The 144,179-nt window shown below is 41.9% G+C and overlaps 3 protein-coding genes and 1 pseudogene across 11 annotated transcripts; all 4 read right to left on the bottom strand.

The window, feature by feature from the left end:
• Positions 1 to 5,840: 5,840 nt before the first annotated feature.
• Positions 5,841 to 55,203, bottom strand: LOC141577132 (ankyrin repeat domain-containing protein 26-like). 6 transcript variants are annotated; one of them, XM_074361180.1, is made up of 19 exons: positions 54,356 to 55,203; positions 52,140 to 52,292; positions 51,478 to 51,529; positions 51,030 to 51,099; positions 48,299 to 48,359; positions 48,024 to 48,211; positions 46,616 to 46,745; positions 46,152 to 46,213; positions 43,573 to 43,666; positions 41,115 to 41,143; positions 40,860 to 40,932; positions 38,822 to 39,076; positions 37,153 to 37,226; positions 35,256 to 35,996; positions 33,017 to 33,171; positions 32,350 to 32,514; positions 29,953 to 29,986; positions 29,536 to 29,677; positions 27,203 to 27,384 (listed from the first exon to the last, which is right to left on the bottom strand). In XM_074361180.1, the coding sequence occupies exons 2-19, from the start codon at positions 52,168 to 52,170 to the stop codon at positions 27,344 to 27,346; spliced, it is 2,397 nt and encodes a 798-aa protein (XP_074217281.1). In that variant the 5' UTR covers positions 52,171 to 52,292; positions 54,356 to 55,203; the 3' UTR covers positions 27,203 to 27,343. The 6 variants fall into 6 exon arrangements, with proteins under 6 accessions (XP_074217283.1, XP_074217284.1, XP_074217281.1 ...); XM_074361179.1 differs by having other exon boundaries at positions 32,350 to 32,517; positions 37,153 to 37,223; positions 54,356 to 55,200; XM_074361178.1 differs by having other exon boundaries at positions 32,350 to 32,517; positions 54,356 to 55,200.
• Positions 55,204 to 55,256: 53 nt separating this feature from the next.
• LOC141577133 (uncharacterized) lies at positions 55,257 to 76,517 on the bottom strand. Of its 4 annotated transcripts, none has more exons than XM_074361186.1 (10): positions 76,371 to 76,517; positions 72,740 to 72,827; positions 69,636 to 69,722; positions 68,600 to 68,650; positions 61,999 to 62,285; positions 61,206 to 61,320; positions 60,870 to 61,043; positions 57,329 to 57,435; positions 55,887 to 56,024; positions 55,257 to 55,371 (listed from the first exon to the last, which is right to left on the bottom strand). In XM_074361186.1, the coding sequence occupies exons 5-10, from the start codon at positions 62,211 to 62,213 to the stop codon at positions 55,290 to 55,292; spliced, it is 831 nt and encodes a 276-aa protein (XP_074217287.1). In that variant the 5' UTR covers positions 62,214 to 62,285; positions 68,600 to 68,650; positions 69,636 to 69,722; positions 72,740 to 72,827; positions 76,371 to 76,517; the 3' UTR covers positions 55,257 to 55,289. The 4 variants fall into 4 exon arrangements, with proteins under 4 accessions (XP_074217287.1, XP_074217285.1, XP_074217286.1 ...); XM_074361184.1 differs by having other exon boundaries at positions 61,999 to 64,196; XM_074361185.1 differs by having other exon boundaries at positions 61,999 to 66,066.
• Positions 76,518 to 89,726: 13,209 nt separating this feature from the next.
• LOC141575630 (uncharacterized) lies at positions 89,727 to 123,413 on the bottom strand. Its single transcript, XM_074355304.1, has 7 exons — positions 123,239 to 123,413; positions 114,309 to 114,593; positions 97,820 to 98,121; positions 93,403 to 93,502; positions 92,638 to 92,734; positions 90,880 to 90,954; positions 89,727 to 90,131 (listed from the first exon to the last, which is right to left on the bottom strand). Exons 1-7 carry the CDS (start codon positions 123,411 to 123,413, stop codon positions 90,089 to 90,091), a joined length of 1,077 nt encoding a protein of 358 aa, XP_074211405.1. The 3' UTR covers positions 89,727 to 90,088.
• A 3,390-nt stretch (positions 123,414 to 126,803) lies between these two features.
• The window catches only part of LOC141575631 (immunoglobulin heavy constant gamma 1-like), a 19,510-nt pseudogene continuing 2,134 nt past the window's right edge, over positions 126,804 to 144,179 (bottom strand).

Below are 144,179 nucleotides of genomic sequence, written 5' to 3' on the forward strand. Positions count from 1 at the left end.
AGAAAACACTTGTGCAACCATCACTCAGGTCAAGAAACAGAACATGGAATGTGACCAGCTCCCCAAATCACACCCTGCCACCAAGCTCCTCTCTGATCATAAGCCCCTCCCTCTCGCAGAGGTAACCACTATCTTGTGGTCACACCCAAATAATACAGTCTATTTTGGCCTATATTTGAATTCTCTATGGATGGAATCATATTACACACGTCCTTTTGCCCCATGTTGTGTTTGTGAGATTCATGCCCTGTTGCATGGTGATAGGGTGTCATTTCACACGATTAAAAATCATTTCAAATTCTCTCTGTACTGGGGGCTGGGGATCTTCTCTCTCCCTTCAGTGTCTCATTGGTGTTGTAAAATCTCCCCACATTTCTAGGGAGAAAGATTAAGAAGGTGGGAAGTGGGCTGGGAATTGGGAAGAAGCTGAGGCTCAGAGAAGCCACACAGACAGCAGGTGCCAGCCCAGATTCACACCCACGACTGTCTGACACCGGAGTCCAGCTCACTGCCCCATCACAAGGAGATGAAACAGCTTCACACAGACCAAGGGCGTCCAGGGTGATCCGGGCTCCATACAGGGCACACCCCAGACAGTGAGGACTGTAGGGATGCAGAAGAGAGTGAGTTCAGGGAAGACTTCCTGGAGGGGGCAGCAGTTGACCTTTGCTCTGACCCTTCTTCCTCCCCAAGGCCCCTGTGCCCCTAGCCCAGTATGGGGGGGCTCCAGATGCTCTCACCTCTGGGCAGTGTCTTCTTGGAAATGACTTGTCTGGCCCCAGATGGGTCCTGAGACAGGTTAGAAGGTGGAGGCCATGGGCCTGTGCTAGGCTTCTGGGAACCCTGTGGTGACTTACCTTCTGCCCTCCCCTTGCAGACACAGCCCTGGACTGTGACCTGAGCTGTGAAGTCAGGCAGGATAGGGGATTTGTGGACAAGGTAGGGGGTTTTCTGGCTGGGCCCAGAATGGGGGATGGAGTTTGGAGCTGCTCTAGGCTGGGTTAAGAGGGATGAGGGCCCTCAGGTGTCCCCCTGCCTCCCGGCTGATGCCGAGGTCAGGGGGGCCAAAGAGGAACCAGACATGGCTGGGGGCCATTCACTGGGAGAAAAATCATCACCAAGAATTTTCAGGCACACAGGTGCCCAAACCTTCCTTTAAAGGGAAAACTCCTTCTGGATTTTCAGTCTAGACAGGGTCAGCAAACATTTTCTGCAAGAACAAACTAGTAAATATTTGAGGCTTTGAGAGCCATGGTGACTCTGCTGAATTACTTGGTTCTACCACTGTGGGATGACAGAGCCGCAGGCAACACTGAAACAAAGGGATGTGACAGTGTTCCAATAAAACTCCACTTAGAAAAAGAGGCAGTGGCTGAGCCAAATGTGGCCCTTGGGCAGTAGTATGTCAAGCCCCTGATGTAGGTGAAAAGGGAAACCTACCAAGGATGAAACTACGAGCTTTGGGCTGGACTGTGCTGGCACTTAATGCCTTGGGAGCTCAGAGAAGGGTCAGGATGGGTTTTGTGAGCAAGGACTCACTTGAAGTCCACTTAAGCTGGGCTCCAGAGCGATGCCAGAAGGACATTCCAGGTGCGGGGACAGCAAGGAACAAGACCTGGAAGGAGGAATGGATCTTACAGTCAGGAAGTTGCCTAGGGAAAGAGGATGTTGGCTGGAGACGTAACACGGACATCCATGAAAGACAGCTGTGTAGTTAGACTTGACTGTGTGGGCACTAGGGAGCCATTTCCATTTCTTGAGCAGGAGTGGACCTATCAGAGGGTGGGGTGAAGATGAACAGATGGGGTTCAGAGGCTGGCCAGGGGGACACTGAGGAGGGGTGCTGGTTGGTCTGGGACCTCACCACCAGCTCTGCTCTGCCGTTGGCAGCAGAAGTGGGTCTGGGGGCTTGGTGGGTTTGGAGCCATCCTGCTGATGATCTGTGACAGGGACAATCTGCACTGTGATGACCAGGATAACAGAAGCACGTGCACTGCCTGCAAGGAGAGGGGGCAACGGGGAAGCTTGTGGTCCTGGACTTTCAGCATCACTGCTCAGCTACCCTGCAGGGATTCTGACCCACATGAGTGGCTCTGAAGGCAGAGCTCAGGGCCAGAGTTTCAGCTCCTGATACACTGTGATGTTCCTTCAAACCTACATCAGACTGGCAGCTGGTCCTCCCCAACATCCCCAGTGCCACCAGGCACACACACCAGGGCAGAGCTCTGGACATGAGCTGACTCCCCTTTCTCCCCCTCTAGGGGAGTGGAGAATGCTGACATGACTTAAGTGCCTACTGTGAGCTGGGCCCTTTCCCAGAACTCTGACTATTCAAGCCGGAGGGCAGCATCTCCTCACTTCAGAGGTGAGGCTGCTGAGGCCACTGGAGGCATTCCGCCAGTCTGCAGCAGATCCAAGCTTTCCAATTCCAGCACCAAATCCGGTCTCCTCCCTGAGTGCTCTAAGTTCCTTGGCCCTAAGGATCTCAGGGGCTGAGGAGGGTGGTCCGGGGGGGTCCTCAGTTCCTCTCCCCCACTTTTGGCCAAGATCCAAGCAATTGCCTGCAGCGAACATCATTGCTGGGGCTTGGCACATGGGGTCTAATAACCACAGGATTTAGGGGCTCCCAGGACTGAGGGGGGTGTGGCCCCTACAAGCTCCTGAACCTTCTGGCTGAGATGAGCACATCAGAGCCAGAGAGCTGAGGGACCCACAGCAGGAGGGAATGTCCGTGTGGAGAGCCGGGGGACACAGGGGCTTTGCTGTCTCTGCCCGGAATTTCTTTCTCATCACCCGCATCTTCAGCCTCACCTCTGGCAGGTACTGGGTGCCTGCTGTGGGCCAGGCACCATGACAGGCATGTCACGTGGTCCTTTCATCCTCATAGCCTGAAATTAACACTTTGGAAACGTTATCATCCCCACTCTATAGCTAAGGAAACTGAAGCCCGGTGAGAACAGCAACTGAATTCCAGGGATGTCCTCACCTGGTGGGTTCTGAATCCCAGCGCAGGCTGACTCCTGAGCTCTGCACTGACTCCCTCCACTAACAGGAACTGGGAGTCCTTGGGCAGTTCCTGTGGGATCAGTCTTCTATGTGGATTATTTCAGAGCTGCACGCCCATCCTCTGAGGTAGGGACCTGTGTGATCCCCATTTTGCAGGTGAGGAAACTGAGGGAGCTCAGAAAGTTGAAGGGCCTTGGCCAAGGTCACAGAATCCACATTTCCTGGGCTCAAGTTGAGACTTATCTGAATCCCAGCTTGAAGAGAGAATCCCTAAAGCCTGCCCCATCCAAACCCCTCATCTTATGGCTGGTGAAATGGAGACCCAAAGGGGAGCAGAGGCTCACCCAGACCCCACAGTGGTCATCGGCAGCAACGGGACGCAGGTCTCCATGGAGTCCCTCACATATAGTTTCCATTTTACAGATGGGGCAATTGAGGCGTGGAAAAATAAATGGCACTGAGAAGGCTAAAGGAAGTCAGGGTGGTAAATCCAACTTTTGCGCAATGAGATTCCTGAGGTCTCTTCCCCTACCTGCCAGATACCCCAAGACCTGTTCGGGGGCAGGGCTCCTGGCTTCAGCCAGCTTGACCCTGGGCCCGCCTCTACAAGTTCAGATTTTCTGCCACTCCAGCCCTGAGCCCCTGCCCCTGGCCTGTGCGGTGCTCTGCCTCACCTGTGTTGGTAAGCTGGGGGTCTCGGCCAAGGGCGGTGTGAATTTGGTGCTGTATGCCTTCAACTTATAATACAGTGCTGCAGGTCAATTAACTCTCAGTAAAACTGAAGAAATAAATTGCGACTTGGGAGACACAGATTTGGGTAAAACTGAGTGTTTCAAGGACAGGAGTCAGGGGCTTATAAAGACAAAAAGCCAAGAGGCTGTCAAAAGTCGCCTGATGAGGATTGTGACTGACACTGACGTGAGCCAGTCAGGAGACACGTGTCCTTAAGGAATCACAGGTTATTTCAGGATAGTGGCTCAGTAAGTAGCTGAAGTTTCTGGCAGTTGTTCCGGATGACTTCATTAGGGCAGTAAGTGCTCACAGGGCCGGATTCTCTGTGGGCTGAGATGTGCATAAGTCACACCTCCTTAGTGAGCCCTCTCGAGCAATGCAGACTCCATTTTTATTTTTCTTTCACAAAGGCAGTCTTCTGCTGCCAGAAGCAGTGACCCCAGCTCAGCCTGGAGGACATTCAGGTGAGCTTCAGCTCACTGGCTAGTGCTGTAGGAATAGCGGAGTTTGCCTTCGATCTCTTCCCTGCAGGCGCGGCAGCGCCCATGCCAGCTGTGAATGAGCACAGCTACCTGTGCTCAGGCTTGTGCTGGGGTGGGTGCGGGGAGCATCCCTCCACCCTTCTAGGCTCACCTGGCTGGTCTAAGAATTAACCTGGCATAAGGTAGACTAAGAGGAGAAAAATAAAAATTGAATAACACGTATACTTCCTGTGTATACCCATGGGAGACAGCCAGAGTAAACTGAGTGAACTCACCAAGAAGGCTGCAGCCCTCACCTTCAACATCATCTTCAGCTAAAGACTAAAGAGGAAGCTGCAGGCAGCGGTCAGTTACAGAAGTCAGCTACATGGAATGCCCGGAGGCATGAGAAGTTCAGTTAGACAAGGGTTGGAAAGATGTCACGTTGATTTAGACGTGGGAGTCATCAGACTCGCTGCGTGGGAATGGAGGAAGGGAAGACACACCAGAGTGGGTGGGGACGGACTGCTGGTGGGGAAGCAAGCAGATCTCTCAGGAAGTTTGTCGTCAGAAGTAAGACTGGTTCACGTGAGAGGCAAGAAACAGAGGGAGATGTTTACAGAGAGGGGAATTTGAAATCATCACTGAGGGGGAAGAAGGTGCAAATTAACTAAATAAAAGTAGCAGGATAGCTGGGCAGTGTGACTTTTTTCAGCAGCACTTAGATGCCTGGGGGGACGTAAGGGGGAAAGAATGAGAATCAGTCTGTTGTGTAGTTGGGAGTTTTGCCAAGTAAGTACACTGAAAGGATGGGAAAGGGAATAAAGGATCTAAGTAGGAGTTATTAAAATTTTAGCTCCGGGAAATTGTTGAGAAGGAGAGTATTTCCTTTACTGTCTTACATTCAGTGATTGGGAACCTGCAAATTAAATTGACTAAAGCAGATTACTGTGAGAAAAAAATTACGTATGAATACATGCAAGAGTTCACAAAGCAATGGGATTTGAAGGGGTGGCTAGAATTGGGGGCTTACATACAATTTAATACGTGACAGGAAAAGGAGAAAGGCATTTTCTGAAAAACAAATGACTTCTTGGTGAGAGGGGAGAGAAAGGGCACTTATGGTAGAACAAGTGACATTTAGGAAAGATAGATAATGCCTTAGGAGAATGTATGGGAGAGATGGCAGGTTTGTGACAATGTCTTTTTGAGTCTGGTGCTCCGAACTTGTCTCTAATTTTAAGACTGTTTCCAAAAAGTAAGTAAATAAATAGAGAAAATGAAAAGCCTGAGTCAGATTTCATTTCTCCATGAGGAAACATCTGTGAATCAGTGTTTCAGGTAACATACAGAAAATCTGACGGCACTGTAACGATTGTGATCCATTAGAACACTGAAACAGCCACAGCAGATCCAAAAGCTGTCCGTCTAAATCTTTAGGTTGACAGACAGTGATTAACACTGGAAAATTCAAAAAAGCTACCAATCAACACGGCTCAATAACAAGGACAAACCTGGTCGGTGGTTGGGTGCTGCTTAAAAAGCTGGCATCCGGGCTCAGTTTGAGTATATAATACTCCAAAGTGCTGAGTTTTATTCCCAAAATCTGCTTAAAAGTCAATGAGATGCAGAGAAACGTGGTTTAAAATACTACATCAGTTTTAATCATGCATATATAATACAAGAATATTTCCCTTTAATAAACATTGTCAGTATCTTACTTAGCGGGAAATAATTAAAATGTTAGGCAAACAGCCCAGAGCAGGTAAATGTTTACTATTTCAGAGCAGGTAAATGTTTACTATTTATCTTGTAGATCAGATACTTTTCTTCAGAATTTCCACATATTCTTCACGTGCTTTCGAAACCAGATCTGGACTTGGACTTGACTCGTCCATCGAGCCTACGAGAGAGTCTGTAGGACTTAGATTCAAGTTCAATAGTAGCTGGAAAGAAAATGAAAGAATTAGATTTACTTAAAATACTTCATAGGTAACTAAATGTCAGTTTATTTTTTAAGAAAAGCTGAGACTCTTCTAAGTTTTAAGAAGAACGAAAAATACCTACATATGATTACAACACAAAATACAAGATTACTACTCTAGACTTTGCCCAGGGCTGCACGTTGAATTAACTGCTCCTGTGGCTAAGGATCAGAGCGCCTGGTTTTCTCACTCTTCATTCATTTACTCAGCAACCATGTGCTAAGGCACTGTGACAAGCACTGGAACCACAAGATGAAGATGACAGAGTCCACCCTGAAAGATCTTGTACCATAAACTGGAGAAACAGATGAACAGGCAGTTTCGGTACAGAGACATAAATTCCATGACAGGTATAAAAGAGGGCAGAGTTGGAACACTCAGAAGGGACGTCCAGCTTTGTGTCAATATTGTCCCCTTTGGTGGCCGTGATGTGTAAGCAGATACCTGGAGGAGGAGAAAGTGTGGGAGGGAGAGGCAAGAAGCAAACACAAAGCAGAGGCAGGAAGGGCGCCCACGGAGCTGGGCGCAGTCTGACCAGCCACTGGAGCACAGGGGCAGAGCAGGGGAGGAAAGTGATACGGCTGAAGACTTTGGCAAGAGCCAAATCGATGTGGGTGTTTTTCTTCCAAGCTAAGGAATTTGGAATTTTTCCTGAGGGCAAAATGTTAACTAGTGACAAAGTGAATGACAGGAAATTAATTGTCATCCACCAGGGGACAGGTACATGAACTGTGATTGCTTGAGTCTGGGTTTTTTGCCTCAGTCACTACCAAACTCGAGAAGCTGATGACCTCCATGCTTTGTGAGAACAGGTCTGTGTGCACAGGTGACAGGCCCACGGGGACAGCAGGAGAGGAAGGGCACAGCCAGAAACAGAGAACACAGACTTCTTGAGATTTTTTTAAAGCTGTGGATCATGATGAATAAATGAGGAATAAGTACATTTATCATTATGAATGAGATTATGCTTTCACGTTTTTCATTAGCTATGGTGTAAGGAAAAACTTAACATAGTATCTGTTATTCAAACAACAGAATGAGGTGCCATTTACTGTTTACAGTGTATTTCAGAAATCAATGTCAAAATTTAATTCAGAAATGTTGGCAACATACCTTCTTTTAATTCTCTATCTATATTACTCTCCAACTTCTTCCGCATCTGAAATAAGTCAAATATTATTTTTAATGCTTAAGTTAAATAAGAAACACTATCATAGGAATGACAGCTAGCTTATGAAATGTGGCCTTTAAATAATACTTTCAGAGACTTGACCTAACTTGGGGATTGCTTAAATAGAAAAAATAATCACAGGAATAAAATAAAATAAATTCCTACTCACTTTGATTTTAGATAATAGAGAACATATACGTAAGGCTATTTAGATTCCCCTGATGGAAAGCACAGTAAACACTGCCCTGTCAGATACACATAATCTCAGAGGGTGATGCCTGATCTTATTAGCACAAAGAGTTTAAACAATTCATGTTCTACACTGAATGCATTACTTTGCATTTCTCAGAAAAACTGCCCTTTATAAAAGTTTAGTTTTTTTTAACGTTAATGGGTTTTTCCTTAAAATGAGCTTTTCCATTCCAGCACTTTTAGAAAATTAAAATTTTAAGGTCTGTTCTTGCTAATGGTTTTAGCACAGAATCGTAGATACATAAAATGAAAAAAAGGGCTCTGTTATGATATCAAGTGAAAATTCTACTGGCAAACAAGTTCAGCAAATGTATTTTGCTCTCTGTATATGACTAAGATATTTCTATCAAAATCTGCTTGAAGAAAAGGAGGCTAGCACCAGTTTTCAAAGTTGGTTCCTGATTCACAACTTCCTTGAGTTAGAAATAAGGAAAACAATACGTAATTCTTTAACTGTAACTTTGTTTCTGTTCTAGAAATTGGAGCCAACTATTTGAAACGACTTAATTAGTTATGTATTTAATTATGAACCATGTGGGGACATTTCAAACTACGTGTCCCCACCTACAGTGTTCTTTTAAAAATCTTTCTTATAAAAGTCACCCGGCTCACTAAACAGGGTCTAAACTAGTACACCAGACATAATAAACACTGTGGTGACAACAGTGACACGAGAGCCGAGGCCTTTGTAAATGTTAGGTGCAAAGACAAAATTTGGGGCTACCATTTGCCAGTAGTTTCAGAGACTGTTTTCCCTAACACTGACAAGAGCATTCTAGAGAGGCCTTCTGCCATCAACAACGTGACATCAGTGCCAGGCGGGTCCTGTGAAGTGAAAAACGCCTAACAGATGAAGGGAGAAGCCTTTACTGAAATAATTTCATATAACCGTTAATAAACACTATGCAAAATGTAGATCACATTTTTACATGAGTTGAATGTAAGATTACTACCTTTTCCTCTGCAAAGCTATTTTCCTAAATAGGTACTTCTGGGACCTTTATGTTTATTTCTAGGTGAGGACCCCCATGTCCCGATGGTGGAAGTGGTCTGAAGTCCAACATTAATAAGGACAAGGCACCTACAGTTTTACTTAAACTGTTCCATTTAACAAAAACACAGAAAGATGAGAAAATTATACACAGGAAGACAATGTATCAGCAAGTTTTAATTCTAATGATTTTTAATTAGGAGGACTCTCTCATAACTGGCAGTTTGCAGACCATGTCCCACAGAAATGGTAGGTCCCACTGGGGACACTGCAGGATTGAGGTCAAAACTGAGGTCACAGGCTGGAAGATAATGCTGCCCTCTCTTTCCGAGATCAACTTGATAAAAAGACACTTGCCTCACACATATACACACAAGTTCATTTCTGAAGTGAATATATTTTCAGATTATTGATACTTTTTAAGTTAAAACTTGGTGTCATTCTTATTTTAAATGTTATAAAAATTAGTACAATTCCAGAAATGTAATAGAATCAAGTCATTTAACCACTCTGATTCATCATCCTGTTGTAAATAGGTTAATGTATGAAGGAAATGACACTTGTCAGTTTATAACTATTAAATACATGTATTTTGCTACAGAGAAAAGAAATGAAAATTTGTTGATCAAGGAGCTGAAAAATTAAGTACAGAGAAAAAAGTGAATGGAAGAAAATAACTGGAAGTTGAGTGATTGTCTTTCAAAAGATAACACACTTCCTCATTTGTCCATTCAGACAAAATGAAATGAGGGCAGGAGGGAGTCCACAGGGCAGAGAGCTGATACCAGAAACAAGGTTACTGAACTCTGCCTCTGCCTCATGAGAAATGAGCTTAACTACAGTGATAGTTTGATTCGAATTAAAATTCAGAGTGGACGTGCCCTGCCTTGGAAGCCTACTTTTAAAAGAAACGTGACCAGATTCTGCTGAGACACAGTGCTGTGTCATGTAAAAAGTTAAAGTCTTAGAATGTTAACCATTTTAGCTCTGGTGCACTGATATAGTCCCATTTAGAAAAAGGGCTGCTAAACTGAATGGACATTTGAGAAATTTAAAAGTTACTTAAATAAATCATTAGAAAATGTTTGAAAGTGTCAGTAATACACCAGAAGTCCAAAATCAATGAGTGTAAAATTTAGTCTTCCTATTTAAAATAGATTTGAAGGACATTTATTGACTATTGTGGCCATGCTTCATGTTAGGCACACCAACACTTAAAAACTCTTGAACATAAAAAAACTCTAAAACAGAGAAATTTTGTGTGTTATAATATTGTCTGGAATCCATTTTTAAGTTTTCAATTCTCAGAAAAAAATTCTATGTGCAAGAAAATCTAACAGTGATGTATCTGCTCAGGCTAATTTTAACCTTTTGTATTTTATAGTAATATAGATAAGACAACTGAGTAAAACTGTAAAATTGCTTCTGACATGTAGGACAAAACATCCCAGAAATAAACTAGAATGTGAAATCTGAGGGTAAAAAATTAGCAAAACAGATACGGGGTCCATCTGTTACCACTAAAACGATGTCACGTGACAAGGCTGTACGTCAAGCAGCAGTAAGAGAGGCAATAAATCCAAGTGTTATGAACTGGAAAAAACTTGCTTCGACAACCAGCACGACTGAAATCAGACTTAGAGCAATACTTCTGTGAAGTTAGAAGAAAATGCTGAGTAAGCTGGAACTTCACAGTAGGAACCGTCCAAAATGTTAAAATCTTGCACATAAAGGAGAATGTTAAATTCAATCCCAATGCCATTTTTAACATTTTGCTTTCTAGAACCATAGCTGAAAAGCTGTGCAAGTCTGTTGTTTTGTTAAGCCCCATGCAAAAACCCATCCCTTCATCATTTTAAACAGTATGTTCACACCTCTCATGGCATTACTTTATGTTTTCCCAGCAGAAATAATTACATCCCTAGCAATTCCACAAGGCATCTTCTTTCTCTAAGTCTGACTAAGAAATCTGTAAGCAGTAACTCTACAGTAACTCCTATGAGGCTCCCAGCAGTGCTGAGGGAGACGTGTCTCTGCACCTGGACAGAAAGGGGCTTGTTAACCTCCCTGCTAAACCTAGCATGATTCAGCCCCACGGCCCTACAGAAGAACTACGTGTACCTTGGAACTACAACACTGAGTTTAAAATAAATCATTTTCCAGTGTATCTAGAAGTACTAAAAAATAGACACCTCTTTCCTCCAAAAACATCAAAGGAAACAACTGTCCTCAGGAGTCTTCTCCTGAATTGCTTTTGCACTCACACTCTTCCACCATCATCCTGTAAAGTGACCCACTGTCGATTTTTTGGTGACAACTAATGAAAACATTTTGAGTTTGCATCATGCTTAGCCACTGACAGAAGTGTTAGCCATGCATTTTTTTTTTAACACCATGCAGTCTGGTTTCATGACTCTGAAGCACTTAGACTCAATTTACCCACAACACTGTCTATGAAACCTGAGCTTTTTTCTTCTTCGATTTATTATGACATGAAGCCAAGTGAGAAGAAACAGGTTGACACCTCACTTAAAAAGGGCCCGTGCTACCTTTCCCTGCATCAAGAAGATCATGAAAACACCATCAAACCATAAACCAACCCGCACCGATTTAAATGGGTATTTTAACAACAATGATACACAATGAAAACTGGTTGTAATTTAAAGACTCCCTATCACTGCCACCTCGTTATTCCTAGTGAGGGCAAGACAGAGACGTAAGTGAACTTCATTTTAAAAATTTAAGTATTTCCTTTACTTGACTACATACTTAGAAATGTTCTACAATTTCTCAGTAAGACATTTTATAGCAATTAAAATAACAATGCTATAAGTAAAATAGCAATTAAGGATGTACTCTTACAGAAGAAAATGATAAAAATTTTAAACTTAAAAACAGACCTTAATGTTTTTAGTGTTACAAGTTTATTGAATTCATAAAAAGAATATATCTTGGATTCCTTTAAATAAAAAACATCTGCATGTGGTTAAGTAGCTCAATGTCAATCATTTACTTATGCTTAGGGGTAGAAAAACTGGGGTGCAGCAAAACTTGAAAATGACTATGAACCAATGCCAAACTGAAATCAATCAGAAGCTAAGCCAAACATTGGAAAGTGGATCTCTAGTTATTTGGCAATAATACTTAATTTCTAAACTAGAGTTTAAAATGGAGCTTTTTAAGAAATTTAAAATTTATCAGTTTAGTTGCATTTATTGAATAAAGTTAATGACAGGTATCTCTTGAAAATTACAAGTCCAGGGACTTTAAAAAAAATTATAAAATTTGTATCCTTTATTAACACAATTAATTATGGCTTTTACTTAGTGTGCAGAAGTCAAATAAACAACTCAGAATTTCATCAAATTAAAAACAAGAATTGTATCAGAAATCTGAAAACCAAGGGAATAAAGATAATATAACTAACCCTGAACAGATCGCTTATGCTAGTCGAAGGGTCTGAAAAATTCCTGAAGTTCCTTCTTCGAGTAAGACTCCTTTCGGTCTCTACGCTAGTACTAGAACTTTCATCAGAAGGCAGTCGGTCAACAGGCCGTGCGGGAACAGAGCCGAGGAGAGAACTCTTGTGCTGCTTCTCCAGCTGAAGCTCAGTGCTCACTGCTGCCAGCCTCTCATTAGCCCTGCGAGGATTGCAAAGCACAGATTTCATTCATTTCATTTTCTTCCTAAGTGATGTGTATTTTTAAAGTTGCTATAATAGTAAACAGATTGTCCCATTAAACTGTGTTTTGACACCAAAAAATACGACAGCGCAGACCTACTGTAAACAATTACAGTTTAAAACTGTCCTAAAGAAGGACGTATATGCCTGGGGGGCCCTTAACTAACGAGTACTTCAAAGTGGGGAGAGTCAGAGATGGAGACGCCCCCCCAGAGGATCCCCGCTGCCTTCTGCACTGGCTGCATCTAGACATGTTCACCCTCAGGAAACCAATTTAGAAATAAAAACTAAACCATCCCTCAAAGCCATTTTCAAGCATTTGCTTTCACCCCCCTTATACACACATTTCACTCACTACCTGGGAGACATTAAGCATGCGGCACTGAGGAACAGTTTAGAGACACCATCTCTCGGGGGCACCAGGCGGCAGAGTCGATGGTGGGAAAGAACTACGACAGCACCAGGGGCAGTTTCAAGTGTCCCCCAATGTCCCAAAGCTCATTTTGTTACTTCGCTTTTACCAGAGGCCTACATCAGCACCTGTTTTCCATAACCAAAAAATACTCAAGTGGATTTTCACTTTTATGGAAAAAAAAGCAAAAAGCCAGAATAGCACTGGGTGTTTGTTTCAGCCCGAGCCATCAGAGGGGCAATGAGCACCCCGAGCAGCGAGAGAGGCCCCACTGAGCTCCTTCCCCAGAACCACACTCAGTATCCCAGCATCACGCCACCACGGCTTTGGACTGTGTCTGTGAGCGCCTGTGCTTTATGCATGTTTATTTTATGCATCCACCAGCAAGATGTGTCCTAAGGTAACTGCCTCTTTGCTTTACACTGACAACTTTCATAGAAACACTCTACTTTTGGATAGCACGGAGACCTGTAGCTTATACTGTTATTCAGGCACCAGAGGATGGACCTACCCTTTCTGTCTTCCACACACCCTCTCGGGCAGGCCACCATATCCTTTTTAGCCACTTTGTGAACCACTATACTGCCCTTCACCCCGATGTTAATTTCCCTGTTTCCCAAGCATGCCTTGACGTAGCGGAGACAAACTTAGAAGGATACAGTACTTCATCTCGATGCCCACGAGTGGTGACACCAAATATCACAATCAAGAAAGTAAATTTACCAAACACCAGAATGGGGCCCCTTGGGTTTAAGTTGTACTCTTCCAAAACACAAGTTAATTTTAAACTCATTAACACTTCTATTTATGGGAATTCCAGCTAGAAATTTTGTGATAATATGGCTGTCTAAATTACAAAGTTTGCAAAACCCCTAGCTTAAAGACTAGATCAGGATAAATATATGCAAATATAAAAAATAAAGTCATGTAAAAGCAACAAAAGGCAGCGAGATGCAAACTGCCCTGGACTGACATTTTAAAGGGGAGTTCATTTACTAACACCATTTCCCAAAATGACACTATCTAGTCAGCTCTCACTTGCTACTCACTTCATGAACTTGGCTCAATAAAAATTATGCCTTAGAGGCAAGTTAATGAGCTAAATTGTTTTCTATAATTCTACGTTTTAACTTACAAGTTTAGTTGGCTTGCCAATGACATTCCATTTTCTAGCTCTTCCAGGTACAGCTGCCTGTATTTTTCCAATTCTTTTTCATTACAATCAAACTGAAAAGTTTTACTTTTCAGTTCAGTTTCCAGACCTTTAACTCTGTGTTCCACTTGACTTACTGAAGCACGTTTATACTCACTTAACAAGTCTTCTTGAGATGCTGCTTGGGCCTACAGCAAATTAAAAGGATACAATTTTAAAAATACTTATAACCTAAGTAATTACAGTACATTTTTTCCCTTTAGTTTTGAGTCAGTGATTCAGAGAGCAACTTTTAAATGTGAAAAAAAGCTGAACTTTAAAATACTTATCATCAATGTCAAGTGAATTAAATCTGAATTACGAAATTAAAGTTGAATCACTCTTACATTAGTACTCATGTAATGTGATAGTTCAAAGAATAATAGGATCAATTTAAAATTTTAACAGTTGAACAATACAACCTAACAGTAATCCCAGAGTGTGGTACAGTATTTGAGTCACAATATATTCTTTTCCTCCTAGTCGTCTTCATTTACACCAATTGGTCTTAAAAGTGATTCTCTAGTGAGAGATATTCTGAAAGATCAATTTAGTGATAGTAATGATGGAAACTGAATTATTTAAAGGGAGTAACAAATGCGGCCTTCCTTCCAGAAATCTACAAAACAAACCGCTATATGGGAAGTAGAGGAAACACATAAAATCTACACATCTGAACTGTAATTGTCAGCGAAGTGAATTACAGCACGTTACAGATCAATGCTTCACCCGTAAGAACTGGCTGATTTCTTCCAATCTTTCTGCAATATCCTGTCTTGCTTGCTTTTCAGTCTCCTGTTTGTACCGCATGACTTGACTGAGTTCTTTCAGTTTTTCTACTACATCCCGTCTTGCTCGCTCCTCAGTCTCCCGTTTGTACTGCTCCACTGGACTGTGTTCCACTGCGTTCATTTCTAGGTGATGCCTGAGGTGCACTACTTCTTCTTCCAACTGCTTTTTCTCCTCCTCCAGTGTGTCAGATTTCTTTTGCAATTCTTTCATAAATAACTCCTTTAGAAAACGTTGAGTTTCTGCACTCAGATGGAGAAGTACTGAAGATGTAGATTCCACTTTTGCTGGAAGATCAGCATTCTGCATGAAGAACATAAAACTGTTTGGTAATGAGGTTAGCAGACTAAGAACAGCCTAACTCTAAACCAGCATCAAAGGTTGAAATAAATTCAGTTACAATAAAATGGTATCTGCCTTGTGGAATGGAGAAACTCAAATTACTCAGAAAGTCAAGAAAAAAGCTCAAACCACCAAGAGTCACAAAACAATACTGTTTCCTGTCATCATCTTTGTTATACATTTGTACTTGAATTTACACTCTTATTTTTCTGTAATCAGTTCATGTCTTTCCTACATAAAATGACTACAAGGCACCTCTTAGTAGAAAGTCTCTTACCCCTTCCTCCGCCAAGTCTTAACTCTCCATGACTTTTAAAGTTTTAGGGAGATCACATTGAGTTACTTAGGGCTGAATTAATAAATGCCTCACAAAACAAGACTTTGAAAAAAAGACTGCAATTAATACATCTTACAAATATGGGTTCTAATGCCATAAGCCTTTCTCTGAACCACAAATATTGTATGCTTATTTGAATTGCATTCCAAGGAGCAATGAGTGATTCGCAGAGTTAAGGAGAAACCCATCTCCTAATGTAGTGGTTTTAAGGTGATCCATACATTTTTCTAAAGAAAAAAGCCTTAATTCTTGTAATCCTTTGTGGCTCTCCACAAAACAAGAGAACATACTCAACAAAGACAAACAGAAATACTTGCTGGATTTTCAGTGACATTGACTTGGAAGAACTACTTTCCTTCAGATAGAAGGATTATTTGGTAAGACAAGGCAGGCAGAGATGGTGGTTGTAAAACAACTACAAATTCCTTGACACTTCCCCTGTGAAATTCCCTCCCCTGAAGTATGTACTGGCCTCAGTCAACTGGTTTCTAGGGGACAGAATGTGGGGGCACTGCTGTGTGATTTCTAAGGCTAAATGGCTTCTGACTTTCACTCTGTAGGGATGCTCACCCTTAGAACCCAGCCACCACGTTGTGAAGCCCAGGCCACCTACTGAGTCTTTGTACATGCAGCTGTCCCAGCTGATGACCCCAGGGAATGTCCTTAACCAAAGCCAGCTCCAACTTCCAGATATGAGCATGAACAAGCCTTTAGATTATTCTAGTGCCCGCTTGATGCCAAGTGGAGAAGAAATGAGCTGGCTCCACTGAACATTGTCTAAATACAGATTTGTGAACCAAGCAGATGCTGTTTTGAGTCACCAGGTTTTGAGGCAGTTTATTATATAATTAGCAATAAATAACTGGCACAGATATTAAAAATGGGGCACAGCCATTAAAAAGGAACCCAAAATGTGGGGATGCCTTTGCACCTGGAGGTAGGTGAAACCTGAACAGATGTAGAGAAGAGTAAGAGTGAAAATCCAAAGTGTCCCCGAGACTGTTAGTGGAAGCCTGAGGGCTCTTGAAGGGCTGAGAGTGACGGCTTCTAGGCCAGGGAAGAAAATGACACTGAAACTGGAGGAAACGGGACTCTTGCTACCGAACAGCTGAAAGTAAAATTGATGAGAGTGATAAACTAAAACAAACAAACAAAAAGATTATTAAATAGAAAGGAACCAGGACTCACAGGGTTCAAATATCTGTATCCCATTTAAAGCATCCCCACATGCCCAATTGTCACATAATGGGTAAGCAGAGAAATGGCTTCCAGGCTAAGATCAAATCTAGGGTGCTGCCAGGAAAACAGTCTAAAGATGAAGCCAAGATTCTGTTAAGACCTTGGAAAGATTTAAGGTGCCGCCTCAAATTCCTTTAAAGATCTTAAAAGCATAAGAATTTCAAAGGCATGGTCCCACAACAGCTTCACAGGAAGCCCAAGGTGAAGAGTTTATCTCAAGAAGATGTGAGAGTAGCTTTTCCAATGGCATGAACCCAATAAAATTCACAGGAAACTCAAAGTTTTAAAGAGAATTGTGGTAGCAAAAACACTGCTTGCTAGCTTGGACTGAAAGAGACAAAGATAGTGCAAAACGGGAAGAGGCCTTTGGGTTTTTCTTAGAAGGTCTACAAGGAGGAAGCTGGCTTGAGAGAACTACTCAGCTGCAAACAGAGGTCACTGCTCATGAAAGGGACAGAACAAAGAGCTCAGAGAGGGCAGCAAAGGAGAACCCCTCCCAGGGTTAGGACTAAGTCCTAATCAAAGAGCCAGCAGCACCAGGCTGCATTTCAGAACTGCTACAGACCAGTGTGCCTCCCATCTTCCATCTGTGAGTGAGGGAGTCCTTAGCAGTTTAGCAGAATGTTGGGTGTGTGGTGGCGAATAACCCGTGTCTCCTTATCCTCAAGCCTCAGCACTGAGAGGAGTGTACCCAAGGGGCTGCACTACAGAAACCACGCCCAGGAACCTCAGCCCCACCTGGACCTGATGAAGATGGGAAAGTAAGACCCTGGACTGGAGCCTGAGCCTACCACCACTGCGACCGAGACCTGCTCAGGGACTGAGTGGGGATAAGTGGATTTCTCATATGGAAGCAGTAAGAAAACATTGTGGCTAGTGAGTAGATTATGCTGGTTTTTGAATGTCTCCATAAACTTTCAAAGTTAATTCCATAAAAAAGGTAGAATATGGGCCAACCTTAAGTGCCCTGCAGGGCAGGTTTGAAAAGGCAGTTCAGCTTCTGCCTCACTCTTAACCCTGGAACCCAGTCTCAGGTGGGCAAGCTCAGGCCACAGAGACAGCTTAGGTATTCCAGGGGAGGTGGTCCACCTGCCCACCCCACCAAAGCCACAGCCCACTGCCAGCATCAACCATCAGACATCAATGGATGAATCTTCAAGTGATTCCAGACACCCGCCTTCGAGCTGCCCCACCTGAAGCTGAGAGGAATAGAGGCCAGCTGTCTTCACCACACTTTTCCTAAGTGTAGGTTGTGAACAAAATAAGTGCTTATTTAAGCCACTGAACTTTGGGGAGTTTGTTAGGCAAAAACAGATAAACAGAAAAGTGGATGAATAAAACAGTAAGTAATGTAACTTGAATATAGTAGAAATTGGTCTCCTATAAAGTGGAAAGTAACAAACGTTGAGATTCACTTATTAATGGCAAAGTGCTGATGAGAAGAAGCAGATAAAGAAAGACCTCAGAACTAGTGAGAAGGAAGGTACTTCGGAGTTCCCTCCAATTACAGTTTCTTACAAATTGGCATCTATTTCACAATTTCCCCTCAACTTTGAGGGTAAGGAAGACTGGTAAGCAAGGAGACATAGGATTTGAAGTCTAGTAACTGAAAAACAACTAGAAAGAGTCAGTTTACTAAAATCAGCCTTTTTACCTCATTTCAATTAACTGAACTTCTAAGAGACAGGCAGCTTTGAGAATTTATTAATCTAGCACTCACTCTTCATTTTCCTTTCCTCAGAGAGAAAATAAAATATTATGGAACCATAAATGTAGTGTCCTTTGGCAGTATTTAAATTAAATACAATTTTTCCTTTACCTGACTTCAAAGCTGGTTGGTAAGGGAAGGTAGGACTGTCTCAGCTTCATGTTGTAGCACAATGCTTCTCCGTATCACACAGAGTGGCTTTGAGCTTTTGAAATTCAAATTACTAATCTGTTATCTGTTTCTGATAAACTGATTGAATATTATCTAATTTTTAACAGCTGTACTCTTGAAAAACTTTCCTTGGATGGGATAAAATACTTATTTCATTAATTATGCATTCAGCTATAGAATACAGCTAGGCACCTCTCTTTTTAAGTAAAAGGAGGTAGACACAGGGAGCTGAGAGTGCAGGATCTACACCAAGAACAAGATCGGCACCAGTGTTACACACAAGAACCAAGCCAAAAGAGGACTTGACCGAGAACCGCAAGATGATGGATTAGAGAGGCTTCCAAAGAGGAAGGTTGAATTAATCTTTTCCAGGCTTAATCTTTTGCCTCTAGATAGTGAAATCTATGGATGACTCTATGAATTATAATAAGTGCAACATAATGAAGTATATTGCAGACTGAGTCAGCAGATGCCGTGACCATGATTTGATGGAAAGTGGAGTGAAGTGGGAGGCACTGGGTGATAAACTAAAGGTCTGAATGGGGGGGAAGGAATGGACTTTATCTTTGCAAGCCTACTTTCTGTCATGTCACAGAGTCAGCAAAGCATAAGCTGGCCACAGGCCCCTTCAGGAAGCAGCAGGTCTCCACAGAAGTGGAGTTACACACATTCCACGACACTGACTTTTTATTACTATGTAAAACAAGTGGTAATATGCAAGAAGACTCGGAAAGAGTTCTCATAACATCTGACTTGGTACTGGCATAGGACAGACAGATCAACGCATCACCACTGAGAATCTAAAAGAAACCCTCACATTTATGATCAACTGATTTTCAATACGAGTGTCAAAATAACTGAATGAGACAATAATAGTCTTTTTAACAAATGGTACTGGGACAACTGGATATCCACAAGCCAAAGAACAAAATTTGACCTCTACCTCATAGAATACATATAAAACTAACTCAAAATGAAAGAACTGAAACTACAAAATTCTCAGAAGAAAACACAGGTGTGTGTCTTCATGACTGGATCTGGCACTTGTTTCTTAGGTAGGACAGTAAAAGACAGAAATAGATTAATTGAACTTCATCAATATTAAAAACTTCTAGTCTTCAAAAGACACCATCAAGAAGGTAAGAAGGCAATCTCCTGAATAGGAGGAAATACTCGAAAATCCTACATCTGATCAAAGACTTGCACCCAGGATACAAAAAGAACTCTTACAATTCGATCATAAAAAGACAATCCAAATTTAAAATGGGCAAAAACCTGAACAGACACGTCTTCAAAGAAGATACACAAATGGATAAACGCATGGAAAGATCCCCAACATTCTCAGTCATCAGAAAAATGCAAATCAAAACACAATGAGATGCCAGTTCACACCCACCAGGAGAGCTAATCACCAGTGTTGACAGGGATGCATAGAAACTGGGAGAATTACACACTTTGGATAAAAATGTTAAATCATGTAGCCACTCTGGAAAACAGTATGGCAGTTCCTCAAAAGGTTAAACACAGTTACCGTATGACCCATATGACAGCATTTCCATTCTTAAGTCTATTCCCCAAAGAAATGAAAACATGTTTACATCAAAACTTGGACAGAAATGTTCGCAGCAGCATTATTAACAATAGGCAAAAAGCAGAGGCAACCCAAAGGTCCATCAACTGATAAATAGATAAACGGTTTAGCCCCACAACCGAGTAATGTTCGACAATAAACAGAAATGGAAATACTGACAAGCGCTGTAACATGGATGAACCTTGAAGACGTTTCGTCAAGTGAAAAAAGCTAATAATGAAGGACCACACAGCATGTGATTCCATCCATGGGAAACACCCAGAACAGGCACATCTGTAGAGACAGAAATCAGACTGGTGGTTGTCGGGGGCTGAGAGGGACGGGGGCTGGGGGTGATGGCCAAGGGATGCAGGCTTTCTTTTTGGGGTGATGGGAATGTTCTAAAATTGACTGTGGTGACAGCTGCACATCTCTGGATATACTAGGAGATAATAACTATGCATCCTAAATGGGTGACTTATATGATACGTGAATTTTTTTTTTTTTTTTTTTTTTTTGGTGGCGGGAAGTAATTAGGTTTTACTTACTTATTTTTAGAGGAGGTACAGGGGATCGAACCCAGGACCTTGTGTATGCTAAGCATGAACTCTACCACTTGATTTATGCATTCCCCCCTATGTGAATTTTACCTCAATAAAGTTAAGAAAAAATCCAAAGGCAGGATCTAGACAATTTTCCTAATTCTCTATTTTGGGTGTACAGACGTCATCTGAACTTCTCCATGCTTTGACAACATACGTAAAATGAAGAGAAAATGAAGGCAATGCCTAACTTCAACTGGTTTGTATAATGACCTTTCTGCACAAGTTACTCTGAAATCCATGAAATCAATACACACAGATTTTATATCCATTCACAAAAGCGAAGAGACATGACAATTTTCTGGACCATGCCATGAAACATTATCCTCTGATTTTATTTGCTTGCCTCATTGTGGTGAGAGATCACTAAAAAATACTGTTTAGTAGGAAAAAAAAGTTAACTTCTGTGAGGAAAGATGTATAATTCTCAACTTATCTAAGGGTAAATATAACAGAAAAATAAAGAAATGGCAGAATGAAAGTCAAAGTTTAAGAAACAAGTGCATTATAAAGATAATAAAAGTGTAATTATAATGAAGATACAAAAGAAAGCTGTTCCTGAGAAGCTAGTGTCCTGCAACGCTCTGCGCTGCACACTCACGGCCGACGTGCTAGGTTTTGCACATACTGGGTTCGCAGCTTGATGTGACTTCCTCTCTGACTCCTGCTTCTCATTTTCTGAGTTAGTGTGATGATGTGCTGTCACCTCCAGGGAAGCTTCCAACATGGACACTTTCTTTCGGGTGTCAGTCAGCTCTTGCTGAAGCTGTCTCATACAGGCCTAAAGAGATAACTCTGTTACTGATTTTTAAGTCACCTTATCATTAAGTTACATTAATAATATATAACTGCAACATATGGACTTTGAGAACTATCCCCACAGACATCAATTCACCTTCTTTTCCTCACAGGCACACATTCCTGTTTACTGAATTTCATTAAAGACACAGAAGGCATGACCCTCCTGCCTTACTGACAGTAAGTTAACTTAGACAATGGATGCAGCCCCACCAGCCATTCCCTGCCCCTCCCAGGAAGTGGCCAAGCTTTACCCCCACTGAAGTCTCAAACAGAAATGGGCGTGTGGGTGGGATGAGTGGAGGTAAGTTCCACACTGTGGAACACTCTCCCTCTTTCTCATTAGAGGCTTAAGTTCAGAGATCTTCACATATTCAATCTGGTGTTTAAATCCTTCCAACAGACTCCTATCTCACAATAAAAAATGAGGTTATTCCAATGGCTTTGGGGACCCGTGACAACCTGGCCTCCCCTGCCTCCTGGACTGCAGCTCCTACAGCTCCCCCAACACCTCCCACTCACTCCCTTCCTGCCACTCAGGACTCTGCCTGCTCCTCCTCAGTCTGAAAATGGGACCCCAGTGCCAAACTCATACATCACAGAGCGCTCCAGTTCCTCTGTACTGGACAAACTTAGTTCCAAGTGACAGTAACTGAGCCTTGAAATGAGAATTGTGAGCACATTATTTGAAAAAATATTCAAAGTAAATTATAAATAGAACAGGGGAGACTAAGTCAAACACAGTTTTGCTAAAATTTACGAATTGTCCCAAATTATGACTGAATGAAAAGTAGATGCCTTTAAGGAGTGGCGAGGTCATAACAATACATGACTTGAGATGGAAATATTTCTAAATTTAATTCCAATTGACATGGATAAAAGTAAGAGTATACCAACTAAAAATAAAAAGCTACTAACGAAAAGTACAAGATACAGCATTTACACATCAGTTCATCTGGGAAATCTGGATTGGACTGTCAAGGTAATCCACACAATTGAATCTTTTTTTTTTTCTTTTACTTTTTTTGTTCACACAACTGAACCTTAATTTCAAAATACTCATTTTAGGTCTGAGCATTTCATTTATCTGCTTCGTCACGATACTAAAATGTGATGACAGAAAGATTAAAATGACTTGGGCACTGTAAGAGTAGATTACTAAGACCTTCCTGTATCTATCAACAACTTATAGCTTAACCTCTTAAAATTTCAGGTGACACGGCATCTTTACTCAAAGTGAAGCACCTCTCAGGTCCAATTTTTGTTTGCTGGATACAAGATATGCTTTTAGGCTGCTTTACAGTGTATATATTTATACCCCGCACATTTTTTATATTCAACTAGTTTCACCGTTTAGCTTCCATCAGATACTACTTTGAATTTTCTTTGAGGAAGTCTGAAAATCAGTTCCCTTTCTGGGTACTTACTTCCATTTCTGCTCTGTCCGTTACATACTGATACAGTCTGTCCTTTAAACATCTGGATTCATCGATTAACTCCTTGTTTCCTTCCTCCAGCATCAGAACTCGTCTGCTCATGGCTTCAAGTTTTCCCAGTTGATCCAGAAACGGCGCTGGGATATTAAGTATTGTCTTTTTACTTTTGGCCTCACTTTGAGCAGCTTCCAGTTGCTGTCGAAGCAACACGTTTTCGCTTTCTAGTTCACATACTCTCTCCTCCAAGAATGCCTGCTTTCCAATGTATCTGTTGACTTCCCCTTGTTTGCTCTGAGACAAGGATTCAGTTTCCTTGTTTGAACGCTGGGCTTGGCCTCGGTCTCTATGCACACATTCAAATACCAACGTCGTTGGTCTAAGAGCATCTCTCCTGGGATGGAGCTCAATTTCTTGGCCACGGAATTGACGTTCAGTTTCAGGAAGTTGCTGAGGAAGCACCTCGCTGTTATCTTCTGGGTCAGACAGCTCAAAATCCTTTGTGTCCTGTAAGTGAAACCCCTTATCTCTTACTCTTTGAACTGTACTCAATAAACTGACATATCATAATTTCCTTTGAAGTGAAAGACTAATCTCTAAGTTTATACAACAAAAAGTTTGCAATATCTGGGTATCCAACTGGAAGAACTTAAGGTGGATACAAATCTCAAACTTTAAACAAGCAGAAATCCCCAAAAGTTTAAAAATTTAATTAAAGACAGTGAATCCATGAAAGTAAAAAAGAAACCACAAAAGGATGTTTAAGAAGCTCAGAACTGAGAAGGCCTTTCTTTCTCTGAAATACAACAAACCCAAAAGGCTTAAAATAAACAATGAATAAATCTGACTACACTTAAAAATTATATCTGACATCTAACCTTTACAGCTACCCCCAAAGTAAGAGCCTTAGCTCTATATATATTTGGACAGGTTAAATTTCCTAAAAAAATTTTTCCTGAGAATACTCCATAAATATTCTCCCTTTCTAACATTTTTAGAGCGAGTTATAAGAATTACATCTACGGATAAGTGATAAATCTAAGCACTGTACTAAGCACGTCTACAAACATCAGTTAACTCAGTTAGCTGTGACAATTCTGGAATAAAGGGTTAAAAACACAAGCAAGCTGCAGGGTTTCCCCCAGGTCTTCTGACTCTCTGACTCTTACACCAAACCAACACTACTTCTCTAGGACAAATATATAAACACAAGAGAAGCCTTCTACTTCCCTAATGGTGAATACACTAAAGGTAAAGAAGGTCAAATTTACAGAGCTCTTCTTAGAAAATCAGGAGACTATTTGCTTCTGCAATAATTTTTATTTCTTCTTCATGGTGTTTATAACAGTAATGGATGTGAAGTAGCAGGGAAATACAGTGAACTGTTTTATTAAAAATAAAATACTGATCAATAAATTATCACTAAGTATAGATTATGATATGTCACTATATTCAAAAGCTCCTTGTACTGAAATCGCATACCACATGGAGCAGAGCATTACTTTTTATCACACGTAGGAGAACGACACCCAGACTATGGTTTCTGAACTGGCTATACTTTTTCCTCCTTACCATCAGTGGAAATGATAAAGTAACCTCTCCATTCATCTATCAAAGGAGTGAGATCACTGCCAGAAACTAGAATGCCTGCTGTTAGTAGCAACAGTTTTGAGATCATGGAAAGTTCATCAATTCCTATAGGAAATATGAACAGCCTCTCCTCGGATGAGGCCATTGTGAATGTCACTATGTCACTGTTGCAGGCAAATGGATTTGAATTCAAAATATTGCTTTATCCAATGAACCAGAAATGAAACCCCCAGAAAATATATTTACATATATAGGCTTTTAAAACCCTCTATACTTTCTATACCTATAGTATTGGTTTTTAAACTATGTAAGTATACAAATTCATACACACACGTGTTTGAAGATGACTAAAGAAAATACCTCAGCATTCATTTTCTTGTTAGTCTTTTCTGCCTCCTTTTGTTGGGAAAGATGATGGGCCAGGATTTCATCTTGTATTACTCTGGCATTCTGCTCTCGAGAAAGTTGTCTCTGAGCATCATTTTGCTCTTCTAAAACCTGGAGACATATTTCATTAGGTTTGGGGTTTTATACCATGAAAAAAAGTCAAAAAAAGCTTAGGAGGGGAATCTTAAAAAATTTTTTAAACTGTTAAAAAGAAGTAGCCTTTTTAAGCACAGGGATCTTTACTGCACATAAATAACTCAAATTCTAATATATATGACAGCTAAATTTATCACAGAGCAAAAACACAAGGGATGCAGTATCATGAAAGAAAAAATTTTTTAACACTTTTTAAATTGAGTTATAGTCATTTTACAATGTGTCAAATTCCAGTGGAGAGCACAATTTTTCAGTTGTACATGAACATATATATATTCATTGTGACTTTTTTTTTTTGTTGTGAGCTACCACAAGATCTCGTATATATTTCCCTGTGCTATACAGTAAAATCTTGTTTATCTATTCTGCATATTCCTGTCGGTATCTACAAATTTTGAAATCCCAGTGAAAGAAAATTTCTTTATAAGGCATTTAACCAATTCCATCACAGTCTCAAGGCAATTCAGCCTGGATTTTAACTTCAAAAAGCCAGAATTAACACATGGATTTGAATTAGACTTGTTACTCTGTTGAATGGACCAAAACCGTCAATCCTTATGTTAATGATTAAGCTCAATTTAACTTCCATTCCTTCATTCAGAAAAGACACAGAGCATCTATTAGATGCCAAGAACATCAAGAAATTAGTAAGTTAAGCTCTAAATGTCATAGTTCATGTTTAGGATGAGATAACTTTTATTTGTTTTAAATGAAAATACAGATAAATTCAAAAGAATATTATAAATAATATTGATGAAACAGTGTTAGAGATACGCAATTTTCACCTAAGACTAATTTACCTGGTTTGGTTTATTCCTTATGCTCTTCCGTTTGCATTCTAGTGCCCGGGCAGTGCTTTCAAGTTCTTGGTTCACGGAAACTTGCTCATTGCATTCTTTCTCTTTTCTTTTTAAGTCATCCTTAGTGTTTTCATATAATATATAAGCATTTTTCTTCTTCTTTGTTTCTTGTTCTAATGTTAATCTGCAGTGAAATATGCTTACCTTAAAATTTATTTTGTTAGAAAATAAAAAGTTCATTTTATGATCTGGTTCTTCACATGCTGATTTATTACCCCAATGGAATTTCTATGTTCTCAATTTTTTTTTTCATTTTTAAGTCTCATATTTTAAATTCCTCACTTCAATCTCTTCATAAAGATAAGACTATATATATGTATATATATATATATATATATATATATATATATTTGAAAAGTAGCAATGAAAAGACATAATGCTACTGAGTTTCAGTCAAGAGTAACTCTGGTCAATAGTGTAGGAAAGAAAATTTGCAATTATTCAGTAAGGTTTGAATTGAAAATTACCCTTTCCCCCCCACATAGTCATAAATTACTCCTTCATTAGGACAGAGAATTTAGTCATTAATTAAAAGAGAAGTTGCTATTTAGAAACAGGTTTATAATTTCATGAGAAATAAAATTTCAACTTCATGAGATATTACAGGGACTCCTACATGATCTCCAGGGGAAGGTAACATCCGCAGATGTCTTTTCCAGAACACTGACCCACTAATTAGCATAATCCAAGGTGAGGCTGGGGAGTCTACTCCCTGATGCCCTACACTTTATGTTTCTTCTTTTGCAGCACTTTGAACTTACCTTGTTGAATATTATTTATTTTAGTAAATCATTTTTAAGTCCCTTTTGGTACAAGGCAGGATCCCTATTAAGTAATTAAGAAATAAAGAGTAACCCGTGCTTTCAGCATAGACCTTTGAACTAATCTTATCTCTGTATGAGAGAGATGCTGAATAAACTAACCAGTAATCACTTTCCACTTTACTTTTTAGTCCATCCATTCATATGTTAAGAGTCAAACTGCATAAATTTTTTTAAAGTTTCTGCCTTGAGAAAAATGGTCATTTCATAATTCTGCAAGTGGGAATGTAAAGTAATATAAACTTTCTGGAGGACAATTGAGAGATAAGGACCAAAGATTTTTTTAAAGAAATATAGAATGAGTGTGTGTGTATATATATATAGCTGTTATTTCCAAGAGTCTCATATTCCACAATATTAATGAAATTTTCTCCCCTGTAAAATCCCAAAAGGTAAGTTAGCAATTTTAAGACTTTTCCTACATACCTACAGTATTAAAGTAAATATAGAGTTCAAATATTTCTTTAAAACCAAGAAATTCAGTACCTCATGCTGCAGAGCTGTCGTTCCCACTCCACATTTTGAAGTTTTAACTGTGATTTTGCTTCTCTTGTTTTCAACAGCTCTGCTTGTAGCCAGTTCACCTTATTTTCCATTTCTTTAATTTTTCCTGTAAGTAGTGCACAGTCAGATTCTTTCAGTTCTATTGATCTGAATCAATGAACTGGATCCTGAATTTTCAATAACCTATCAGAATCTGCATTAGGAAGAAAACAAACATAGAAACAAAATATATGAATAATTTTTGTGTATAAAGGACTGCATTTTCACATTCATTCATCCATATATTGAACAAATGGATATAGAGCATCTATAACATGGAAGACATTCTTCTAAGCTCTGCAGATATTAAAAGAATGACAAAATAATATTATGAACATTATGCAAATAAATTTGACAATTCAGATGAAGTGGGTAAAATTCCTTGAAAGAGAGAAATTACAAAAGCTCAATTAAGAAAGAACAAATAAGCTAAAAAGCCCTATATCTTAAAAACCAAAACAAAAGTCCTATTTAAAGACCTTACAACAAAGAAAATTCCAGTCCCAATGGTTACACTGGTGAATTCTACCATATATTTTAGGAAAATTTAATACCAATTCCACACAAAGTCTCCTCGAAAAACGAAGAGGAAGAACTATGTCCTCATTCTATAAAACTAACATTACCCTGAATCCAAAACCAGACAAAGGTATTACAAGAAAGAAAACTAATGTCATGAAAATGGAGGTAAAAATTCTAAACAAAACGTTAGCAAATTAAATCCAACAATACAGGAAAATTCATCACGACCAAGTGGGGTGTATCCCAAGAACGCAGGGCTGTTTTAACACGTAAAAATCAATGTTATTCATCATATTAACAAACTAAAAAAGAAACCATATGATCATGTCAGTGGATAAAAAGAGGCACTTGCCAAACCTCAGCATCTATTCCTGATAAAAACTTCCAGCAAACTAGGAACCAAGGGAACGTCTTCACTATGACAAAGATCCATGCTAACCCTACAGCTGACACCATACGCAATGGTGAAAAACGGAACGCTTTTCCCAGAAGGTGAGGAACTGGACAGGAATGGCTTTTCTTACTCCTTCTATTCAGCACTGTACTGGAGCCAGTGCAATCAGGCAAAATAAAGAACCAAAAGGCATCTAGATGGGAAATGAAGAGGTAAAAGTGTCTGCTAATCAGCGGGGAATACGATTACATGAAGCGAGTCAGCTAACTCCAACCTGTGGGCTGGGTTGCTTGCTTTGGTAAATAAAGTTTTACTGAAATACAGCCACATCCATTAACTTGTGTATTGTCTATGGCTACTCTTGTTGCAACACTGACAGAGCTGATTAGCTGTGACAGAGAATGTATTTATTGGCTGCAAGTCTTAAATGTGAACTATCTTTAGTAAGACAGTAGTTTAAAGAAGAAAAATCTTGACCACCTTTGGTTACGTAGAAAATCTGAGAGAATCCATAAAAAGGCTACTAGAACTAATAAATGTGTTCAGCCAGGTTGGAGGGCACAGAGTCAGTATACAGAAATCAGCTATATTTCTATCATCAGAAACTAAAATTTAAAATATAGTATTTTGAAACAAATAAGTAAAAATACACTAATTACAGCTGCACTGAAAAATAAGAAATACAGGTAAACATAAAAGATGGAAAGACCCAGACACTAAAAACTCTTAAAATATTACTGAGAAAATCAAGGAAGACCTATATAAATGGAGAAATGAACTTTGTTCAGGGTTAAAAATTCCATTTTGTTAAGAAGTCAATTCTCCCCAAATTAATCTACAGATTCAACATGATCTACATCTCATTTCCAGGACACTAGCAGACTTTTTTTTTTTCACATTGACAAGATGATTCTAAAATTCATGTGGAAAGAAGGGTAATAAAAGGAAACAAGATGAAGCCAGAGGACTGTGGCCTTTAACCATGGAGCTACGAGAAGCAGGAGCTGGATTTTAGGCAAGGAGGTTAACAAAGACCTGAATTTTAAAAACTATCTAGTAATCATGCTGGCGGCATAGACCAAGGTTCCAGGAGGTGGAACGGCGGAGAAGAAAATCCTGAGGTGATTTCAGCGTTCTAGGAGGGAAGCAGTGATACCCTGACCTTGGGTGAAGGCGTAGGAGCAGCAGAGTCAACAGAAAGCACAGGGAGTGGGAACGGTCACAGCCCCCGGCTGGCAGCGCACAACACATCTGCTTCTGCTTTGACACAAAGCAGGTTTCTGAGACGCAGCAGACTGTAACGGAGCTGTGCTCCCTGGGGCAGTACTAGGTGTGCAAAGGTTACCACGAGATACTTAAAAAGGCTGTGTAGTCATATGGGGGTCCTACCTTTACTCTCCGGGCCAAGTTGTTCGATTAGCCTCAGGGTACTCTTACAATTAGGGGAAAGCGACTTGTGATCCTCAGAAGCTGTTTCCGGTGCCAGAGTTAAGTCATCGAGGTAATCCACAGAATTCACCTGCTCTGTGACCTACAAATAAATAATGCTATTTCACAGTGTCTCCAACATAGTTGTAAAATACGCTCAGTGTACAGAGGTGATAAATATCCATCTTTTTATGAGCAAAAATACAGACAATTCTCCAAACAACTGATTTTCGTCAAAAGGCTAACTTTATCAATAATGTTTCTAAATTATTTTTAAGTAAATGTCTCTACAACAAAGGAGGATTTTGTTTTTCCACTCTATCTTTTATAAATTTTTTTTACTACAGGAAAATATTTTTGATTAATATTTTACTATACCTTGTCCTTTTTAGTTGACATTTTCTTTGAAGACCTGAAGAAAGAAAAAAGCAATTCCTTTAAGCCAAATACTAAATATTGAAAATACAAGAAGTGTGTAAATCTATTTTTTTATATAAAACCTTTGCATTGATAATTTTCAATAAAAGGGATTAAACAAAAAATGGAAACAGTAACATTAAAGGACAAAGAAAGCATATCAATTATATTATTAACAAAGTATTAAATTTAAATCAAACAGACAAGGAAAGGAAAAGGAAGAACATAAAATTACTTGTATTATTTGATAGGAAAAAATATACCAGGATTTTCTTGTTGTTGTCTTTTTCAATAAAAACTGGCTTTCATGGCAATAAAACCTATTTGGAAAGTATTACTTAAGTCCTTATATGAAAGAAACCGTTTTCTAATAACCATGACATCAGCTTTTTTGAGGACTTAGTGTGCAACTGCTGTGCATTATTATCACCACTTTACATGTCTTAAAGACATTTTAATCCTCACAACAATCCTGGGAGGTAGGTAATACATCAGGTACTTTACCCAGAAAGAAAATGAGGCACAGAAAGGCTAAGTCATTTGTCGAAGCCCCTATGTCTGCCCAGAATTCCAACCCAGGCAATCTGGCTTCAATACTTGCATTTCACAGTATGCTAAGAAAGTAATATTTACTTTTAAGCACTTTTAACTAATGTAGTAAATGAATCTCTATTATTATTCTATGTCAATGTATAATTATAAGTAATAATTTCTGGGGCATATGTCCAGAAGGAACCCTACTTCAAAATGACACCTGCACCCCAATGTTCATAGCAGCACTATTTACAATAGCCAAGACATGGAAACAGCCTAAATGTCCATCAACAGATGACTCGATAAAGAAGAGGTGGTAGGTGTATTTATACAATGGAATACTATTCAGCCATAAAAACCAACAACATAACGCCATTTGCAGCAACATGGATGCTCCTGGAGAATGTCATTCTAAGTGAAGTAAGCCAGAAAGAGAAAGAAAAAAACCATATGAGATCACTCATATGTGGAATCTAAAAACAAAAGCAAAACAAAACAAATACAAAACAGAAACAGACTTATAGACATAGAATACAAACTTGTGGTTGCCAAGGGGGAGGAGGGTGGGAAGGGACATACTGGGATTTCAAAATGTAGAATAAACAAGATTATACTCTACAGAACAGGGAAATATACAAAAGACATTGTGGTAGCTCGCAGTGAAAAACATATGTGACAATGAATCTATGTATGTTCATGTATAACTGAAAAATTGTGCTCTACACTGGAATTTGACACAACATTGCAAAACGACTATGATTCAATAAAAAAATGTTAAAATAATAATAATAATTTCTGAATCTTAACACCTATTTTTTAAAAATAAAAAGACTTTAGACCTAGGCAATACTGGAAATCTACTTTTAATAAAGATTTGCTTTTGCTAGAGACATTAATCAGCGGGCATTCATTATCCATTCAGCTGTTTGTTCATGCATTTGACAGGTCCTTATGGAGCATGATGGCTTTTTTAATTTAGAACTTAGTAATCCAAAAGTAATCATCTGTGATAGATTGTTAACAGTTTATTATTCTATCGTACATAAACAAAATCTTCCCCTTCTTCCTAGAATCTAAACAAATATTAATATAATCTGGTATTTTGTAATAGCATACAAAACCATAGCCACTCATGATGATACTGTCAAGGACACTATAAAATCTAGAATCATCAAGGAATGATTAAACCCTATTCAGTATGGCCTAAGTGTTTGTATAGTCATTATGAGTATACAATTTTTTAAAAATCTATGGACAATGGTGTAACTTTAAAGTCATTATCTGCATATTCAATTGTGTAAGAATATTACGATTCAGAACTAATGAATAAGCCTTACAACAATACCATACATGAATACTTTACTACAGTATTTTAAAGATAACAGTACAATCAATACACTTTCTAATATCAGAAATTCAAATAAAGTTAAATTGAAAAACACGTCTTCTATGGAATCGCATCCAACAGCACAGAGACATCCCCTACAAACTATCATCTCATCATTAAAAACAGAAAGGGAACCCCCACGAGCCCCACGTTCCCCTTCAGTTATCACCCAGTCCTCTCCTGCCTTCCCAGGGAATGTCCTCTGAGGGGCTGTTCACACTGATTCCCTGCAGCCCGGCTTCCCTGGGGACGTATTACTGAAACTACTTCCGGTCAAAGGCACTTGTCCTCATCTTAGCCTTTCGGCAGAGTTCCTCCGACACAGGTGAGAATCCTCTTGCTTTGGCCTGTGCACTATATGCTGCTGTTCTATTTCCAGAGAAGGTAATCACTGCTAATACGTCTTCAGCTAGAAATAAAGAATTTGTAGGTTTTACCTGCCACAACCTTGATCTCCTTCACTTAAACTGCTGTTGTCATTCCTGTGTAGGAGACCACCAGCCAGCGAGGCAGTCTTCGCAAATACACGTGAAGTCACAGATGCTTTTAATGTCCGTTTTCCACTTTCATTCTTTACTCCCTTCATGTGCAAGCCAGGACAGCTACTTTAAAACAATCCATAAAAAAGCCTATTTTTAAAATATAATTCTACTGATAAATTTAAAAAAAAACAATTTTTGTAAAATTCCAACTCTTACCCATCTTCAATCATTTATTAATTCACAAAATGGTTAACAAGTGCCAACCATATGCAAGGAAACACAAATTCTTGCTTCAAAGACAGATTTACAATTATGATACAATGTGATACGCAAGAGCTGACATATGAAAGTAAAGTGAGCATGAGGAAGGCTTTACAGAAGAGGGGAAATAAACAGGAATCATGAGCAAAAGAGACAGGAGGAAATTATTCTACTTAAGAGATTAAGAGATTAGAATGTGAGCACAAAGATTAGGCACATGGCATTTAGGTGTGTCCTAGGAACCTGGAAGGAAGAGTACAAAATATATGGAAGCAAGTAGAGAGATGAGTCTGGGAAGAAATTCTGAACAACATCTAGGAAAAGAATAATTACCTACTGCTGAATACTGATATAGGCTTACCTATCAGAATCTCCTTTCTGCAGAGCAGGAAACCGCTGGTCATCAGTTTTTCCCCTCTTCCTCTGCTGAGTTAATCCTTCATGATAGCTGCCATCACATATGGTTTCTGATCCTTTCAGTTCACCACTTTTGCTCCTGTTCTCTTCTACTTCAACCTTCAGTGAAAGTTTGATACAAAGGGTAATTATTACTTTATTCGTTATAAAGACTTTGTTATCATTCACTTTATCATTTGACTCAGAGTTTGCCCTGATTTCAATTAAGATATTTTTGTGCTTATTTTAATTTTTATCATTTCAAGTCATTGGAATGTTTGTAAATTCTGCTTCTTTCTGTTTGAGGAAAAGAAACAGAATTTCCAAAATTTCAAAAAGGACTTTCTGAATGTTGTGCTCTTACATCCACTCTTCCCCATGTGAATGGCAGAGACAGAGAAATAGAAAGACAAAGGCATAAAATTTGTCCTCTTCTGTCTTTACCACCAAGATTTTGTATTAAACAGCCAGATTTAGAAGATGTCGAACCTTGGTGCTTCAGTAACAGAAAGGAAACATTCTTCTTTCTGTGCTAAAGCTATCCTTTCCCCACTACTTTTTATAATTCTTGTTTCATTTGGATCCCGGGGTATCAAAATGTGGTGTTTAATAAAACATATAAACCCATGTTTACCGAAAGGAGCAGAGTGAAACTGATGAATTGCCAGTTAGTGTGGAATCCTGCAGAAGGAATAATGCTTCCCAATTTCACATTCAATAACCATGGCCATTTTATAGCTAGACGGCATAGGAGTAATGAGTGATCTACCTTAGCCCCACTGTTTACTGAAAACGGGAACACAACCAAGAAAGGTTAAGTGATTTGTCCAAGTTCCCTAAAGCAGTATTCCCCAGCATTTTACGGTGTCAAAAGAGATGATACAATTCTGTAACACTGAATCTAATAAGCTACCAAATAAATTCATCAAATTGATCAGATAAGTGTGACTTCGGCAAAGTTGGGGGCAGGGCTCATCTCCTTTTTCTATTAAAGGGGAACACCTTCAGATTTCCATCTTTAACACTCTTCGCACCTCACACAAAAGAACACACACATTTTAAAAATCTATTACTAGAACTAAAAAAAATCATTCAGTGCATCTCAAAACTCAAGTTTCTCAAAACTCAAGTTTTCTCCTTTGGAGATAAATAGTGAATTTTTTTTGCTGAGGGTTCATACTACCTATATGATAGAATCATACATGTCAAAACTTCCTACATTTTATTAAATAATATAATGTAAGTGTCTGCCTCAACAGAAACACCCGGAAGTGGTGACTCAAGAGTATGTGGGAGCACATGTATTCTTAAGAATATCTCAAAGTGACCATGATGGAATTCTAAGTGTCCAGTGATCAGTAAAACAGAGAAGCCTGCACTCACTAACGCACAACACACGGATCAGTTTAGTGAGAGCGTGTGCTTATATCCCTTCTCTCAGTCACTGCTTCCTTCCCATTCTATGGATGTGCAACTTACATTTAAGCCAATAGATTAAAACAAAAAAACAAAACCCTTGAGCTTATTATATTTCTTAAGCTATTTCACTTGCATTTATTCCGGCTCAGAAGGTCATGTGGCACAAAGCTAAATTACTTTCCCACTTCATACGAAAGACTGGCACAGAGACTTAGGTTGATTAAGGAACAAAACCCCGGAAAATACTTCCCTGAGTTCCTGTTATTTAGATGGCAGAAATAGTCTGTTTCTACACGATTACATATTTAGATGACCCCATTTTATACATAGGCTATTTTCCTAAGTGGAAAATCAGATCAAGTATGGATCAGAATGGAAGAGATTATTGATATAGAGAAAAAAAACAAGAGCAGTAGCAAAGGAACCTCTACCTCTTTTTGAAGCTGAATTTTCTTTTTCCAAAGCCAGGAATTCTACTTGTAACATGCCTACCTCATTGTTAAACCTTTCCATATCTTGGTGTAACTCTTTTAGATATACTTTGGATGTTCTGTTACCATTTGATGGAGAAGAACTCACATTTCCTAATTCAGGGTCCATGATTTTAGAATTACTAGCACCGCAGTTATCTGCAAGGAATGGCTTCTGGAGCTGGTCTTGTATTGGTTTGGTTTTCTTACAAGTATTTGAAACAGCAGACATATTGTGACTTTCTATTTGAATCATGTGTTTCATCTCACTGGAGAGGTCAGCCACAAACCAAAAAGGCTTTTTGGGTCACTTACCTGAGGTGCATGTCCAATGTCTGATTTCCAGTGAGTATTTTGGCTCCTTTTTGGTTTTCTTTTTGTAGCAAATTCTTGGTCTTCATTCACTGTAAATGGAACTCGGTTCCTTACTTCATTTTCTCTGTCATTACGAAAACTCTCCTCAGTTTTGTTAAAAACGTGTTCAATGTCTGGCTTATCATTTTCATCCAACTTATTTTCATTTAAATAAAGTTTTGAAGATGACTGGCAACCATACTTTCTTGACTCAGACTTGGAATAACATGGAAATACATTTTCAAGACTGGGCTCTTTGTGTTCAGAGACTGCCTGGAATCCTATAGAGACAGAGGCTCCAGGTGCATCCTTTTCCTCAAAATCAAATGTATTATCTGTCACGTTGGAAGGTAGTTCCTTTAAGTCACCATGTAGTTCAGAGTTGTCAGGTAGCGGCACTACCTTATGATGAAAAGTAATTTTGCCTTTTTCATGGATTTTACTCATTTTCTGGTTTGACTTCTTTGTGATAAATTCTGAATTATGTTTCCAGTCGAATTTGCCTTGTTTGACCCACATGTCCTCATGCTTCTCCACACAAGAATGTTTTGAAGATACAGGTTCGTCCTTTCTGTCATTTTCCTTATTCACTTCTGGTTCTCTAGGCGTTTTTTGCAGATGCACAAGTGAAAGATTAATCTGGTTGATTTGATCTTCAGATTTCTTTTCTTTCACAGTACGTGCTTGTGAAGCACATTTATCCTTAAGTAGTCAAGCACAGATAAAGAAAAATTAGAAAATAATTAAAATTTAACAAACTTCGTAATGTATGTTGGGCTACTCACAAACTAAGAAGTGAAACATAACTTGCCTTAGCCTTGAAATAGGAGAAAAACAGGAACTCAGAAACCTAACTTTGTCACTGTTTGTTTGAACTAAACAATTCACACGTGTTAAATCTACCAAGATTTAAGAGATTAGATTTTTAACATTACAAAGATTTCCTCACTAAAAAATATTTCACCTCTCGTACTTTAAATAGTGAGCCCCTCCAGTGCATGTAAAGATTTTTTTTAAAGGACTAATAACTGGAGAATAAGCAAACTGTAAATTATTAGGTGCCAAAATCAATTAACATCAATCAGAAAGAGGAACAAATTCCTGAATTTTAATGCAAACGATACACTATGATAGTGATCTATCTCAATATGTATTCTCTGCATCCACTGAGTTATATTATACTCTAACATTCACTAGTGAGAGTGAATGAAAGCATTTTTAATAATATTTACTGGTTTCCTACCCTGAAATGAAATAAATTAGAAAGTTTTTGTTTCTTCCCTAACAATAAAGGTCCAATCCTGGAAGGTTTGATTCTCTTACTAGGCAGTTGGGTTGACTCTATGACCCCTATTCTCTCCCTGATTGTAGATTCTGAAATCGATTACATAGAGATCACAAGACAGAAGAAATCTTTCATCTTGGCATCAATGACTTGCAATTTGAAACTGCAAATTTTGGACCACTGGGAATGACTGTTCCTTACATGAAACTAACTCAGTGGCCATCACTGCTATATTAGTTACAATTTCAACTGCTTATATCACATGATTTAATATTTGATATCACCTTCTTTATCATGTGTGGAAGTTATAAAAATGGAAGAAGTAAACAATATTCAGGAAGGTTTTTTGCCTCAATTCCAAGGATAAAGTTTAACTATAAATTGCTATAGATCCTAAAAATACTTTAAGTTTTGTAATTAGATAAAATGCTATTCAAAACTAAATATTAAATAATTATTTATTGACTCTAAAAGTCTAGTTTGGAAGGCAATTTCTTTTGAATTTGAATAACTGTGTTATTAAAGCACAGAAAACAATATAAACCAGAAGTTTAAATTTACATTTTCACATACCTGTGAGAGGTTATTTTCACTCCCATCAAGTCTTTCTTGCTCTTCCTCAGATGCCCTTTGTAAGTCTGGGTCTGCTGAAAAATGAATATGCTTAGTTAAACTTCACTACTTAGAACAGCTAGATAAAAGGCATCATCTTTATAAAAACATAAACATTTCATCAATTGACAGTTTAAATTAAGCTTAATCTTTAGCTGGATATTTACTTCTTTAAGAACTACTTCTAACTATCTAAAACTTCAACAAACTATTTGGGAAATACTAGATGTTACCAGATAAAGGCATACAAACATCTCAAAGTTTCACTCACAAATTGATTCACCAGACATGAACAAAATAAAGAGAAATAAAACAAAATTTAAAAATACAGTAGAAATATACAAAGTCACGATAGACTCTATTCTCCCCTCCTAACAGTACCTTTTTAACAACATACCAAGCTTCAAGAGCAATGTTATTCATGGTTTCCAAAATTACTGTTACTTTTTATGCTTTTATCTTTCCTTAACCTGAAATGTTTCCCTCTATTGTTCTGACAAGTTCCTTTTCCTCTTTGAAGACTCAGCTGCTCTGTGAAGTCCTCCTTGATTGCAGCTGTCTTTCCACAGAGACACAGGGATCTCTTTCCTTGGAGCTACCTTGGTACCTCACAGATTTTTCTAGTGTGTCTTCACCAGCTGAACTGTAAACTATTTCTTTACATGTCTATCCTCTTTGCTCCCATGCTGTAGAGGACAAACTCTTAAAAGTATCTGTGTATAAACAGTATTTATTAGAAAAACTTTGAGTTTAGAGCTTGTAGTCACTACTATAGGAGATAACTGAGAATCTTTTGTAAATACAACATTAATTCTGCAGGTAAGGAAAGAAAAGATAAAACTATAGGAGCAGAAAAAATATTGTATGACTTATTACTACAGCTCTGATTATATCACTGATTAAGGCACTAAATTCATTGGTATATAAAGTAGAACCCATATTAGATATGGTTAATCAACAGACTGGGTATCCTAGAAGAATTAGAATTGATATCCCATATATTATTTTTAAGTGATAAAGCACTCCTTAAAAACCAATATCCTTTTCAACCCATCAATCCATTAAAAATAATAAAACAAGCTGATATACTGTGTGGACACAGTTAAGAAGGAGGTCCTGTGTAGCAAAATCCCAATGACTGCCACTACTGCTGGGAAAGCCACTTCTAAAATACAGAAAGGCAGAGAATATACTAGAAATACTTTGATATTTAGTTGCAGAGGTGCTTTCTCAGTTACACTGACTATAGCTATAACAAATATTTATAAATTCAGAGCTAGATAAAAATAAAGCTAAGAAACCATACTTTGAGAAGGGAATCTTGGATGTCCACCTAGGTTTCCCAACTACTCACAAAGCTCTAGACATCATCCTCCTACCCACTCTCAGGAGTGTGCTAAATACTACTCTGAACGAACTTACTTTCACCTAATTCTCTTTGCTATTTAATATGTTGCTTTGGTCAGAGGATGAATGTAAATGTCATGCCAAAAGGTATTGTCTGGTTGTAGGTTGCATAAAAGGAGTAAACACAAAGGAGATCCTGCCACAAAATGATTTCTGCAAAGTCGGAGTGTGGTGAAGCCACGCACAGGTAGACTATGGCTAATTCTCTATGCTGCTTTATTACCTTCTTTGCTGCTTCTCTTCTCTGGCAGCTGTGACTCACACAGGCCACGGAGCGCTGCATTTTCTGACAGAGACACGGCTCCAATATTCACCCGGTCTTTATCTACCAGGGCCGTCTGCCTCAGTTCTGTGGGTGCTGACTGGTTTGTGGTCACTGATTGTGATACCAACGGACATTTGTCAACTTTCAAATGCTCGGCTCTTTGACCAGCCTTATTATTGAGGCTCAGACGAGTAGAATCCCAGTCTGAAGAACCTGAAAACAAAGTTTCCACTTATTAGAATGTGAATAACAATACAAACTTTTACAAATTCTCTTCCCAGAGCAGCAGCCCCACGTCCGCAGCCCCACGCCCTCCTCTCCCCCAAACACACTGCTCCTTCCCAGCTGGTTGTACTTTACATGTCATTGCTGTTCATAAAGGGAACCACTGTCTCTTTTTTCTAAGTTTAATTTTCTAGTATTACTAATTTGGATTCACTCACCACTCTCTATAAAACAGTCAATATTCCATAAGAGCTTTAGGAATAATTATGATTCTTCAACATATGAATTTTTTCATTAACAAAATGTATGTCTAACCAGCCATTTACTGGATGTTTAAATATGCATGACAGTATTGAGTCCTAGAGACGTGGGCTTTAAGAAAACTTTTACTGAATGGTACTACTTAAATTACAATGAGACAGTCTTTCCTCAATGTACCAATATCTTCAGAATTCTTAAGCCGTGGATAAACATCATAAATTTATATAAGAAAGGATAGCCTTGAGTGACTAATTTTTTCCATATAAAAATAGGGTAAATCTAAGTACAAACTAGGTCCAAAGAGTACAGAGTGCCACGAGACAGGAAATATATAACAAAAATGTTTTCCTTTTTTAAAAAGAATTAAGTTGTCAGATTCAAACTTTTTAAGACAAGTTAAAGAAAAAAAGGCAAGAAATGTATAAGTGAACTTTAAAGCCCACTTCATCACAAGGGCCCCTTTATTATTTCACACCCATGAACCCTGTTTAAAACAGCAGTTCTCAAGTGTCATCTGAGAAGCCCTGAAGCCCCATGTTCCCTCCATCTAGGGAGTCCAGGAGGTCAAAACTATTTTCACAATAATACTGAATGCTATTTTCATTCTCATTTTTTGTTAAGTGTGCAGTGGAGGTTTCCAGACACATGACATGTGGTAACATCATAGCTCTAATGGCTAATGGAATGTTTGTGTGTGCTTGTTTTTTAATTTTTCAGTTCTATTTTCTAATATACTAAACATCAATAGATACAACCCACTTAAAAGTTCTTCAGAATTCTCAATAATTTTTAATAGTATAAAAAATATCCTAAATCCAAAAACTTTTAGGATTATTGTTTTAAAAGATCGTATCTACCAAACATTAAGGTAGGACTAATTACTTCCATCATTTTTAATAATCAAAGACACCACACACACACACAGAGAGAGAGAGAGAGAGAGAGGGAGAGGGAGAGAGAGAGAGAGAGCATGCTAATCAAAACATCCAGTTGGCTTAAGACCTTTGGGCTAGGGAAATAACTCTGTGGTAGAGCACATGCTTAGCATGCACAAGGTTCTGGGTTCAATCCCTAGGACCTTCATTAATAAATAAATACAGAAATAAATAAATATCATCAATGTGATAGCACTAGATGAAATAAAGTCAAATATGACTGACATGTTAGCAAGTGAAGCTTTACCCTACATAAAGGTCAGAATTCAATTAAGCATTTTAAAACTCTGGAAAAATCTTAGAACCTAATAATCAATCTCTCAGAATCCCTGAGAAGTATAGGGACTCCAAGCTGAGCACTTTAGTGTCTCCCAGCATCAACAGAAACATCCAAGTCAAAGCTGACATTTTAAAAGTCTATTTCTTATGCTTATATATATTTTTCAAACATGGATACCAATAATAACATCTGCCGCATTTATGTCATCTTTCAATTAAATTTGAAGAAATAAAGGGAATTAGGAATAAGAAGACTGTACTTCTCTTCAGACTTAAATTTGTATTGCAAAATTTACCTGATTTGAATGTTTGTAAATTCTTCATTTCTCCTGTTTTATTAGGAACAGAATCTTTCACTCCAACTGCAGGCTGAATGGTTTTTGAAACAAACCGATTAATAATGTACATTTGATACAATCTGTAGTAATAATTCGGGGGGGGGTCTAGCTCAGTGGTAGAGTGCCTGCTTAGCAGTGCATGAGGTCCTAAGCTAAATTCCCAGTACCCTCATTAAAAAAAAAAAATCAAGATAAAAGTATAAAAGTTTTTACCTTCAAGTGAGGATATTTTTCAGTAGAATCTAAAAGCCAAAAGGGACACATAATCGATTATATGTAAATATGAAAGCCAACTATCCATTCACACAGTTAGTACTGAGTGCAATCCTCATGCTTGCTTTGGAAATGGACACGTTAGGTTTCGGTGTCTTGTTTTTCAGGGGCAGTTAGGACAGCAACAAGACAGAAACATGAGTCCATTATAGACACTCAATGAAGAGCAGGAATACAGGCTTAACAGAACATGCAGTTAAGATCTCAAAAGCACGATTATGTTTCAAGTGACTTATTTATAAAACAGAAACGTGCACATGTACCAGTGTGAACTTGCTGCCTGAGGAGGAGAAACGCGATCTCCAATCAGAGGAACAAGTCACGGCTCCAAGAAGACAAATGTGAAAGCTGACGGTAAAACGCAGCAGCACATCTTTCGTGCGCCTGACACCATGAGTCTACAAGTACTTATCATACTCTTCAATTCGTTCTGCGATTTAGGAAGTCCACAGCTGTGATGGCAGTCCATTTGTATGTGCAATTCACTTCTCGTCAGAGAAAGTGATATGAATTGATCGGCTTGGATACACACTTGTAGAATAATAGTTCATAAAAATATTTTTCCCATACCCACATGGGCTGTTGGTATGCCTACATTTCTTGGATCCTCTAGCCATCCAAGTTTCTTGATCCACTCATGCAAGAAAGAAAGTATACTGAGTTTTCAATATTGAAATCTGGTGATCAAAAAAAATTTTAATTGCCACAGAATTATTAGATACTAAAAGTCTTTTATATTTCAAAACCTGTGCCGTATTCACTGAAAATAACAACGTTAGCATTTATGGAATGAACCCTAGTAATTTCTTTTGTTTCCAAAATTAGTTTGGTTTGGTAAATCAGGCTAATGTTTACAAGGATTTTTGTGAAACAACTATCTTATCAAAAAATTAGGTATCCTGAAACAAACAAAAAAAAAGCAGTCAATGCTTCATATTCAAGTTAATCTCATTTGAATAACAAATACCAATACAACATATATCTTCGAAGCCTGATAGGAGGAGTGGCTGTGGTTTACCCCAATTCTAGGCCCCCTCCTGATTCCAGTATTCTCTGGAGTGGCAATGATCTAATCTGGCTTCAGTGCAAATACACTGACGCCATCGAAAAGGAGTTCTCTCAAGTTTCCTCCTCAATTCCAAGATCACCTACCTGCTGCCTTTTTTTCCTCCTTCCTTCCTTTCACTTTCCTCTTCAAAGGTACATCTACACCTGTGGTCTTAATTCTTCCCCTTTTCTATTCTTTTGATGGACGATCCCCACCACTTCTTTTTCCTCTCTGCTTAGCAGCACTATCTTACATCTCTAATTTCTACTTCAACTCTTTGCCTCCCTCTGGCTATGAACGTGCTCAGAAAGAAAAACAAAATCATGCTTTTCCTTGTTGCTGTTGTCTTTAACTCCCCAGTGGCTCTTCTTCCAGACTCCCGTAAACACAAGTCTACCCTCTGAGTGTGATCTGAAGACCAGAAACAAGGGCATCACCTAAGAGCTTGTTAGAAACGCAGACCCACTGCTCAGAATGTGCACTTTTCACTGGGTCCCTAGGTGACTAAAATTTGAGAAACTCCAGTCTATACCGAGTCTGCTTCTACAGCACTCGGACTTAACTCATCCCTCTGAAATCCAGCCGCATGCGTCTCACTGTAACACTTCCCCAAAAGCTGCATCAGGAGTTGCAGACTTTTCAGGGGACTCTTTACCAGGCTCCAGCTCCCCTGACCTCCCCGGAAGGCACCCTGCTCTCTTCCTCTTTCCCACTCTTCTGTTGGCCTATGAGACACCATCCTATAAGGCAGCAACACGCTGCATGACACAAAGGTCCAGACATTGACAGCTGACCACACACGCCTGTGCTCACCCACGGCAGGCACACCAGCTCTGCATGATCAGGTACCGCCGTCCTCGCCGCCTTCCTAATGGTCGGGGGGACGAGGGAGTGAGACATCCTGCTGTGCTTCCCGGACAAGCTTTGGTGCTGGAAGCAGCTCACTTCATACCCGTCTCATTTCAAACACTCTTCTCTTCCTTCTTCTAAAGAACTATTCTACATTACCAACTCCTGCCAGGGACCCCCCCCCCCTTTTTCCTTCATTTAGTCCCGTCCTCTCTACCTCCCTCATTCTTCACTCCCTCCTTCCCTCCTCCTGGTTTCCTGACTGTCCTCAGGTCACAGAGCATCTTGAAAGAAAGCTAACAACTGAGCTCCTTAAACAGCATTCTAGTTTAATCTGTTGCTGACACCTGGTAAGATATACAATTTACTTCCTTTTCTCCTCTTTTTTCTCACTATATGTTCAACAGGTGATTTTCTTTGGCTGAGAGAATAGATGCAAATCCATGTTTTAAATCAACGTTCTGTAAAATGACTTTTTTTTAAATAAAATACAGTACTTACTTTCTATTTGTCCATTTAATGTATTTTTTTCTCCTCGACCTGCAGCTCCAGATAAATTATCAACACAGTTCAGAAGTTGAATCTCGGAGATACTCTGTTAAAATTAATATTAATAATGAATTACATAAAGATTTCCTGATCCCTTTCTAAGAAAATACCTGCGTTTCCTACCTTATTATTCTTTTTTTAATTTCCTACTTTAAAAGCAATTAGACTCGAAAACAAAATAAGCATATCCTGGAAACCCAAACATTTAAATAGAAAATTTCATATACACTCTTCAGATCAAGTCTATCTTTTATCTTCAGTTGGCTTTTGACTCTGTAAACTGAGCATGGAAATCTAGAGCAAATATTTTCACAGACAAAATACTGACTTACATGCAGATTTCAACAAAGAATTAACTTCAAAACACCTAATTCCATTTTGCATTCCTCGACAAAAGAAGAGGACGTTTGAAAAAAATATGTATTTTTATATGTGTAACTGAATTGCTTTGCAGTACACTTGAAGCTAACATTATAAACTGACTACACTTCAATAAAAAATACAATTAAAAATATACATATTTAAATATTCTTTAATAAATGTGCTATAAATTTAAAATGTTTCTTAGTACACATATTTTGTTTAGTATTAAAATAACACACGACATGAAAAGAAGCCTTCGAGTCTGTCATGTTGAGTATTAACAGAACACTGTGGAAACTGCTACATTTCAGTAAACAAAGGCTTAGCAGAATCTATTATTTGATAAAACTTTTATTGATAGGGAAAATAGTTGAATAAAGTACCAAAGTAGAAAGAAAAACATTTGTTTAAATTAACAGCAGAAAAATTTTAAATGTAGCTATGCAGCTCTTCAAAAAAGTACCATAAGCTTTACTTTAACAAGGGAAGAATAAGAACACTGTTTAGCGACCACCCGCATGTGCCAGGCCCTTATGATGCACATTCTCTCTTCTCTACACACAGCAATAACAGTGATTCTAAGGACGGTTACCCACTCACTGCTTCCTGGCCACTCCAAGATGCTGGAGCACCATGATGAGCAGACGGGACCCGCTGTTCTGTCTGGAACATCCCTCCCCTGGACCTTTGTGTGACTGGCTCCTTCCTGTCCATCATCTGGCAGCTTTGGTCACACTCAGCTCTTTTCTGACTACCTAAATTCCACCCTTACTCCACCCCCGTCCTAACTACAAACTCCCCCACTGTTGTCTAACCTAACGCTCTCCACGTTCCTTATGTGAAGGACTTACTGTCCCTGATAAAGGGTTCCTGTTTATTTGTTCTTCTGTTCCTGCCACTACAGCCTAACCCCTCAACTGCAACATTCAGTGTCTAACTGCCTGGTGCATAGCTGGTGTTCAGGAACAGGAATTTATTTAAGGTCAAAACGTCTAAATTCCCCAGAGGGCTTCAAGTACCAAAGCACTATATACCTATCGGAGATGTCCGATAATAGTCTACCGACACTCAACATAGCCCAAATGAGAAATCCCCGCGCCCACTCTAACTTTCCCATTTTATTGTTCTTCAGATTTTAAAAAAGTGTCCTCAGCATTTCACTAGGTCCCTAGTGGCCACTGTGCTCATTCTCTTACATTTCTATAGCACCCTTTACAGTTGACAACGTGTTTTCACATTTGTTACCAGTTTTGCTCATGACACACAACCTGAGAGGTAGGTATCAGTACCATGTTTTTGAACGAGGTCACTGACATTCAAATAAGTCAGACAAGTTTTTCCAAGATCCCACAGTGGGTCAGAACCAGGATGCTACGTCTGCTGACTTCAAATACAGTGCTGTGCCACTAGGCAGGAGCTGCCGAGATCCAAGAGTTCAGGCTCTTCTTACCTCTTTCCATGGCTGTCACCTTGGAATAGGTCATCACTACCCTGCACTTAGCTTCCTTGAAGTCCGGTCGCCATAGAGGTACTCAGTGCACGCTATTTTCCCTACCCAAAATGCGCTGTCCTCAGTAAAACATCACTAAACCAAACTGCTGGTATTTTAACCCCACATATTTATTACTATTCCCCATGCTTTTGCTTCTCCTGAAATGTTCATTGCAGATCTACTTGACAATCCAAATATAATAGTACTTTCAAGTCACAGGCACTGTCTTTTCAAGGACAAAGTGGTTAAACAAACAAACAAAAACACCGTTTTTTTTTTTTTTTAGTACAACCTGTTTCTCTCTCAATCTCACTAGGAGTTTTACACATTCATTTATAACAAAGAAACAAACATCTGGTCACAGGCTGACCAAGAATTATTTTTAGTTTTTAGAAAAGGTAACTTCAGAACCCAAACCGATTCCCTGTGACTTCTAAGCCTTGGCTTTTGCACTACATACACCAGTTTCATTATGTGAGTCTGGAAAATTAACAGAAGTGCACTCTGCAGTGGTATGACATGTAGCACGGAATGACTTTACTAAGTGTGGGTTAAAATGAGGAAAAAATTTTGCTGGGAAAATGCAGAAGTGAGAAAGTGAAGTCAGAACATCCCTCCATTTATGTTTTAATATCACGCAATGCTTATATCTGAAAATAATAATAGAAGGCAGCACCTCAGAATCCAAGGGTGATTTGACATCTTCCTTTTCTTCTAATCCTAAAGCTGAAGTTGCACCTACAAAATGCAGTCACGAATACATTAATGAGAACACATACCACTGGGAAGTTTAAATATATATATGTCTATCTTGATTCATGAATATGTCAATAAATTAAAGTGGCAGAAAAGAATTTCAGAAGGTTGAAGCATTTTCTGGAAGAAAACTTGGTCGTAGTTGGGGTATTTATGAAAGAAGACGGCAAAAGAAAAACACTTAAGAAATGGATATCATATTTGGATCTACACACTTTAGATTTTTTACACTAGCTTTTTTGTTTTTTTCATGGCGGCACTGGGAATTGAACCCAGGACCTCGTGCATGCTAGGCATGCGCTCTCCCATTGAGCTATACCCTCCCCCCTCCAACCACATTAGTTTTAAACAGAGAAGAAAATCCATAGATGCTCACTGACTTACCACCTCTGTCACTTTTGTGTACTCCATCAACAGAAATCAATTTGCTATGATCTGCTTGCTCCTTTACAACACTGTTGATAGTCCGAGTGCCATTCTCTTTTCCCCCAGTTTTCGGCTTTGTTGTTTCTTCCTATAAAAACAAAACAAAATGTAACAAAAACCCAACTTCAGAAAACATCATATTCCTACACTTGGTCATTCAGTCAGGAAGACAACATATATTTACTGTATGCATCAGATCATAGGCATTACCCTGGGAGAAGCTGGCAATCTACATAAAAGACAGATTCTGCTCTATATTCTAGGGGAGGTAGAGACACATGAAAATGAATCAACACAGACAAGTATCATTCAACAGCTCTACACCTGCAGTGAACAGACACAGTAAGGGCACAAAGGAGAGAAGAGACTTGCTGCGTGTCAATAGCTCTGGGAACGCTGGGAAGACAAGACTGTGTCTTAAATGACAGACCCAGTGCAAAGAGCAGACATGAAGGGGGTTCTAAAAAGGGCAGCCTGAGCAGAAGGTCGAGGTGTGAAACAGCATGAGAAGTCACATGGAAAACTAGAACTCAGTTACTGGGGACGGAATGGAGAGACAAAATTTGCTGGATTAAATATAAGACATCACTTCATCAATTTAAATGTGAGGATTTCTAAAAAAAGAAATAACTTCAAGTTAAAACTAACTTCCATTGGGATCTATATTCAATATCTCACAACTACAATGGAAAAGAAAGAAAAAGAATTAGATATATACATAGGTATGTATAACCAGATCACTTTACTGCACACCTGTAACTCATATAATACTGTACAACAACTACATTTGAATTAAAAAACAAACTTCTATAACCAAAAAGAAAAAAGGTGAGGATCAAATTTTCTTTCTGCTGTTCATAAAATCAGCTATATGTCCTTCAGAAGAGTCTGAGCACTTTTTTCCATGAGCTGACTTTTCCTTCTCTTAATTTGAATTTGAGATAATTTCTATCATAATTTGTACTATAGAATTCCTGCTCTCACTTAACCCCACTATTTCTGCTGTTTTTTTGTATAATCATCTCTCTCATTTTGACACTCATTTATCTTGTCCTTATTAGATGAATCTTTCCCCTTTGTACCCCTGCCCATCTTCATATTCATCCAGCCGTTCTTTCCTCCAGCCGTTCTTTCCAGTTGCTTTCTTATTCTTTCTTTTCTTAATGGCATATTTGAGAACTGTTTATTGCCACCAACCTTTACAAATCTCAGTCCTGCACGTGTACCTCTCTTGTTATCACACTGTTTTCTATTGTGATCTTGAGGACTTCCATTCCTGTGTAGGATCCTTTTCATCCCCATGAGAATCAGGGGGACGGTAAGTGAAAAAGCACAAGAAGGAAAAGTTAAAAACAAAACGACTTACCTCTGTAACACCAAGGACTGCTGAAGATGTGAGAGGTGCCGGTGCTGGGAAGGCAGGATGAGAAAAGCTTGAAACTTCACTTGATGGTTGGGAAAAGGTTCTAACCGCATCTTCATTTTCATTATTAGAATTATTGTCCTCAATGAAGGTGCTAGTTCCTGGTTTCAAAACACCATCTTTTGCCTCTGCTGTAGTGAAAACAAGGTATGGTAGATGGAATTATCTGTAATTTCTCATCAGTGAAAACACAAAAAGACAGTCTTCAAATAACTTACTGTTTATCATGGGTTCTTCCCAGGCCTGAATTAGCTTTGCGAATCTTGGATGCCGGACTTTCTAGAGAAGAAAATAGCAGCTTTAAGAACAACAAATACGAAATTGAAAAAAGTAACTGTAACATTCCCCATTCCTAGATGATCTAACACAAAGAGCGCTGGCTTTGGAGTCATTCAGATATGGATTCAAGTCCTGGGTCTGTCAGTTACCAACCTACATCTTCTCATGGGGTGAGGATGATGAGAGATGACCTCAGGGGTAACAAAATGTTACTTTCTTTACCCCTCACTGATTATTATACAAACACTATGGTATCCATTAGATGACTTTCTTGACCAAAATGATCTAGAACAAAAACTTATCCCTCATAGTTTACAGTCCTATTGAAAAAACTAACATTAAGAAATTTAAAGTAATTGTTATATTTTGAAATATGCTTGCATGATTTATATATGTGTGAATGATCTCTCATGGGGGAAATATGAGAGTTTACTTTTTAGCAGTATCTTATTTGGATGAGTTAGAACAACAAACAGCATAAGCTACTTCTATTCCATTCGCCAAAAAGCTAAAGACAAATGATTGTTCAAATTCAGTTACTTCTAAGAAAGAGGAATAAAAACAAAAGTAATTCTGAGGGGCAATGACTCATGAGTGAAAGCCACACACATAGTAAACAGAAAACTGTCACTAAATATGTTCACAGAGGCAGAGTGAGATGGACTGAAAGAACAGACACTGAAGAAGTGTTTTCTGCAAAGAAATATTAGGTTTGGGACAAACCATTAAAAAAAAAAGTGGGGAGGAGGAAGAAAAGAAAAAATGAGACATGACTAGTCAAGTACAAACTTAAGGCAAGAAAAAAAGGAAAATGTAAGTATAACAAGGCATGTGGAGAAATATATATACTTTAGCATTTATATATAATAGATCAGGAATGTATCAGTATTGTTAGGGATATACCATGAGTGAAAGCCTCTGTTTTACCTTTTTATTATATATATAAAAACATATAAATTATATATGCAAGTATATATATTATTCTTCAAGTTTTATAAAAATATCAAAATACATGATATATGAAACATATATATAAAACAAAGGCCTTTGTTCATAGTATATCCCCAATAATGCTGACCTGTATTACTCTACAACTGTTTGTTTGTAAATACTACTATAAGTGAGAGTTAAATTTTGTCACTCTCAGTCACTCAATTGAACATGGTCGTCTCTCACTACCTGAACGCTGCAAATTATTACTAGAGAGAGAGAAAAATAGATTTTAGAAAGTTCCTAACATATCAAATTTCCACCTAGACAAAGAACTGGTAATCAGGATTCTAAGGATAATATATAGCTTGAAAAGATATATTTAATGGAACATGAGAGGGGGCTAAAAGAAGGTTAAAAAGTTTTCATCTCAAATTCTAAGCTCACAGTTGGTGGATACTGAAAAACAGACTGTAACCTCTTCCTACTTATCATATACTTCTTATCTACTTCCTTGGCATTTATGACATACTTCCTCTCATAACAACTGAACTTTTACAGCCTAAATAAAGGGAATAGAAATTTAAGTCATATTTTTAGAATTTGAATAGATTTCATTATGACATAGTACGCATATTATATTACCTGTACCATCAAACAGATTTCATTATGATAGAGTGTGCATGTTACAGTACGTGCAGCATGATGCAGAATTCCATGTCTCTTCATGCATTCACATTCAAAAAATAATAAAATGCTTCTTACATTTAAGACCTCATTCTTGGTGCTCCAGGAAATGCACAATTACGTTCCCTAATCTCTAGCGGTGTACACTGATGCAGGGGCTATAAGATGAATATGTAAATAACTATACTACAAAATGTCTGAAACTTGAAATTTTAGAATGGGACACGAGGACTGGACATACTTTTTAAAACTGTAATACAGAAGAATTCTGAAATAGGTTTCATCATATGGTTGTTATTAAGAGTCTACTTTTAAAGCTGGCTGTTATTTTAGGAAAAACATGTATTCTTCAGTTAGACGCAGAGTTTTGAATATACTTGTAATGGGATAATTTAGAAAACACAGAGGAATCTCTTTATAATATGGATTTTGAGAAACAGAATTTTAATTTCTAAATTTCTAGAATTTCAACTATTATTTTAGTCTTAATGCAGAACCAGAGATAGAAATAAAGTAAAAAAAAAACAAAAACAAAAAACAAAAAAAAACCCTCTTTCCTCACAACTCTCTGATACCAAAATAAAAAGTGTCCAAGGGGGAAAAAAAAAGATACATGCTACGTAAGTTTTGGAACTGAAAGGCCCCAGGAAGAGGCCATGATTATCACAGTAAGTAGCTGTGTGCACTGAAGATGTCCCTGAGGCACGAGTATTATACAAGTGCTGTCAGTGTGGTTTGAAAGTCAAAGAATCCTTATCCTTGGCCAAGCTTCACACCTCCTCTGTTGTGGGAAACCTTTCCACAATACAATTTTCCTGTCACGATCTATTTTCTAGTCCATTTTGCTTCAGCCTCATCTTCAGTATTTATCAAAGTAAAAAAAAAAAAAGAAAAAAAAAACCTGCCATATTTTCATAAAATGGTTTACTCTGACCAACTTTCTCATACAAACATAAAACAATGATAAGCAGAACACTGCTAAATTTTAAGAGAAAATACTACACAGAACTAAATTCAGAGCAGAAAAATTAATTTCACAAGAAAACACTTTACCTTGGGAGCAAGATCTAAGTTACCATCTGATGGAGGCAGTGAATCATCAATATCATGTTTGGGTGAAATACTTTGGAGAAAAATACACATCAAAAATGAGTGAGTTCATTTCTTTAAACAAACAAGTCACACAAGTCTATGCTGAGGGATGAGAAAGCAGATTTGGGAGCCAGGCTGCCTGATGGTTAAGTCACATTTCAACTACTTGTTAACCATGGTATCATGGGTCAACTAGTCAACCTCCTTAAACTACAGTTGCCTAATTAACTAGAAGTAAGCTATAACAGCACAGCTACTCTGCAAAGCTGTTGTGGGGACTGTATGAGGTAACAAATGCTAAGTACATAATACGGTGTCTAACCCACAGTAGGACACTCAAGAAGCCTTGTTTCTTTTCTCTGTGTTCCCTTAGTCAACATGTAATTTTTAAAAATCCATAAAATCCTACCTGCTTACAGAGATGTCTTCAAACCTCGGTGCAACCTTAGTCACTGAAATCTCTATTAAAGAAGAAAGTAAAATAGTTTATACGGGCAATAGAAAAACACAGAACATTGAAAGTATAAGACCAATGTTTTTGTTAAAAAGCATTCCATTGGGACCACACCTGGAGACTACACACTTGAGTGAATACTGGTATACTCCTGGTAGGTAATTAATGCATAAAAACCACTTCCCCTCCTTTATATTTATCAAAAAAAAGAGGGTGTTTATCCAAATTTGGTATTTTAAAGTGAACTGCTGTTTTCAAGGACCAAAATCCCAACCAAACTTTATGAGACTCACAAAAGAATGATAATCATTAGTAGAATCAGTATCATAAACTGACAGTGTCAAGCTTACATAGCGTGGTATTTCTGGACGACACCCACGGGACAAACCCACCCCACCATTTGGCTTTGTCAGCCTCGTGTTATCTGGGCACGGTCATCCCTATTCGCTCACATACGGTCTAGGGCTGCTTTCACACTGCAATGGCAGACATGAGTGGATGTGACAGACATCACATGGCCTAAAATATTGACTCTCTGGCCCTTTACAGAAAAAGCTTGTGCATCCCTGCTTTATGTCATAACAGGAAACCCTAAGACTCAAATCGAATCTTCTTACTCTTCTGCTCAACATTCTTCACTGAATCCATGCAGCTGCCATTGCTGGTTCCCAACTCAACAAACACTTCTTCTTCGTTGTCCTTGCTGGACAATTGCAACTTTTCTTGGATATTTTCTGCCCCAGGATGAGAAGAAGGTAAACTCTCCTTAGCTGCAGAAAGAGAAATGATTGTTTTACGGTCATCACAGTAACTGCATTTCCTTTCCCAGTGGCTGCTTTAGGAATGAGCATGTGATGTAGCCCAGCTAATAAGATGCTAAGGGAAGTCTACGGAAGCGTCTGTTTCCTTCCTAGTTACAGAAAACATGCAGAGAGAAGCAGCCCTCCTCGCCTGCGGATATTGTCATGTGAGAAGATGATGCTTGGAGCTGCTGCTAATCAGCAGACCAGGAAAGGCGACATCAAACACCAGCAGCCTCACAGCTGAGGGAGGGACAGCATCTGGGATCCTGATTTCATCACCAAACCTTCTAAACAATCCTGACTCCTGTTGCTGTAGCCACTGTTACTTAGGGCTCCTATTATTATTTGCAGCTAAAAGCATTCTGACAAATTTCCCAAGGTCTACAGCAGACCTCCTCCTTTCTATACTACTAGAAAGGCTTTCAGAAGCATGCCTGAGCTAGGTAGTCACCTCGTTCCCAATCATTCCTACAGCATCCTTTCTGCACCAACAAAATGAAACTCATAGATCCCGCAAAGTTAACTGGCACATCTTAGCCTTTGCACCGCTGTCCTTTCTGCCAAATGTAATCTTCAAAGATGTTCCACCCACCAAACACGGCCCTTCTGCCTCCTTCCCTGGCAAACTTCTACTCGCTCTGCATGGCTTACCTGACATCCTACACACTTTTAAAAAACTTCTTTCCTCACCATGGACTTGAAGTATTTGGCACATGTTAAATACCAATAAAAAATACATAAAGACAGTTACAAAGTCCTCGTGGGCTCTGGGACACAGTAAGCACAGAATAAAGTAAAGCCAATCATAAAAATGGTGATGACAGTAACAAGCTCCTGGAGGCCAGGAACTGTGCTTTTGACCTGTTTGCATTCTGTAACGTCAGAGTGGTGCTTACTACCTAAAACACACTTGATAGTCATCTGTTAAGTGGATGAATTAACAGATAAGAATGTTTTCTTTGAAAGTCCTGTTAAAAAAAACACATTAACCAGGGGCAACTCTGTTGTGTTATGAGCACCTTGAAGACCAAAACTCTGTCTTTTCCATCTTTGTATTTCCTACAACAGAAGTTCTTTGCTTGATCAAGGTCTACCAAGTTAAAGGTGCCCTCATACAGTTCAGACTGAACAGCACGCGAGGGGTCACACCTAGGAAACAGTCGTCTTTTTTTTTTTTATGTGAAGCACTTCTGTGCTTTTATTACAATTTGTTGAGTCCTGAGTTGTGCTATTTGAATACTTATTATGACAATCCTTCAACTAATGGCAATAGAAAACCTTGTTCTAACAAAATATAGTTTCATGACAAGTATCCCCAAAAAAGAAGAAAACATCTGACTCTCATGAAGGCAGCATATCTCATTGTTTGCACTTCTGAGGAATGAAATTGGTGAGGGAACCCTTGTTCGTGTAATGATGTGAAAAGTAACCAGTGCTTCTCAACAAGGCACTGCTTTCCTGACTTCTGCCCTATCACTAGGTACCTTTAAAAAAACAATCTCTTATTAGTATGCTGCACACTGGCCCAGCTGTGCAGTTCTAATTGTTGGCCATTTGTTTACAGCACCAGGAAGGTATTGCCGAGCTCCCAGTTTTAAAGACAATCACTTTTTAGTGAGACTAATCACTATGCAATAACTAGCATTCATTTACCCAATGTAATCCATTTGCTGTAAAAATTAAAGATCCAGTTCTGTAACAAGGCCAACTTGTTATAATGTTACAGGAAATGTACAACAAAGTAAAAAAAACCTGTTTTTCATATCTACACAAAGATATAATATGGGATTTAAGGGGCCATGATTAAACAAATGAATTTCTTTTAAGACAATATTGTCTCAGATTTTAAATTACCTACAATTAACTTCTTAAATACTTCTGAATACTAGACCATTAAGAAAAAGTTAATTAAAAAAATAAAAACATACATGAAATTTACACACTGGCTTTCATCACTGCCCTTTCATTATCAAAATTTCCTCAATCTTACTTCCGTATCTACGGTGGGCCCAACAACAGTAACTTATTACCAGAACTCTGTCCTAGGTCGCTATTTTGAGGGGAAGTATTCGGTATCTTTCCGGCTCTGTAGTCGACAATCAGTTGGTAAAGGCTATGTATAAAGTGATAAATAAATATTAGTACTTGAATGCTAATATGAAAAACAATTACCAAATATATTAAGTTCTTAGATTATTTCAGACAATATCAGAGGTAATATCAAAACTTCAATTGTCCCATATATTTCAAATTTGTACAATCTACACTTTTAAATTTATGATGTATACTTAAAAAGGAAAAAAAGTAAGGTGAAGTAGTCATGAACTGAGTGCAGTACAGCTCAGTAAAAGTTAACTAGAGCGACCGTGACATACGGAAAGTATCTCGAACTCAGAAGTCCCAGCTCTATAACCAACAGCTGTTTGTTCCTGGACAAGGTGCTTCTCTTCAGCTCAAAGTCTCCCTTTATAAAACTGGGATCTTACTGTCAGGCAGTTAGTTATTAATACTCGTAAGAGTATTATGAAGATTTAATGAGATAATGTATCCCCCAGATGCTCAGAGAAACAGTGGAAGAATGGAATAATTTGTTCTTGAACTTTAATGCTGGAACTATTTGAGAATCCCAAATAAAACCCAATGTGTGTTTTTTTCATAGGTGTAACATCTAAATGTGGCAGTTTTCAGAAAATGTTACAAATTACGGTGACTAGCTGTTCTTCGTGGTTTATAATTCAGGGCACCTCAGCTACTATATAACTTGTAGTTAAACTTATTTATAAATATATGACCTCATACAAGCATATGTATGAGAACTAAACAAGCTGTCACTCTTAAGTTTACGTGTCCATCGCCACGAAGACCGCGGAAACTGGATCAGCACAGGCATCCCGGGAGAAGAGGTCAATCATGACCCGACTGCAGGACCAGTTTCTTTTTCCTTTTCTTCTTTTAAAAATTTTATTAAAGGTCTTTAGAGAGCAACATCCAGACCCCAGACCCAGCTGCCGAAGAGATCCTGTTAAAACCAGTTTTAGTACCAATGCTGCAGAAACAGAATCAAGGGAAACAAGAGAACGATTAGAATGCCCTCGCCCTGCCCCAATGCCTTGTGGGAGAGGACTGTCACTGTGATCTTAGGCAATCCCTTAGGTTCTTGGAAAATTCAACAGCAAGATTACAGAAGAAAGTCCCCAAAGGAAAATACAGGATTTTCTGCTCTACTAAACATTTTAAGACCCAAACAACTAGTTAGAAAAATCAGATATGTGACATTATTTGTACCCCATGCATTGGGGTTACACTGGAATGAAATGGAGAACAGCAGGACCCTAAGGATAAACACCTTACAAACCCTGAGATAAAGAACCCTGTGCCCACTGCTCCATCTCACTAGTCTGGCCTTTTGCTGGTTTCCAGCTGATGATGTGGAGGGTCTCACTGCCATCCCCAAAGTGCCTGCTCCCAACTAGGAACTCTCACCTGTCACATAACAAGTAACAGTTAGGTCATTTTCAACCTCAGTTTAGAGAGAACTGGCACTTTAATGTAAACACTTACTGTTCAAAACCATTACAATAAGCATATTCTTCAGCAGTCCGTCCGTGTGAATCTAGCGAATCGGCATTAACACGTTTCTCAAGAAGCAGCTTGACTATGTCCGGTGAGTCATGATACACAGCAAGTATGAGTGCTGATCTAAAATAAAAGAGACAACTTCACCCTTAGGAACTTAGTTAGCTTAACTTAAACAGTTAATTTGATCTATTTTACCAAGTTAATATCCTGCCCACCCCTGGAGAACTGACCATTTACATGCTTGAGTGCTCATCTTTGCAAATTACCTCGAAGGCCAAAACAGAGGGACAAAAAGGAAGCCTCCTGTCCTACTTGGGTAGCACATAGTAGAAGTTGCTAATTTAAAGTTCTCTGATGGAGAAGGATGCTGAGGTCACTTATCTGAAGTAGGTAAAGATTTAAATAAAGGATTCCCCATTTCTTCCCTCGTCTGAAATACAATACTTTAAAATCAGCTAGAGGTCAGGTAAGGAGAAGCTGTTTGCAGGCTGAAAACAGTAATATGAATAAAAAAGGCAATAAAAATAGTCACGGCTGCAGTTAATCACGCTGAGAAGCATGTGCCCGGCACTAACCTGAACAGTCTACGCATGGTCTTTCTTAGGCACAACCCCCCTTGAAGGATGTACTACGACCCTCCTTTACGTGACAGGAAACATACTGGTTGGTGATAAGTCATGTCCCCCAGGTAACACACCTGGCCAGCCGGAGAGCTGGGAATTCAACCTCGTCTGACTCTAAAGCCCAGCTCTTTCCTCTTTATCATCCACCTAAGACTTGTCTTCTTTAAAGGGAATGTTTATTCAATAATTAAAGCTATTTTTCTTCCTTCTACCATTATCAATTAAAAATAAAAACACCAAACTGTACTAGAAATGAAAAAGGATAAAAACTGACGAGCCCACAGTATCTGGTCATAGTTACTCTCTTAGTGATACTCACTCAGTGATAACCTAATAACATCAGTATCCTTCAAAGAAAGTAAATTAAAGCAGAGTCATCCAAAAAGCAAAACAAACTCCTCTTTGTTTAGTATGCATCTTTTAAGAAAAAAATATATACCAAGAAGAGGTTAAAACAAATTATAAAAGAATGAAGAAATTCAACAGTCTCATAAGGTAAATAAAAACTAGAGTCCATACTAATAAAACTAAAATGAAACCCCTGAACTATTTTAAGACTGTATGACCAAAAAAATCAGGTTGCAAATTACATCAGTCACTATCATAAAGGAAGATGAATCCTGCTGCATACTTTTCTTTGTGACACCAGGCAGAATAATTGTTTTCTACCTAACTGATGATGTGTTGATTCTAACTTCATCCTCTTCTTATTAAGTTAATCTTTCTGATTGGCTGTTACTATTCTAGAACAACATTAACATTAAACAAAAAGAGAGAGAGAGAGAGAACAAACTATTGTACCTTTGCAGCTTGTCAACTGCATGTACATTTGCCCCGTTCTCCATCAAAAATTTGACCATTTCTTCTTTGTTCTTCCTGACGGCGAGTAAAAATGGTGTCATGTTATACTGTAAAACAGTAAAAACAGTTGACAATGTACAAAATTACATATAAATTTCAAAACTGAACTTAAAAACTTAAATCTTTGAACTTAAACATACACTATAAAGTAAATAAAAAGTAGCCCCTTCTTCCTCGCCGCTCTGTGCTCCTTCTCTTTAAAAGGTTCCTCCTTGACCTCATCCAAAGTTTCCCTGTGAAGTCACTCTCTGAAACCCACTTCAGACATTTGCTGGTTCCAAGAACCTTCGCTTCTATTGCAGCGTGTGTCAGGCATTCTCTAGTTACCTTACTGCTCAACTACTACTCCCGACACTCTAAACACTGCTCCAGAGAGAGAACCATTTAGCTGCCGAATCAACTACATTTCTAAGGAGCCACGCTGAGGAGAAAGATACCATACTGTCTGCAACATGCATAACCTATCCAATTACAACTACGACTGATCTCATAAAGCTTGCAGACATTCCAATGGGAATATGACTACTTGCATGTAAAGAAAAAGTTTTTCTTAAACCAACTTATAAATTCTAATTTGAAAAATTCCATCCCACTCTTAGGGATTATTATAAAATATGAAGTAGACTATAAATTAATATAGACTATCTTTAAAATCTTGAAATATTTATCAAAATATACAACAGAAATTGTAAATTCAAATGCTTACAGAGGCAACATAGGTGGCCTGAGTAAGTGAAGGTCACAAGTGAGGACAGCAAACTGGAGAACACACGCCCCACCGAGAAGGGGCCACCTCTGCAGAGCAGACCACACAGGCCTGGGCTCAAGGGGGACCAGATTTGATTCTTTAGGAGAAGTTCTGAAGTGTAGATTTCTGCACAAGTCTCCTAAATTTTAAATGTTGACTCAATGTGTGGAGACAAACTGAACATATCCAGGGCCATGTTTAGTCTATAGCCCACTTGTGTTTTTATGTTTGCTGTGTTTCCCAAACAGTTGGGTATAAATCAACTATTTGTATGTAAAACCTTGCCTTTCTTTAGAATCATACGTCTTACACACAAAAACACTGGGCCCCAACATGTAATAAAAATTGTGATTAAGACTCATAATACCCACTTCAAAAATGTTTCCAATGCCTACTAAAACTACAATCTATCTGTATCTAATTCTCCCTGATTGTTAATCAAATGGATAATTAGGATTAAGGATTAAGAGGTATAAACAATCAGGCATAAAATAAGGTACAAGGATGTACTGCACAACATGGGGAATAGAGCCAATAGTTTATAATAACCGTAAGTGGAGCATAACCCTTAAAAATTTGTGAAACACTCAACTGTATACCTGTAACATATAATATAGTACATCAACTATACCTCAATTAAAAAAAATATATTGTAAGATAAATACACTTTAAAAAGTCTCATAATAACTGCTTCAAGAATTTTTCCAATGCCTACTAAAACTACAATCTACCTGTATCTAATTCTCCCCAATTGTTAATCAAATGGATAATTAGTTCATGAGATGGCCGAAACTAAATTATTAGAACAATTCCAATTTGTTACTAATGTCATGGGTCTTGATGTTTAAAACTGCCATCTTGCATGGTATACTTATATATAATGCAATATAACTCAGCCATAAAAAAGAATGAAATAATGCCATTTGCAGCAACATGGAAGGACCTAGAGATTAACATACTGAGTGAGGTAAGTCAGAAAGTGAAAGAGAAATCCCATAGGATATCACTTAACGTGTGGATTCTAAAAATGCGATACAAATGAACTTATTTACAAAACAGAAATAGACTCACAGACATAGAAAACAAACTGATGGTTACCGAAGGGGAAAGGGGGTGGAAGAGGAATAAATTAGCAGTTTTGGACTAGCAGATACAAATTACTACATATAAAATACATGAACAACAAAGTCCTACTGTATATACTAGAGGGAACAATACTCAATATCCTGTAATAAACCATAATGGAAAAGAATATGTGTGTGTGTGTGTGTGTGTGTGTGTGTATCTGACTAAGAATGTATATATAACTGAATAATACATATAACTGAGTAACTATATATATAACTGAATGAGAATATACATAACTGAGTAAGAATATATATATAACTGAACAACAATATATATATAACTAAGAATGCATATATAACTGAATAAGGATATATATAACTGAATAAGAATATATAAATATAACTGAATCACTTTGCTGTACACCAGAAACTATCACAACACTGTAAATCAATTAGACTTTAATTTAAAAAAAAAACTGTCATCTTGATTACGCTAGAGCTCAGTGAATCTAACAGATATATTGCAAGAGTCCGTTACACAGCTTTAACCAAAAGAAGGCTCATGATTTCCTATTATTGCGATCAGAAAAACCCTGTTGACCTAATGACCTGGATGGGAACAAAAGGTGCAAAATCTTTAAAGGGTCCGACTCTACTTATTGAATCACTCACCACAAGCAAGTTTCTAAGACTGAGTGCCACTGAATGATCAGTGGTTAGAAAGGAAAAGGAGCTATTCTTCCAGGCAATAGATACTGCCAGTAATATTGCCAATAAACTCCTCAGTCACAGAGGAAGAGACGGGTAAAAGTCAGGCTAACATGGCTGGAAAGCAGAGCACTGAAAGCAGTAGCATCTATCAAACCCCCGCTCTTCCAGAGATGTCTTATTTTTGAGGTCTGTGAATTTACATGCATTACACGAATCCATTCAATAGTCCTTAACCAAGGCTTGTATCAGAATCTCAGGGAAGTATTTCTAAATACCTGCGTCTAGACCTGAGTACATTTATTCAATCAAAATCTTCAGGGGAGAGTCAGGAGAAAAAGCAGGAGGACCAGCTGCGCCATCACTTGCTCCCCACCTACAGCCACAGCCCCGCATGGGAGCTGCACCAGGCTGAGCGTGGAAGACCCCAAGGTGAAGGTGTACGTGGAGGGCCACGTGGCCACCAGCACAAGCGAATGCCCCTTGGCTGTCAAACAGGACCTGACCTCACTTGCCCAGATTCAAGAACCTGGGATCCTGGGGTGCTCAGGGCCTGTGGCTTGCTGCCTCCCCTGCCCAGGTGCAGTCACCCAGCTCCCCCTGCTGGGTACTGGGTTCCTTCCTCCTCCCACCCATCCCCAGGCAGGCACCCAGCCCCTGCCATCACTTCACTCCCCGCAAGCCTTCATCTTCTGTAGGCTCTGAGCCTACCACCCACTCCCAGGCACTTCCTAATGGGAAGTTGTTCCTTCTGGGGTACAAGTGTGGCTGGGAGACAGAGCTCTGCCCTTTCTGTGGGCACTACCTCTAGCCTCTGGCCTTGGCTTTGGAGTTGTTTCCATGATAACAGGGCCTGATGTATTGTATTCAGTAAACATATTACTATAAATAAAACACCTATAGCTAGAAAAGAACCTGTATTGCAAATATCTTGTAAATAAAGTCAGTTGAGCTATACCTCGTTTATCGCCTCGATATTTGCATCATAGCGGAGCAGCTCTGCTGCAACTGATGTATTTCCAGCCAAGACGGCGTAATGCAGAGCAGTGTTTTGAAAGTCGTCCGCAAGATTTGGGTCAGCACCCTGTTCCAGCAGGATACTGACACACGCTTCTTTCCGGCATTGTACAGCCTGTTGGTATCGCAGCAAGAAACAGACTGTAAGTGCCAGGCATTCCAAGTTAACATTCCTCAAGTCCCAGCAGTTCATTATATTTAAAACAGGTAAATTCATTTTTATTCTAAGTAATTAAATCAAATCCATCTCACGTGGACACGGTTGGCTGCTACACACCTTGATGAGAGCTGTCTTGCCTTCCTTGTCACGAGCATTCAGATCACAACGCCACCCTATAAGGAGAGTCACCACTGGTGACTGGCCGCTGGTGCAGGCTAAGTGTAGGGCAGTCCTGTGAACTTAAGAGGACTGTTTAGGAAATTAGAGCATACTAGTTCAAAGATACAGTTACTCATGTAATTGTAAACATTCAACAGCATGCTATTCCTACCCCTTTAAAACTAACATTTAGTCTTCTTATCTTAGTTCTTTCTATGGGGAAAGAACAGTATTTATTAGCTCTTATTACTCACCACATTAATGGAAGAACTACCTGTTTGAATAGAAAGGGCATGCCGTTGAGATTCAGCTCAGCTTGGGTCTGACTTCTACTTTAACACTGTCACTTATTAGCTCTCAATTAGCCTGTCTGTGCCTCAATTTCCTCATCAACAAAATGGGCATGAAGTAGTAGTTATCTTACAGGACCCCACTGTGATGCTTAAATGAAAAGCTATGCAAAATGTCTGGCAGTTCCTTGCACAAAATAACAGCTCAATAATTGTTAGGTAATATTATAATTGTTACCATTACTATTTTACAAAGACAACATTTCAATTCAGTAAAATGACAGTATATCTACTTTGCTGCTGCAAGGATGCGAGAGAACACTGTACTTCAATGATTCTAACATGCTCATTGTCTCACACTTCAACACCTCTGACATGGGAAGGCAATTTAAAATTCATGTCTTACAACCTTATTTGGCAGCTCCTCCCAGGCCCACCCCGCCCTGCCCCGCCGCTGTTACCTGTTGTTCCTGTCTCTGCTGTGTACGAAATTCTTCTTATGTAACAGCAACACCTCCACTGTGTCCAGATCGCCAAGATATGCGGCTTTGTGGAACTTCTTTAGTTCGTGCTTACGGATGGGATACCTAGGCACGGGGTGCTCATGATCCCTGTGCTCTCTCTGACGGGCGCTGAAGCCCACCCAGCTCACAAACTTAGCGAGTCTCTTCCTCATTTGGCTTATCGCCTTCCGACACCGCTCACTTCCCTCCTGGCCTCTTGCCGCCTCCCGATCTCAGCGCTGGCGCTACAGAAGAGCCACAGAGGTCTCACTTCCACACCTTGGCTGCGAAGCTCAGCGGCTCGGAATGTTTCATCCGGAACAGTCGTAGCCTAGCAACAGCACTGACCCTCAACTGTCCCTCAACTGTCCCTCCAGAGCCAGTGTCCCTGTGAGTGCGCACAGAGGCCCAGAGGCCCGGTGCGCACGTGGGAGCCTAATGCATTTCAAATCTCTCCAATTGCTTGTGGGCCATTTTGGATTCCTTTCAAATGTTGGTGCTAGGTGGCTGAGTGTTTTGGGACATTTCCAAAAGTGAGGCTTGCCCCTGAGAAAGTCATGTTTGTATGCAACTGTGGTTAGAGTGGGGTGGAACCAAAGGATGCTGAAGGCCTAGTCCCCCAGAGAGCTCCCCACCAAAAATCTCTATCTCCTTATCCCTCAGTTTATTCCTTTCCCCATCCCTCTGGGCCCCAGCCAGTCCCCAGGGAACTTAGCAGATGCAAACAGCAGAAAGCTGTTTTCATGGTTTCAGAGATTGTGGCAATATGTATCATTAAGTACAAACTTGAGAAACCAACACACGCTCTCGATGAAATGAAAACATGTTTCCGCACGCCTGCTGACCCTGCTCTGTGGCTCAGCCTTATGTTTACACGCTTTCTTCTCTTTATTTTATTTTTTGCTTTTATTTCCACCAATTAAATCTTGAATCAATCCAAGGCTTATTTGGGAGCTTGGTATAACATTTGAGAACTTTTTAACCACATAACTATGAAAACACCACATCAGTTACTCAGCAAGGCCATGCTGCTGGCTGACCACTGGCAGGAGGAGTGGAAGGCAGGGCAGGCCTCTTCTTCCTGCCTAACTCCATCCTTCCTCCCTCAGCTGGCTAATTATGGTTTCTGGCCCTGCCAGGATCAAAACTGCAGGGGGCGGTAGAGTTCCTAAGTGGCTGACCCTCCTGGGAGCTGGTCTTGAGTGGACTGGACCTGGCAAGTGTTTTGAAGCTGACTCTCTCAGGGGCATTTCTGTGCCCATACCTGCCCTCACCTGCAACTCCCCTGACCTAAGTGAATGTGGTGTTACTAATTTACCCTTTTAACCTATCTTTTCTATTAGCATACACTGTTATTTCCCTCATCTTAAAAAAAAAAGATGCGTTCACCCTCCAGCTGTGGCCCCATCTCTCTGCTCTCCGGCACACACGCCTCCTGCCCCTGCAAAGGAGCTGTTCCCATTCGCTTCCTCTGATTCCTCTCATTTTCCATCCAAGCAAGCATGTCCACTGACTGCAACTGCTCATGACAGGGTCACCCAGCACCCACCAGGTGCTGACTCCACGGGGAACTCTGTCCTCTCCTTGCACGGCCCGGCAGCCACACTTCCCACCGCTGCTCTCCCCGACTTCCTCAAGCCCTTTCCTCACGGGGCTTCCCAGGCCTCAGGCTGCTCTGGTTTCCTCCCACAGCCCTGGCCGGTCTTCTCAGTCCCAGCCCCTGGATGCTGGCACACAGCACCCCTGAGGCTGTCTTCTGGCCTCTACTACTTTCTGCTGCTGCCCCCATCGGCCTTAGGGCTTTATGTATTCTCTAGAAGTTGACAACTTCCAAACTGCTATTTCCAATCTAGACCTCCCTCCTGTATTCCAGACTCAAATACCCATTGCCTGTCAACGTCATCTCTTGGAAGTCTAATAGGACTTCTCCTGGGCCGGCCCTCACCTGTCCTGCCCTCTCCTGTACCTGCCCTCACCTGGGCCTGCCCTCACCTGGGCCTGCCCTCGGGTTTGCCCACCCCTGGGCCTGCCCTCTTCTGGTCCTTCCCTCTCCTGGTCCTGCCCACTATCTCCCTGGCCTCCCCTCACATGGCCTGCCCTCTCTCCTGGGCCTGCCCTCTCCTGGGCCTGCCTCTCCTCGTCTAGCCCTCTCTCTCCTGGGGAAGTAAGCCAGAAAGAGAAAGAAAAATACCATATAAAATCACTCATATGTGGAGTCTTAAAAAATATATATATATATATACACATATAAATACAAAACAGTAACAGACTCATAGACATAGAATACAAACTTGTGGTTGCCAAGGGGTGGGGTGTGGGAAGGGACAGACTAGTAGTTCAAAATTTGCAGATACTGACAGGCATATGCAGAATAGATAAACAAGAATATACTATATAGCACAGGGAAATATATACAAGATCTTATGGTAGCTCAGAACAAAAAAGAATGTGACAATGAATATGTATGTTCATGTGTAGTGAAAAATTGTGCTCTACACTGGAAATTGACACATTGTAAACTGACTATAACTCAATAAAAAAATGTTAAAAAAAAAACAGTGCTCCACTCAGACCTACGGTTACATGCTGATCTTTCAGGGACAAAGACTAGGTTGGAACCTAAATGTGCAGACTGGGAGAGAAAAGGGATTTCAACTACTCTGACCACTTCCTGTTGAATGAAACAGAGAAGCCAAGCCCTCACATTTCAAAGGGTGACAGGAAGTCAGGGGCCCGGTACGCCCTCTCCCACCTAGGCCTGGGTGGGAACAGTGGGCAGCCCCAGCCAGGGCCACAGGCAACAGTAGCCTCAGCTGTGCCCATCTGGACAGACTGGCATGGCCCCACGGGCTCTGGGACTGCAAGCCCCATGGTGGCCATGGGGGTCATTACCATTCTGGGCCTCTGTGGCCTCTCTGAACTCACCCCTCCCCAATCCCATCTTTCAGGGAAGGATCTACAAACCCAGCCAGAGGGGATGCAGGACAGTGGGGCAGAGAACAAAGTTCATTCCAGGCATCTCCCAGCCTCCCTGCAGCCCCACTCTCTGAACCTGAGCCCATGTCAGTGCAGAGACCCCTCCCACCTCTGCCTCCTCACATCAAGAGTGACCTATTCTTTGGAGAATGAGGGTGGGGTCAGACCTCAGTCTCTGGCTGTGACTTTGACATCCAACTGCCTCCTCTCTGCCCCACCCACCCTGCTGCCTGTCACATGGCCCCTCAGGTGCCCCTTCAGTCTCCCACCTGCACTCCTGCCAGGAAGCTCCCTTCCTCCCTTAACCCCTCCAGACTCTCCTGGAGCTAAAGCCTGGACCCACCTCTGCCTCCTGCCTTGGCCAGGCCGGCACTGTTACCCTCCCTCCATTTCAAGGTGAAGAAACTGAGGCTCAGACAGGGTCACAGTGAGGAGGTGGGAGTACCCACCCCTGAACTCACAGACTGACCCCAATCTCGTGACCCTGGGGTGACCTGCCCTGCTCAAGGAGAGGGTGCTGGCCGTGTGCCAACCGCTCACACCAGGAGGGGGGGCGCTCCTGGCCCGGGTGAGCGGGGATGCAGCAGAGCTGTCCTGGCCTCAGGAAGCCAGCACCGCCCACCCTGGACTCGCCCCCATGTGAACCCTGGGAAGTTCCTTCTGCCTCTAATTTCAGTTTCCCCATCCTTCCTAAAGCCCCTGGCTGGCCATCGCCCCACACAGAGCTAGGCCAGCAGGTGGAGAAGGGAGACTGAAGTCTGCACCCCAGTGTCCACCCGGCCTCCTGGTGCCAGCACCTCTGCTCTGCTGTCTGTGCACATGCTGGCCTCCTGCCCACAGGGACTCGTTGCTTCTTGTTGCCTGGGCCCAGCAGTGACCCAAGGTCAGTCACTGTTCTGCAGTCCCCTCCTGGCGTCCTTCCTGACAGGTCTTCTAGGCACAGCAGGAGCTGGGCATGGGTGGCTTCCTGGTTAAGAAGGCACCATGAACATCTCCTTTCTTTTCTAATAGAAAGGCAGTGACTTCAAGAAAATGATACTTCCGGGTAATCTAGGAAATAAAAGATAAACCTTCACAAATCCTGTTCCTGGAGTCTCAAGATCCTGGTAAGATGGGAAAAAAAAGCTTGATAATAAACAATGAATTCAAACCCTAGTAGTACGCTACTTTACAGTATCATGTGCAAACATCTGACTTTCCAGTCTTGGAGTGGCCCATTTGGGACACTAAATGAACCAAGGTCACCATTTTTTTCCACTTTTTTATAGGTTGTTATGCACCTGAATTATGTGTATCCATGACACAGAAGGTAACATGAACATGTAAACAATAATAGTATACACCAGAAACTGACAAGCATTACTATACACAAAATATTTAGAACAAAATGACAATGACACCACTACACATTAGCTTGTGGAACCTCAATAAAAATTCATAAGCTGAGAGTATCTAGTGAGTAAACAAGAAATACCAACTAAGCTACGATAAAACTAAGAAAAGTAGTACAGAAAAGAATGTCATAGAAAGAAATGAGAGACAGAAGTTTTAAAAAATCCTCAATTCGTCTCTGAAAAGATTAATAAAGTAGAATAATACTTTCCTACTAAGAAAAAACAGAAGCACACATAACATATTAACAGGTTAACACTTTAAGTCAGCCAGTTTATAAATCTCCGCCATCTTTGTCGCCTTCCTGTCTGCCCCTCACCCGCATGTTCAGACAAACTGTTCATGCTGTTACTTCTACCACCGTGTTCTCATACGCCCACTCCTTTCACCCCGGGGGCCCTTCCACACCTCGACTGCACTCCAGCAGCCGCCCCTTCGTTACACTGTCCAAATCTTGCCTTCCTCATTCCCTTTTATACCAATACTAGAGCTCTCTTCAACACAAAGCCAAACACATCAGTCTCACTCACAAAAGCCATCAAAGACGCCTATTTTTTTAAAAGCAGAATGTCAGCCAACCTCTGACCCTAAGTAAACACAGGAAACAGTCCGCTACACCTTCTCACCTCCCACTTCTGTATCACTGGGTCATCTCCTGCTCCGAGGGGACCAGCCAGGCGCTTTCACAATCATATTCCCCTCAGCCTACAGGACACTTCCCTTGCTTCTGCCTCTCAAATTCCTATTCATCATTCCAGTCTTAGTCACATCTTCCATGAAAGTACCTCTGATCCATCAGTTACAAATTCCCTAATTTCCCACAATCCTTTGCCACTCTTACTGTACCTCTTTTGTAAAACACAATTCTACCTGCATTAGAAGTTTTAATTTACATTATCTGTCTCCTTCAAGAGACTGCAGTTCTTTGGGTGATGACTGTGTTTTAGCCATCTGTGTGTAACCTTTAGGAACTAGGACAGTGTCCTGTAATAAGCAAATACTCCAGAACTCTAAAGTGTACAGTCAGAATTGGATCTGGCAGTAAATGGTAATAACGAGACTATTACTGAGAAATTTATCTTCACTGGAATTCAACGAACTGACTTCTCCAGACATATTACCCACAAATCACTATAGTGATCTTGGGGAAGCATTCTTCCTACATTTTCCTCAATCTTTCATGTAATGTCTGCAGAAATTACTTTCATAACAATAAACTGAAAAATAAAAATGCAATAAATGCAACAAACCTAACAGCCAAATTGGCTGAACACATACTGACACTACAAAAATAGTAATTAAGGTTTAGCTGAATTAAATATGAAAAAGCCAAGCAAGCGTTTATGGAAGTTCCAGAAACAAATAATCTACACAGAATTAGGGTAAAGGTATTTAAAGGAATGTGTTGGCCAAGGAGTCCAAGAAATGAGTCAGTGTGTTAAAAGGGTAAAACAATCCAAAAATCACCTACCAAGTGATTCTCTGAACCTCAGGAGGGCTATTTGAAAACATCAAGTCATAGGAAAACAATCCAATTCAAAAGCGGGCAAACGATTTTAATGGACATTTCTCCAAAGACGACATACAAATGGCCAGTAAGGCCAAGAAAAGATGCTCAGCATCACTAATCATTAGGGAAATGCCTATCAAAACTACACTGAGATGCTACCGCACGCCCACTAGGCTGGGCACAATCAAGAAAACAGACTACGACAAGGGTCAGTGAAGACGTAGAGCCTTGCAACCCTTTGTGCACCGCTGGCAAGAATGTAAAATGATACACCACTATGGAAAACGATATGGTGTTCCTTAAAAATTTAAAAATAGAATTACCACTTAATCCAGCAATCCCACTTCTCAGTGTATACCCAGAAGAATTGAAAGCAGGGACTCAAAAAGATATTTGCACACTCATGTTCCTAACAGTATTATTCACAATAGTCAAAAGGTGGAAGCAACCCACGGATGGATGAATGAATGGATAAACAAAATGTGGTATATACATAAAATTGATTATTATTTAACCTTAAAAATGAAATTCATTTACAAAAATGAACTTATTTATGAAACAGAAAAAGACACACAGACAGAAAACACATTTATGGTTGCCAAGGGGGAAAAGGGGTGGGAAGGGATAAACTGGGAGTCTGAGACTTGCAGATACTAACTACTTGATAAATAGAGTAAATACCAAGATTCTTCTGTAGAGCACAGGGAGCTATATTCAGTATCTTGTAGTAATCTATAATGAAAAAGAATATGAAAAATAATCTATGTATATGTATGACTGAAACATTACGCTATATGCCAGAAACTGACACAATATTGTAAACTGGCTATCATTCCATTTAAAAAAACAAAAAGGATGAAATTCTGACATGTGCCACAACATGGACCAATGTTGAAGACGTAATACTAAATGTAGTAAGCTAGACAAAAAGGGACAAATGTGGCTTGACTCCACTTATACAAGATACATAGAATAATCAAATCTAGAAAGGAGAATGCTTAATGGGGCTGAGTCAGGAGGAGGGATGGGGAGTAACCGTCTAACGGGTACAGAGTTTCAGCTTGGGAAGCTGACATGGTACTGGAGATGGTGGTGGATCGCACAACAATGTGAATGTACTTATTGCCACTGAACTGAATATTTAAAAATGGCTACAATAGTGAATTTTATGTTATGTATATTGTACCACAATTTTATAAAATCAGTAATTTTTTACTATCAAGTAATGTCATGGAAATTATATATCTGTGACAAAGACTTAAAATTCTAAACTGTCAAACTTTGCTGCATTGTGCTAAAATTATATAAATTCAACACAGAAAAACTGGCTACTACTTACTGACTAGAAGCCCACTTTGCTGTTGTGTTCAGCACATTATAATAATTTTTAGGGTGTTAGTAGGTACCTCATTTATAATAACCAAAACACAAGTACAAAAACATAGCCAAAAATTTCATCAGGATCAGTGAAAAGCACCTAAGTTCCTGTACAATGACCTCTCCTGACAATTAGCAGCACAAAATCACAACGGTTTCTTTCACTTCCTACTAGAAGCCCTTGAAAATAAAGACAAAATTGGGATCACTATTAAAGTGGATAAACAGTAATTATGCAGGTCAATGTAATTACTATTTAACAGATACAGTTATCATTCAACATTTTTTAAAACATGGGGTCCACGGAAAAACAAATTGTCAATTATACTCAAGAACTTACGTTCATCTTGATGTGTTCTCTCTGGAAGCTTGCTTTGCAGTCTCTAGGAGGTGAAAGGAACACTTCATCTCTCTCATCCACCAATATCTGAATTAACATATTTTAAAGATAAAACCCAAGAAACAACAAAGTTATTAAGAGTGATCTCTGTCATTTAGATGAGACTTGCTCTGTATACAGAAAGCATCACTAGTTGCACTTGAACAGATTCAAAATACCAAATTGTGCCCCACTTTCACTTCCGTTGTGCCACCACAGTCAATCATGACATTCTTTAGGCAAAGAAATGAAGATTAGGATTAATCCAAACTTGCAGTAAGGGAATAAAATTCATACTGGGTTATGAGAAAGAGGGATGGGTGGGAATAAAAAGGACATGACAGGTCTATCGCGACAGCATAGTTCACAGCCTCGGGTGTGGCCTCTCCTCAACACGCAGCTGCAGGATCCCCTACTCTGCTGAATTCTGGATTCTTACACCCCCATAACTGATGTTCCAAAGGCTTAATACAAGCTGAAGCTGATCTTCATCTACCCCTTCTACCCAAATCTGCTCCTTTCCCTGAGGTTCCTCACAGGCTCATGTCAACCTGAAGTTCAGAGTCATCATTAATCCCCTCTCCTTCAACCCATACCACATTCAAATGATCAGTAAGTTCTCAAATCCACCTCCTCTCACTCCATGACCACTGCCACGCCCAGCTCACGTCCTCACTGAGTCACACCTGTACTACTGCAGTACCCCCCAAGTGCTCTCTGCTTCCGGTGTTCCCTCCTCCTTCTCCACCCTCCTCTCATAGATCCTCCTTGGGTCCACAGAGCAGTCTTTATGAAACATAGTATCACATCAGCTCCTTGTTTAAAAACCTTCAGTTGATTCTGTGTGAAATCATTACCAGTCCTAATTCTTTATAGCATGTCTTACAAAATCTTTCCAAATCTGGATCTAACTTCTGTCTCTAGCCTCACCTGCCTATACATGGACAGTTGTGCCCCCGAAGGGCTGCCGGTTCCTCTCCTACAAGCTCGCATTTCTTCACATCCATGTGCCTTTGCAAATGGCCATCTCATTCCCTGGGAGGACCTCCTGCTTCTCCACTCCCTATCCATGCCATAGGTACTTTTACTTACACTTCAAAATTAGGTTCATGGTGTCATCTACACATAAATTACAAGGGAAAAAAGAGATGTCGGGGTAATGCAGAGACTAAAAGAGGGTAAGAGCCTACACAAATGCTCTGTGGAATAGTGTTCCTGGCCTGTTTCACAATCATACGGCTAGAAAAAAACAAGAAGCCAATAGGAACCATTTTTTTTAATTAAAAATAGGACACCCCTAATCTGTTCCCAGCTAGGTGACAGTGTTTAAAAACTGATACGTAACACTTCACACCCACGACGATGGCTACCGTCAAGAAAACAGGAAACAACATGTGTTGGTGAGGATGTGGAGAAGCTGAAACCCTGGTGCACTGCCAGTGAGAATGTAAAGTGATGCAGCCATTATGCAAAATGGTACGGTGGTCCCTGAGACAATGAAAAATACAATTACCATTTAATCCAGCAGTATCATTTCTCAGTATATATCCCGAAAACTTGAAAGTAAGGACTCAAAAAGTATTTGCACACTCATGTTTGTAACAGCGTTATTCACACGAGTCAAAAGGTGGGAGCAACCCAAGTGTCCATGGATGGATGAACGTAAAAACTAAATGTGGTGTATACATAAAATGGAGTGTTACTTAGCTTTAAAAAATGAATGAAATTCTGTTATGTGCCACAAAGTGGATAAATCTTGAAGATCTTATGGTTTAAGTGCAATAAGCAAGAAACAAAGAGGATAAATACTGGGGAGGGTATAGCCCAGTGGTAGAGCACACGCCTAGCGTACACAATGCCCTGGGTTCAATCTCCAGGACCTTCTCTAAAAATAAATAAATAAACAAACCTAATTACCTATCACCACCAAAAAAAAAAAAAAAAAAAAGACAAATACAAATACTGTTTGATTCCTCTTACACAAAGTATCTAGAGTAATCAAATGCATAGAGTCTAAAGTAGAACGGTGGTTGCCAGGGGCAGGGAAGAATGGGAGTAATTACCTAATGAGTTTGGGAAGTTCAAAAAGATCTGGAGATAAAAGGTGGTGATGGCTGCAGAACAATGTGAATGTACTTAATGCCACTGAAATGGTAATAAATTTTGTTATTTTACAATTGAATAGAAAAAAATTTTTGAAGAACTGATAGGACAAATTGTTGGCGAGAATGCAGAGCAACCACAACTCTCATACATCACTGGTGGAACGTGAAATGCCACAATCACTTTGGGAAAATGCCTGCTAATTGCTTATAAAACTGAACCGATGCCTACCCTGCGATATCCCAGCCTCACTCCTTGGCAGTAACTGCAGGGGAAGGAGAGCATTTCCGTACAAGCGTGGTCACAGCAACTGTGCTCGGAATAATCAGAAGCTGGAACTAACCCGGGTGTCAGTCACCAGGAGAACGGCGAAGCGGTGGTGTCTTCCTACAGTTAAACAGTGCGCAGCAGTAACAGGCACAAGGAGTGACACGTGCAGTGACAGAGATAAGCCTCAAAACCATTACGCTGAGTGAAAGGAGAATTCTACTAGAGTAGCTACTGAATGATTCCACTAATATGAATGAATAAAACAGGCAAAACTCATCCACAATGGAAAAAAAATCGGAAGTGTGTTTATCTCTGGGGGATGGAAGTGGGGACTGACTGTGAAGGGACTTCCTGGGTTGAAGGTGATGTTCTCTATTTTGTTGGGGACTAGGGTTACACAGATGTATGCATTTGTTAAAACTCAATAAATGCCACAATTAAAACTTGTGCATTGCATATGGTTATTTTACCTCCAAAAAATGCCACAAAGAAAGCAACTCTAGTTAATGACACGTGATAGAAATACTTACAGATAAAACGTACCCTGTCTGCAACTTACTTTGAGACATAAGAAATTAAGATGGAATGATGAAAACTTACAGTTTTATACATCAAATAAAAAAAGATGGGACTGATAAAATGGATAGGGGGCTAGACAGAAACATGACAAAGCACACAGAGTAAAATCTTACCTCTAGCATTGAAAAAGGCACCATGAATATCTCCTTTCTTTTCAAATAGTTAGGCAGTGACTTCTTGAAGCTGATACTTCTGAGTAATCTAGGAAAAAGGAAATGACAAACCTTCACAGATCTTTTTCATGGAGTCAGAAGATTCTATTAAGAATGAAAAAAAAACTCTGGATAATAAAAAATGAATTCAAACCATAGAAGTATGTTACTTTACAGTATAACATGCAAATATTTGACTTTCTTGTCTTCGAGTGGCCCATTTGGGCCTCTAACTGAACAAAGGTCATTCATTTTTTTCTACTTTTTATTTTAAAAGTTGTTTGTGAACCTGAATTATGCGTATCCATGACACAAAAGGTAACATGAATATATAAACAATAATAATATACACCAGAAACTGACAAGTGTAACTACACACAAAATACTTAGAACAAAATGACAATGAAACCACTACACATTTGCTTGTGGGATCTCAATAAAAATTCATAAAGTTTCTAGGGAGTAAATGAGAAATAGCAATTAAGCTACGATAAAACAAAGAAAATAAGTACAGAAGAGAATGTCACAGAATCAACAGAGAAACAACAGAGGTTTTTAAAAATCCCCAGTTAGTCTTTGGAAAGACTAATATAGTAGAATAATACTTTCTTACTAAGGAAAAAGAGAAGCACAAATAACACATTAAGAGGTTAACAGGTCAAAGAAGGAAAATATCTGATCATCTCAATAAATAGAGAAAAAAATCATTTGATAAAATGCAGCACAGCACCCGTTCCTGACAAAAATAAAAACAATATAAAACACTCTAATCCAAACTGGGAATGGAACTTTTGTAATTTAATAAAAAAAAAAAAAAAGCTGTTAAAATCCTACAATAAAAGCCGTATTTAATATAAAATGGTAGACACATTCACTTTTAAATCAGGAACGACAGTGCATACTGTCATTGCCTCTTTTCAGTAAAACCCCAGAGCTCCTAGACTTCTGACAGGAGACTGAAAAAAGCATAAGATTGGAAAGGAAAAAAACTACCATGGTCCTCACAAAATATTATGGTCATAATAAAAATCTACACTATTTGAATGAAAAAATACTTCAGCCTCGTTGCTAGATATAAAACATGCTAAACTTAGTAACATGCACCAAAAGTAATCAGTAAAAAATGTCATTTCAAAAAATTTTCTTTAGAATGTTAACAAGAAGTTTAAGTATCTGGGAACAAATTTAAGAAAATACACAAGAGACAAGATGTTATATAAAGTGACAAAGCCTCACCAAAGAGCACAAAGGGCATTTTTAAAAGGCAACCATGGTGCTGGATGTGAAAACAATACCATAAAATGTCAATTCTCCTGGAATGAATCTATAAATTCAATGCATTTCTTCATCAAAATCCTAGAAAATGTATTATTTATAAAGGTATGTGACAATGTGATTCCTAAACTGATATGAAATAGTAAGAGGCCAAGAACAGCCAAAGGGTTTCAAAGAAAAAGAATGACAAGGGAAGAATTTTCTTTCAACTAGTAAATCTTATTCTAAAGCTGTTTTCATTAAAATCTGTGGTATTAGTATAAGGAAAGAAAAATGACCAAAAAAGAACAGAATCCGCAGAAACATCTACGTGTATTTGGGAGTTTGGTGTATGGCATTAAAAATAAGGGAAGAAAGGACAAAATGACAAGTGGATCATCAGTCATCCACATGGAAAAAATATATAAATCCCTCTCTTGGTCTGTTTACAAAAATAAATTCCAGATAAAATGTAAAAAACCAAACTATAAAACTCATATAAGAGGATATCCTTTATGCCATTAAAGTAGGAATGGAAATAAAAGTCACACACACAAAAACTTAACTTTAAAGGAAAATACTGATAATTAAAATGGAAATCACTGAAAACGAATTTAAAAAATATGCCATAACAGCATGGAAGGAGGCACCTCCAACATAAAAGAGCGCTTAGCATCAGAAACCCAGAAATAACAAGAACTTTGAGAAATCAGTGCAAAGGGCAAATCCTTACTAGGAAAATGGGCCAGTGATGTGAACAGATAGTTCAGGGACAAGAAAACCCAGTGTCATTGAACACATGGAAAGCGATGAAGTGTCATGAGTGATCAATGAGAACCATCAGAACTGGCAGAAATTAAAGTCTAAAACAACAAGGCTACGTGTCATGCTCCATCAAATAAAAAAAGACATAAGACGTCTAAATATTAGGAACATGCAAGGATGTGAAAAAACAGCAAACTAAAAACACGGATGAGGAGGATGGAAACAACTAAGAAATCAACTTGGCAAAAACCAGTGGAATTAAGCTACTCTACTGTCTGAAGAATCCCACTTCCGGGGATATTAAGGCACATTACTTAGAGAAACCTCACCTGAGTACCTAGGAGATATGCACAAAGATGTCCCATGGAGCAGTTTGTAACGGCCAAGGACTGCAGACAATCGGAACGTCCACGAATAGGGAAATACATGAACTGTGGCGGGTCAGTCAGTAGACTGCTTTTATTTATTTACTTTTTTTATTGAAGTATAGTCAGTGTACAATGTTGTGGTCAGTTAATAGACTACTGTATAAAGGTTAAAATGAATGAACTAGATCTATACATATAAAGATAGATAAAAATTAATAAAAAACAATTTGCATTTGGATACATACAGTATATCATTATACAAATTTTTAAAATATATAAAACTGTATCTTGTGTTCCTTAGGTAAATGCATATATAGGGAAAATTAAAAACATGGATGGGAAGGAGAAACTGCCCAACTTCACGTGGGTGATAAGCTCAGGGGGACATAACAGGTAATGGGTGCTTTATTTCTAAAACAAACAACAAAACAACAAAGATAGAAGCCAGTACAGCAGAGTGTTCACATTTATAAAATTGGGTTGGTGGGTATACATGTACCTGATGTTCTGTACATTTCTATACATTTGAAATATTTCATAATTAAAATTTTTTAAGTGTGTCGGCAGTTCAGGAGGTGGATGTGGAAAACGCAGGTTACCGTTTCAGGAGTACTAACAGCAGAAGAAAGGAGACCTGATGGAGGCTTAAAAACAAATTTTAAACAGGGAATGTGCTACCTCTTCTCCTAGACTAGAGTTCATGTGTATATGCGTATACACACAGGTACGCGTGCGTGTGTGCACACATTCATTTTCATTTGGAAACAGGAGAATACGAGGAAAAGAGGATCCAGGCAACACCTGCGCTAAGGCTCCTGGCTGCCATTCAGCCTGTAGGTCCTGGCACAGCAGGACCATGTGACATCAGTGCCTGCAAGTTAGAGTGTGTTTTGTTCTTATTATTTTTATGGTATTCCTTTTTCTACATTTATCAAGTTGGCTATAATGGCTGTGAACCTTGACTAATAACAATGATGGACACGTGCTGTTTCTGATTTTACTGGAATAAACAAAGAAGAACTTTATCACAGCAATGGAGCCCATGCACCATGGAGTCAGACTGTCTGGGTTTAATCTCAGGTGCTAGCACTTACGAGGTATAAATTTAAGCAGATAATTTAATATGAGTCTCCCTTTGCTCATTTATACAATGGTGAATGATTAAGGGAAGTTGACTCTTGCCTCCTCTACACCATTGGTCTCACCTGAATGCTTTCTTCCAGGCGGCAGCACTCCAGGCCTGGCAGCATCTCTATAACCCGGTTGGGGCTGAACGGACACAACAGCTCAGTGAACTGCTCTGCGACACACGGAGACGTTTGCAGCAATTCTTGATTTACAACGACATCTTCTCTAAAACAAAAAGCATTATGTAATCACATCTATAATTAAAGCTACAGTTAAAAAGTACGTTACCAAGACTGCTTTTTGTCCAGGTAAAACTGCAAATTACATCAGAGACCTTCTAAAGCATGGTATTTCTCATTTAAGTGGAAAAACAATCTTCAGTAACAATATTCAGCGGTGGTGCCTCTAAGTCATACTCACACTACAGGGTTAACTTTCTATAAATTGAATCTAATGGTATAGTTCCCTTGCGTAAAACACTTAGTAATTCTCCAGCACACAGAAGATTCAGTATATTATTTCTTAGCTTTACATATTAAACTGTTCACTGTAAGCCCCTAAACCCTATTTTCCAGTCTCTATACTTCTAACTTCTCCCCCCGACATATTTATAGCTTCATCTTCTGCTATCGCCCCCACGTCATCCTCTGAAAATGCATGACGCTTTGTGCCTTTAAGTCTCTGCACACCCAGGGCCCTTTATCTAGAACTCCTGCCCAATTCTCTGCCTAGACAACTGATACCAATTATTTAAGCCCAGTTCGTGCGTTATCTAGGAACTCCTGTCTGACTCTCTCAGTCGATCCCTCTCTCCTCTTGTTCCTGCAGCACTTTTTTACTATGTCTGGTGTAGAGCTTTTAACACTGTACTGTGCTTATACAAGTGCTTCTCAGCTCCTATGAAAAAATTAAAGAAAACAATGTACACTTATCTGTGCCCCCCAGAGACTACCATATTGTGGGAGGTGGGGGGTGGGGGGCACAGTAGTGGGAAAATGAAGCGTGTCAGTGAATGAACTCCGCATCTCTGTCTCTTATGCCAGCTGCCTCCCACTCACTGCTGTGGTTTCCATCCTGTGTACGTGTCTCCTACTACTATTACTGCCACGTGGGGACCCTGGGTTGTGCTACGTGTCCCTGTCACCGTCCTGTTCCCTATCTCTACCACTCAGTGGCCATAAAGGTAGTGAGCAAAGCACTCTCCCAGCAATGCCGTGGTGGTGACGAGTGGAATACTAGCTGCACGATACATACAGTACTTCCAACTGAGCATCTCAGTATTCAACATTAATACAGCTATATTCCAATTAAGATTTTCCAAGAAAAATTCTAGTCATCATTAACACAATGTGAGGATGACAGAAGTCTGAATAAATTACATGAAACCCAAAGAGAATACCGTTGCAGCTACTACAGCAGAAGATATGGGGTGGCGGGGGGCCTCTGTGGTTATGATGTCTAGGGTGAGTGCAAAATTTACCTGAAGTTTTTTAAGGACTGTTTCAATCTGTTTAGAAAAGTGAGTAGCAACCAGCTCTGCAGCTTTACCAGGCCTCAGGGACACAAGTTCCTGGAATGAAAGGCAAAGATGAAATGATCTTTAACATTAAATTTAAATAGAATTTCCACAGATGTGAAGCATGATCACCTCCTTCAAAATTTTCATGGGCTTCTACACTGCCTTTCAGGAGACCTCAACACAGGGCCTCAATTTTAATTAAAGGCATATTTAGCAAAATTTTAAAAGTACCATGTGAAAAACCTGATTTTGATATAAAAGGTATAATTCAGAATTCTTAGAAAATGAAAGCACTAAACATTCAGGACTTAGGTGACGACACCTACAGGATGAAAAGGAAAAAACACCTCCCCAAACTCCCCTCAGGGAATTTCATCCTTGATCTTAGAGCCCTAACTTTAAAGAAATGAAAAAAAGGAATATAGCTGCAATTTCTCTGGCTAAGAATTCTGAAATTTTACTTCTGATGCCTGGTGGATTTTGAAATCAGAAGTGTCTTAAGAAAGGAACTTAAGGTCATAACTCTAAGAGGTTGACCACTCTTGGTAAGGCCAATTTCTGTTGAATCTAAGACCTCCAATCTGCCCTCTCTTTGAACCTTCCTCAGTACCACTGGCTCTTCTTTTCTTCTTGAAACTCTTTTCGTGCTTGGTTTCTGTGACCCTGTTACACCTTTTCAATTGCATATTCTATTGCTAAAATGCAAAGATTGGCTACAGATCAACATATTATATTACCAAATAAAAATAAGTTATTATGATTGCAAAACTTATATCTAGTAATTTTATGATAGTATTTGTAGATGAATAATAATTAGCTGATAGAAATAACTAGTTCATACCACTTTATACATCTCAAAACAGAGAAGGTAGTATCACAAATAAAGAAAATGTTACTACTGATCTTCAGACATTAAGAAGAAACTATTATGAATTAATGTTGAGAATCTGAATGGGTAAATTCCTGGAAAAGTATAATTTACTAAGCTGATGTAAGAAATGGAAAAGCTGTGCTGATTTTTAACCACTAAAGAAGTTGAATAGTCAAAAATCTTCCCATATGGAACACTCTAGGCCCAAATAGCTTCACTCTAAGTCCTAGCAATCATTTAAGGAAGAACTATTCCCAACATTAAATCTCATAAAGAACAGAAAAGAGGGAAACTTCCTCAGCTCACTGTATAAGGCTAACAAAATTCTGATACCTAAACCCAACAGAAGATAAGAAAGAAAAGGAAAATCACAGATCAATCTTATCGTGAACACTGATACAAACAAACATCCTAAATAAAAACAAAACACAAAATGTATAAAAAGGATAATATACTAGGATCAAGTTACGGTTATCCAGAGTTCAAGGGTGCTTTAACATCAATAAAATTTATAACGACAACATAACGCCATTTGCAGCAACATGGATGCTCCTGGAGAATGTCATTCTAAGTGAAGTAAGCCAGAAAGAGAAAGAAAAATACCATATGAGATCGCTCATATGTGGAATCAAACACAAAAACAAAAACAAACAAACAAAAACAAAGCGTAAATACAGGACAGAAATAGACTCATAGACAGAGAATACAGACTTGTGGTTGCCAGGGGGGTGGAGGGTGGGAAGGGATAGACTGGGATTTCAAAATTGTAGAATAAACAAGATTACACTGTATAGCACAGGGAAATATACACAAAATGTTATGATAATTCAGAGAAAAAAATGAGACAATGAGTGTGTATATGTCCATGAATGACTGAAAAATTGTGAACACTGGAATTTGACACATTGTAAAATGATTATGAATCAATAAAAAATGTTTAAAAAAATTTATAACGAAAATATAAGGGAGAAAAGGTAATGAAATTTATTCTTGAGAGAAACTGTTAGCATACTAGAAACAAAAGCCTTCCATAAAAATTTTATAGTAAATATTGCACACGTTAGAAATAAAAAATTTTTAATTAACAATAGCACTACTGTGCTAAAAAATATACAGTTGTGACAGTAAACCTAACAATCTAGAGATGAAAAATCTCTACAGAGAAAATTTAAAAACTTTATAGAAAGACAACTGAATAAAGGGTTATGCCAAATGGTCACTAAATAGAAGACTCATGATGTAAAGATGTCAATTTAAACTGACATTGAATGACAGATTCAGTGCAACCCCTATTAGAATCAGAAGGTTAAAAAAGTTTTGCGGTGCAATTTGACAAGTTGATTCTAAAGTGTATTTGGAAGTATCAAAGGTCAAGAATAGTCAATACTCTCTTAAAGATATCAATAAAGTAACAATATTTAGGACAGTGTGGTACTGATGTAGAAACGAACATCAATCAAACAGAAAAGGGCCCAGAAAAACAGACCAAGCATATAGACCCTTGCTACACTCATGGTAAGGCCACACTGCTGAGCATGGGGAAAGGCAACCTTTCAAAATAACTGCTGCTGGGGGAGCTAGGCATCCATATTTTTTAAAATTACATGACTCTCCACCTCAAACCATATACAAAAACTGCTTTCAGATGGATGTAAGATTTAAAGATGGAAAAAAAAAACTTCTAGATAATAATATAGGAGTACTTTTCCTTTGATATGGAAAGAAAAAATTATTTTGACTACTTGAGAAAAAAAAGTTTTTATTAAAAAGAACCATAGAAAAAAGCCAGAGAGAATATTTACAACAGGTATCACTGAGAAAAAGACTTAACATCCAGCTACATAAAGAACTCCTACAGATCAGTAAAGACAAGAGACATTCCACCAGAAAAATGAGCAGAAGACTTGAACAAGCACAGAAAGGAAATTTAAATGGCCAACAAACATAACAAGGCTACCAATCTCATGAATAATAAAGAATACATAAACTTAAAACATAATGAAATATTACACATACACTAGATTGACAAAATTTTAAAATCCAGCAAGAATACACAGCTAATGGCAAGGGAGGAGGGTTGCCCTGGGGAAGCCTTTGGATTTGCCCCAGTCTTCCCTGTCTCCCCAACACCTGGCTTGTGGGCACCCTTTGCTGTCCCTGGTGGCAGGACACATATTTCCCAGTTTACTTACTGGAGGTTGGTGAGATGGGGTCAGCTGGTACTGGTCAGGTGACCCCCACCCCCCCGTGGCAGCAGAGGCCACCCCCAAGCCAGGCCACAAGGGAGACTGGAGCAAATAGGCCAGCTTCTCCAAGGCAGGCCCCCTCCCCCAGCTGCCCCCTGCTCCCTGACTACACCACACCCACCTCCTGGGAGCTGGCTGACCTGGGGACCTGCCTAGAGTGAACCTGGGGTAGCAGAGGCCGCTCCCAGGCCAGGCCAGGCCAGGCCACAGGGAGATGGGAGCAAATGACTGGCTTGGAAGGGGCAGCCCCCCTCCTCCCGTCGCTGCTGCCTCCGCTGCTACCATCCTCCCAGCCCCCTGACTGCACTGAGCCCATGGTATTACCAAAGTGGGTCCAGAGAGAACATATCTCAACATAGTAAAAGCTATTTGTAACAAACCTATAGCCAGCATAATACTCTACGGTGAAAAGCTGAAAGCCTTTCCACTAAAATCTGGAACAAGACAAGGATGCTCACTCTCACCAGCTCTATTCAGTACAGTATCAAAAATCCTAGAATAGCAATTAGACAACAAAAAGAAAGAAAAGGGATCCAAGTTGGAAGACAAGAGGTAAAATTGTCATTCTATGTGGATGACATGGTACTATACACAGAAAACCCTAAAGGCTCCGCACGAAAACTGTAAGAGCTACTGAAAGAATTCAGCAAGGTAGCAGGACACAGCAACAACATACAGAAATGAGTGGCATTTCTCTACACGAAAGTAATAATCCCTTTTAAAACCACCCAAAAACATAAAATACGTAGGAATAAATCTGACCAAGGAAGTGAAACACATCTGCAAAGGCCTACAAAACACTGACTAAGGAAATTAGAAAGGACTTAAAGAAATGGAAATATATCCCATGTTCTTGCATTGGAAGAATTAATATTGCTAAAGTGGCCATACTACCCAAAGCAATCTACAGATTTAATCAGATTCCTATCAAATTACCCAGGACATTTTTCACAGAATTAGAACAAATCATCCTAAAATTTATATAGAATAATAAAAGATTCAGAATTACCAAAGCATTATGGAAGAAAAAGAATGAAGCTGGAGGAATAACCCTCCCAGACTGCACACAATACTACAGAGCTACAATCAAAACAGCATGGTATTCATACAAAAACAGACATATGGATCAATGGAACCGAATAGAGAGCCCAAAAGTAAACCCACAAACTTCTGGTCAATTAATCTTTGACAAAGGAGGCAAGAATATACAATGGAGTAAAGACAGTCTCTTCAACAAATGGTGTAGGGAAAACTGGACAGCTGCATGCAAATCAATGAAGTTAGACTACTCCCTCACACCATACACAAATATAAATTCAAAAATGGCTAAAAGGCTTAAACATATAGACAAGATACTATAAACCTCTCAGAATAAAACATAGGCAAAACATTACCTCATGTATATCTCAGCAACATTCTCCTATGGCAGTCTACCCAAGCAATAGAAAACAAACAAAAAAAGCAAAAATAAGCAAATAGGACCTAACTAAACTTATAAGCTTTTGCATACCAAAGGAAACTATAAACAAAACAAAACGACAATCTACAGAATGGGAGAAAATAATTATAAATAATTCAACTGGCAAAGCCTAAATTTCCAGAATATATAAACAGCTCATAAAACTTAATAACAAAACACAAACAGCCCAATCCAAAAATGGGCAGAAGACCTAAACAAGCAATTCTCCAAGGAAGAAATACAAATGATCAATAGACACATGAAAAAATGCTTAATATCACTAATTATCATAGAAATGCAAATCAAAACTACAAAACCCCAGTCCGAACAGCCATCATGCAAAAGTTCATGAATGATAAATGCTGGAGAGGGTGTGGAGAAAAGGGAACCCTCTTATACTGCTGCTGGGAATGCAGTTTGGTGTAACCATTACGGAAAACAGTATGGAAATTCCTCAAAACACTAAAAATAGACTTACCCTGTGATCCAACAATCCCACTTCTGGGTATATATCTGGACAGAACTCCAATGCGAAAAGATACCTGCACCCCAGTATTCATAACCCCACTATAATATAACAGCCAAGACATGGAAGCAACCTGAATGAAGCAACAGATGACTGCATAAAGAAATCGTGGTATATTTATACAATAGACTACTACTCTGCCATAAAAAAGGATAAAATGATGCCATTTGCAGCAACATGAATGGACCCATAGATCATTATTCTAAACGAAGTGAGCCAGAAAGAGAAAGAAAACTATCATGATATCACTTATATGTGCAACTTAAAAAAAAAAAAAACCACTATGAGCTCATCTACAAAACATGAACAGACTTGCAGACTTAGTAAACAATCTAATGGTTACCAGGGAAATGGGGTGGGAAGGGAGATTTAAAAATGTTTGCCACTATGTGTAAAAGGAGATTTTTTTTTTTAATTTCTTCTGTATAGCACAGAAACCTATGTTCAATACCTGGTAATACCTAAAATGGAAAAGTCGCTACAGCCACCAACTGAGGAAGAAAGAGAAGAAAGAAGATGTAGTTATCCTGGGATACAGCCCAGTCCTGGGAAAAACTCATGCACCCCAATGTTCACAGCAGCACTATTTACGATAGCCAAGATACGGAAACAACCCAACTGTCTGTCAACAGATGACTGGATAAGGAACATGTACATATACACAACGGAACACTACTCAAACACAAAAGAAGAAAAAAACAATGCCACTTGCAGCAATACGGATGGATCTGAAGACTGTCATTCTAAGTGAAATGGGCCAGAAAGAGGAAAAAAAAAAAAAAGCCATATGACATCACTCATATGAGGAATCTAAAAAATAGTAACAGTAATAATAAGGCCACAAATGGACTTAATTATCATTTTGACTTCTTGAATATGTGTAAGCACGTCGGACTGTCCATGATTAGATCACCACATTCTGTTGATTCTTACTTTGTAGTTGGCTTTATTCCTTTAATAACTATGTAAGTTTGAAAATCTAACCTCTTCCTAACAATGATAAATAGTACATGTATGTAAACTAAAAAATAGTGCAGTATAGCGTATGTACGGATCTACATGCAATATAATGTGTACGTGTGGTTGAACTGTAGCAATTCTACCTAATAAAACTGGAAAAGGGGGTGGGGGGAAACAGACATACGGAACAATGGAACAGAATAGAGCGCCCAGAATTAAACCCACAAACTTCTGGTCAATCAATCTTCGACGAAGAATACGCAGTGAGTAAAGACAGTCTCTTCAGCAAAAGATGTAGCAAAAATTGGACAGCTGCATGTAAATCAATGAAGTCAGGCTACTCTCTCAGACCATACACAAAAATAAATTCAAAGTGGCTTAAAGACTTAAACATGCAGACAAAACACTATAAATCTCTTAGAAGAAAACCAACGGCAAAACATTACCTGGCATTAGCTCTCAGCCATGTTCTCCTAGGGCAGTCTACCCAAGCAACAGAAATAAAAGCAAAAATAAAGAAGCAAACAGGACCTAACTGAACTTACAAGCTTTTGCACAGCAAAGGAAACCATAAGCAAAGCAAAATGACAGCCTACAGGATGGAAGAAAATATCTGTAAATGATTCGACTGACAAAAGGCTTAATTTCCAGAATATATTAAAAGCTCATAAAACTTAGTAACAAAAAACAAACAACTCAATCCAAAAATGGGCAGAAAACCTGAACAAGCATTTCTCCAATGAAGACCACAAATGGCCAACGGGCACACAAAAAAATGCTCGAGTATCGCTAATTATCAGAGAAATGCAGATCAAAACTACAAAACCCCAGTCAGAATGGCCCTCACTCAAAAGTTCATGAATGATAAATGCTGGAGAAGGTGTGGAGAAAACGGAACCCTCTTACACTGCTGGTGGGAATGTAGTCTGGTGTAGCCATTATGGAAAACAGGATAGAAATCCCTCAAAAAACTAAAAATATCCAGCAATCCCACTTCTGGGTATGTATTCAGAGGGAACTCCAATGCAGAAAGATAACCTACACCCCAGTATATACAGCACCACTATACAGATTAGCTAAGACGTGGAAGCAACTGAAATGAAGCAATAGGTGACTGTAAGTTCTGATATTATTTATACAATGGAATACTACTCTGCCGTAAAAAGGATAAAACAATGCCATTTGCAGCAGTATGGATGAACCTAGAGACTGTCATTCTAAGAGAAGTGAGCCAGAAAGAGAAAAATGCCATATGGTATCACTAATACGCGCCATCTTAAACAAAAAAGAAGACACTGTGAACTCCTCTGCAAAAGAGAATAAGATTCAGACTTGGTAAACAATCTTACGGTTACAAGGGAAAGGGGGTGGGAAGGGATAAATTTGGGAGATGGAGATTTACAGATGTTAGCTACTGTATAAAAACGGATTTTTTTTTAAAGTTTCTTCTGTATAGCACACAAGCCTACGTTCAATACCTGCTGATAACCTAAAATGGAGAAGTCGCTACAGCCACCAACTGAGGAAGCAAGAGAAAAAAGGTGAGTCAGTTATACTGGACTAGAGCCCAGTCCTGGGAAAGTCCTTGCCAGCCACTGAGGCTGTCCACTGACCGCACTGCGCCCTCCTCCCAGGAGCAGGCTGACACGAAGACAGGATTCCTATGTGAATTTCGGGCAGCAAAGGCCGCCCCAGGACAGGCCCCTGGGGAAATGGGAGCAAGTCCCTCCCCCTCCCATCGGAGCGCAGCAACCCCTCCCCGCCGCCTCCCCCTAACAGCACCACGCCTGCCTCCCTGGAACCCACTGACTTGGAAACAAGTGTCCAGCGAACCTGGGGTAGCAGCGAGAGGGGCGCTGCCCCCGGCGAGCTGATCAATTTGCCCTTATCTCCCCCCGCGACACGGCCTGAGGACTGCCTCTGCTGCCCAAGGCACTTCCCCAGGTCAGCCTGCCCCTGGGAGGCGGGCGCGGTGTGGTCAGAGGCAGCGGCGGCAGCCGCAGGTTTAGGGGTCCGCATCTGCGAGCCTGTGGATTGCTTCAAACTGCCCACCGGCGTGTCCTAGCCTTGACCTCTGCTGCCCCAGGTTGGCAGGACTCAAGTTTCAGGTCAGCCTGCTCCTGGAAGGCAGGACCTGTGCTTGTGCTGCAGGGGGCAGCGGCGGTGGCGGGATTGGGGCTGCCACATGCTAGCGCGGGGATTTGCTCCCATTTCCCGCCGTCGCTGCCGCCGCCCCCCGACAGCACCTCCTCGTCTCCCAGGGGCAGAAATGACCTGCAACAGAGGCCCTGCAAATCTGGACAGCAAAAGCTGCCCCCAGGACAGGACTCATGAGAGACGGGAGCAAGTGTAGGCTCCCAAGTGTAGACCCTTCTCGCCGTCGCCACCGCCCCCGCAACCTGACAGCACCACACCCGCCTCCTGGGAACAGGCCATGGTCTGAGGACCAGTCGTACGTGCTCCCTTGCCATCCAGTGCCCTCCCACCTCCTGGGGTGGCGGCATCCGCTATCCCCTGGGTACAAGCGGCAACGAAGAGGCGCCCGTAGTACTAACGAGCGGGAAGAAGTGGGCACCACGAACCACGCGGCGGCCCCCGACCCACCTCAGGGTCCAAACGGGTCGCGAGGCCCCGGCCTCACCTACGCACCGCTGCCCGCGAGCGCAGCCCAGGCTTCACCCGCCGGCTCCCGACCTGCGCGCCCCCACCAAGTGCCCCCTCACCGGCTCGGTGGCGGCAGCGGAGGCGGCAGCAAGCGGCGGCCCAGACCCCAGGCCACGTTCCTCCTCCAGGACCTGGTCCGGGAGCACTTGGCTCCCGCCAGGCTTTCACACGCTCCGGGCGGGTCCGGTCGGCGCATCTGTGCGTCCACGCACATGCGCGCCCCTCCTCCTCCCGCCCGCAGCGCGGACGCTCTGGGTGCAACTCCTGTTGCTCGGGAGGTGGGGACTGGTACCAGGCTGGGGGCTGTGGGCAAGGGCCTGGCAGTGGGGCGGGGTCCCATCCCTTTACCCGCCCCACCGGGTCTCCATCCTTAACACCCCCATCCCATCACCTACCGGTCCTGGCACCCAACCAAAACCATGACCAGCTCAGGGCCAGGCCACACCCCCTAGCCCCACTCCCCCTGCTCGCCTTCCCTCCCAAACCCTGTGACTGCCCCCCCACCTACAGCCAAGCCCCCAAGTCTCCCACCAGACCCACGAAATGGGACTTCCTCTCACACCGAGGTCCCCGCCCTGACACTCCACCACGCTAGTAACCTATGGCCCCCACGCCACAAGCTCACCCCTCATGCCTCACTGCAGGACCCCCAACATCCCAAGATGGTCCCCCTCACCCCTCCACGGGGTCAGTTCCTCTCTGAGCGGCCCCTCACCCCTCAGCGTGTCCCCCCTCACCGTGGGATCCCCCCTCCTAGTGCATCCCTCCCCCAGGTGACCCCTTCACCCATCACCTTGCGTGTGGGGCGTGGAGGTCTGGGCTCTGGTCCCCATGGTGACTGCCACCAGTGGGGATCCAGCCTAGTGTGCTGCTGCACAGCTAGTGTTGGAGGCTACAGGGTGTGGCGGGTGGGGCTGGAGGCGGTTCCAATACCTGCCCCTGCACCCTGACCCCTGCTCTGTGCTCTGTGCCTCCTCTGAGCCAGCGGGTCAGGGTGGTCCTAGGCTGCCCACCACTGGCAGGTGGGCCATGGTTCGTTCATGGCCCTGATGATGATCAGGACCCCTAGGGCGGAGACATTGGGCACGTGGACCTGCAGGGGTGAGGGTGGTGCGGAGGGTGCAGCTGAGCCTGGGGACAGATAGCAGGCAGGTGGGCTATGTGCATGGCCTGGGCTCAATCCTGGTGGGTTCAGGGACCCTGTTTATTCACGCCAGGGCAGAGGGAAGAGGGATGGGAGCTTCGAAAGTGTCCAAGCCAAGGCTAGAGAGCAAAGCAGGCAACTGCACTGGCCAGGCCACCTTGGAACCCTCCACAACCCTGGTCTTTGCCTACGGAGAGACTGACCTTCACCCGCCAATGAGACGTCGCCTCCCCCTCCCCCATATAGTTTACAGGCAATTGAAGGGACTTTGATAGGTAATTATAATAGGAGATCAGGTCCACAGTTATGGTGAACCTGGCAGGGCTCCTGCGTGAACCCCAGCCTGAGGCAGAGGAAGCCCCACTCAGAAATATCCTCTTACCTCTTACCAAGGCACTACGTAGTAGAAAAAATCTGACTCCGTATTAGATCTGTTCCTTTTATTTTAACACTCTGTCCTGTTTTCTAGGCTCAGTCTTGCCAGCTCTGCACCTTGTGTAAAACAATGTTGCCTTTAGCCTGAAATACACAGGAGAGCCTATTCTCAAGGTTCTGACCTTTAAGGATATTAACACTTTTGCACTCCTATAAAGATAACAAGTTGCAAAATAGAAAATAACCTTTGTTTTGTTGGAGGTTTTACAGGGGCACCGTGACCTGACCCATGTGGACAGCTGCAAAGGATTCCAAGAACATGAAAAGTCCTACACCAAGAAGTTTGCAACAACCAACCACATCCCCTCCCCCTTTTACTAGAAAAGGAGCCTGAAGTCTGACTTGGGGAAGATGGTTCTCCAGGACGTAAGTCTGCCATTAACTTGGTCTGCAGCTGTCCACGTTGGTCAGGTCATGCTGGCCCTGTAAAACCTCTAACAAAATAAATGTTATTTTCTATACTGCAAATGGTTGTCTTTATGTTAGTGCAAAAGGGTTAATATCCTTCAAGGTCAGAGCCTTGAGAATAGGCTCTCCTGTCTATTTCAGGCTAAAGGCAACATTGTTTTACAAAAGGTGCAGAGCTAGCAAGACTAAGCCTAGAAAACAAGGCAGTGTTTAAGCCAAAAGAGCATATCTAATATGGAGTCAGATTTCTTATATTTCTATTACAGTATACTCTATTTTTATGGTTTAAGTTTACAATTATGAAGTTCAGCCTTTTTCCATTTTAAATTGTGCAATTCAAGAGCATTAAATGCATTTACAATGCTGTGAGACCAACACCACTGTCTGGTTTCAGACTACTTCCTTCCTCAACGTAAAAGCTTGTATCCAAATCACAACCCATGTCCTCCCTCCCCCAGCCCAAGACAATCCCCATTCTCTTTCTCTCTCTCTCCACCCATCCTGGAGATTCCCTATCAAAGTATTCATACAAAAGGTGGCTTTTTGTGTCTGCCTACATATCTGAAGCAGGGACTGGTGAATTATTTTCTACATGAATTCGCATTTTTGCATTTTGAGAGGAAAATCCAGATGGATTAATGATGAGATGCACAAAATGAAGCCCTTTTAGTAACTATACTAACTCTGTGCATAATCTTGGGGTAGGCACTGCTGTTCTAAGTGTGAAGCCACAGCCAGAAGGGAGATGCTTAGCTCTTCCTATGGAAAAACAAAACCAAAAGCAATGTTACAGAGGCCACGGGGAGGTAGGCACCATGCAGTCAGAGGGCGGCTACAGGGAGGGGTGCTGCCCTCCCTCAGCAGGTGGACTAGCTCCCATCTGTCCTAGGGCCTGTCCTGGGGGTTCACAGAACCTGCCCCAGGTTCACAGCATGCATGTCTTCATGTCAGCCTGCTCCTGGGAGGAGGGCGCAGTGCATTGAGGGGGCAGCATCAGCAGCAGTCAAGGACTTTCCCAGGACTGGGCTCTAGCCCGGGATAACTACCTCTCCTTTCTTTTCTTCCTTCCTCAGTTGGTGGTTGTAGCAGCTTTTCCATTACAGGTTACTACCAGATACTGAACATATGTTTCTGTGCTATACAGAAGAAGCATTTTTTAAATCTATCTTTATATATAGTGGTTAACATTTGTAAATGTTAGCCACTATATATTAAAACTCCCAAATTTATCCCTTCCCACCTCCTTTCCCTGGTGACCATACAACCATACAATTATTTACTAAGTCTGCAAGTCTCTTTCTGTTTTGTAGATGAATTCCTAGTGTCTTTTTTTTTAAGATTGCACATATCAGTAGTATCATACAGTATTTTTCTTTCTCTTTCTGGCTCACTTCACTTAGAATGACGATCTCTATGTCCATCCATGTTGCTGCAAATGGCATTATTTTATCCCTTTTTATGGCAGAGTAGTATTCCATTGTAGAAATACGCCACATCTTCTTTATCCAGTCATCTGTTGCTTCTATAGGTTGCTTCCATGTCTTGACTGTGTATATAGTGGTGCTATGAATACTGGGATGCAAGTATCTTTTCGCACTGGAGTTTCCTACGGATACATATCCAGAAGTGGGATTGCTGGATCATAGGGTAAGTCTATTTTTAGTTTTCTGATGAATTTCCATACTATTTTCCATAATGGCTACACCAAACTACATACCCCCAACAGTGTAGGAGAGTTCCCTTTTCTCCACACCCTCTCCAGCATTTATCATTCATGAACTTTTGAGTGATGGCCATTCTGACTGGTGTGAGCTGATACCTCATTGTACTTTTGATTTGCATTTCTCTGATAATTAGTGATATTGAACATTTTTTCATGTGCCCATTGGCCATTTATAGTCTTCATTGGAGAAATGCTTGTTTAGGTTTTCTGCCCATTTTTGGATTGGGTTTTTTTTTGTTATTAAATTTTATGAGCTGTTTATATTTTCTGTAAATTAAGCCTTTGTCAGTCAAATCATTTACAGATACTTTCTCCCATTCCATAGGGTGTCGTTTTACTTTGCTTATTGTTTCCTTTGCTGTGCAAAAGCTCGTAAGTTCAGTTAGGTCCCATTTGTGCATTTATTTGTGCTTTTATTTCTCATGTGTGGGTAGACTGCCCTAGGGAAACATGGCTGAGGTGTATGTCAGGTAATGTTTTGCCTATGTTTTCTTCTAAAAGGTTTATAGTGTCTTGTCTACATGTTTAAGTCTTTAAGCTGGCCATCAGCGTGGCCATTTTACACAAAAGCACAAGAGCAGCAGAAGCACTTTGCACCCTCAGAGCATGGGATGCACCAAGCTCTACTTACGCAACCCTCAGTGTCTCCAGCCTCCACAGGGAATGTGCGTGAACAGATACAGCACCAACTTCGTAGTGAACACTTCTGTTAAAACAAAACAAAACAAAACAAAATGTTAACTTTTCATTCTTGGACTCTATTTATTCAAGCCAATTAAAGAGAGGAACAAATGGGAAGTCTTTGGATAAACAGTAAAAGCTATACTTTTTGGTAGGAGAGAATATAACTGGAAATAAAAATAGCAAAATAATAACAACAGTGATCTGAATACACATTTGATTTAAACACATCCTCTCCTCTTTTATTCCCTCTAATCCCGTTCATTCTCTCTCCCTCCCCCTGGCCTTCTCTCCCTCCCCTCTCCTCTCCCTCCCTGCCTCCCCCCTCCCTCACTCTCTTTCTCTCCCTCTCCCCTCCCTCCAGTGAACACATTCACCTTACCCATCTAATTTCAGTCCACAGAAGCACTCAGCTATGAGTTCAGGTGTAGTTTAATATATTATATTTCAACACATGCATATGGTTATTTGAAGTTCTAAATTCTATTCCAGATATTTAAAACACTTAGAAGACATGTAAGAACCCATTAATTTTAATGTTTTAATATAACAATCTGCTAAATGGTGAGACAGAAAAATATAAATATCAACAGAACAGTCTCACACACACAAAGAGAAACTTCTCTGGATGTGCATCACACACACCCAAGTTCCAAAGCTCTCATTAAAACAGGCTGTTAATATGCCAGACGTGATGCTAAGTAATGTACATACTTAAACCTAAACTGGTCTCTGTACCAATCCCTTAAGGTTGCTTTAAGGAAACCAAAGCTTGTGCATGTACCGCTTACTTCCCGAGGACCCACTGCCTCCCTCTCCACTGGGCCTCACACTTCATCCTCTTCACAGGGGCTTTTACAGAACAAAACTTTCTCATTTTGGTGAGATCCAGTTTATCAATATTTTCCTTTCATGGACATGTTTTTTATGTCAAGTTTTAAAACTGTGATCTCCAAGAGTTTTTCTAAATGTTCTATAGTTTTGTGTTTTACATTTACACAAATGACCCATCTGAATTAGGGTTAGTATAAAGTGTGAGGCTTAGGCTGCGGTTCTTTTGATCTTTTCTTTTTGTTCTTTTTTCCCCCTATGGGCATCCATTTGCTCCATAAGAATGTCTTTTAAGTCTGGGGGAAAAAATCTCTTCTTATCTTTTCAGTCACTTTGTGCACTTTCCCCCATGATCCAGACCCCTGCAGTCTTGGTCCAATGCCAAATGAGATTAACATGAGAGAGGAATTAAAATCACATAAACTACTAGGGACAGTGGTCAATTTTATCTTCTATGTCAGTAAATAGAAGACAACATAAAAAGGACCTGAACCTCTGGGCCATTTGAGAACTCTGATTTTGAAACTGAGTATGAGACTGAACATTCCAGAAAGAAGATTAATTGAAACTAATGAACATTTAATGAGGTTTTAAGTAGCTGAATGTTTCACTCCTCCCACTTAGTTTACTTCATTCAATGCTTCTTACCATGTTTTAATTGGACAAAAATTTTCATCAATTCTATTGACAGGGAATCAAAACATAACATGAGTAAAAACTTCAGAGGAGGCCAGCAAATGGATCACTTTAGTGGACAGATAACATTAGTGGCCCACTTTCTATTATGCAAATGGCCTGACGAGACACATCCTGAACTTAAGGAACTGTGTCAAGGCAAGAAGGTGCGAGGCTCCAGGCTCTGGGCTCAGGTACCAACCTCCGCTGCTCTTCGCCATGTTCTCCTGAGGGGACAGTGAGGCACTCGTCCATGTGTCCATGAAGCAACCTGAGGACGTCACTGCCGATGAGATACCCTGGAAAGATCGAAACCAGTCACATTGGAACAGTCATGGTCAGATGCTGACAGATGGACAGATTACCTGGTTCAGCCTTCTATTTTCATAGTCAAAGATCCAGAAGCCTAGTGAGGCTTAGGTAACTGGGAAAAATCGCAGACACAGGTGCTGCCACCTGCCTTCTATCTCTGAGCTCTGGGCTCCCAAGTCTAGAATCCATGACTGTAGCCTCAAAAGACCCTCCACTGAACAGACAAGCCTGGATAGGCTCAATTCTGGACCATCTAAGTGAGAATGATCAGAACAGAGCTATTTCCCTGGAAACCCTGAAGCGCAGGCACTGCTGTGCTCCGGGTCTAAGTCCCGCACCCCGGAGGATGAGACATCTCGACATTAGCCTAAATGAGCAATATCCTGAGGCCAGAACATTGGAGAAAATAACCCCTAGAAAGCTCACGTGTAAAATACACACAAATAAACAAATGTAAAAATAAGGAAGGATAGATCTTAACACAAACTTCCCTTTTAAGTAACAATTTACATGAGAGTCTTTAATGTCACGCATCTGCATTACAGGCTACTTTGACACAAAGAGCTCTAATGCATTTGCTCATTATCATCATTCCAGGGATGACTGTCAACTCTGCATCAAGGGAACAGCCTCCTCACTGCCGTGGTGTCTTTACCTTGGGCTGCTTCGCTTCCTGAGCTGATGGGGGCCACGCTCCAGAGGATCTCCTGGAAGGCGGCATCCACGTGTAAGCTGCCATTGCCGTAGGACAAGTGCTGCATCAGAGGCAAAACGAGGCATCACTTCAGGCTCAGGGTGACTCTTCACATGTAAGTGCTCCTGGCAATTCTAACCGAACATCACAGATCTGGAAATGTCCATAGACAACATCTATTTCAATCCCATCCCTCAAAAACTAAGAGACTGGTCAAAAAAAATTAGAGTTCATATTTGATATTATGTATTTTTCAGCTTCATTCTAAGAGTTACTACTTAAGCCACTAACAGAAAACACACAAATGAATCACCTCACACCATTCAGAATGACCATGATTAAAAAGTTCACAAAGGAGAAATGCTGAAGAGAGTGTGGAGGAAAGGGAACCCCCTTATGCTGTTGGTGGGAATACAGTTTGGTGTAGCCACTATGGAAAACAGTGTGGAGATTACTTAAAAAAATAAAAATAGAGCTACCATACGATCTAGCAATCCCAGTCCTGAGCATATGTCTGGAAAAAACTCTAATCTGAAAAGATACATGTACCCCAATGTTCACAGCAGCACTATTTACGATAGCCAAGACATGGAAACAACCTAAATGTCCACTGACAGATGACTGGATAAGGAAACTGTGGTGTATTTATACAATGGAATCCTACTCAGCAATAAAATAAAAAAAATACCATTTGCAGGAACACAGATGAACCTGGAAATTGTCATACTAAGTGAAGTAAGCCAGACAAAGTAAGCAAAATACTACTATATGATATCACTTATATGTGGAATCCAGAAAAAGTGATACAAATGAACTTATTTACAAAACAGAAATAGACTCACAGACAAAGAGAATGAACTTAAGGTTCCCCAAGGGGAAAGGTGGGGAGGGATAAATTAGGAGTTCAGGATTTGTAGATACACACTACTATACATAAAATAGATAAACAGCAAGGTCCTACTATACAGCCCAGGGAACTACATTCAATATCTTATAATTCCCTATAATGAAAAAGAATGCATATTTATAATTGAATCACTATGCCATATGACACTGCAAATCAACAATACTTCAAGTAAAAAAGAAAACACATAAATGAATGTACTATCATACATTTATTTGTTAAAACAGACTATTTTGTTTTAGAGGCTTAAGTTTTCTACATATCATGGTGTGACACTGTTTTGACAATGAAATAGGTAAAATTACTGGACTGATGTCTTAATTTTATAGGGTTCTTTGGGAACTTTTATCTACAATTTGATGTAACAGTCATTAGATGGCAATATTGCCCAAGAGGTATCAAAACTGAGGCCAATAAATTTCCTTCAAAATTCAGATATTGCCGATTTCAGATGTTCCTTCTTAAAAACAAATGTATTAAAAGAATATCATATTTTGTATCTTTGAGAGCCATAATACATGAGTTCTGAAATGATAAGAAAAACAAAACAATGAGTAACACCAAACGCTGTGCTTATTTCACTATTACCTGACCACTGCAAGAGTTTCAGACACTCTGAGCACAACCACCTGTTTCCTTGGAGTCATCTCAGTAAACATCACCACTACTCCTACAGTGTTCCTACAACACTTTCCAATGCCGATGGTTGCCTAAGCTCTTAAAGATTAACTGCGCCAGAACTTTCCCAGAAATCCGACTTCCTAGTTAGATGAAGGGCAGTCACAGCATGAAGAGTCATCCTGGTTCCCGCTACAGGCCTTTCAACTCCAACGGTCTCTTCTGCCTAAATATGCTAACCTCAAGGCACCAGCAAATATGGGGGTTTCATTTTCTTTCTCTTAAAAACAAGACCAAAGAAGTTTCTGACAGTTGACATACATACCATTATCTTATCAATAATTTTTCCAATCAGTAAGATTGAAAGTTTGCCAGTGGATGCATGAGATTTAGCAACAACCGGCTCTTCCACCTCCTCCTCTCAAACAGCTCTCTGCCTCTTCACAACATCCCCTTCACCTCGGCCTGTCAATCCTGTGCAAATCCCGGCTGAGATGCCTTTATTGAATTAATTTCTTTCCAATATGCTAAAACTCTTTAACTACTTACAAGTTAATCATATGCCATCTGCTTCCACAAATAAGAAAACACATTCTCCTTCATGGCCCTCATTACACAACGTGATTGTTGAGTGTCTTTTTCTTGCTGCCTCTTGTAAGTTATCTGACACAGGCTCACAACTGAACTCCCAGCACCAAGCAGGGTACTCAATAAACAAGGATGTGGAGGAGTTAACACAACCTTTAAAATCAAAGGAGCATAAGCTTTAAAATGTATTTTAAGTTATTCCATAAATATTCCTATTTTAATGACCTAACACAAGCGCACACACATACAAACCTGTAAAACCATATGGATTTCACTAAACCATCAGAAGATGACTCAAAATACCAGCGCTTATATTTTTACTACTGAATTCAGGTGAAAGCTCACGCCATGTTATGATAAACAGATCTGTTAATTCATCCTGGTTCCCTGAATATACTATGTGTAAAGCATGTGCTGAATATTAATAGAGCACAATCCCCATCCCAAGGGGGCTTGTTATCAAGAAAGGTAAAATACATCCACAAAATGCTGTGAGTCAGTATTTTGGAAATGCCAGCTGAACTGTAATCAAAGTGCTGTAAGAACTGGGAGAACAGATCACTTCAGCCAGCCTAACTGGAACAGAGTTCCCTGTTTTGGGCCGTGAGGACAGGTGGTAGTTCCCCAGCAGATGTGGGATTCCTGTGGGGTGAGGCATGCGAGAAGCCAGTAGGACCCTTTGGCCTGGGCCTCACAGTTACATACTCAGAGATGCTGTCTCCAAGTAAATCCGTATGTACATTGGGTTTGAGGTTAACAATGCTAATGATGTTAAGGGGCTAAGTGTAAGTATATAAGACATATCAAAACTTTTAGAAACTATTTTGGAGATTTTCATTTTTAATATACCAGAAACCTCATAACTGGAAGTGGCCTGGGCCTCCCTGGCCCTCTAAGAGGGAATGGTCCCCCTAATTAAGGGAATGGTACCCAAAGGGGCAGAGATATGGGAACATCAAGTACAGCAGAGAGCTTCCTCTTTGAGGCTTATAGCATAAACTCAGAAAGAGAGTGAGAGACAGGCCCTCAGACAAGACAGGTGTCAGACCAAGGACTGTATACTTCAGGCAATAAGGAGCTACTGCAGTGAGAACATAATAGGAGGAGAAGGAGGGTTAAAATGCAATTTTCAAATCATATCTAAGCTTAAAGATAAGTAATAAATACGGAACTGTAAAAGTAGAAAAATTTCAGTCTGTTGGAGATAGTAAAAAAAAAAAAAAAAGTCCTTAAGATCGTATTACACCATTTAAAGTTATCTACACCATGTCCACTCTTCTCAAGAAAACATCCTCTGGGCATAACTATTTTGGATGCTTCTACCGAATTTTGCCACTTAAACAACAAAGGAAATCTGAAGAAAAAATCATCAGCCTGTGGTACTGAATATTTGGACTGCAGTAACGGTTTCCATTACTGAGACAAAGATGTGCTGTCCTGAAAGCAGAAACAGATGTTGCCAGAGGCTGAAAGCAAAGTTGGCCTTAGGCTGAAATATGCAGCTCTAGAATTTACACACTAACAGGGCAGCAAGGACCCTTCAGGAGCGGCGCAGGGGCTCTGGGTGCTTAACTGCTCCCTCCACAACCTTGATTCTTATTAGTGACACACAAGCAAGTCACTTGCTGAAAGCCACAAGCGGGCAAAAACTATCTAGTCAACGATAACTCAATTCCACCAGCAGAACAAAGAGGAGGAAATAGAAAAGAAAAAAAATAAAAAATAAAAAGTCAAAATTTACGACGAACTCCGAGCTGAGAGCAAAACCTATGTAGATCCAGGCAACCAAAATCAGAACTCTAAGGGAACACTAGTTTAAATGTTGCCCATTTTGCCCACGAGAAGTGTCTCCGAGGCCCTCATACCCGTACTGACCAGTCCATCAGAGTCGCACACATGACACAAAACGAGCTCGCAGTGCTCTTACTAAACCGTCCTCCGTCCTCCGAACAGAAAGCTGGCCCCGCTCACCCCGAGCGCGCCGGCGGCACCTCCTCCGAGGCTAACGCAGGCCCGGGGGGCCAGCGGAACGAAGCCGGCCAGGCCCGGGTCAGGAAGGCCGCGCCCTCTGGGACCCGAAGACTGGAGAGGAGGTCCCAAGACGGGGTGGGGGGGGACCTGAAGATGCGGGAGGACCAAAGACTGGGGAGGGGACCCGAAGACGGGGGAGGAGGATGGAAGCCGGAGCCACAGCAGCCCCACGGCGCTTCCGCTCACCACATCTGTAGAGACCAGAACACCGCTCCTCGCCTCCGGCACCGCCCTTACCTTTAACATGAGGGAAATGCGTATCCACATATCCACGACTGCGGCAACACCTCCAGCGCCGGCGACAGTCCTGTCAGAATCCGCACGCTCCCCAGGTCGGGACGCGCCTTCTCGGTCTTTCCACATCTGAGGCGAGCACCGCGCCGGCGGCCAGAAGGCGGCAGAGTCCCCCCCCCCATGAGAACGCGTGTCCGCTGTCAGGTGACCGCAAGGACTCGTCTGATTGGTTAAGGGCCGCCTTTCTTCTGAAGGAGCAGAGGACTCAAATGCGTCAGAAGTAGCGCTGTTACTTGTGTTAAAACCTGTAAAGAAAAATGGTTTCTTTTCTGGCCTTTTAAAGGAAGCCAACTACAAAGTTAATACTTGAGGGCTTCCAAGGTATTATGAATACTCTCTCACAGTGAAATTCTCAATAGAAGTTCCAGAATACTTTTACACTAAGAAACTTAAAAATTGGAAAGTGAAAAGGAATATACATAAAACCGAATCACTGTGCTGTACAGCAGAAACTAACACAGCATTGTAATCTGACTATACTTTAATTAAAATAATTTTAATTTTAAATTTAAAGTCATTACATATTAAAAAAAAAGAAACTTCAAAACTGAACTTATTGTTGATATTTCAGGTGGAGGCTACACGTCTTCAAATTTAACTGAATGAAACCAGTACTTTATGCTCCCAATTGATGGGATTCTACTAAAAACGCTTTTAAATTGTTTGAAATACCTAGTCTTACTGGGTTTTAGAAGTCTCGAAACCTAATACCCACCTTTACCTTACTTTTCTGTAGGTAGACTGTTATAGAAATGGCAGGTGGTGATTTTAACTTTCACAGAAGTCATCACCTGGTGTTAAAACACACCATGTTTAATGCCTTACCTGTTCCTGCAGTTTGTTGGGGTAACGCACAAAGATTACCGCCAGCCCTCCCTCTAATTATTTAAATCTATGGACCAGCTTCATAGCTTTACCTTCTCTTATGTTTCCCTCCTTTTCTTTGCACGTCAGCCTCCTTCCTCCTCTCAGGTATTTCTGGGATGGAGTTTTCTATTAGTTTCATTTTTCCTTCTTCTCCCACATAAGGAATAGTACTATAATATCTTGACTTTTACCGTTTGTGTTTTTTCACAACTGTTTTGCTCCTTTTACATTCTTTACTTTTCCCAAATATGTTCACCTGTTAAATAATTTCCAAAAGTGTGATTTTGTGTTCATCATGCACTTTTCAACTTTTGCAGTAACAAAATAGTTACCATTAAAATTCAACCGTACATGGTATTTACATTTTAGTACCCAATGGCTTTGTGCATTATTAAACTCACAGAATAGTCTTCTAGTTTATTCAGAGAATAAAGATTCTAAGAAAGATTTTTATATTCTTAGAAGACAAAAAAAAAAAAAAAAAAAACAACTGCCTCCCTTGCTGAGCCATTCTTTTCTGACCTACCTTTAAATGTTGTAAGTGCTTGACCTAAGCCTCTCTCTCTTCTATAACCACAAATTCCTCCAGGGAGTTCTCACCCAAGCCTTTGGTTTTTAATGCCATAATATAACCCAGTGATTCTCAAATCTCCATCATCAGACTTGACCTCTCCTTAGTGCTTGAGACTAAGCTGCTTATTTGACATCTCCACTTGACATCATAAACCCAGCACAATCAAAAGAGTACACTTAATATTAATGTTTTCCTTTCTCTATGCCTTTCAACCATCTTCCTCATCTCAACAATACACTCAAATCCAAAAATCTTTGATTCCTTTTTCCCTTACCTCTCATATCCAATGCAGTAACGATTCTGAACCCGATTCCTTCTACTGCCTTGACTACCACACAGTTCAAGCTCTGTCATTTCTCATCTTCTCCAACCCTCTCTCCCAGTACAAAAACTAGAAACATAAACTGTGTAACACACTTGCTTACAACTGCCCAATAGCTCTCTATTGAACTTAAAATAAGACCCAAATCTTTTATACTGGCCTGCAAAGCCCTTAATGATTTGGCCCTTGTCGATCTCTCTGTCCTCATCTCATGTCACTTGCCCACTTCACCTGCTAGATTCCAACCAGACTCTTTCTTATCTGGGAACAATCCATTCTCATTCTCAGTTTAGAGTCGTTGCACCATCTCTTCTATCTACAATGTTCCTTCCTCCATACATCCAATGGCTGCTTCCTTCTGTCTATTCAATAGTCAGAGAGGCCTTCTATGACCAAACCAATCTAATGGAGTCATCCTGCCATGTACCACCACCTTATCCTCCACAGTATGATCACTAACTGTTAACTAAATTCTTTTCTGTCATTCTCCACCAGATGAACTCTGTCTCAACCACTGCTCTATCACCAGAATTTGGGACATTGCTTAGCACATAGTAGGCACTCAATAAAGCTTTTATTAAATGAATGAATTTAAAGAAGTGACTTTAAACGTAACAAAACTATGAATTTCATGGCATTGATTTTTTTTCCTTTTCAAGGAAAGTTATCATTTACTAAAAGATCTCAAGTAAACATTTATCTTAGGCAACTTTCATGGAAATCTGAGGCAGTAAAGAATATTAAAATGTTACATTACAATGCATGAACTATTCCAGAAGTTATAGTACCATCAAACCCTACATGATATTAATTATATATTATAGATTATTGCACTGTCAATAATTAAAATGCAGATAACCCATACCTCAATGTCTCTTTACCTTATCTAAAACATATCTTATGTTTCTCTGATTTAAGGAATTTAATCTAAACTTCATGTGAATTTTGCTGGCAATGTGAAATGTATCACCAAGGTCTGCTCCTATGATTTGGTCTCCAAATTTTCTGGACCCCATCCCTCTCGCACTAAGACAGATCACATTTTTCATCACATTATACTTATACGAAGTAGTACTTATAGGAAGTAATCCTCCCTCCGTTCTTCTGGCTTTCCCCCTCCATTTTTGTTTCAAACATTGTAAATATAATTTCTAAAAGAAAATTTTACTTAAGTCATTTCTTTGTCCAAAAAAAAAAAAAAAAACCTATACTCTAATTCTATTTCACTAACTCTTCTCACAAAGACTTTGTGCCCCAGGTTAATCAACTCTTCTTGAAATCTTCAACTTATAATTCAGAAGTTGCCAACCTGTGAGCCTGGGATTATAGATTACAAGAAAGAATAAGTGAAACCACCATATATTCCAGAAGCACTGTCTGATACTGAATGATTTACACACTGAAAATGTCTGTCTATCCATATATATGTCTGTGTATGCATAAGCAATTGCATATATTTTGTTTAAATTTGACTCATCGAATAAAACATTTTATTTAAATATATAATAGTGTTTCTGAATTCATAATAGTATTTTTAGTCATGTTTCATTTTCTCAGTAGACAGCAAATAAATATACAGCTACTATGATGTTAAAGTCGTAAAAGTTTTTTGAAATTTAGAGGCGGCTCAATATTTTAAGTTGTATTACATTCTATTTCATCAATTGACCTCACAATACAAATACTATGCTGCCAATCCAGGTACCTCCCACACCAAAGCAATATCAATATATACTGTGTTAATAAAGTAAGATTTCCTGACCATCAACCCATACTTTAAACATTAATGGGTCATCAGTTTCATCCACCTAAGGTCAGTAATATTTATATTTTAATTCAACTCACTTTTTATTCATCAAATATTAAGCAAGTAAGAAAAAAGTATTAAAGTTATTCCTAAAAGCCTGTTACTTAACTCTGATAGATCTGGAAGTTGCTAACAGTACACTCATTAGCACTGGTGGAAAATTACTTGAGAGCATCTCTAAACCAAAAATGAACAACAAAAAAATTTAAACATGAATTGCAACAAATGTTTAGAACACAGGGCTCACCATTTCCTATGTTTAGATATGTAAGGAGAGTCATTATTTCACACTGTACTAGTAAATTTACTCCCTTATTGATTTTAGTCTATTTAATTTATTGCTTATTAATACTACCTATTTCACTTTATTCATCAAAAGTAAAAATGGGGGACATTCAATGCAAGCAGTCAACTCCTTGAGTAAATAATAATGAAAAGTAATGTATTCGATGGATATAAGATGTCAATATTTTAAAAACCGTATGTCAAAAGTTGATTCCATTCAAAAATCATTCCAAATGTGTTCAATTACCCTTAGAAAACTGACCTAAACCCTAAAAATACGTCTCACATAGTAGATAAGCTCTGTATTTATGAGAAGTGAGTCTGTTACTAAATGTGTTTGTACAAAGAGCACACCCGAAGACAACTCAAACACACGGAGCTTGTAAGAGCGGGGCGACCTATCCAGTAAACATGCTTTCTGTATAGCCATGCTCTGCTGATCCCTGTGTCCTCCCTGTAGATAACTGCACTTATTCCTCAGGGCTTGACGTAGGCACCACTGAACCCAAAACCCTGAGACTGAGTAAGGTGACCTTCCTGTGGGTTCCATTAGCATCTTGTACCCAGATACCATTTATGACATGTAAATGAAGATAGATTTTCTGTCTCCACTCCAGGCATGAAAGTTCAACAACAGTAGGGAGTGTGTGTTATTCACCATTTAGTCCCTAGAGCCTAAAATTTACTAGGTGCTCAATTAATACTTGTTACATGAATAATTAACAACCATTCAAAAATTCACAGAACACATGAAATTTGAAAGAGAGAGAATCCTTTCTAACTGAAAACCAGTAAATCTCCAAACTGACTCAAACTCTGTCCCTTCTGAAAATATAAAATCCACAACACTGTTTATAGGTTATGTTGACTTGTAATTAACTTTAAGAGAAAGAAACTCTCCTAGAAATCTATCCAAACTCATTTTTAGAATCTATTCACATGTAATTTTCTTCAGTGATGGAAAACAACTGAACGGCATCCTAATTAATAATAATAAACAGTAAAAACCACTGGTTACATTTACTGTACACTTACAGAGGATGCTGTTCAAAGAACTTTTTATTTATTTCCTATAGTCATTATAATGATAGCGTAAGGTAAGTACAATTACCTCAGACATTCTGCAGCTGAAGATACTGAGAAACAGGTATTATGCCAATAATGGACCCTGGCCACATGCCCTGTAAGCCCCAATAGGTATAAATACCATTCTGGTGTTTCTGACGCTGTTAAACTGATTCTCTTTGACAAACAAGTAATCGGTATTGGGCAGGCGGCATGCACACAAATTAAACCACTGGGATTTGAGGGAGGGGGACTCATTTTTTTTTTCTTACAAAAGCATGACTTAGCTTATCCTGACTCACCCAGGAAAGCAAGTCAGCTTCATTTCAGGTGCACTTGATTGGCAGCAGCTCCTTGGAACAAGGTACTGAAAAAATACCGAGAGACAATGGAAAAATCAGAGAGGAAAGCTACGCACGGAATGTCAGCATCTCCATGAGAATGAGAGATGGGATAAATCCTGACACTCAATGTAGGGCGTATGTTTTATGCAAATCGAGGCCTATGAACTGAAAGACTGGTGGCAAACTTCAGTCACCAAGTCCAAACTGCCCCCAGTGAGCCCTCAGAGTTGCAGTGTAGTTCTCTAGTGCTACTAACCTTAGCTCCTCTCTGTTCCCATCTTCCTGAATGCCAAGGTGACTGTCTTATCCCCACACTAAACCCTGAATGACAGTAACTCCCAGTAAAGCAATTTCTGCTGCAGGCTTTTAAGGCATGACCTTGAAAATGTAAATCTAACAAGACAAAAAATTATTATTCATAACATCAGAATTTCCCAGATTAATTACTTGAGTGTTTACTGATTAGTTTTTTAAATGTTCTGGCTACAAATAAAGTATCATTTTCCATTAACTCTTTTCTAATGGAGAACTTCAGAAGTACAAAATAATATGAAAGTATTATAATAAACACCCATGTTTCAACACTCAACTAAAAAACAAATTATTACATACATAAGTGAATTCAACCAGGTGGGTGCCCAGCCCTGATTTTATTCTGTTTGCTTCCCCAAAACAGTAGTAACCATTCTGCTGAATTTACAATTTCTCATTCAAGGGCACTTTTTCACAACAATATTACACGTCTATATTCTAATACTAATTACAGAATTGCTTTTCATATTGTAAAATGATATAAATGGTATCATAATACATATGTTTGTAATTTTTAACTTTTGCCCAAAACTATGTTCTTGGAATTTATTCTTGTTGATATGTATGTTTATATTTTCACTGTGTGCAGTATAACCTTGTTTGAATATAGTACAATTTGATTATTAATTTCCCTACTGACAAAATTTTCAGATCCTTTTTTGTTTGTATGTGTTTTAAATAGAGTTTACTTTTTAGAACGGTTTTAGGTTCAAAGCAAAATGGAGTGGAAAGTACAGAGAGTTCCCATATACCCCCTACCACACACACATACACACACACTGACACCCATACAGAGCCTTCCACACCAGAGTGGTACATTTGTTACAATCAGTGAACCTACACTGAAACATTATTATTACCACCCAAAGCCCATAGCTTACGTTAGAGTTCACTCTTGGTGCTGTCCATTCTACGGGTTTCACCAAATGTACAATGATGTGTATCCACCATTATAATATTACACAGAATAGTTTCACTGCCCTAAAAATCTCTGTGCTCCACCTCTTCATCCCACCTTCCCTGTAACACCTGGTAACCACTGATCTTTTTACTGTCTCCATAGTTTTGCCTTTTCCAGAATGTCAGAGTTGGAATTCTATAGTAGGTAGCCTTTTCATATTGCCTTTATTCTTAACATAAAGTAGTAAATTAACTATCACTGAAAATGCATGGGACCAATTCCACCTTCAATCTGTATAGGATTAAGCATTATTACAGTCACAAATATGAATACTTACTCTGGAACATTAAAGACATTAAATTAATTTCTTGAAGCAGGAAGACAATGCCTGTGCATTCATTGGAAGATACAGTAGGAATTTTTTTAAAGCCAAATTAATTAGCGCACTATCAAAACTGACACATCAATATTAATTAGGTCATCATTCCAAAGGAGGAAAATCAGTCAAAAGTCAACCAACATTTATTAGTCATCTACTTCCCTCAAAAGTGTTATTATGCACTTGAGATACAAGACAGATGAGATGCCGCCTCTGCCTGCAGGTGCTTTCCTGCTTATTATTTCATAATAGTTTCAGAAAGTAAATTTAAAGGGTCATGCGATTTAGCAACAAGAGATGCAGTAGAAAAAGCAATTCATTATGCTTGAATGGGGGAAGGGAGGAGGGGGATGCAAATAAATGCAGGAGGGCCTCGCAAAGGAAGAGATATTTGACAGCTGCCTAGAGGGTGAGCAGGCTTCCCTCAGGAGCAAAAACTATACAAGGGCGTTTCAGGAAGGGAGAGAACAGTGCACACCCAAAAGCAGGCTATCTCTCAGTAAACTCAATCAGGCTGGACTGACTGTACCCCCAGGGAAGTTTATGCATGTCCAAATACACAAACCAGCATGGGAGGACAAAGATTCACTCCCTGATCAAATTCTCACCAGGCTCCTCCAAATCCTCTTCTCCATGAGGCCTCAACCTTGGCCTAAAAAAACCCACAGACTCTCAACAAAAATGATTTTGCCCATCCCTGACCCCTACCCAATTCACATTAAAAGACTTAAACACTAACATGTTTTCTAATAGCTGAAGGCCACATCCTTAGAATGACTCTAACCAATCCCCAACCAGAAAGGGCCTGTATGAGAAAGCTGAAGGCTGCCAAGAGAATTTCATTTGCCTTAGCATTTACTAAAAAGGCCTGACAACTGTGACTCCTTCCTCTGTCCCTTTCAGATAGACTAGTATCTCCTACAACTCGAGTGTCTTTCCTAAGTACCTGAAAGCCATGCCTTTGAAATGTGATCACCAGGAAGGATGGAGCCCCTGTCTCCAACTCCCTTCAATACTTGCCAGCCAGCAGACCCAGCTGGCCTCATCAGCATTTACACTGAGGACCCCTTTGTAATGTTCCACTTCTTGGATGCTGACAATTGTTTCTGAGTTCAGTTTATGCTGGGCTCTCTTCCCCACTGCAATAGTATAGTACTGATTAAAATCTGTCCTGACCATTTTAACTGGTGTCTGGCTTTGCTTACCTTTGATAGTAACAGAACAGGAAATAATGCAATCCATAGTCCTAAAGCCTTCAGTAGCGCTCTTTGCCTTTCAAATACAGTCCTGCTGATTGCTTGGCATTTGAAGCCCTGTCTGAGCTCAGCAGAACAATTGGGAATTCCCGGACACTGCTTCTTCTCTGTCCTTTGTCCTCATCTTCCTTATGACATGAGTCCTTCCACATCACACTCTATTCACCTATTTTTATACTGAACTCATTTATTCTCCCCTTCATTCATATGTCAAACACATTAATTAACTGATTAACTACCATCTGTCAAGACTTCCCAAAGTCCATGCCTCTACTTTCATAAATCTTCACTAATAGCTCCAGTCAGAGTATCTTCTTTCCCAACTGAGGATAGGGTAAGTACATTTAACCTACAGGCAGATTTTTTTTCTCCTATTATATCTTTGACTATTGCTCCTATAGTATGCATTCTAGCAATTTCATCAGGAACATATTTTCCATATATTATGGATAGACCACATGATAGTCCACAGGCCAAATCTGGCCCACTGCCTGTTTCTGTACAGCATGAACTAAGAGTGTCTTCTACATATTTTAATGGTTGAAAAAATCATAAGAATATTTTATAAACATAAAAATCAAGAAATTCAAATTTCAGTGTCCATAAATAACACTTTTTTTGGAACACAGCCATGCTCATTCGTTTACATACTAGCTATAGCTGTTTTCATGCTACAATGTTTCAAGAGTAACTAGCTCTAACAAAAAAATGTATTACCCACAAAGCTGAAAGTATTTGCTATTTGGCTCTTTACAGACAAAGCATGACAACCCCTGTATTAGATAACTATTTGCTGCAGTGTGTTCATTCCAGTGATGGTTAAATTAGAAAAGTATCATATGATATCACTCATATGTGTAATCTGAAAAAAAAAAGAAAGAAAGAAAGGAAAAAGAAGACACTATTGAACTCATCTATAAAACAGAACTAGACTCGCACACAGGTAAACAAATCTTATGGTTACCGGGGGAAAGGGGGCAGAAAGGATAATTTGAGAGTTTGAGATTTGTAAATGTTAACCACTATATATAAAAAGAGATAAAAAAAGATTTCCAGTCAAGATGGTAGAGTGGTAGGACCACGAGCTCGCCTCTCCTCGCGACTACAACGAATCCACGATGGAATGCTAAACAACCATCAAAAAAAAAGACTGGAACCTAGCAAAAAAGATCTTCTGCAACTGGAAACATAAAGAGGGAACCACAGCAGGAAGGTAGGAGGGGTGTGCTCACCATATAATCAGTCTCCATGCACCCTGGGGGGGGGTGACCCACAAGCTGAAGATTTGTGAAGTCCCAGAGGCCCTCCCACAGGAGTGAGAGCTCTAAGCCCCACGTCAAGCTCCCCAGTCTAGGTCTTGTATTGGGAAGACGAGGAGACCCCAGGACATCTGGTTTCAAAGGCCAGTGGAGCTTGGCTCCAGAAGCCCCACGAGACTCAGGAAAATGGAAACTCCATTCACTTAGGAAGTGTACACGAAAACTCACATGCGCCAGGTCCAAGGGCAGTGGCAGTGATTTCGTAAGAACCTGGGCCAGGCCTGCCTGCTGGATTTGGAGGGTCTCCTGGGGATGTGGGGAATGGCTGTGGCTCACCCAGACGACATAAAAGCTGGTGATGGACATTATGGGAGTGTTCATCTACATGAGCTTTCCTGGAGGCTGACATCTTGATCGGACCATTAGCACCAAGACCTGGCCCCACCCAACAGCCTGGAGGGAAGCCTCAGGCCAAGCAACATATAGGGTGGGAACACAGGCCCACCCATCAGCAGACTTCCTGAGCTGCAAAGGCCTCTAGACATAGTCCTACCCACCAGAGGCCCAGGACCAGGCTTCACTCAGCAGTGGGCAGGCACCAGCTCCTCCTGCCAGGAAACCTGCATAAGCCTCTAGTCCAGCATCACCCACCAGGGGCTGATACTAAAAATAAGAAAACAACAATCCCAAAGCCTGTGGAAGGAGCCCACAAACACACAGAAAAATAGATGATGGGGTGGCAGAGGAACATCTCCCAGGCCAAGGCACAAGATAAAATCCCAGTAGGAGAAATAAGTGATGAGGAGATAGGCAATTTATCTGAGAAACAGTTTAAAGTAATGATGGCCAAGATGTTCAGAGAACTCAAGAGGAGTACAGATGCACAGAGCAAAGTTTTTAGTAGAGTTGGAAAAGACAAAGAATACCCAAACAGAGTTGAAGAATAAAATCACTGAAATGAACAATATACTAGAAGGAACCAAGAATAGACTAAATGAAGCAGATGAACGGATCAGTGAATTGGAAGACAGATTAGTGGAAATCGCTACTTCAGAACAGAAAAAAGAAAAAAGAATGAAAAGAAATGAAGATAGTTTAAGAGAACTCTGGGACAACATGAAGTGCTCTAATATTTGCATTATAGGGGTCCTAGGAAGAGAACAGAGAGAAAGGACCTGAGAAAATTTTTGGAGAGATAATCACTGAAAACTTTCCCAACTTGGGAAAGGAAACAGTCACCCAAGTCCAGGAAGCACAGAGAGGACCACATAGGGTCAACACAAAGAGGAACACACCAAGGCACATAGTCATCAAATTGACAACAATTAAGGATAAGAAGAAAATATTAAAATCAGCAAGAGAAAAGCAACAAATAACATACAAGGGAATTCCCACAAGTTTATCAGCTGATTTTTCAGCAGAAACTCTACAGAACAGAAAGAAGTGGTATAATATATTTAATGTGATGAAAGGGGTAAACTTACAACCAAGAACACTCTATCCAGCAAGGCTCTGGTTCAGACTTGATGGAGAAGTCAAAAGGTTCACAGATAAACAAAAGCTACAAGAATTCAGCACCACAAAACCAGCTTTACAACAGATGTTACAACTTCTCTCGTCATCAAACCATAAGAAAAGAGAACAAAAAGAAGAAAGAGGGGAAAAAAAAAAAAAGACCTACAAAAAACTGCCTTGGTTGTTCGGGGTCTTTTGTGGCTCCTTATAAATTCTGGAATTCTTTGTTCTAGTTCTGTGAGGAATGTTGTGAGTATTTTGATGGGGGTTGCATTGGATCTATGGATTGCTTTTGGTAGTGTGGCCATTTTGATAGTGTTGATTCTTCCAATCCAGGAGCACAAGAAATCTTTTCATTTCTTTGTGTCATTTTGGTGTTTGGAGTATAGGGAACCTCCTTCCTTAAGTTTATTTTTAGGTATTTTGATGTTTTTGATGTAATGGAAATGTTCATGCCGGTTATAAAATTCTCGCTTTTGAAGTGAAAAAAAAAAAAAACGTGAATGAAGGGCTGCAAATGACAAAATATCCTTCTTTTCTATGGGTGAGTTGTATTCCATTACATACATACATACATATATATACATATTTCTTACATTACATTCATCATATAGATATAGATATATATACATGCTGTATCTTCATTATCAGTTCAACTACTCATGTGCACTTACGATGCTTCCATATCTTGGCAATCATAAATAATGTTGCTGCTAATAGCAAGGTGTGTGTATCTTTTTTAATTAATTCTTATTTTGTGGTTGGCTTTATTCCTTTGATAACTATATAAATTTAAAAAGCTAAAGCTCTAAACATCCTTATAAATAATGAACAGCATATATATGTAAATTTAAAACATATATGTGCAGTAAAAAAAAAAAAAAGAAATGAGCTATCAAGCCATGAAAGACATGGAAGAAACTAAAAAACCCTATTACTAAATGAAAAAAGTGAGTCTGAAAAGGCTACAAACTGTACGAGTCCAACCAAATGACATTCTAGAAAAGGCACAGCTACAGAAACAATAAAAAGATCGTGGTTTCCAGGAGTTTAGTGAGAGGGAGGGAGGAATGAACAGATGGAGCACAAGGGATTTTTACGGTGATTAAACACTTCTACGTGATACTATAGTGGCTACATGTCATTATGCATTTGTCAAATGTACAACATCAAGATTGAACCTTAATGTAAACTACGGACTTTGGTTGATAATAGTGTGTCCATGTTGGTTCATCGTTTGTACCAAATATGCCACACTGATGAGGGATGTTGAGGGTAGGGGAGTATATATATGTGGGTGGAGAGGGTTATGTGTGAACTCTGTATTTTCTGCTCAACTCTGCTGTGAACCTGAAACTCCTCTAAAAAAATTCTCAATTAATTTAGGAAAAGATATTAAAAAACAACCCCAAATTGCTTCTGGATACCACATGGAACTATATTCAATGTTCTGTAATAACATTTAATGAAGAAGAATATGAAAATCAATATATGTACATACACGCATGACTGGGACATTAAGCTGTAGACCACAGACTGACACACTGTAACAGACTATCTTCAAAAACATAAATCACATTCTCAGATCTACAAAGGAAAGTGGTGTTCACTTTTCAATTTTTTACAGGTATTCACTTAATTCAGCTCTGTCACACCTCAGGGTCCTAACGGGTCGCGAGGCCCGGGCCTCACCTACGCACCGCTACCCGCGAGCGCAGCCCAGGCTTCACCCGCCGGCTCCCGACCTGCGCGCCCCCACCAAGCGCCCCCTCACCCGCTCGGCGGCGGCAGGTGAGGCGGCAGCAAACGGCGGCGGCAGCAAACGGCGGCGGCAGCAAGCGGCGGCCCAGACCCCAGGTCGCGTTCCTCCTCCAGGAGCTGGTCCTCGAGCACTAGGCTCCCGCCCAGCTTTCACACGCTCCGGGCGGGTCAGGTCGGTGCGTCTGTGCGTCCACGCGCATGCGCGCCCCTCCTCCCCCGCCCGCAGCGTGGACGCTCGGGCTGCAACTCCTGTTCTTCGGGAGGTGGGGACTGGTGCCGGGCTGGGGGCTGGGGGCTGGGGGCTGGGGGCTGGGGACAAGGGCCTGGCAGTGGGGCGGAGGGCCCATCCCTTTACCCGCCCCACCGGGTCTCCATCCTTAACACCCCCATCCCATCACCTACTGGTCCTGACACAACCAAAACCTCGAACAGCTCAGGGCCAGGCCACACCCCCTAGCCCCACTCCCCCTGCTCGCCTTCCCTCCCAAACCCTGTGAATGCCCCCCCACCTACAGCCAAGCCCCCAAGTCTCCCACAGGACCCCCGAAATGGGACTTCCTCTCACACCGAGGTACCCGCCCCGACACTCCACCACGCTAGTAACCTATGGCCCACCACGCCACAAGCTCACCCCTCATGCCTCACTGCAGGACCCCCAACATCCCAAGATGGTCCCCCTCACCCCTCAGCCGGGTCAATTCCACTCCCAGCGATTCCTCACCCCTCAGCCTGTGCCCACTCACCGCGGGATCCTCCCTCACCCGGAGTGCAACCTTACCCCCAGCTGACCCCCTCACCCCTCAACCAGCGGGGGGCAGGATGGTCTGGGCTCCCATCACCATGGCGACAGCCAGCCAGCCAGGGATCCCGGGCAGAGTGCTGGCACACAGCCCTGTGTCCCAGGCTCCTGGGCCCGGGCGGGGGTTGGACGCAGTTCCAATTCTCGCCCGGGCGCCCTGCCCCCACCCCTACTCCCCCCCACTTCTCCCCCCACCACCCAGTGCCTCGTCTCAGCTGATGGGGCTGGGTGGTACCAGGGTGCACACCACTCGCCAGTGGGCCTTGGGTGGTTGATGGTGCTGCCGGCAGGGAGGGGGCAGCCCCGCCCAGAATGGACAGCAGGCAGCGGCAGAGGCAGAGGCAGAGACGGGGAGGGGGGCTGCCCTGGGAGAGCCAGTCAACTTCCTCCCAACTCCCCCGCTGCCTGGCCCGGGGGGTGGGGGGGCAGCCTCTGCTGCCCTGGCTTCCTGGAAAGAATCTCTCCCTGTCAGCCTGCACCTGGGAGGTAGGCAGGGTGTTGTCGGGGCGGGCGGGGGGCTCAGCAGCAGCAGCAGCAGCAGCAGCAATGGCAGGATTGGGGCTGCCTATGCTAGAGCGGGAATTTGCTCCCATTTCCCGCTGTCGCTGCCACCGCCCCCGCACCCTGACAGCACCTCCTCATCTCCCAGGGGCAGAAATGACCTGCAACATAGGCCCTGCAAATCTGGACAGCAAAAGCTGCCCCCAGGACAGGACGCAAGAGAGGTGGGAGCAAATTGACAGGCTCCCAAGGGTAGACCCCTCTCCCCGCTGCCGCCGCCGCCGCCCCCGCACCCTGACAGCACCGCACCCGCCTCCTGGGAACAGGCCATGGCCTGAGGGCCAGTCGAACGTGCTCCCTAGCCGTCCGGTGCCCTCCCACCTCCTGGGGCGGAGGTATCCGCTACCGCCCCCCCCCCCCGGTATAAGCGGCAATGAAGAGGCGCCCCTATTACTAATGAGCGGGAAGGAGAAGTGGGCACCACGAACCACGCGGTGGCCCCCGACCCACCTCAGGGTCCTAACGGGTCGCGAGGCCCGGGCCTCACCTACGCACCGCTACCCGCGAGCGCAGCCCAGGCTTCACCCGCCGGCTCCCGACCTGCGCGCCCCCACCAAGCGCCCCCTCACCCGCTCGGCGGCGGCAGCAAGCGGCGGCGGCAGCAAGCGGCGGCCCAGACCCCAGGCCGCGTTCCTCCTCCAGGAGCTGGTCCGCGAGCACTAGGCTCCCGCCCAGCTTTCACACGCTCCGGGCGGGTCCGGTCGGCGCGTCTGTGCATCCACGCGCATGCGCGCCCCTCCTCCTCCCGCCCGCAACGCGGACGCTCGGGGTGCAACTCCTGTTTTTCGGGAGGTGGGCACTGGTGCCGGGCTGGGGGCTGGGGGCAAGGGCCTGACAGTGGGGCGGAGGGCCCATCCCTTTACCCGCCCCACCGGGTCTCCATCCTTAACACCCCCATCCCATCACCTACTGGTCCTGACACAACCAAAACCTCGAACAGCTCAGGGCCAGGCCACACCCCCTAGCCCCACTCCCCCTGCTCGCCTTCCCTCCCAAACCCTGTGAATGCCCCCCCCACCTACAGCCAAGCCCCCAAGTCTCCCACAGGACCCCCGAAATGGGACTTCCTCTCACACCGAGGTACCCGCCCCGACACTCCACCACGCTAGTAACCTATGGCCCCCACGCCGCAAGCTCACCCCTCATGCCTCACTGCAGGACCCCCAACATCCCAAGATGGTCCCCCTCACCCCTCAGCCGGGTCAATTCCACTCCCAGCGATTCCTCACCCCTCAGCCTGTGCCCACTCACCGCGGGATCCTCCCTCACCCGGAGTGCAACCTTACCCCCAGCTGACCCCCTCACCCCTCAACCAGCGGGGGGCAGGATGGTCTGGGCTCCCATCACCATGGCGACAGCCAGCCAGCCAGGGATCCCGGGCAGAGTGCTGGCACACAGCCCTGTGTCCCAGGCTCCTGGGCCCGGGCGGGGGTTGGACGCAGTTCCAATTCTCGCCCGGGCGCCCTGCCCCCACCCCTACTCCCCCCCACTTCTCCCCCCACCACCCAGTGCCTCGTCTCAGCTGATGGGGCTGGGTGGTACCAGGGTGCACACCACTCGCCAGTGGGCCTTGGGTGGTTGATGGTGCTGCCGGCAGGGAGGGGGCAGCCCCGCCCAGAATGGACAGCAGGCAGCGGCAGAGGCAGAGGCAGAGACGGGGAGGGGGGCTGCCCTGGGAGAGCCAGTCAACTTCCTCCCAACTCCCCCGCTGCCTGGCCCGGGGGGGGCAGCCTCTGCTGCCCTGGCTTCCTGGAAAGAATCTCCCCCTGTCAGCCTGCTCCTGGGAGGTAGGCAGGGTGTGGTCGGGGCGGGGGGGGGCTCAGCAGCAGCAGCAGCAGCAGCAGCAATGGCAGGATTGGGGCTGCCTATGCTTGAGCGGAAATTTGCTCCCATTTCCTGCTGTCGCTGCCACCGCCCCCGCACCCTGACAGCACCTCCTCATCTCCCAGGGGCAGAAATGACCTGCAACATAGGCCCTGCAAATCTGGACAGCAAAAGTTGCCCCTAGGACAGGACGCAGGAGAGATGGGAGGAAATTGACAGGCTCCCAAGGGTAGACCCCTCTCCCCGCTGCCGCCGCCGCCGCCGCCCCCGCACCCTGACAGCACCGCACCCGCCTCCTGGGAACAGGCCATGGCCTGAGGGCCAGTTGGACGTGCTCCCTGGCTGCCCGGTGCCCTCCCACCTCCTGGGGTGGCGGCATCCGCTACCCCCCCCCGGGTATAAGCGGCAACGAACAGGCGCCCGTACTACTAATGAGCGGGAAGAAGTGGGCACCACGAACCACCCGGTGGCCCCCGACCCACCTCAGTGTCCTAACGGGTCGCGAGGCCCGGGCCTCACCTACGCACCGCTACCCGCGAGCGCAGCCCAGGCTTCACCCGCCGGCTCCCGACCTGCGCGCCCCCTCCAAGCTCCCCCTTACCGGCTCGGCGAAGGCAGCGGCGGCGGCAGCAAGCGGCGGCCCAGACCCCAGGCCGCGTTCCTCCTCCAGGAGCTGTTCCGGGAGCAGTTGGCTCCCGCCCGTCTTCTTCAAGTTCGGTCTGTTCCGCGTCTGCGCAGGCGCATCGGCGCGTGCGCGCGCGCCCCTCATCCTCCCGCCGGAAGCGTGGACCCTCGTGCTCGTGCTCCTGCTGCTCGGGTTGTGGCGAGTCGGGCCGAGCGGTACCGATCAGGGTCTGGCGGGGGCCGTGGCTGTGGGGCATTAGCCCTGGGACAGAGAGAAGAGGGATGGAAGAGTTAAAAATAAATCTCTTATTTCAGGATTTCTTAAAAAGTTATCTTGGTGCTAGTCAGTGCACAGTGAAAAAAAACCAAATAATTGTTCGAAACTTTATATCTACAAGTTGGCCACTTTACAGACAATAAGTTCAAATCATCAAGATCAGGGAAACTCAAGCGATGCATTTAACTCAGCCTACTGATAAATGAAGAGGTACAGAGTGTGAGGTTTCAACCATCTAGTCAGAGTTCCAGAAGGAGAAGGGGAGAGAGAGAATGGAGGCCATTGTTTGAGGTTATAATATTTCAAATATTAGTGGCGATAACAGTTAAGAATTGTACAGAATTCTATTTAGAGACTATCATCTGGGTATTTGGGGTGCTTGTCTTTCTGGGTTGCCATTGCTTGTAGGACACTTCAATGAACAAAGTTGGAGATATGCATTTTTTAGAGAACCTTGAAATTCAACATTGTAAAATTTATTTGACTACTTAGATTTTATAATTGTACCTCTTTTCCACTTGAAAACTTAATTCCTAAGACATTAAAAGGAACACAGTAACTAATTGATTTTATTTCAATTTACTGATATCTACGTACCCACACATGAATACTAATACTTCAACATAGCCATATTCATAATACTTAAATAATGAGTTTAATATGTGAAACTTAAGATTTATCTAAAGGTTTGTTTTTTAACTGCAGGCTATACATTACTAGCAACAGAGCCAAAATATTGTAGGTTTACTGCACAAATATGATTCCTCGTAGTGGGATTATGCCACCAAGTTTATACGTAGATAGGTTTCATTTCATTATTTTCAATTTTAATAATTGTTATATTAGGTTATTTTATTTATTTCACTTTGAATTATGTAAAATATATACATGATTCCAAGTTCAAAATTATAAAGCAGAATTTTTACTTGCATACACATGCTTGTTTTTAATTTTTTCGTATAATAAAGATGAAATATAACATTTTATGTTTATGCCATTGTATCTTTGGACAGATTATTAGAAATAGGATTCCTGAATTTATAAGATGACCGTGTGTATACTTTCATTAGGTATTGCAAAATCCCCTCCATAGTGTTGTACCATTTTTCATTCCCATCAGCAATGCTTGAGAATGCATCATTATTTAGAGGCTGGCCAACAGAATATGTTGTCAGACATTTCATTTGTTGATAATTTGGTAGCTGAATAATGTTTTTGCAGTATATTATTTTGAAATCCTTTATTATAAGGATTTATATATAATAAAGGATTTCAAAATAGGTTTAAGCTTTTTTCATATATTTAAGGGTCACATTTATTTATTTTTATGTGAAAATACTACATAAATATCATTAATGTTTCTATTAATTTGTTGGCCATTTTCTTCTCAATTTTTGGAAGTTTAAAAAGAATTGTAAAGGAATTAACTTTAGGCTGAAGGAATGTTATTCTAGCTAAGGAGTCTGAAATAGAACAAAGAAAAGGAAATTAAAGAAAGACATCCATGAACAAAGCAAGTAAACACTATATTCAAGTCACACTTCATAGTAATAAAATGTCTTGTGATTAAATAAAACATAATTTTAAAACATGAAAACAGCAAAAAGATTGGAGTGGTAAATGCATTGACATTGATCGAAGGTCTTTGTTAGCTAAAAGGAAAGCAAAAGATTGAATTAAATTTATATGTTGAAATGTTAACAATGCTTAATATAAATTATAGGTTAACCATTAAACAAACAGAGTGTATAATTTTGAATTTAGTGGAAGGGAATATAAAACTGGGTTCAATCCCCAGTACCTCCATTAACAAAACAAACAAAAATCTTTTTTAAAAGTCCATAAAAAATAGATATATTTGAACAAGTAAAACTTGATAATATTTACTGCCCAAATGCCCTATAATTCTAAAGGTTATACTTCACAAAAATAAACTGATCTTAGCTGAAGATTTGAGGGAAGCAAGGAATCGAGGATAAAAACAAACATCTGTTTATAAAACAGGAATGACAGTGTCAAATTTCTTGACATTAAAAATTCAAGATAAAACTAAAATATGCAATCGGTTGTGAAGTAACAAAATGATCATTAAAACTATATTGAAATACATTCATATCAATGAATTTTATATTTAAATTAAAATATAAATTAAATCTTAAGATAGAAAATATAATAAAGTACTAATAAGTGGTTGACAAAATTGTATCTGTCAAATATAAAGAAAAATAATATTGAAAATGCAGAAGTAATATCAAGACAAAGGAGATATTTACCAAAATAAAGGGAAACGTGCGTGACGATGAAAGGCACACCTTTATAAGAAATAAACTTGTATGAACAAACAATATAGCAGATAAATAATGCAGAAGCAATGAACATGAAAGAACAGATAAAAAATGAAATTATAAAGAAATATCAATGCATTAAATTTGTACTCATACATATCCGTAACAAAATATAATTATGGATATAGACTAATTGATTAATATAACCAACATATTGAATTATTTATGTGTTTACTCAAAATCTATAGCTGTTTCAAGAAGTATTTTTCCCCAGTTCAATCTTCTGCTTCAAATCTCTACTATACAACTCAGATATATAAATTAATCACAAAGTTGCAAAAAATGAGTATCTTGGGCAAAGATTTGAATTGTGTTTTTAAGATACCATGTTGTCCCTCCAGCAGTTAAAATGTGTATTTTAGTTGTTTTCTTTGCTTTGAATCTTATATTTAAGTACCTATCTCATTCCTTTTTATTTTTTACATTAATTGGATGGCTGTCAAATTCTTAACTAGATTTTTAATAAGGTATGTTAAAAATTTGAGCATTTTCAAAGGCAATTTACCTTTTTTGACCTGTTTTATATTATTAATTTAATTCTTCTGTGATTCTCTTCTAAACCCCATCTACATATACCTGTAGCAATATGCTAATTACATGTTTCCTTTTTTACTAATCTTCATGGTATCATGAATCAATGTAAAATACACTCTGATGCTCATAATTAAAAGCATTCACTTTTTATTAAATTGATCATTCCCTGTGCCCCTCAAAAGAACACACTTTTAATAAAATATTTATTATATTTGTTGCTTTGTTAAGAGTAAATATTAAAAGAATATGGTTGGGGTGAAGGGTTAGTGTTTAGGATATAAGGAGTTTAATGGTGAAAATACAAGCAAAAGAAGTAAAACTTCATCCGGCTCATTAGATATATACATAATATTCTTGGCCCATGTATGTATATGTTTATGGGCCAGGAGTTTGCAGACTATCATGGTAACTATGAGGAAAGTTAAAAATTAAGAAAGAAAGGAAAGAAAGGAAAGAAAGAAAGAAAGAAAGAAAGAAAGAAAGAAAGAAAGAAAGAAAGAAAGAAAGGAAGGAAGGAAGGAAGGAAGGAAGGAAGGAAGGAAGGAAGGAAGGAAGGAAGGAAAGCATAAAGGTGTACCTACTGATGACTGGGCTTCCTTGGAAAGGGAACAGAGAACTGGAGACAGCAACAGTCTCCAAAAACACATGAGAAAATGTTTACTCTTGTTTTGTACATGTTTCCTTCTGTACCTGTACTGTATGTAAAATTAAGGAAGAAAGGAAGCAGAAATAAAAGGGAAAAAAAGGAAGGAGAAAAGAAAGGAACCTGGCCACTTATTCTTTAAATATATAGCTAGTATTATCTCCTGTGAGCCAGAGATCTTTCAGAACCCCTCTTAGGACTCAAAGACACCTAAATGGCAGTTCTCTTCCAAATGCTCCTAATCCTGTATCTCTGTAGCTTTATAACATTAAAGATGGTCTCAAGCAGATACAAATCAACTCCAAAATCTAAATGTATACAAGGTATACCTGTAACAAATTATATATTTGCATATATATTATATATATATAACATATATAAGCATATGTGTAGATATATACTCAGACATAATGTATATGTAGATATTTTTTAAAGAGATATATCCCCTAAAGTTTCTTCAGAACACTGTATTCCTTTAGTATGATTATCTTGGAAAAGACCTCCAGGCTCTAATAAAATAACCAGGGCATTCCCAGGACAACTCCAGTACAAACTTCAATCTAAAGGGTAAGAGATCCTAAGCCACACTTTTCCTAGGATTTCTGGTACTAGGGTGAGAACAAACTGATAAGTCAGCCACCAAAGCTTTTTTAGAATTGCCTTGAATGTAACCCAAAGAGCCCATAGATCTATTCACTCCATTGTCTAACTGTAACTTACTTTGTGTCTGTTATGTGCCAGGTTCTTGGTGAACAGCTGATCTGCCTAACTGAATAGTACAACAAACTTGCCTTCTGTCAACGTATGCACTAGAGTCAAATGGACTCAAAGTCTATCTTTCCTGAGACTCAGGTGTCATAGCAAGGAAAAAACAAGAGCAAAAATCCATCTACTCCCACTTTTCAGCACTCCTGGCACTATATACAAAAGAACTCAATATTAAGAGACCTTGTTTCATATAATCCATTATTGTCAATATCTTCTTCTAATGAAAGATGGAAAGTTGATACCAGAAACATTTCTATAACTTTATACATTTGCGATTTTTAAGCTTTATTGATTGTATCCTATTTTCAAGATTGTAAAATGACCTGAACCTTTCAAAAGATTCAAAATAAAAAAGCAACTATAGATATCTCATTTATTTTTCATTTAAAAGTATCTTTTCTTCTTCAACTTAAGATTTCCTTTCTTTATGCTTTTTTAGCTAAACACACACACAAACACACAAATACAAATATTTTGAAGCAATATCTGTGTGTATGTTTTGTAATAATGAGAGCAATTTAATTACCCACAGTAATTGAATGAAAATGTTTAATTCTTAAAAAATTGTATTAACTCAAAAGGCAAGTCTTTTTCTTTTACATTAAATCTTTTTGACCCAGGGAATGTCATTTAATCATTATTACTCAAGCATATTAGTAATTTATTCTTTGACTTTTAAAATCATATTAATAAAATAATTATTTATTAACTCATGAAAGTGTTTTAAGTACCATGAAGTTTCAAATAATATAGTTTTCCTGGAAAGAATATACATTTTAAAGATAAAATCCCTGTCCAAAGAGGTAATTTGATATTTGATACACAATCAATAGCACATAAAGTTACTTGGATGTTTACACATTTTTAAAATGATATTTTAAGTGGAAACATTGCAGAAACTTGCAGAAGCACTTTCCTTGTTTCTCATTTTAAGAATTTTGAAATTTTTCTATCTAGAGGTAGATGCTTAATTACTGATTATTATTCAATCAATATGTTCTTTATACAACCACACACAAAAGTTCACTTTTCCAACTTTCTATCATATGAACCCAGGTATGAATTTCTTTAGCTGGAAATAATTTTATAAAGCATCAGAAAATTGTTTAAGATCATTTAATGTTACATTAAGATTGGACCACATATCTAAATAAGATGCTGGTGGAAATTAATTCGATCTAAGTTTTACATGCTATTAATTAAGTAAATAAAGCACCATGGTAGAGTCTTTTATACATTGTGTATTGTTGTTTATTGTGCTGCACAAAATTTAAGTTGTGGATTCAGTCCACTTTCTTCTATTATTTAAAAGTTCAAGAATGTCATAAAAATACATATGCCATTCTTTCTAATTAAAAACTATGCATATTTCATTAAGACGTTCTTATGACTTGCCTGGATTGCATGTTATGACACTCTTAACTGAGAAGGAAAGGCCAAGCAGATGACACAGCACACTTAAACATTATCCTCTGGATTTGCCCACATTAATCGTGCTCTTTATGAACCAAGAAGACATTCTATAATATTAGTTATTGTGGCAGTTTGAGAATACTATAAAAAAGTGAATTATTTGGCTTGCTTATCTTTGGAGAAAAATTATTTTATTCCAATAGGAAGCATAAACACAAAATGATACTGACTTTCCTGTCTGCAGTAACCCCACCCCCACCATCTTAGCAGGCCCTCTCTTTTGGAGGAAGGATTAAATTATCTTATTAGTGCATTTATTATTATCTTTTTACACATTCAATTCACCAAACAGCGAAAAGTTGTTCATTGAGACTGACTACACTTAAAAAGCACAAATAGAAATATATTATAGTTAATCAGTCTATCTACCCACCTGTCTATTTTTTCTCCCTATCTCATCTTTCCTTCTCTCCCGCCACCCCCTTTCTCTCTCTCACACACACACACACAAAAAACATTGCCTGTGGGCAGTTTCATGTCCTTCCCTGGGCCCCTGGAATCATGGGTTGTTCCAGTTCCCTAGTCTTGCTCTGTAACATTACCCATTCTTCTATCTGTGAAATCTATTCTCTCTGCACTTACCTCTTTTACTTAAGGGCATTAAAACTCCCTCTTTGTAGGTATACAGATCTTGTCTATTTCTCTGCTGAACCAAAAAAGGAAAAAAAAAGAAATCTAAAATATTAAAGTCATATAATACCTAGAGCAAAAAAAGTATCTTAAAACAGGAGAAAGTGAATAAAACATTGATGAATATAATATTTGGGAAACTCGAAAGCTGAGAGGTTGGAGAACTGTACAGCTAACAATGTTAAGATAGATTTCATGTCAATAGGGTAAAGATTAAATGATTTTATGAATAATAGTTAATCTGGAAATGGTTAATAGGATTATGTAAGCAAAATCAGAAAGGACTGTAAGCCTAACTCATTAGAATAATAGGACAAATTATCCTGGAATTTGTTAGATCAAAGAATAGAGACATGGCTGATGATTAAAATATTACAGCAGAGGATTTCATTATGAATATGGTATTAGACTTGCAGCAAAAATACTCCTAGAATAAAATCTTAATGGCTTCCAAAATAATATTTTTTTCTCCTAACTTTCCACATTTGCCCCTTTAGACCTATTCTCACAGGCAGATTGTGTTTGCATGGAGTTTATAATTTGCTAATCATTCTTTTTTTTTTTTAATCAAGTTCTTGTCAGTCTTTAGAGAAAATGATTTAATTTGGTCATTTTCATGTTCAGATGTACCTGAAAAGGACTGGCTTACATTCAACTCATTTAAATAGAAGTTGTGAAAACTCTGTGGAATAGGAGAACTGTTTTCCAAGCAAAATAATTTAGAACATACTTGTGATAACTGGCAGCTTATTTTTTCCATCTAAATTTGTAGACCTAAATCCGAGTATTAGGCAGACTTTCATTTATTTCACATCCAGCTATGCTTCAAGGACTTTGAATCAATTCTGCATAGTGTGGATCTGAAGGAAAACGTGATCCCTGAGATGCAAGACACAGCAATGACAGTCAATTTAGATTTATAATGTGAGCAGAACAAGAAACATCACAAAACACTATCATGTAAAATTGATAATTTTTGCTAATTTTTCAAACACAGAAGTGTTACATACATTGATTTAAAGTGAAGACATACAAACAAATTAAAATATACCAGAAAGTTTTGATGTATGAGCTGGTGACTATGAGACTGACATTAATAATTTGCATATGGACAATTAAGAATTGACTGGTTGGTAAATTTTATAAAATACTGGAAAAATCACAGGATTTAGAGTCTGTATTTAGAGACCTGGATTTCAAATTCACTGTCATCACTTACTACCTATGCAACTTCAAGCATTTTGCATCAATTATCTCAACTATCAAAAACCACACCAAAAGTATACCTACCTCATGAAATAGTTGAATGGGTTAACTAACCTACAATGCATGGCAGCACATTATAATTCCTAAAGCTTGGTGTAGTTGTGTCTGGGCTTAAATGTGCTTTTCATGCTTCCTCTACGTTTACCACAATGACATGTCCCCACGTGCACAGGTTTATGTCTCTCTTACTATACAGAACTACAGAGGAAATTAATGTACTGTTTATTTATTATGTATATGTATATATATCTATACTTGTATCTTTAAATTCACCTTATTTTTAGCTGTTATAAATAAACATATATGCACACATGTGCACACACAGACATGTATACACACACATGCATTCACACACACATATATAGTCATAATAAACTGAAGAGGTCAATTGTTATCCCTAACACAACCACTAATAAAATACCAAAAAAAAAAAAATACAGAAATGGAAATTTTAAAAGAACAAAAATGGCACATTGCAAAATAAAATTAAACACAAAAAGGGAGTAATAGAGAATTTGAGAATCAAAAAAGGTACAATATTTAGAAAACAATTAGAAAAATGACAGAAGTAAATCCTTTCATTTGTGTAATTACTTTAAATATAAATGGACTAACTGCTCTAATAAAAAAAACTTAGACAACATGGACACCCAAGACGGAGGTTATTCATGAACACGAGAAATGAACATCAACCGAAGATACGTAAGATGGACAATGGGAGTTCAAGCCTTTCCTGGAGGAGGGTTGGCAGTTTTATATTGTATCTGAGACAATTTCCCTGCACTAGGTGGAGACACAAACTGTATTGCTGTCTTTTAATTGGGAAGCTTAACGTGGTCCACGGTGGCCGACAAGCAGTGGGTTGAGCTGTTCTTGTTCTACGTCAGGTTAGCTAAGCCGTAAGCAGCTTTCTTAGCGTTCCTTTCCCTTTGTGTGTCTCTAGGTTAGGGTTGTTCAGAAGAGAAGTTTACACCTGTTGGAGAGCAAACAGAAGGAGCAGTCCTTTGGCTGGGGGGCTGTGCTACAGCCGTGCACGTTGTCACTGACCTGCACCCTCACGCCGTCAGTGTGGAGAAGCTGCTCCTCCGGCGCCCGCTGGCCTCCGCAGGGGGTCCAGCCCTGGGCCAGGCAGGTGTGCAGCTCCATCCTGCTGCCACCGGTTTCTTCCACAGGGAGAGACACAGGCTCCAGGTCTTCTTGAAGGTGTTCAGATTTTATTGAATGGGTTAGATTTCTCCTGCTTAAAAGGTTTTTTTATTGTGGTAAAAGAATAGGATTTGCCCCTAAGGAAGTGTACCATGTTAAACCTCTCTCCGGGTTTTGGGGACAGTAAATACATTCATACAGTGCAATCACGACCACCTGTGTCTCCATAACTCTCCCCGTCTTTACGTGTGAAACCCTATGCCCGTAAACAACAACCCCCCGTTCTCCCCCGGCTGCAGCCACTTCTGTGTTTTCTCTTTCTGGGAATGCAGCCACTCCTAATCGCTCACACAAGTGGAATCGCACACGATTCACCGTCTTGCCCCTGGCTCACGGTACGCGTTCCGATGTCCCCCAGGTGCCCCCGTGCTGTCACACATGTCACAATGTTCTTCTTTCTTCAGGGGCAGTACTGTTCCATTGTACGCTCAGCCCACATCGTGCTCATCTGTCCATCCACGGAAGGACGCTCGAGTTCCTGCCTCGTGGTAGGTATTGTCAACGGAGCTGCTGTGAAGTGGGTGTTCAAGTGCCTCTTTAAGACCTGTTGTATGTTCGCTCGGGTTTATTCTAAGCAGTGAGATTGCTGCAAGTGTGGTAGTTGTTTCTGAAATTTCTTTGAGGGGCTTCCAAACTGTTTTGCACAACGGTAATGCCATTTTATGTTCTCACCAACAGTGCACAAGGGGTTCTTTTCTCCACATCCATGGACACCACACACACACACGGACAGCAATCCAGGTATTCAAAGCTCAGACTGACAGATGTTCCCCTTGGAGGGCGGGAGGAGGGGGGACCTGGTGGGGGCCCAGGAGCGCAGTGGGGTGGCAGCCCAGGGTGTGTGTGTGTGTGTGTGTGTGTGTGTGTTGTGTGTAAGATGTGGATGGGGGTGCGGGCAGGAGAGGTGAGACACGGACAGGAGTGTGTCGGAGGTCTTGCCCGGGGCAGGGCCCCAAGGGGTCAGGAGCAGCAGGAGGCTGACCTCAGGCTCACACCGGTGCTGACACAGGGGCTCAAGGGAAGGCGTCGGCCGCTTCGCTTCCAGGGGCCCAGGAGGGGTTGTGCATGGGGGACGTGCTGTGGCCTGGTGTTGCCCCAGGGTCAGGACGGGGCCCTCAGGCCTGGTGGGGGCAGCTGTTCTGGGACTGGTGCTCCTCAAGGACCCGTGGGGCCAGCCCGGTATCAACCGTCCTGGGGTCCCCATGGGAATGTCTGGCTGGAGGCAGATCTGTGGTCCAGGGGATGGAGGTGAGGGGCAGGGCCTGGGGCCGGGCAGGCTGCAGGGACCATTAGCAGGTTCAGCTTGTTGGTTAGGTGTTCCGTGTGAGGGAGATTGTGTGTGGGGGAGACCCCCAGGATGGTTTCTGGAGCCCCGATAGAGCCCTGGAGGCAGAAGGTGCCCAGTGTCCTCACGCCTGGCAGGGTCTCTGAGGGCCAGCGATGCCCCTGGACACAGCTGCCTGCCCCATGGCCTCACCATCTTTGGTGTAGAGCCCACTGCAGCGAGCTGTCCCTTTCCTGCATAAAATTCTCTGTCTTCCTCTGTCTCTCTGTCTGTCTGTCTGTCTGCCTGTCCCCCACAGGAAGCTGGAATGGCCCTTTCCAACAGCCCTAGGGTGCTGTGGCTTTACTGATAGACACTCAGTGTTGGTCCCAGCTCCCCTCCAGGAGCCTGTCCTTTCGGCCTCCCCTGGGGCCATGGAGCCACAGACTCGGCACATTGGTTTCACCCCCTCTGCCCTGACACACTGAAAGGCTCACACAGACACTTGGACAATGTCCAGCCGCCCAGGGCCGTGTCCCGTGGGTGACTGAGATCTCCTGAAGCGCTGGCGAGGATCGCCCAGCAGAGCCAGCCCCGACCAGGCGCTGGCCTCCATTTCCTGGAGCGTTTCCTGCGAAGGGCAGACAGCTGTGGCTCCTGTGTCTGCCCTCTGGGGAGTGCTGTGTCTCCTACAACCCGGGACCTGAGACTGTTCCTTTGAGATGGAACCACCAGGAGGGACTGGAGCTCAGGGTCTGGCCTCCCGGGAGGACCGAGTCCTGACTCCGTCCCTGCACCCTTGGCAGCCGGTGGGCACAGTGGCCTTCACGCTCCTCGACCTGGGACGTGCTGCTCCAGGACGGGAAGCAATAATTTCTGTGGTTCCAACCCGACTTTGCTGCGTGTTACAGCAGCCGTGCTGACCAGGCGTCCGACACCTGGGACTTGCTGCTGACTCTGCGCCCCCAGGGAACCCCAGGGATGGGTGTGGTCGGGGGAGAGCTGGGGCCTGGGGCTGGGAGGGTGTGGAGGGCGGCCAGGCTGTGGAGTCACCAGGGGAGGGGCCGCAACATAGAGCGATTCCCAGAGAGCTATGGAATGGTAAAGGATGCTTTATTGTCTCCACAACCCAAAACATGACAAGCCAGAGTCTCCCAACAAAAAACCCAAACCAAAGATAAACAGCGCAGAAAGTTCATGGGCTCCAGACATTTAGAAAGGATGCACAGCTTCCCAAGCCAGGCCTGGCGTGACCTCTGGCTGTAGCACGCCCCCCCTCCCCTGCCACCACCCGGCACTGGGGCATGCCCCTCCCCATCCAGGGACAAGACAGGAGAGGCCCAGGGGTCTCGGGCCGGGACGCCAGGCTGTCGGGCTCCCTCCTCCCGGGGCTCGCCTCTCACCCCACCGCCCAGTGCAGGGGAGCTCCTGCTGAAGGTGTCTCAGGCCACTGGCCACAGGACAGGCTGGCTGCGGCCACTGCCCTGTTTTGCCAGTGTCCCTATTTCTGTGTCCAGCGAGGCTGTGTCCTGCCCGTGGGGGACCCGGTCACCAGGCCCGTCTCTGGGAAGCTGGAGTGGGGAGACCTCACCCCCTTCCTGGCAGGCCTGGCTCCTGTAGGGGCCATGGGCCCTGGCCCTTCTCAGAGCTGAGTACTTGGCTGACCGTTGGTGGCACATCCAAAAGCCTCCCTGCTGTGAGACGTTGGCCAGGGCTGCATATGTTCCCACCAAGGATCTGACACAGGCGCCTCCCCTTGGGGACCCTGCTTGATGACCAACCTGATGGTGTCCACAGAGCAATCCCTGCCCACTGCCCCGGGATGCCAGCCTCCTGCTCATCCAAAGGAACCCCAGGGTGCCCCGGGCACTCCTGGTGAGGACAGGCAGACCCCTCGGCTCAGGTTGGTGGTAGCACCTGCTGTCAACTTGGTCCCCTGAAGGTGGGCAGGGTGCAGGGTGTGGTCGGTGGTGGCCGTGAGGTCGGAGGATGGAGATGCGGTAGAGCATGGCCGAGAGATCAGAGCTGGCAGGGCAGCGGGCGGAGTAGTGGCTGAGCAGCTCGGAGTGATGAACGGGGTACCTCTGGGGCCTGGGGTGGCCGTGGACACCCCCAGAGGGCACGCTAGGCCCCCTGCCCGATCACGTTTCTGTGGTCTGGGACGATCGTCCGCTTCAGCTCCACCACCGAGGAGAAGATCCACTTCACCTGCAGGGACGGTGGGTGTGGGCATAGCCGGGGCCCTCGTGCCAGCTGCCCGCAAGGACCTGGCCTCCCAGCCCGGGGACTGCCGGCCACGAGTGTACTCTGGTGGGGTGGCGCGAGGACTCCGTGGGCACAGCCAGGGACAGGGAGGTCCCGACAGGGACAGAGAGAGACAGTGAGAGAACAGAATGAAATGGAGAGACAGAGGACAGTGGACAGAAAGGACAAGAGGGGAGAGTGAGGAGACAGTGATGGGACTGTGAGGGGACAGGAAGGGGACAGGGAGGGACATGGAGGGACAGGGAGTGGACAGGTAAGGGGGACTGTGCGGGCACTGTGTGGCGACAGCAGGGACAGCTGGCCTGGCCCGCCCACTTTAAAGAGGGTCACTGTGGCGCTGTAGCACACGCTGAGCAGGAAGAGGGTGATGAAGATGGAGATGGTGGTCCACAGCCCATCCAGCTCCCCGCTCTGGGCCTCGGCACAGCTCTCTTCCTCCAGGAGTGGCTCTGGACGGGGAGGGGGTGGTCAGCTCTGTGGCTGCCCATCACGTGCCAGGGCAGGGTCAGTGGCACCTGGGGGTGGGTCTGTCTGTGACAGGGCGGGTGGGGCACTAGGATCCCCTTAGGGGGCTGGATCAATGGTTCCCTGAGGTCAATCCCTGGGCACCGACCTCGTGTCCCCCATTCCTCCAGCTTGGGCCTCAGTCTTGGCCGGATTCCTTGGGCCCAGATCTCAGCCTGGCCAGTGCGTGCCCCTCATCGTCTCCCCTGCGGTGCCTTTCATGGGGTCCTCTGGGGAGAGGGTGCCCTGACCCCTGCCTTCCCTCTCACCGGAGGCCAGGCCTAGACGGCAGGGGTCTGCAGAGCAGGTCTGTGGTGGGTCCTACTGCAGGGAAGGGCGGAGGCAACCTTGGGGTGTCCCTGTGTGCCTGAGGGGGTGGGGTGGGCATGCTAGGGACCAGTGGTGTGTTGGGTCTCTGTCTGTTGAGGAGGGGGTGCAGGTGTCCTGGGGAGAGGAGGGGTGGGGGTCTGAGCTGGCCAGTGTGGTCAGAGTGTGGTCAGTGCTGCTGGGGCTTTGAGGAGTGGGGACCAAGCTGGTGTCCACAGAGGGTTCATGAGACCCGGCTCCAGACTCTGGTCTGGCCCCGGGTCGATACCCCGTTGAGGACCCAGTGAGCAAGGCTGGCTTGTGTGCACTTGTGTGGTTGTGCCCTTGTGTGCAGTTGCACAGGCACGTGCGTGTGTGTGAGTCTGCAGGTGGACGAGGGGTGTGCAGGCTGGTGTGCTCCATGAGAGGGCTTGTTTCCTGTGGGCCTGGGTGAGTGTCCCCTCGAGGTTACAGATCTGGCCCCGAGCACCTCGCCTGTGGGAAGGTGAGGCCTGATCTCCATGTGTCCTGGGAGCAGGAGGCCTGTGCCCCCATCGCCGGCCAGGCGTGGCTCCCATGTTGACAGGGTGTCAGCACGTGGACCCTCGAGGCCCCGGGGATGGGAACTGTGGGGACAAGGACCTGCCACTGTCCCACAGTTGGGCTTGGACAGAGGTGGGAAGAACCGTGCACTCATGTCCTTGAGGGTCCCTGGGAGGCTCTACCAGTCCCCTCTAAACGCTCCAGCCTGAGTAGGTGCTGGCCGGACCCTGGACCCTGGGGAGCGGCTGCCTCTGGCAGAGCCCCCTCTCTGGCCTCGGGCTGCTGCCTGCCTTCGTTGGCACCAAGTTTGTCCTCAGAGCCTGGCCTGTCCCCGCCTCCCGCAGGCCCGGCGGGCGCCGGAGCTCTGCACAGAAAGAACCATGACAGTGTTGCAGGGCCCCAGGGAGGTACTGGGTGTTTTATTTCATGCTGGCCCCGGAGGTATGTACACAGGGGTGGGGCTCAGGCGTCCACGCGGGACCCTGAGAGCCTCGGGGAGGGGGGTTCGCTTGGGTGCCGGGGTGAGGCTCATTTACCCGGAGACTGGGAGATGGATTTCTGGGTGGAGTGATCTGTGTAGAGCCTAGTGCATCGCCACACAGGTGAAGACTTCTCCCCGCTGCCACGTGTTCTTTCCCACCGAGAGCTTGCTGTAGAGGATGTAGGTCCCGGCGTTGTCCGGCTGGGGCAGCGTGGTGGCGTAGGCGCCCTCTGCCTCCGGCCGCCCGTTCCTCTGCCACTCAGCGTTGATGTCAGGTGGGTAGAAGCCTTTGATCAGGCAGGTTACGCTCACAGTGTCCTTGGCCAGGACTTCCTGGTGTGGGGCCAGGGTGTACACCTGCGGCTCCCGGGCCTGCCCTGTGGGGACAGGTGTGTCTGCGAGCATAACGGTCACTCTGAGCAGCCCCAAAGGACCCTCCCGTGCCCGTTGTCCATCCCACCTTTGGCCTTGGAGATGGTCCTCTCGATGGGGGCCGGGGGAGCTTTGTTGTTGACCTTGCACTTGAACGCCTTCCCCGTCAGCCAGTCCTGGTGCTGGATGGGCAGGACGCTGACCACGCGGTACGTGCTGTTGAACTGTTCCTCCTTTGGCTTTGTCTCCGCCGTGTGTACCTCTGTGTCATCCACGGACCAGCTGAACTCGATCTCAGGGTCTTCCTTGCCCACGTCCACCACAAGGCACGTGACCTCAGGTGTTCGGGTGCTGGAGAGGACGTCCTTGGGTTTCGGGGGGAAGATGAAGACCGTGGGCCCTCCAAGGAGCTCAGGGGCTGGAGGGGGAAACAAGATGTGGGTCAGCACTTGGACGGGCCTCCTGTAGGGCACACGTTTCCCTCATCAGGCGGGGCCTGGTCTCTGGTCACTTCCTTGCGATGGAGGGTGTAGCCTGGCTCCCTTACCTGGGCATTTGGGACACTGGGAGCTGGGGTCTTTGCTGTGGAGCGCTGCAGAGAGAGCAGATGGGGGGTTCCTGTGGGCGGGAGATGGCCCTGGGTGGAGTTTAGGTCAGAGACAGGTTGTGGAAGGTGCAGATCGGCACCAGTTCTGTGGGTTAGAGTTGTCCAGCCTGTGACCACCTTGAACCTGGTGGAAACAAGCAGAGGACCCCTCACATAGCCTGGGAGGCCTTCAGGTGAGGAGACCGCATCCCCTCTGATATCCTGGGCCGAGGTCGCCATCGTGGCATGTGGTTCGAGCCGGGAGGAGGGCTGACCTCGGTCCTGTCTGGGAGTGGACGCCCTCCCTGGGGCCTGTCCTCTTGCCCACACGCTTGTCTGCCTTGGTGCTGCTGGCAGGGTGGGCTACGTTGCAGATGAAGGTCTTGCCGGCCGAGCTGCTGGCGGGCATGGTCGCCAAGCTGCTGAGGGAGTAGAGACCCAAGGACATGAGAATGGACGGGAAGGTGTGGATGCCGCTGGACAGGGCGCCCGAGTTCCAGGTCACCATCACCGGCTCAGGGATGTAGCCCCAGACCAGGCAGCCGAAGGCCACCGTGGAGTCAGGCATGTCCCAGCATCCAGCAGTCGGAGGATAGACCGATGGGGCCTTGGTGGAGGCTGCAAGAAAGTAGGCCGTGTGACCACCGGGGCTTCACCCCTGGGAGGGTCCGCGCAGGGTGTCACGTGCCCAGGTCTGGGCACCCCTGAGCCCAGCACCCACGTGCTTCCAGAATGTCTGCAAACCAGCTGGCTGGCAGGGCCCTCACCACCTGGGGCCTCGTGCCTCTGCAGCTGTGGGTCAGAGCTGGGTGATCACCTGGGTGACAGCCCCCCAGGTCCCTAACCTCCTGCAAGTGCCTGGCCTGACTGAGCCCTGTGTCTGAGTCCTGACGAGTGCTGCCTGCTCCTGGCCAGCGTCCACTGGTCCCCTGAGCTCACCGTCCTGCTGCCCCAGCCCGGCCCTGCCCTGGGTGAGCGGGCCTGTCTTGGCGTGGTGGGCCTCCACCACCCAGAAGCCTGCTCTTGGCCCCTTGCCTGGCCTGCTGTTTGTCCTCCGGGCCCGTGTCTTCTGGGTCAGCTCTGCAGCCAGAGCACCTGGGCCCTGGGCTCTGGGCCCTGGCCCCCCCGGACTCTGTCCCTGCAGGCCTCCTCCTTGGCCCCTTCCCTTTCATTCCTGTGGCCTCAGCCCGGCTGCGAGTCTGTGCCTTGGGGAGCTCCAGTCCCTCTTCTGGACCTCCAGCTGCAGCCCCTCGGCTCACTTCCCCCTCCCACCAGGGCCTCTGACCCCACCCCAGCTCGTGGCTCTCAGGTCCCTGCTTTCCTTCTGCCCTTGTCCTTCCTCAGTCCAGCTCATCCCTCAGCACAGTTTGGAGCCCCACACTGCCCCCACCTTCCTCTCCTGTTCGGTGCCAGCAGCCCGGGCCCATCGCTGGCCGGGCCTGTCTCCTCTCAACCTGACCCATCTGCTCTGCTCCGGCTGGCAGCCGAGCTCAGGCCCTGAACGAGCCCCGTGCTTTCCTTCCCTCTGCGGGGTCCAGGGTCTGTTTCACCCCACCAGGCTATGGCATGTCCACCCCTCCTTTCCCAGCCCGCCACAGGCCCTTGAGCCCAAGGACTGGGGCCCATCGGGTCCCCTCAGGGGTGACCCCTCTCCTTCATTCCCACAGAAGTCCCTCTCTCCACCCCAGGACGTCATCTGGCCAGCCCCTCAGGGGCTCAAGGGTCCTGCTGTCCCAGGAGCCCTCAGCTGGTCCTGCTCAGCTACTCAGACCTTAGTTCAAACTCTCTGACATGTCCCTGGGCTCCTGCGGCAGCCCCCTGCTCACCTCCACAAGGTCTACGTGCTTTCTCTGAGCCCCTGTGGCAGCCCCCTGCCCTCCTGGTGCAGCCCCCTGCTCACCTACACCCTCTCTGACCCTTGTCCCTGGAGCTACAGCCCCTCTGGCCAGCCCCAGAGCCCTCAGCCTAGTTCAGATCCAGTCCGGGAATTTCTTTCCCAGGACTGGCTTTGCTCTTTGGATTTCCTGGGTCAGCTGCTTGCCCTCCCAGCCCCTTGTCCACCTGCATAAACTCTGCCTGCTTCCTGAAATCCTGTGTTAGCCCTGTGCCCCGCAGCCGCCACCCACCTGCACAAGCCCTACCTGCTTCCTGGAGATGCTGGAGCGGCCGCCCTGCCCTCCCAGCCCCTGCTCACCCGCACATGCTCTACTTGCTTTCTCCATGTTCCTGAGAAGCCCCCTGCCTTCCTGGTCTTCATTCGCCTGCTCACCTGTGGCCTCCCTGATCTTTGTCCCTGGGGTGCTGGCCCTTAGCAGCCCCTGCCTTCTGACCTGCCGCAGGTCACCCCCCTCGTTCCGCTCTGCTCCTGGGCCCTTCTCCCTGGAGCTGCTAGGTGCCCCTCCCTTTCTGGGCAGCTGTCCCCTGGCAGAGTCTCTGTCCCACCCTGGTCCCCTCCTAGCAGAGCTCCTGGCCCTTGGGTACCTTAAGCCTCTTCTTTGCTCCCTGAGCCCCCAGAAGTCTCCCCTGTTCCTTAGTTCCCTCCAGGTGCTGGTCTGCGTCTCTGCGCCCACCTGCTCCCAGCCCTCAGCTCCTAGTCCTGACCTTCTGCGCCCTGGCTCCCATCGCCCCTCCTGTAGCCAGTGGAGCTGGTGTGCAGCCCCTGTACTGCCAGCTCTGAGCTCTCAGGAACCCAGGCCAGCCCTGTGTCTCTGGCACAACTAGCCTAGTGCAGCCTGGGGCAGGCTTCTGCCCACTGATCGGGACACGCTCCCTGAAGGCCTGGCAGCCCAGCTGAGCTCAGTTGGCCTCTGATGAACCAGCTCTGTTGGAGAGGGCGAGCCCCTGCCAGGGCTCCCTCATCCTTGTGCTGGGTGGGCAGCACGACCCCTGGGCAGCTTGCCTTCCCCCGTGCTGGCTCAGGTGCTCCTGGACCCTCTGTGGGGTCCTGTCCCTGAGGTGGGGTCTCCCCTACATTTCCCCCCTGCACTATGTCTGTCCCTGTCCCTCCTAGACTCTCTGTGGTGTCCCTGAGGAGGGGTCTCCCCTTCATTGCCACCCTGCACTCTGTCTGTCCCTGTCCTCCAGGACCATCTGTGGGGTCCCGACCCTGAGGTGGTTCTCGACATCATTGCCCCCTGCACTCTGTCTGTCCCAGTCTTCCTGGAACTTCTGTGGTGTCCCGTCACTGAGGTGGGGTCTCCCCTTCATTGCCCCCTTGCACTCTGTCTGTCCCTGTCCTCCTGGAACCTCTGTGGGGTCCCGTCCCAGAGGTGGGGTCTCCCCTTCATTGCCCACCTGCACACTGTCTGTCCCTGTCCCTCCTGGACCCTCTGTGGGGACCCATCCCCGGGGTTGACGGTCTGCATTTCACTGGCCCTCTGCACTCTGTCTGTTCCTGTTCCTCCTGGACACTCTGTGGTGTCTCCCCTTCATTGCCCACCTGCACTCTGTCTGTCACTGTACTCATGGACCCTCTGTTCAGTCCCTGAATTGGGGACTCCCCTTCATTGCCCCCCTGCACTAGATCTGTCCCTGACCCTCCTGGACACTCTGTGGGGTCCCATCCCTGAGGTGGGGTCTCACTTTCATTGCCCCACTGCACTCTGTCTCTCCCTGTCCTCCTGGAGCATCTGTGGGGTCCCTGAAGTGGGGTCTCCCCTTCATTGTCCCCCTGCACTCTGTCTGTCCCTGTCCTCCTGCCCCCTCTGTGGGTTCCCGACCATGAGGTGGGGTTATATTCCTGCCAATATACGAAATATTTGTATAAAAAACAAAGGAGACTTTAAATTTTAGGAAGGGATATTGAGCTTAATTAAAGGCTAACAAGCAAATTATAGTTATTAATGGCCTTTTATTTGAGTAAAATGAACACAATTTAATACTTAGCATAATCTTGTCATAATACTTTTGTTCCTTTTATTATTGTAGTTCCATTTTGGATACTGTGTACCTGGGGACTTTTTTCAAAACGTCCTTGAAGGAATGAAAGAATTATTGATTCCTTGGGATGTGGGGTGACTGTTTTACCTTTAGTATCCCTGCCCTTATCTAAGATATAGCAAAGTTCCAGGTTTTTCATACCATTCTCCTGCCATGAACTCCAGTACCCTAATTATTACCCCAAAACATGGTCTGATCTGTCCTCTGGTCACCAGTCAATCTGTCTCTGTCTCTGTCTCTCTCTCTAATGTTTCCCTTCTTTCAGTACATTTTTCACCTTCCCAATTTGTGCCCAAGGTAGAAAAATAACCTCTTTATAGAGCCAATTAAGCAACTATTAATACAAACCTCAAAAATTAGTCCAACAATAAATGAATAGAAGATCAATGATTGGATGTGAATATAATAGAAAATAGAATACATGAATGAAATGGGGCACATGTAGTCTTGAAAACATGGGACATTGTCCAGTACCCCAAATCATTTGACATTTATATGAGACTTTGTTTTCTTGAACACTTTGAGTACAAAGAACTTTGTGAAAAAACAGACACATAGACCGATGGAACAGAATCAAATGCCCAGAAATACACCCACACATATACAGTCAACTAATATTTGACGGGGGAGTCAAGAACAATCAATGGGGAAAAGATAATCTCTTCAAAAAATGGTGTTGGGAAAACTGAAACTCCACATGCAAAAGGATAAAATTGGACCTGTGTCTTATGCCACTCAAAAAAATTAACACAAAATGGATTAAATAATTAAATGCAAGACCTGAAACTATAATAAACTCCTAGAAGAAAACATAGGGGAAAGCTCCTCAATATTGGTCTTGGCAATAATTTTTTGGATATAACAACAAAAGCAAGCATTATTCAGTGGAACTTCATCAAACTAAAAACGTGCACAGCAAAAGAAATGATCAACAGAGTGAAAGGCAACCTATGGAAGGGAGAAAATATTTGCAGATCATATATCTTATAAGGGTTAATACCTAAAATATATAAGGAACTCATACAATTCAATAGAAAAAAATAATAATCTGATTGAAAAATGGCTAGAGGACCTGCCTAGAAAGTTTTCCAAAGAAAACATGCAGATGGCCAACAGGTACTTGAAAAAGTGCTCATCATCACTAATCATCAGGGAAATGCAAATCAAAACCACAATGAGTTATCATCTCACATCTGTTAAAATAGCTATCACCAAAAAGAGACTATAAGTGCTGGTGAGGGTGTGGAGGGAAGGGAACCCTCATGGACTGCTGATAGGGATGTAAATTGGTGCAGCCACTGTGGAAAACAGTATGGAGTTTCCTTAAAAAACTTAAAAATAGAACTACTATATGATTCAGCAATCCCACTTCTGGGTATTTATCTGAAGGAAGGGAAATCTCTATCTAAAAGATATCTAGAAGAAATATCTATACTCCCATGTCCATTGCAGCATTGTTTATAGTCACCAAAACATGGAAACAGCCTAAGTATCTGTCAACAGATGAAGGGATAAAGAGAATGTGTGTGTGTGTGTATATGTATACATAGAGAGAGAGAGAGAGAGAAAGACAGGGGGAGAGGAAGTGCCATAACAAAGTAGGAAGTCCTGCTTATGCCATTTGGGCAACAATATGGAAGAACTGGAGGGTGTTATGCTAAGTGAAATAAGCCAGAAAAAGAAAGACAAATACAGTATGGTATCACTTTTATGTGTAATCCTAAAAAGAGAGTCAATTTCATAGAAACAGAATATAATGGTGATTGCCAGGGGCTGGGAGGATGGGGAGATGGGTTGATGTAGGTCAAAGGGTACAAATTTTCCATTATAAGAAGGGTGAGTTCTGAGGATCTAATGTACAGTAATGTCTAGCTAATAATATGGTACTGTATGCTTGAAAGTTGCTGAGAGTAGTCTGAAGTATTCTCATCACAGACACACAAAGAGAACTATATGAGCTGTTGGATGTGTTAACTACCTTGATCTTAGTAATCATTCCACAATATATATGTATATATCATTTCCAACAACATGGATGGACCTAGAGAATATCAAACTAAGTGAAGTAAGTGAGACAGAGAAACACAAATACTCTGTGACATCACTTATATGTGGAATTAAAAAAAAACTAGTAAATGTTAGACACTATATATAAAAGTAGATTTTTTAAGAAGTTTCTTTTGTACAGCACAAGGAACTATGTTCAATATCTTGTAATAACCTTTAATGGAAAAAAATATGAAAACGAATGTATGTATGTATATGCATGACAGGGACATTGTGCTGCACACCAGAAATTGATGCATTCATTGTAACTGACTTGTACTTCAATTAAAAATTAATTAAATTAAAAAGAAAAAAATTCCACCAAAGGAAAACTGCCACCAAAGGAAAAAAAAACTAGTGAATATAACAAAAAAGAAACAGACTCACAGATATAGACAACAAAGTAGTGATTGCTGATGGGGAGAGGGAAGGGTTGAGTGGCAAATTAGGGGTTTGGAATTAAGAGATACAAACTACTATGTATAAAATAGAGAAGCTGCAAGGATATATTGTACAACACAGGGAATTACAGCCATTATCTTGTAATAACTTTTAATGGAGTGTAATCTGTAAACATACTGAATCCCTATGTTGCACACCTGAAAATGATACAATATTGTAGATCAGTTATACTTAAATTTAAGAAAATGAATGAAAGGGCTAGCACACCAGGGAAAGTTGAAAATAAAGGAAAAGAGGAGATAGTCAATGTTGTAAAGTTTCTGATAAAGTGGAAAGAGGGCTAATTCATCCATAGTGTCACTGGGCAACAAGTGGGAGTCTAGGATGCTGGTGCAGGAGTCACACACAGCCCCTGGCACTTGGATGGCCTCTTCCCTGGATTCTGTGGGAATGCAGTTTCCTTTACATGGATCTTGTCACAGCCATTGGGCTTAAGGAGCCGGAGGGCGCCGTGTTGGCTCTCTACTCTCCGTGGCGATGACACACTTCAGAACAGAACTGGCTTGGATTCCCAAGCCCATGTTCTTCCCCACGTTATGCTGTTTCGGTTGAACAGCAGTGTTATTTTTAAAATTATCTTCATTATTTTTTAATTGCTGATTAACAATTTTCTCTGTACTTTGTACGTTCTGTCTGACAGTTTGATTTGGAGCTGGTTTCTGCATTATGAAATCAGTCCCGAGGCCTGATTCCTTCTGGCCCATGTGTCTGAAGCAGCCCTCCTTTCCCTCTGTGCTACCCATGTCCCTCTCATCACTCAGCTCTATTGTCTTTTAACACTTAGTACAATCTGAAATTACCTTGTTAAGTTTTTTACTTGTTTATGATCTGACTCCCCCACTACACTTTGTGCCCCATGAAGGTGTGAAATTTCTCTGTTCCATTCCTACACCTATATACAAAGTTCCCAGAACAGTGTCTGGCACACAGAAACCTTGAATAATGCCACACCGGGAGTCTGTAAGAATTTAATACTTGTCCTTTCCCAAGGAATAGAATGTGTTATAAGTAACTCTATAAAAGGAGTTTTTGTAATAGGGTGGTGTGTGTTTCTTTATCCTTTTGAAATATATTTCTTGAATTAACACTATGGGCTACATACTGGGCTAGGCGTTTAGAGTACAAGAAAGATGTGACAAATGTCCTTGCCTTCAAGGACTCATAGACCTGTAAGGAAGGAGGCAAGTAAACTCAAATGGAAATAGGGGATACCATATCCAAAGTCCATATAATCATCTGTGGCTTCATTAGAGCCACCCAGAGAGATTTTAAAAATACTGATGTCCTAAAGAAGCTAGACACAAAGGCCATATACTATAAGGTGTCGTTTATGTAAAATATGCAGATAGGCAAATGCATAAAGACTGGAAGAAGATTAGTGGTTGCCAGAGGCTGAGGGGTTATGGGTGAAGGATGAGAGGATGAGAGGAAATGGGGAGTGACTTTTAATGGGTATGTGGTTTCTTTTTTGGGGTGACAAAAGCATTCTAGAATTTAATAGTGATGGTGGTTGTACAATCTTGTAAATATACTAAAAGCCATTCAATTGCACAGTTTAAATTGGTGCATTTTATGGTATGTGAACTATATCTCAATAAAAGTTTTTAGAATGCTGATGCCTGCCTTCCACCCCTAAAGCTTCTGATTTAGTTGGCCTGGTGTGTATCATAGACATAGAGGTTTTAGAGGCTTCTCTGGGGACCAAGGTTGAGGACCACTGGCTTAACTACAGTGGTGGCTTAGAGGAAGCACAGATCAGTCTTGTTTGTATGGTTTAGTAAAAGCTTCCAGTGCTCCAGCCAGGGCTTGAATGATAAGCAGATCATTTGAACTTCTATAGATGTGACTAAAACTTCATTTTGCATAGAAATGTCCTGTTGTTGCTAATTTACCAAGATTTTGCCAGTATCTAGACATCAATCTACTTCAGCAGTATTATCAATAAGTCTTCTTCATGGTCAACCAAATGAGATTTCTTACCTTCTAATATACTATATACAGTATATGGGATCATATTCTTCCATATTTAAATAGTCTGTTGTACCCTGTTTAATACACACCTGGACCTTAATGAAGTACAGTTTTTGCAATTTACAGGGGAGTGCATAAAACCAGTGAAAATATAAGATTTCTAATAGCTCTGGAGCATAGATAACTCAGTGTTTGATCAGATAGATCACTTACCTCTGGGTTTTTTTCTACCCCAAACCTGGTGAGAGAGTGCGTATATAGAAACAGCACAATTTAGCAAAAGAAAGATCTGACATGTTAGCCCCCACTTTTACCATTCTAAAAGTGACCTTAAAATTCTTAAATACAGCAAGTCAAAAGCCATTTGGTTATGATTATTTTTGCAATCGAAAATGATGGTTTGGTCAAGGAGAGAGTTAGGAAAGCTGATGTGAGCTTGAGGCGGCACTTCCACTCCAGGTTCCGCAGCCCGAGACTTAGATGACAAGACAGAATTACCAAATCACCAAGGAAATCCTTCCCCTCACAGGTGACTGTCAACGTTCCCTGCTTCTCTGCCTCCTGTTCCTTCAGCATTGAGAGTATGCTCGTAGGCACCAAGAGCTTTCTCATTCACTGGTGATGACTATAGAAACTTCACAGGAGTAAAGCCAAGGAGTCAGGGAAGATGAGAAGAAAGAATAAAAGAAAGATGGGAGAGAAGGCAGCAGGGACAGCAGAGCTAGAGGTGCAGAGTAGAGATGGCACTTCACAGACTCAACAGACAGTAGATCAGCACTTCCAGATCCTTAAGCTCATCAGCATGACTTGGGTCTTTACTAAAAACACAGATTTCTGGTGCCACCACCATAATCCAGTTCAGCAAGCCTATGCTAGGCCTGGAATCTGAATTTCCACACGATCCCACCCAGATGCAGATGGTCCCCAGCTGCCACTTTGAACATCCCTGCAATAGAGATGACCATGAGGGAACAATAGTACTAGTGACAAAATGGTGTTTTGTAAACATATTTTCATGACTTTTTTGGTTGTTCCTCATATGATCTTAGGAGGTAGATTGGACAGATGTTTGCCTTCCCCCTTTTACAGATGAGTACACTGAAGTTCTAAGAAGTTAAATGATCTGCTCCAAGTTGTATTATAGTTGGTGAAGTAGGTGATTGATAGAGTCAGGACTGAAACCCAACTCTTTCTAATCTTAGATGGGCATGTCTTCTATTAAACCAAGAGACACAGCCCAGAATAGCACACTAGAAGAGTGCAGTGATATGGAGTCACCGGGTGTAAGGGCAGGCAGGCGTACACAGCTCAGTGCTCTCTCTGGGCACTGAACACACTGGACATGATGCTAAGGCCTGACTCATCAGGAAAATAGTCTTTGGTTCAGGGTAGTATATCACGGTAGAAGATAATAGAATATACTGTGGAAAGATTTTTTTTTTAAGTTTTAACATTTTAAAATTTAAGACACTTCAAGCCCTTTCTTTCTTTCTTTCTTTCTTTCTTTCTTTCTTTCTTTCTTTCTTTCTTTCTTTCTCCCTTCCTTCCTTCCTTCCTTCCTTCCTTCCTTCCTTCCTTCCTTCCTTCCTTCCTTCCTTCCTTCCTTTCTTTCTTTCTTTCTTTCTTTCTTTCTTTCTTTCTTTCTTTCGATTCCTCACTTACGTAGAATAACCTCATGAATATTTATTCATGGATTCCATAAACACACCACATAATTGAGATATTACTAGTACAACATCTCCACAACCCTGCATTTGTGAGTTTCTGGAAACATCCTCAGTTTTGTATATGTTATTTTATCCTTATGATTATTACCCATTATTATTATAAAATGTATCTGCATATTAAACATTTCTATGCTTTGGTATTTTCCACGTGTAAATTCAGTAAGCAGCCTGTGGGTAGCAGTCACAGCCCCTCACTGAGGTGGTGCTGCCCGGCACTCACTGCTTTCTTACTCCGAGCAGTAGGTGATTTCTAGACTGTGGGTCCGCCATTCCAGTGCCCGTCATTTCTTCATCCTCCAGATTGGAATTCTTTGTTCTTGGTCCTAATCCCTTCCCTCTGTTTGAATAGGACCACATAAACTCTCTTTATGGCCATTAACTTGTTTCTTAATTTTTTTATCACAGGCTCTTGGCTGAAAGGCTCTTCCATGTGGGGCAAAGTCTGAGCCTGTGTCGCTAGATGGACCAGTGGGTGGGAGCTAGTCCCCAACTCCTTTCTTCTGCCTTCTTAGCATTGAAGCGCCAAAACAGGGAGCTGTCAGGTAGTCCTGTGTGCATAATGCTGAGCTCTCCCTTCTCTGTTGGCCAGCTGCCTTCTGGCTGGAAATCCAGGTTCCATGCCAGTGGTCCCCTCTGGCAGGCCTGCACATTCTGAAAGGAGACATGCAATGAACAGGAAACTGGTGTCAGAACGTTCCTCATCAGTCTTACGATTTCTTCATGACAAACTCCCAAATCCTCGAGCCATCCCTTCCTTTTCTGATGTTTTTATTCCCATGCACCAATTTCTTTTAGCATCATATTTCCCTACAAACAATTGTGAAGGATTCTTTTTTTTTAATTGAAGTAAAGTCAACGTACAATGTTGTCTTCATTTCTGGTGTACAGCATAGTGATTCAGTTATATATATTTTTTCATATTCTTTTTCAGTGTAGGTTATTACAAGATATTGAATATAGTTCCCTGAACTATACAGTGGGACCTTGCTGTTTATCTAGTCTGTATATAGTGGTTTCTGTCTGCTAATCCCAAACTCCCAATTTATCCCTCCTCCCACCTTCCCTGCCCCACTGTGACCATAAGTTTGTCTCATTGTGAAGGATTCTGACGAGCCCTCCTTTCACCTGTGCATTCATGCTGCTACTTTTCCATTTGAGCCCCGTGTTCATAGCTTACTCTTTGTCCCACTAATTTTGGCTCCTGCTTCTTAGGCCTACTCTTGCTGATATTTTGAATCCGTGCTGCCTTTCTTCTGCTGCTCTTGCGGAAGTGATGTAACACATGAGCTCGCTCAGCTGCGACTGGCGTGGTGGGCCACAGGAGGCACTGACGTGGACCAAAATAGAAAACTCCTAGTACAAGTGCAGAAAAGCAGAGATTACCCCATGAGATTCAGCAAAGCAAGAATTTCAAGTTTTTTAAAAAGCAGACATTGGGCCCAGATTTACACTGTGTAGGGTGTAAGTTGTCCCTGGGTGCTGAATACTGTCTCAGTCAGCTCAAGCTGCCATAACACAATACCACAGACTGGGTATTTTCTCATCATTCTGGATGCTAGAAGTCTGGGCTCAGGGTGCCAGCATGGCTGGATTCTAGCGAGGACTCTGGCTTGCAGATGGGCACCTCGCGTTGTATGCACACACGGCCTTCCCTCTGAGTGCACGGAGAGGGGTGGGGCAGGCTCGCTGGTGTCTGACTCTAATCCCACCATGGGAGCTCCAGCCTCATGACCTCATCTAACCTGCATCACCTCCCCCAGGTACCATCTCTAAACACCACCACATTCAGGGGGTAGGGCTTCAACATGTGAATGTGACAGGGACACAAACATTGAGTCCATAACACTAAGGGTGGAAAAGACACCAAACGAGAAATTCCCAACACCTGTGCCCTGGGTGGACATCTGTGTGTGAGCTTCCCACGCTGCAGAACTTGACACGTGCCTCTGAGACATGCAGGGGTGGCCTGAGCCGCCAAGTCCACCCATGCATCCTCTGAGATCAAATCAAAGAGCGACCTTGGACCAGGACCAGGCTTCATGGTGGGGTCTCGTGCAACTGTTATTAAGTGTTCTTTTTTTATTTTTATCTCCACTGATCTGTAGACCATATTAGCGGGCCCACAGGGACCACACAAGGGAAGGGGTGCTGTGGGGGGTTCTGCCTCACTCCCTGCTTCACTTTCATTTCTCTTCCCACCCCCTTTATTCTAACTTTTCTGCCCGTTGATCTTGGACATGTAATTGCATTGATATTGAATAAATCATTTATGTATTCATTAACTAAATCATTTAGTCTCTCATGAGATATTTTAAGTGCCTACTGTGTGCCAGGTGCGGTTCTGGGCACTGAGTATAGAGCAGTGAATGACAGAGGTACAGACCCTTCCCTGGTGAAGCTGGCGTTAACAGACTGTGAGACAGTGCAGAGCGCAGTGCAGGACATGACACAAGCGGGGATGGGTGGTAAGGAGTGCTGGGGGGCCACATTAAACAGGAAGGTCAGGGAAAGCATCACTGAGAAGTGGCCACATGGGCTCCCAGGGGTCCTGTTGGATACCCCAACACACCACAGCTTGGAGAGAAACTCAAGATTTGTTGAGGATTGGATGAATTTTCCCTCATTCACCCATAATAAATATCCTTTCTAACTTCCCTCAATGGGCATTTTCTGCCATATCGCAAGTCCAAGTCTACCAGTTATCTCTGGATAAGTCCTCTCGATAGCCTTGCCTGTCTTGGGTATGAGTTTGCTGCTAATTTAACGTAGTTCACATTCAAGGATTCCAGGGGCATCCAGTTTCTAACATCCCTCATCTCTCTTTTAAAGGCCGTTGTTGTACCCAATAGTATTACCGATATACTGTCATATAATAAGTGCCTACCGTATGCCCAGTTACTTTACAGATGCTGTGTCATTTAATTACCCAACAGTCAACCAGCCAATTAACCTCTGTGGTAAATATTATTATTCACCCCACTTCACAGATGAGCCTTCTGAGGCCTGGGCAGGATGAACACCTTGCCTAAGTTTATAAAGCCAGACTTGAAAGCTGTGCCTGCGTCCAAGCCTTTTGTCTTTTCACCACAACAGGCTGCAGCTCTTCTGAGATAGGTCGGTTCCCCCATAATAGAGTTTCTTAGATTTTATCCTTGAGACGGTCTCTTGAAGGCACGTATCTTGAGTCAACTTTGTCTTCTCAGAGCAGGTCCTGTGCTCCCTAGCATCTTAGACAGCAGAGAAGCTTTGCATTCCTTGATATTGTCTATTAGCAGAATTTAAATTTTGCTCTGTTCTAACAGGCATGTACATATCCTCTCTATATCCATGTCAAGCGTTCTGTCTTTTGATGCATTAATTTCAGTTGTTACCAAAGTATAATCAGAAAAGTCAGTACATTTCCCTTTTGACTACACAGCACCTATTCTAAAGCACTTACTTCCTAGCAATTCTGCTATCTTACTTCTTTTCTGTAACTATTTTTTCCCAAAGGATATTTGTAAGTAGTCTTCATTTCAGGATTCTTCTTTGCCAATTCTAAATATTTGGCATGTTTTGGCTGCTTTCAACACTGTCATCCTTTTTTCATTGATGCAGTTGATATTGCCTGCCACCATCACCCTCCAAGCAAATAACATTTGATATAGTTTCTCTTTCCTCTGTATTTTAGGGGTCGTATGGTCATACCCATTCCCAATGGTGCTCTTTTCCACTCTCACATCTATGTGTGTGTGTATCAGGGACCCAAACAAAACATCTTTCATTCTTCTTAAATCAAAATGCCCTGTCACTTCCTCCATCACCCTCTGCCATTAAATCAGTAGACTGCAGTGCTTTAAGTCATTATTAGGTTTTAATCATCTACTTAGAAGTGTTTAAGTCCTCATGGAGACAATGGCCTTTAGAGTCAGGAATCTCTAAATTTCCAAAATTTCTTTTCTATATCAAAAGGCCAAACTGTTACACTCACACTGATGGCTAGCGTGAAAAACTGATAATCCAAGTGCTGACAAGGATGCAGGGCTACAAACTGCATTGCTGGTGGGAATGTAAAATGGTACCACTACTTTGAAAAGCAGTGTCACAGTTCCTCAAAAAGTTAAACATAGAGTTTTCTATGACCCAGCAATTCAACTGCTTGATATATATCCAAGAGAAAGGAAAACCTATGTTCAAAAAAAAAGTCTGGATATGAATGTTCATGGAAGCATTATTTATAACAGCCAAAATATGGAAACAA

This window comes from Camelus bactrianus, chromosome 3, assembly GCF_048773025.1.
Source record: "Camelus bactrianus isolate YW-2024 breed Bactrian camel chromosome 3, ASM4877302v1, whole genome shotgun sequence".
NCBI lineage: Eukaryota > Metazoa > Chordata > Mammalia > Artiodactyla > Camelidae > Camelus > Camelus bactrianus.

Bases quoted from the DNA above. Each gene is read 5' to 3' on its own strand.
- LOC141577133 (XM_074361187.1), bottom strand. From the start codon at position 62,213: ATGAGGAAGAGACTCGCTAAGTTTGTGAGCTGGGTGGGCTTCAGCGCC. The intron at 61,044-61,205 runs GTGTGTAGCAGC...CGATACCAACAG, and splicing joins GCAAGACAGCTCTCATCAAG to GCTGTACAATGCCGGAAAGA. The intron at 55,372-55,886 runs GTAAGTGTTTAC...CTGTTTCTGCAG, and splicing joins TATTGTAATGGTTTTGAACA to CATTGGTACTAAAACTGGTT.
- LOC141577132 (XM_074361178.1), bottom strand. From the start codon at position 52,170: ATGGATTCAGTGAAGAATGTTGAGCAGAAGA. The intron at 37,227-38,821 runs GTAATAAAGCAG...TTCATTTTTCAG, and splicing joins GAAGAGAAGCAGCAAAGAAG to CAGACCCAGACTTACAAAGG. The intron at 35,997-37,152 runs GTATGTGAAAAT...TGACTACTTAAG, and splicing joins GTGAAAATAACCTCTCACAG to GATAAATGTGCTTCACAAGC.
- LOC141575630 (XM_074355304.1), bottom strand. From the start codon at position 123,413: ATGGAGCTGCACACCTGCCTGGCCCAGGGCTGGACCCCCTGCGGAGGC. The intron at 92,735-93,402 runs GTAAAGACACCA...CGATCTTTCCAG, and splicing joins AGGAAGCGAAGCAGCCCAAG to GGTATCTCATCGGCAGTGAC. The intron at 90,132-90,879 runs GTAAGTAGAGCT...ATGTATCCGTAG, and splicing joins CTGGAGACACTGAGGGTTGC to GAAACTCCAGTGCGAAAAGA.